Here is a 113,199-nt window from a genome sequence, read left to right as displayed (position 1 = left end):
GAAGGTGAGTAGGGGCACAAACCTGCAAGTCTTGAGTCTGTCATATACGACACAATCACATGCTCCTCTCAACTCTCAAGAGGGATATTGGCATCGTAAATATGTCAATGTACTTCTCACATTCAAATCATTTAATTTGCCAGAGGTTTTTTCTTGTAAGTTTTTTAATATTTAAAAATATTGATGATTTTCCTCCACGCTTCTACTTAGGAGTGGGCCTATGCTAACCTCCCCAACATGATAGTGATGTCTTACCCAGCAGTCATGATGTGTTTTCTCTAGTTCAACCATTTTTGTAAAAAAAAATATATTGATGACTTTTTCTAATTTCCGCCTTATTTGTAGGGTGGACTAAGGAAAAAAATTTATTCACATGTGAACAAATTTGGGGGCTGAGAAACATATGGGAAGGTTGTTAATTTGTTTTTTCTTTTAACTTTGAAACTTGTCACCTTGTTAAAGAAATATGATGCAATTACAAGCTGAAATGTTTTGGAGAAAGCCAATTTTGGATAGTTAACCTTAATCATTTCAGTTTGATGGGTGATGGGGGATTTTAGGGGAGGTTTGGTCTGACACTCTGACTTAGAAATTATTAAAGAAAAATTAAATTAAATTTCTGTGCAAATTAATATTGATCAAGAATGCACTCCAAATCTTTTTCCTTCTTTTTATGATCTCATGGTTTTGTAAACCCAACTAATACACACTAGTGTTCACGTTTTGTACATATACTGTGTTTAGAAAGGAACTATTTAATTTCATGGATTGGCTTGTACTAGAACAGTAGAACTGCACTTTTTATAGAAACACACCATTGTCCTTGTGTTTAGTTTTGCCTTTGAAATATGGGAGGTCAAAAGTGACATGCATTTCTTTTGCAAACAATGGGCAGACCTGCGGATTTGTTCCAACATGCACATTAGCGTTGCGACGGTTAAAAATCATTGCTAAAAAAAAATGTGTGTGTCGGAAGTGTGTCACCCAAATATGTATGTTCACCTATCATTACTCATCTCATAACTAAATTGATAGTTTGATCATTTTGAACTAATCAAAACCAGATTGAACTACCTCAACCTGTTTATTCAGCAGTTAAAAAATCATTTATATATTAAAAGAAGAACACAATGTTTCTTACATTATCATCAGGATCCACTAGTCAGCAGCATCCGTTGAGAAGAACACATACTTGCTGCCTTTTTATTTTTATCTTTTAACATTAGATTATGCTCGACATTCATGTCCTCTGATCCACAAAAGAAACAGTTTGACTCATAAAAGAAGACCTCTATTTTATGTTACGTGTATAAAACACAAACGATGTATAGCTGCAATCATAGAAATTATGACGGTAATTGTAGATTTGTAGTGGGGTATCTTGAGAATAACAAGCTTTGATACATTGATGGCCAGGACAAGCGTTGAAAACGACTATTTATTCATTCCTTTGAAACTTGGTTGATCAACTTGTTGCTAAAATCCCAGAGTTTCTTTCCTAAGAGTTCATTTGACGCGAGCGCGCTTGGTTCAAACTCATTACAATCCAGAAAGTACTTCCCGGTTACACCTTTCAAGCTAGGGTGCAGAGCAGCATAGCATGTTGTGGCAGCTCCCTGTATTTGTGAAAATTCAAATAACAAACTATTAGTGACTCTATATTTGGAGCACTCTCAAATGTAACATTTTTTCATCTGTATTGGAATTCTTGCTAGAAGGAGGAAATGAGATAATACTATAATAGAATACCTGTGGGACATTCTTCCATATGTAAAAGGTGAACATCTTCAGAAAATCTGTTTGACATGTCAATATTGTCATAAGTAATGAGAAAAAGAACATTTAACTGTTTTTGTCTACTCTTTATTGTTATAATAAATCTGTACGTGTTGGAGGACAATTCACAAACTCATAAGTAAAGAAGAGGACAATTCACATACTCATAAGAAATGAAGAGTGTCTCATAAGAGGAGTCATTATCACTCCAGGGTGGACTGAATTGGCTGTGATGTTGACACCCTCTTCCTGTAAACAACAAAGAACCCAGAAGTTCATTAAATACATGCTCAAATTAAATGTTCCTCAAATAATTTATACTATGTTGTAATTTATGGCTATATGTCTATCAAATTAATTCATAAATTCTAATTTATGCGTCATTTGATATTGTTTCTCTAAATCATGGTGGACAGTTACAAAAGCTAATGGAAGTTATTTTTGTCCACCATGATTCTGTTTTCACCATGGTTTTCTACCATGTATCCAAACATGTACATAGAAGCATTAGGAGGTTCACCTGCAAGCGACGAGAAAGCTCATTTGCGTGTAATAAGTTGGCTAACTTGGACTGTCCATAAGCCTTCTTGTCAGAGTAACTGAAAATTTATAGCAATATTTGTAATTTTTTGTTGTTGTAAAGTTGTAGCTATCTACATCAACATCATAGCCATGAAGCAGTAAGGTGGAGTTGAAGTGTAAACATACATACCCAATTTGATCATTGATGTCATCAAACCTAACGCCCTCTTCATAAGTGTAGGTGTGAGCAATTGATGACAGATTTATGATCCTGCCCTCAATTCCAGTGGCTTTTGCGGTTTGCTTCATCTTATCAAGTAGAAGGTTTGTCAAAAGAAAATGACCTGAGAAGTGAAGGAAAGGAAAAAAGTTAATACAACCGATCAAAGCACATTTGGTTTACGGTTAGCAAGTATGAAAAGGGGAAAATAAAACATTTTTTGTTAACTTGCTACTTCAATAAAAAATTGTCTCAGAATGTGTTACTTTACTGTTTTCTACTTTTTAACAAGGTAAACCAAACCGAAGTGGTAAGTTAATAATGATGTGCAGGAGAATGGTTTCCGAGAAACTACCAAGATGATTTGTTGCGAACTGCATCTCGATCCCATCTTCTGATAGCTGGAAGGGGCAGAACATGACTCCAGCATTGTTTCTGAAACCAAAGGCAAATTGATGGTATTAGTCCGAATTCGGAACATGACCTACTCAATATAAAATCAAACAAAGAAGCAGAATGAGAGAGAAGGTTAAAGAAACAACATTAAGATGTTGAGAGGAAGGCCAAGAGCGATGAAGTTTTCCACAAATGATCTCACAGATTTCAGTGAGCAAAGGTCAAGCTTCATTATGTCCACTCGAGCAGACTCGTTGTCCTGGAGTATGAGTTGTTTAGCTTCCTTTGCAGAATTCATGTTTCTCGCAGCAATAATAACATGGACCTTTCGAAGAGCCAGGACTCGAGCTGTTTCCAAGCCAATACCACTTGCTCCCCCTGCATATTTGTTTTTCAGTGTTTGGTGGAGCAGAATAATATTAGATTCATTTCAGCCCAAGCTATATGATAGTCATGCCTTAGGTACAGATCTCAGTGCATGTTTTAAAAACAATTGATTCTAAAGACAAAATCAATTTTAGGGATAAGCGTGAGTAGTTTGTCAGTGTCAGAATTGATTATAAAGAAAGATAAGATGATCCAAACATGCTAGGTAACAAAGAATAAAAAAAGAGCTGAAAAGCTTGATCGTCATGCAGAATTGAGGATCTTCTGCATTGGTGATTAGATAAAAAAACTCTCTAGAGTTAACATATTCAAATACTGATGTTGCAGCTAAAGTTAGTTTGGGTTAAGGTCTACTTTAATGTGACCAACCTTCTATCAGAATTTTACCATACTACAGAATTCTTAGTAGGAGGATGTTGGCTCTCTTTTTATCACATTCAGTCAATAAAGAACTATGAAAATTATTCCAGACATCAAGTAAAAATACACACAAAAAATAATAATACAAGGGGTCACCAAAATAAAAAACAAAAAATGTTCAAGAAATTTTTGGAAAAAGATTTCCGAGACTTAAAATGAATTTTAACCAGGTTTTAAATCCATTGAGATATGGTATTAAAAACTGAAGATCTAAAGTTAGAGCTTGAAATAGTTTGACCATCTAAATAAATTTAGAGTTTAATTTTTATCGACCGACGGTGTAAATTTTCTTTTACACAATCAACCAATCAGATTTCAAAGATGTGAGAAAATATGTTTTTTTATTTGATTTCATTAATTGACGTCGCACATCCTTACAATCTGATTAGTTAATGGTGTAAAAAAAACTTTACATTGTCGGTGCATAGCCAGATAAACCGAATGTTTGAACTAGAAATATAAACAGAACTAGAAATATGGCTGATTCTGCTCATAGCCAAATAAAAGTCAATTTTTTGGGGACCACTTTCAACACAACGGTTTCAAATTAACAAGCAAGATGTACAATTGACCCTGTCTCCTTTCTTAGTACTTAAAGATTAAGAAAACAAATTGATCTGTTCTTTTTTCTTTGAAACTAAATTTATCAGTTCTTAATTAGGAAGGAATAGATTAGAGACACAAGAATTTCTTCCATGCTAAGAAAACCACCATTGAATGTTAATGATAATGCCAAAAGTTCACTGTCACAAAACAGATACTGACAACAAAAAACCAGGGAAAGTACGGAAAACAAAGATTTCTCAGACGTTAACATAAAGGGCTAAAAGAAAACAGACATGAAAGTAGTAAAATCCTAAGATTCTCAGTCCATGTATAAGAGCCAGAAATACAACACCAAATCCAATGATTGCCGGTTGGTTTCGCTCGTTACATTTAAAGTAGTTGTTTGAACCCTTAGATAAAAAATTTCATTCTTAGGAATCGCATTGTTGGCAAAACATTTAAACTTCACTGCTCTCTGGTCGGAATTACGATCAGAATTACGAGAGCAATTTATCCGGGCATTCTTACAAACACCTGGCCCACAAAACAGAGTTAAAAGAATAAAACCTGACCTGTGATAATTGCAGTGAGGTTGCTGGCATCAATTCCTTCAGAAACCTGTTCTGCAGTTGTGGCGGATCCGAATCCACTTGGTCCCGCCATCCCTGTAACCAACGAGAAGATACCTACCATACTGATGAAGAAGAATGGCACAGAAATCAATGATAACTGAATTTGTTTGTCTTTGAAACTGAAACAAACTTGAAGGGTTTTGTTTCCTTTTTAAGCTCTCAAAGAAAGGCACTATCTAAGATGTTACAATGAGTTATGATATATATATATATATATATATATATAAGTTAGTTAATAATAATGAGATAAAATGTAGGGATGAGATTGAGAGGCACAGGGAGAAGGTACAACATGGGGCCAATAATATGGACATGAAGAAAAGTGTGAGTCTATATAAGTATGAGGTTTGGGAGGTTGCTGGTTGTCAATTTCCTTTAAAATTGGGGGCATTCAATTCATACCGGTGAGGTGCTCTTAATGCCCTCAACGACCAAACTACTCAACTATTTCCCATGTTACATGTTAGTCACAATAATTATTTGCTCACACTTCCAAAACCTTTACAAGATAGAAAATGAAATGAGAGATATGATAAGTAATGTAATGGAGATATACAGAGAGGTCAAAGAGAAAAAGAGTAGAAAAAAATAGGTCCCTGATGCACTCCCCTTTGTTCCAATTTGTGGTCTCTGGTGCATTTTTGGTCCCTGATGTTTGACCTTTGTGCAATTTTGATCCCCTTTATTTTAATTGCGCGATTTTAGTCCCCTTTGTTCCAATTTGTGACAATTGGGGTTTTCCGTCAAATCTCAGTTAAATCCGTGACGCCGTTAGCTTACACATACAGATGACTTGGATTTTACTATTTTAAATAATAAAAATATTTTCAGTAATTAAAAAAAAAAAACCTAAATGATTCATCATCGTCATCTCTAAACAACATCATCTCCCAACATCATCATCTACATCATCAATTCATGTATTCATCCATCATCATCAACAAACCCAGATCTGGAACCTTGAACAAACCCAGTTCAAACACATGTTTTAAGTGTAATTTTCCGTCAAATCTCAGTGTGCATGGTTGATGACAGATTCAAAGTAACCATTTCAATTTCATCATCATCATCTTTGTTTCAGAGAGAGAGAGAGAGAGTTCATCATCAAATCGCCACTCATCATCAAATCGCCACCTTCTCTCCGGTCCCCTTCCTCCCCCGCCTCAAGCGTCGCCCTCCTGCTCGCGAACCTGACCTCAACCTCCCTTCATCATCCCATGACCAACAACAACTACAAGGTAACCTAATCATATTGTTTTTCTTCCTATTCACCTTTTCCATTTCCCCAACTCACCCAAACCCAGATCTGGGCTAAACTCCTACAAATCCCCATGTTCCACTATTTCCCAAATTCACCAAACCCTAAGTCGCTCAAATCGCGTTCACTTTTTTATCCCCTGCACCTGCTTCACCGCTTCCTCCCACTGTTGCTGCTAATGCGGGTGGTGGTGGTAATCCTCGTCTTCCAAATCGGGGGATCCTCTCTCCCTCTCTCATGCTCTTGGAGTCGGGTTGGGTGGATGAGGGTGAGGGAGATAATAAATCGGGTCGGGGTTTGCGGTGCGTTGTAGGCGCCGGTGGCTGGCAGCGGTTTTGGTTTGGTGGATCTGGGTGGAGGAGAGAAAAAGAAGATGAGTGGGAGGAGAATAAAGGGATTTAGGAAGAAGGTGTTTTATTTTATATTTTACATTGTAGATACAAATATAAAAATAAAATAAAAGAATAATAATAATTTTTTTAATTTAGTTTAGGTGGTACATATAGCAAAAGAGGAGGTGAAAATAGCAACTGCCGTTAGCAATTAGATGGAAGGCTAACGGCAAGACCCAATTGTCACAAATTGGAACAAAGGGGACTAAAATCGCGCAATTAAAATAAAGAGATCAAAATTGCACAAAGGTCAAACATCAGGGACCAAAAGTGCAATTAAGCAAAAAAAATATTTGAATGTAGCAAAATTCTATTCGTTCACACCATCAAAGTAACGAGTGCAAATAATAAGGTATAAGTATTGTCTCACACTTTATTTCTTAACCATGAGATTATGATGATTATGAAAATTAAGCATATTTTATAACCAGTCATTTTGAACACTTATTATGAGAGAATTGGTCACCGGTATCACCGTGTTACTTAATCTCAACCAAAACATTTATGGTTGCTGTATATGTGTGACCATGTGGACCCAACGCGAAGCAGCTCAATCTGAAACAATTTTCAAGGTACTGTACTGGCGATTTTGGGAATGTTAGCATTATTCATTTATTGTATTCTTTTACCCTCTTTTAAATGTTTTTTTTAGGATAATATTTTATATAGTCAAATTGGTATGGTGGCAAAGGGTAGGACCTGAACTATCACACTTTAGTTTATCACTCATTCTGTTCTAAAATTAACTTTTGCGTTTTTTTTTTTAAATTATTATTGTTTTATAAATCTAAAGTATTTTCTTTCATTTTCTTCTATTTACATCCTCATTAAATTTTACATCTCTCAACTACACATCATATTTTAACCTATTACAATTCTCACTAATTAGTTGACAAATAATTATCATTCTCTAAATTTAATTATCATCCTATTTTCTATTCTTTTTTAGTACCATAAATCAAATTAAATTATTTTCATGTTTATATTTTATAATAATATTAAGATTAATATTAATTGATAAATATAATCAATGTTAATTTTAGTAATATACTAATTTTATTATTTATCAATTACTAGTTATTATTGTTAAGATGAATTTATTTAATTACTCATAAATTTAATTAAAAATAAACTAATTTATAAGTGGTGAAAATATTGAATTTACTCATATAAAAAATAAAATTTTCATTATACCTCACTACTTAGTTTTTTTTTGGCTTAATTCCAGTTTGGGTCCCTGATGTTTCATAAATGTGCAATCTGCACCCCCTGTGTTTAAAATGTGCGGTCAAGGTCCCTCATGATTCTAGAACGATCTATTCAGACCCTTCCGTTAAGTTCCATCAGTTGACTAAGCGGAACTCGTTGACTAAATTCATTAATTCTAAAAAAGCAAATTAGTGACGGAAATAATCTGTCACAAACACAGGCCTCTTCCAACCAGATCCAAAAATACAACCTCCCTCAACACAATACAGAAACACAAACGTGGAATCAAAAATAAAATCCAGAAACACAAACTCCTTCAACAAAATTCCAGAAACACAACTTCTTTTAACACAAAATCTAGAACCACCAGCCCCTGCACCACATCACCATCACCGCAACCCATTTTTTCACACTCATTTTCACCTTAGAAAACTCTTCATCCTTTCGTCTGCAAATCCTGGAGGAGGTTGAGAAATCTTGCATTTTGCCTCATAAAAAACCAATCTTCACGCTGATTGAACCATTTTTTGTACTCCTAAAAAAATAAAACCCATAGAATCAATAAGAAAACCCACTTTTACATTCCAAATCCTATACACTCAAGGATTAGAATGAATAAGATGAAGATATAATTTCCCATGATAAACAGAGAAAAGTGCTCAAGGTTGCTGCGTGTTGAAGGTCAGTGTATATATGATCGACTGAAGATGTTCCCTACATTACCATCTCCTCTCCCTCAAGCTGTCTGGAAGACCAATGCTAGAGTCCTTACCTCTTCAACTCTTAAACGCAAGGCAAGCCATGATTAATTGGAAGAGCAACCCCCTTTAAAGAAATCTGCTACTGATGGTGAAGCTGATGTAATTATGACAAATTCATCACCATCTCACAAGCAAGGGGAGACATGGCCTCAAGATTCCTCAGTTGATTCAATAGCAGCCGCATCAACATCTTCTAGGCAGATGAAAAATGAGACCACTTTAGATGATATTTTTGACAAACTAAAATTACTTCCTGGTATAAAATGTATAATTTTCTTTCTGATGAGAAAGTTTCGTGACCTCCTCCAAATTAGTCAAAGCCATCCCCTTTCCCTCGGTCTCCAAATCACTACCTTCCTTCAACCTTTGAACAGCCCTAAGAACTCACCTCCATCCCAGCCAAACTCAACGACCTGCAAACCCCAATGTCGAGACACCATGAAATCCTCTTTTCTGTTTTGGCTTCCACCGCCGTTGAACCACACCCGTATTGGTCCTCTCGCCTCGTCGTTGAGCTCGCCGGAGAGACTTCCACCACCCAACAACCTCACCCTCACCCCACCCTCAGAGAACTTCTTCCTCTCTTTTTTTCCCCACAACCCCACCCCAGCAAACTGAGCCGCAACCACCCATAAGCAAACTGAGCCGCAACCACCCATAACCTGCCCTTGATTTTAAGAACGATGCTCGCCGGAGAAGACGTCGGTGGCGGTGGCCGGAGTGATGGCGGTCGATCATCAAATTGGTTGAGGGGTTTTGAAGCTGGCTTCAAGGGGAGTCTAACCGTGGTGTTGATTTTGCCATTGGAGGTCAGACGACGCCGGAATCGGGACGAGAAGGTGGCGGTGGTAAGGTTTCATATCCTCTGTTTTGTGTCGATTTTCTTCGAATCGGGAGGTGGTGTTGGAGCGCGGGTGTTCGCTGGGACAGGGGGAGGAGCACGCGATTGACAAGTGGTGGTCGTTGGACCATTTGCAGGGGCAGAGCTTCATGGTTGTGGCCAACGGTTGTTGTTCGCGTGCGTGGAGGTGGTGGTTCAGCCAAGGAAGGAAGGAGAGTAGTATGATGAGGGTGATGAATAGAGGAGAAGGGTGCTGCCATGGTGTGTTGGGTTGCAGAGGAAAGGGTAAAGAAAAATGAAGAAGATGATGTGTGAGGGAGAGGAGAAAAACACGAGAGGGAGAGGGAGAGTGAGAGTGAGAGTGAGGTGTTGGCTGAAGGGTTTTTGTGATGGATTATTGCCGTCACAAATTAGTAGCCTATATTTCATGAATTAAATAAGTGACACGTCAGCATTTCCGTTTGGTCAACAGACGGAACCTAGCGGAAGTTAATGGAAGGGCATCGTTATCACGTTTTAGATAGATGAGGGACCTTGACCGCACGTTTTAAACACAGGGGGTGCAGACCGCACATTTGTGAAACATCAGGGACCTAAATTGGAATTAAGCCTTTTTTTTCGAAAGCAAAAATTATTAGAATTAATGAGGAAAAAGTCAGAGATGTATAATCCGCCTCAAGAGGATGCAAAAGACCACAAAAAAAGCACTCATTCCATCTCAGTTAAACAAACAGAAAACCCCAAACCTGTAGACAGCCACCCAAAAGATCAAGAAAGAAACCCAAAGCTTAATAAAACCCACAAAACTACCAAAAAAGCCCTAAGAACATCTACGCGCATTGATCTAGGCAGCAATTTGATAGGTGGCAACATCGTCTGAGCAATCAAAAACCATACCCGAACGCTTCCCCATCAAAACAACACTCTAAGCTCTATTCATCATGCTATAAGGTTCGGAAAGCTCCACTGGCAAAACCATCAGCTCTTTCCCTAACAGCCATGCATCCCGAACGTCTTCCCCTACACCACCACAAGGTAACGCTTGCAAACTTTCCTTGGCAACATCCTCCTTCAGTTTTTTTTTGTCGCCCTCGAGGCCGTCGAGAAACATCCAGGAGAGCCCGCTTTACCTCTTTCTTTTTCTTGGGACGACCACGAGGCCTCGGAGGGGAAGCCTCTAAAAAAGAAGGCACATAACCGATCTCAGCCTCCGCATCAGCCACAGATTCGCCCACGTCCACCTCTACAGCAACCTCAACCCCAACCTTCTCTTGTTCCCAGCAGCAATTGTCTGATGACAACATTAGGCCTCCTAGATCCCCACCCGAAGAGGACCTGCTGGCAGCAACAAAAACCTCTACAATTTGAAAACACATCCCCACCTAAGACGTAGAAGGTAGAGCATAGAGTCTAAGAGAAGAAGAGGAATCAGAGGTAGGCCTTGACACAACAAAAGACCCATTTAGAGCTGGTAAATCACTCCAATCTCCCCAAAACACCTTCTGATTGATAACCAGAAGACAAGCACAATTTGAAATTTCCATTAAGAAGCATTTTAAGAGCCATCTCACCCCCTAAAAGAAGCCGAAAATAGAGGGAATTTAAAGTTGAATTATCTACAGACGCTAGCAAATTAACTTCTAACCGCCTCTGCCTCTTGAAACCTGCCCTCAAAGCTACTCCACTGACACAATCGTCTTCTCCCTCTTGAACCAGAACCTCCACAGGAGTAGCACTCAGTTCCAAAGGATTGTCAAGATTAGCGCGTTCCAAAGGTTGATTGCACGGCTCCACTCTGAAATCAGCCAGGACAACGCCACTCAATGACGCATCCACCTCCAAGCTAGGCTCCCCAATCCAACACTCAGGGAACAAAGCCTCAGTTGGGAGCCTATTGACCTCCACACCAGCACACCCCACCTCCCAACAACACCAATCAGAGGTAAGTTCAGGGAACAACAACAAATCTGGAATCCTTCTAGCCTCCTCCTCGCAGCACCTCCACGACTATAGGAACAAGCATTCTTCAGCCGAGGATTGGACCACCTCACACCGCTGCACTCCTACCTTTCCCCTTACGACATCCCTCCACGAACAAGATGGAGGCACCACTCCAGCTCCAGGACAATCCCTCTTCAGCGAAACAGAGCCATGGTTTTGCGAGGCCGAGTCACCTCACTACTTAGTTAACATTATTGTCTCTTTCAAAAAAAAATTACATTATTGTCGTTATTTATATTATAATAACTATAAATAAAATAATTATTTAGTAGTATATATTATTTAATAAATATTAAATATAGGATAAATTTATACTATTATTTATATTATTTGAAAATATTTATCAACTTATATAAAAAAACTAATTTAAATATTTTCGCAACCAGTCACGGCAGAAAATAATATAAAATAATAATATAGAGACGCCACCAATTTATTTAGGGAAATTGGAACCCTTAAAATAAATTCAAACTAGTTTGCGATTAGAGTGAATTCGAAAGTCGTTTACATATGAGGAAGACCCACGACGTCCGTAAAAACAGTTACTCCGATTAATTGTGCTAATTCTAATAACTTCAAAAATATCTATTAATAAGTAAAGGAAAAATATTTATTAATGAATTGAGCCCGACAAGCTTTTAGGCTTGTGCCTACATATCCCCAATGTGCAATGAGGTCTTCAAGGCCACTTAATTCTGAGGGAAAAAAGAAAATATTAAGTTGGTTTGTGCCTTTTAATTTGAAAAGATTTAATCATATAACATATCTTAATTTTATAGAAAGAGATATTATGTTAAGTTGTATTGTTTTTTATATTATATAAAAGAAGTCATTCATTAACAAATTTAATACGTTATTTTAAAGAGATTAATTTTCTATGCACTGACAGTGTGTCATTTAATCACAACATTCTATTTCTTATTTTAAATAATATTAAATTTAAAATTAATTATGAGTTAGCAAAATGGAGGGTTGTGATTGAATGATTGTGTGTACGGTAGCTAATTATTGTATATTTGTATTGTTTTAAATAAGGATCTGATTTTTTTTCTTCAAAAAAACCAAAACCCACGTTGGAAAGAAAAAAAAGAAACGGACCCTCTGGAAAAAAATAAGAAAACGATGAAGAAGAAGAAGCAAAGGGAAAGCAAACTTTGTAATATTACAATTTGACACACTGAAATCAAACTCTTTATTTGCCCAACAGAAACAGTTTAAACTTCCCTTAAACTAGCAATTTTCACGACATAAAAGAAAGACAAACAAACAATCTCTTACCTCGCAACCAAAATCAGATTAGAATGGACAAATACATTCAAATCAACTTGCAAGCATGTAGGCACATCATCATGAAATTTATAAATTTTCTTCAGGTTTATAAATTCAAGACAACAAGAGAATTGAACAAGTAATTTGTCAATACCAAGTATAAGTAATCATGTAATCTAGGAAAGGGAAAGGTTGATCATGTTATATATTCAACTACTAAAGAAAAAGAAGTATAACATGCTTGAAGCACAAATCAAACCTTTTCTATCACTGCTTGATGATTTTGCTACTTGTCTCTGCCACCAAGAACTTCCTCTATTTATAACCGTCTACTTAGGGTTTTTCCTCTAGCCTCCATTTGATTCACCCTATATTTTATTCCTCATTTACTAAATTAAATAGCATATTCTTATTATTCCTTAGAATAATTCCCCAATTACTTTTGTAGAAAATATTTTTTGATTAAGAAAATCTCCTAATTAATTACCTAATTTTATTATTATTTAAATTATATTTAATTAATTTCTAATTTTTAATATTTTAATACTTTTCCATTTATATAATTTATTATTTTTCAGTCTTTCTAATTAAACAATTAATTATTAAAATCAATATCATCAATATCAATATCAATATCAATATATATTAGAAAAGAAGAACTTCCAACATACAAGAAATAAAAGCTTAATAAAAGCTTGAGCATTTTCTTATTTTTGCGTTTCATGCTGGGTTCATATAAGAAATCTTTGGATTAGAGTCTCTCCCGAGTTCCGAGAGACACTTCTTCGAACAGTGTGAGAAGGAATGCTTGAGAAACTGCTCTCATACAACCCATGCAGTTGCTGACGTGAGGAGTGGTGGAAACTACGTAGATTAGACACAGTTCATGAATTGGAGATTGAGGTTTTTGTCTAACGGTGAATTTTTCTTAATTTAAGGGTTTTTTTGAATTGACTATTCGAATCTTTAGTGTTATGTTTTTCTATTTCTGTATTATTTAGTTTGCTTTTGAGTTTTTTGTTATTGTAATCTACTGTGATAAGTGCGCTCATGCCTGAATTTTCTATTTTCTACAAAAGTGGGTGTTGACAAATATAAATTACTTTTGAAAAAATCAAAAAATAATAATTTTAAATTTAATTAATTTATCACTTGCCACTATTAAGTTAAAACCAATTGGTTATGTATATAGTTTTAATTAAAATATGCTACCTTCAAAAAAATTAAAATAAGCTAATTAATAAAATCGAATTTAATTTAAGTTAATTTTAAAATATAGGCTCATTTAAAAAAATGTAATTTTTTTTAATAGAATAGTCACTTTTTGAAGAATTAAAATTTTAAAATATTATCTAATGTAATTATTATTCAAAGGGTAATTTGATACATTTTTTCCGTCAAAAAAAAAGTTGATACATTTTTAATATTTATATCAAATCTTATCATGTCCATTTCAAACACATGATAGGATAAGAGTCTATCATACTCATTTTTTTAGAGCAAAATAATATATTAACCAATATCTAAGAGCAAGCTTCTTGAAGAGAAAAGTCAAACACAGTTGATCTGCTAGAAAAAAAAAAGACCAGATTACCAAAAAACCAAGACAAAATAAACCTATGTAGGCAAAAGAAAACAATCCGTACAGCCCTGGCAAAAACTCACTCCATACAACAACAAAGCCAATCACTCAAGAGAATGCAATAGTGCCACTAAGAACCTCCATACAACCTCGGATTTGAATCGTTAGCTATAAGAAGATTGAGATAGCTCTGAATGGATTTCTCGTGTGTCCCATCGAAAACAACTCAAACTCGTTTGCCAATTATCAAATATCTTCTAACTCTCGTCATAACGCCAACTAATCTCAATACCTCACGAAATTTCAGTGGCGATTCCCTTGCATGTACTTCAATTATCGGGGTTCCCGAGTCCAATTCAATTAAAGCTCCGAAATTATTTTTTCTCCGTCCTCTAGAAAATATTTTCTTTGGTCTCAAAGTTAATTATGCCCCTATATCTAACTCTCAATCATCATATCCTGTTTATATTTTGACCACCAAACAGACCTTCAAAAGGATTGAGGAGAGGGAGAAACAAAGTTTAAAATACTTACTAACATGACTGCCTTTGAACTTTTATGTTAAAACTTAAAAAATATAAGAGAAAATTATTTTTTAAGCATAAATTTTAGGAAGTTTAGTTTATTCAGGTTATGACATGTGAACTTCTATTTTTCTAGAAGCTAAACCTAATTTTAAACTTTGACATGAGACAATGGCTTTAATTTATAAATAAAATTATGGGATTAAATATATTTCTAGATCTAAAAAATTAATACATTTGGATTTATTTTCTATTAAAATTGTATTCGATTTTAGTCAGTAAAAAAATATAAAAACCATGTGGCTAACTAAACTACATGAATTTAAGAATTAAAATCGAACAAAACTTGTCAAAATTAAAACCAAACACTAAAATATTTAAAGGAACCAAAATCATATTCTTTTTCACAAACCACTACCAGAAAACAGTCATTTAGCGACGGACCAAATCGGTCGCTAAATGGGCTAAATCGGTCGCTAAAACCTTTAGCGACCGATTTTGCGACTGATTTTTGTTGGTTGGTATTTCACTCGTCGCTAAATGTTGCGACCGATTTAGCGACCTATTTAGCGACCAATATAGCGACGGACTTGTAGCAACCGATGTAGCGATGGAATTTAGCGACTGAATTAGCGACGGAATTTAGCGACTGCATTAGCGACGGAATTTAGCGACTGCATTAGTGACGGAATTTAGCGACTGCATTAGCGACGGAATTTAGCGACGAAATTAGCGACGGTTTCAACTATAATATAGCGACAGAATTAGCGACAGATTTAAAAAGTTAGTGATGAGTTCAGTGACGGTAATAAATATAAAATTAACAAAAATAATCAGTTTTGTGACAGATTTTTTTAGTGTTAAAAATTTGAATATAACCATAATCATCATTGAATCATCACAAAACACACAATCTTAACATATCCACCTAAATTCATCACTGAATCATCACAAAAAGTATACCATGAACTACTTAAACTAGTCTAGTAGATTACTATTACATTAAACATAGTCTATTACATTAAATATAGAAACAAAGCTTGACAAAGTTTTCATGGAAAAGTACCAAGATCCTCCTCATTCTCTGACTCATCAGTTTCTAACTCCTCTTGATTTGGGGTTGGCATTGGTGGTTGTTGCATCCTTTCTTCCATCATTTGTTTTACCATTCTTTGAGTCTCCTCCATAATAGTGTTTCTCAATTGATCAAATTCTGATCTTCTTACCCATTCATGAGCCATGATATTGTTTATTGATAACAGTAGACTCCAATCCCAACCCATATATTCTACCCTTTTTCATGTCAGCCACATCACGCCACACATCTAGCTCATTTGGCGGAGGAAGATTTTGCTCAGATGCTCTTTGCGTCCTATCTTCCATTTCACGCACATATGCACCCTGTTAGCAAGAATTAGTTACAATAAAATCAACCATGAATTCTCTTTTACAATACCTAACCTACATTTACCATAATTTCAAGCACAACCTTGTATGAGAAACAAAGACAAAAACACTAAAAATGTCACAAGAGCCCAAACAATCCATAAATATTTGTCCTATAGACTAGTCCAATGCAATTCATGTATACTAAATTAAAGAAGAGTTTAGCATATCATACATCTACATGCTCTGATTTCTTGTCCACAAATGTACCATCCTTGCGTTGATGTGTAGAGCGAAACAAGTCTAGTGGAGAAGGGTTGAATCCATTTTTCTTCATCTAAAACAAGTACCAAAAAATTAGGACAATATCATTTATATCTAAATTAAGAGAATACACTACAAGAGAAGAATCTTAACCAAATTGTCTCTATGTTGAGATGTTGTGATAGAGCCACCAATGTGAAGGGTCCCTCCAAATCCTTCACGATCAGATGCCCGATTTGCCTTTGCTTTGACACTTTTCTCCTTGAACTTCGGAGTTTCCCAATGCTCACATAGCCCATTCCATACATGATCTCCAAGCCACCTTGGCTTCTTCTTATCTCTATGAGCCTTATCCCATCATTGAAGACTATATGCATGGTTCCCTATTTTTCCTTTTAACCAAATTCACTATGTTAGTGCTTATTAAAATATTTACTTTATGTATTAGAACCAATGAGAATATGAGATATTACAAACTTACAAAAAAGCAAGAAAATGAAAGAATGTCTGCAATCTGAATTTCTTATTGCCTGATGTGGGGTTTAGTTTCAAACACTTGATAGAAGAAGCCCATGTAGTTGTTAGGACATCACACACCTCCCAGCATACAACCCACACACACAAAGAAAAAAAGAAAAAAGGTCTACTGGTTATTTTTTTATCATTAAAGGAAAATTTCATATTGGTAAAGTATCTCAAATCTCAACATATGCATGAGACTTTCATTTTGCAGCCTAGAATGATGTCATTAGTGTGAATGCATTAATAATAACATACAGAGTATCTAGGACATAACATGTCACCTTGATTCATTGCCCTTAACGCACTGGAAAATGCTGCATTACTCCCAAACCACCAGAGTTCAGTTCTAGCATATATGATATAACTATGAAGAGGAATTCAGACTTTTTAGCTTGGCTTTGGCTGAATCAAGTTGTTTCTGCTCCAATGTTGTTGCTACATGAATGGTTGTACGAAAAAAGAAGTTCCCATTTCTATGATAGACACCTCTGGAAGAAGGAAGGTCTACTGGTTATTAAAAGAAAGAAACCAATGTAAAAATTCTATTGGTTATTATAAGTGGCAAGTTTACTCAGGATCAACTGAAATACATGATGCATTTTGATATATGCTGATTGCTGAATATTCAGAGTGGATAAATTGTGTTCTCTTGGATCTAAGACATATAGATGCTAAGGCCAACTAGTTCTGACTTGATATTTTGCAAGATAGTAAAAATCAGACACCAACACAATGATAGACTCAAATAATTTGACCGAGCAGATACATCTGAATCAGTCAGGACTCACTAGGGAGAACATTGAAGAAATGATAAACCTCATCTCCATCAAGGGCACCTACCTCTGTCAAGTAAACATAGCAGCAGACTTGCTTGAATGTTTCAGTGTTAGTCGAATGTGCATCATTGCCTTCAGTCCTTCTATTTCTTTTTCTTGATTTTGGTATATTTTGCTTCACAACTTTGTCATCCTTAATCTTGCAGTTAACAACAAATACTGCTCTATATTGGGTCAAATATTTTTCATCCCTGCAAGAAACTAATGAAGCTCAGTCTTTCAAATCTTAAGTCACCATCCCTTGAACAAAACTAGCACTTCTTTAATGTATTTGAATGGTTAGTTTTCCAAGAACAGCCAGGGAAAAAAATCCATAGATACATTAAACTAGAATCTAAAGAGCACTAAGCTTCCAAACAAACCATTTAGCCACAACCATTATCCAAACCCAATTGAGGACACTTTTAAATAGCCAACGAAACCCCCAGCCAAGACAAACACCCAACCAAGTAGAACACCCCTTACTGGAACAAAAAAAAATAAACTCCCCCTAAAAGATTGTGCAACCTGGTTTACTATCCACAAAATCAACTCACAAACCATATAACATGAAATAAATACCCAAGACATCAAAGAAATATTTGTACAAAAGCACAGCAGCAAGAATCACACCTCCCACGCCACCACCTCCCACGCAAAAGAAAGGGAGTGAGAGAGAGAGAGGGAAGGAACACAGAGGAAAGATTCATGAGAGTAAAGAGAGCAACAAATTGAAGTCATACCAAGAAAGCAAGAACCCTAACAATGGAAATCCTTCAACCCATCAACTCAAGGTGGACTTCAAGGTGCAACTGAAGAACCATCTTGCGCGGCGCAGAGAAGAGAGCGAGAGCGAGAGCGAGAGAGTCTAGAAGCAGAGGTATAGAATTTAGATTGACATTATGAGTTTTGATAAAATTAGGGTTATGTGACTATAAGCAACTTAGCGACCGAATTAGCGACGGAAATTTCAGTCGCTACTATATCCGTCGCTAACTCAGTCGCTAATAGCGACGGATATATCGGTCGCTAAGTAATCAGTCGTTGATACAGTCGCAACTTTGCTTCGTTAGTTTTACTCTACTCTTAGCGACGGAAACAACGGTCGCTAATTATTCCGTCGCAAAATCGGTCGCTACTAGCGACAGATATGTCAGTCGTTAAATAACTCGTCGCTATAACAGTCGCTACTTTGCTTTATTATTTTTATTCTACTTTTTTTGCGACAGAAATTTCGGTCGCTAATTATTCCGTCGCTAAATCGGTCGCTAATAAGTCAATTTTGAAATATGACCAAAATAGCATGAATTCCGTCGCAAAATCGGTCGCTATTTGTGACTGAAATATTTCGGTCGCTAAATCCGTCGCTAAACAGCGAATTTCTGGTAGTGAACGGAAATTAAACAAAATTAAGCAAGAACACGTTTCTAGGCGGCATCCACCAATTGCAATTAGTTCTAGTTACAAATTTAGCTAACGTGTCCGTCACCGTGTTCTGCTCTCTAGAAATGTAGCGCACAACAACATGCCAATTGCGATGAGCAGGTCTGGGGAGTGCTTCATCAAACGAAAAATAACATTTACCTATTAAAAAAACCAATAGTATTTATTTGAAAACCAACTTAAATTTTAGCCAACGCTATTCAATTCAATATTGATATTAAAACCAACAATTAATTTTCCCAGCTAAAAATGTCCATCCATGTAAAGTCAAATCATATTTTCTTCTAATAACTTCCGTATTAAATCGATATAAATAGACATTGATTGCTATTTAAATCTGTGGTCCTTCAATTAAAGATAGGGTGACCCTACAAACTGCATTTGGCTATTCTCAGTGAGAACTGATAACACACCACGAACCGCACCAACCAGCGAATTACAGTTTTTGTCTCGAACCGGAACTTCCACGAAATTTATTAAAATAGCTTAAGTGTTGAGACTTGTTATGTCATTTAGAAACACTTGTTTGAATATATCTCTAACCAATGTGAGATTTCTAATACACTTCTAAGCTCAAGGCTAGACATCTCGAGCGTGGAATGAACATCAACGGATTACCTAAATATTAGAGATATCCACAACAAATGGATTTATGATCAGCTCTGATACTATATTAGAATTAGGGAGATCTAACTTACTCCAAAAGCTAACTCAAGAGCTGAGAGTTGTTCTACTCTTTATTAGCAGTTGTTTGAACATATCTCTAACTAATATGTGACTTTTTTTTTACATTGGAAATATAAATTGCACCCGCCAGAAATCGGTCCCTGGACCTCCCCCTACCCAACTCATATGTCCTCATCTCCTACCACTTGAGCTATCATACGGGGATACGAATGTGTGACTTCTAACATAATTCGTGGAAGAGATGTTTATTTTTCATTTATTGAGAAATATATAATTATCCTAAATTTTACACTTATTAATTATTATAGTATGATTGTAATGAATATTTCTAGTGTTAAATACAGTAACTTTTTGGTTTAATGATAGAGATTCTGAAAAAAACTCAATTTTAGTTGGTATAACTGGCCATTCGTTACATATTCATTTTCATCTCCTCATAAGTTGAGTGCTTGAACCCCTAAGCATTCAGTAAAATCTCAGTTAGTGGGTAACTCTCATCATAATGATCTTTTGACGCTTTTATCTATGAGTGAGCCTTTGCTAGTCACCTCATCATATCATTGGCGTCGTGTCTGGTAGGTTTGAAGAATTTTATCTCTGACCTGCCATTTCTCTTACAAAACAAAACAAAAGGTGAGATTTATTTTAATCCTTTACTAGAAGAAAGTTGCAATTCTACCCCTACAATTAGAGAAGTAACATGGTTTTAATCCTCACATTGTCAGAGTTCCAACCACTTTCTTAAATCTAGTCATAACTTATGTGGCATGTCCACGTGTATAAGAGATATGACATGGCATTTCAAACATTTTTCTGCATTTTCCACAAGACTTTATTAGTAATCTAATCACAATTTACTTAACCTATTAATTAATTTTACCCCCCAATTAAACAAAATGATCATCCTCTTCTTCCACAATAGATCACCAGCCCATCCACCAAGCCATCAAACACAAACAATGAATCAACCCAACTATCCTTCATTATTCTACCCCAAACCCAAATGATGTCATCCTTTTCTTCCACAACGGACCACCCAAGACACCAAGCTATCGAACCATCATGAATGTGTGGGCTTAACGTTAGTACTTAACATTAGTATCTTCTAACATATTAGCACTTGATATTGATCGCACAAAAAAACATATTATCACTTGATACTAGTCTTCATAACTTATGCTTACTTCGGGTAATTGCCAAATGAGTAATGATACATATATACAAACTTCACTTTTTATCACATCTAATTTTCACACATTTTTCTTTTTATCTGTTTATGAACTTTCCTGTTACACCACAAATTATATCACTCATTTTTCTCTCTTATCTTTTACCTAAGATAGAAGTGGAAATGAGATGTCAAACCAACATAATTCAATTGCCATCTTCTAATATAGTGGAGTGAGATTACGTTGACTTTGAACAATTGAACATCAGGTTGACCAACTAAGCCACATGTGGTTCTTTATGTTAGCACATGCCTCTATTTAGAAAATATTTCAACAAACAGCAATGAATGATTTGTAGATCACCGAATAGGGCAAACTTCTTAAGACACTTTTTTTTCTTTAGCTTTTTTTTCTTCAGCCACATCGCATCATATATCACACTTATCACTTATCTCTCACCTCTCATCTCTCTCTAGTAATCTACACCCTTTGAGTGTACTTCAATCTTTATTCTTCAACGAAACTTTGAAAGTATAGAATATACTACAAACATGTTTTATAAATTATATCATTAAAACATACCTAAAGGGATTTCCAGATTTCACATTCTCTTATTTTTCCAAATAAACCCCTCATATTTTGATACTTAACATATACAATGGGGATAGACTTTTTTTTTGGTAGATACAACGGGGATAGATAAAGCTGAAGCTGAAATAGTTGCCACACTCACTTTACACCCTCTTTTAAATAGTTGCTACATTTAATTTTATTTTTTAAAAGTGAAATTCATTTCTCTATTTTATTAAAACACTAGAAATAATACCCGTGCGTTGCACGGGTTTATGTACACTATTTCTTTTTAATATAGTATAAAAATTATTACAGTGTAATTAAATTTCTTTTGTATTAGTATTAAATTAATTTTAAAAACTTTGGTTGTAATATATTTTATTGATTTGTGTTCTCTATTTTTAGGTTTATTATTGTGGTTTCAACTGCAGAGGTGCTGATTTATCATATATCCGGTTGTAAACATTGATACTCAATTATTGTCCCCATATGTTATTCTATTTTTCAAGTAATAAGGTTTTGGCTTAATTGCACTTTTGGTCCCCCAACTTTGGCCTTCCTGCGAAAATCATCCCCAAACTTTAAAATTAGCAAAAAAACATCCCTAACGTTTATACCCGGTTGCAAAATTGGTTTTCCGTCCAATTCCATCCAATATTTAACGGAATATCCCTCAAAAAATTAATTAAAAAATTTAGTATCTGAAACATTCATCATCTTCATATTAAAAACCCAGAAATTCAAAAACTCAAACTCAAATTCACAATCTTCCCAACAACAAACCCATATTAAATTCAACCACAAAAAATTCCAAAAATAAAAGTCAATACTCCTTTTCCCTCACCCAAATCCAAAAATTCAAAAATATTGTTCAGAGGTGGGGTTTTGACATGCACCAAAGAAGAGGAGGTGGGGTTTTGACTTGGAATTTTGACCCACCTCCATTGAACCCAAATCTGAATCTGCCATAGACCACCCCGCCGCTCCTCATCGTCACCGAAGCACCACCGCCGCTCCTATTTGAATCCTCCATCTCCATCTCTCTTCCTCCCTCGATCCTACACTCTTTCCCTGTTTTTGTTTGGTTTGGAGTAGAGATGAAGAAGGCATAGGAGTAGATACGCGACGGCGGTGGTCGGTGACTGAAGAGCTTCAACAGAGGTGGTGATGGCGCGACGCTTCGTGGACTGGAGATCCACGTAAAGGAGGCGTTGCGAACCCAGAGGTGGTGGCGGCGGCGCGTTTGGTGGTGATACTGCCAGATCTTGATTTTGAAGAAGAGGAGGAATTGGTGGCAAATGGCTCTAGCGAAAGAAGGAAGTGGTTTCGAAGAAGAAGGTGGTGGTGGTGCTGGATCTAGATTCCCACATATCTGACCTCAAATCCTAAAAATGCACTCTGATTTCTTTGAGTGAAAGGAGAATGGAAAGGATTTGCTTTTTTATGTAAGGTGTTTGATGGTTTTTTTTTATGTAAGGTGTTTGAAGGTAGTCGGGTTTGAAGAGATTGATTTTTTTTTCTGGAATTTTTTCAGCTTTATGTTGAAGATGGTGATGAAGATGTTTGAAGAAGATGAACATTCATCATTTTTAGGTTTTTGTTTTATTTTCTTATTTTTTTAATTTTTATCCCAGAATTCGTTAAATATTGGATGGAATTGGACGGAAAACCAATTTTGCCACCGGGTGTAAACGTTAGGGACTTTTTTGCTAATTTTAAAGTTTAGGGACGATTTTCGCAGGAATGCTATAGTTGGGGGACCAAAAATGCAATTAAGCCTAAGGTTTTAATATAAGTTGTCATAACATATTTTTTTTTATACTTTTTATCAACAATAAAATAATTTTAACTTTTTTTTGAACTTGAAATAATTTTAACTTAAAAATTATATAAGTCATAATTTTAGTATTGTAAAATATTATTTAGTAAATTTAAATTTATTCAACTTTTGTTGTAATTATTTTTCTCTGTTATGCTTCCTCAAGTTATTTTTACTTCTATATAATAGATAAAAAATCATATTAATTTTTTTTTTCAAATAATATACACATTCGATATAGTAATAATAATATCTTACAGAGACATTTTTTTTTAAATTTTCAACTATTTTTTCGATATTAATTATTAATAAATATTTTTTTATAAGTAATAAATAGTAATAAGTTTTATTTTTTATTTTTTTAAAACTTCTCAACTTATGATTAATAACTAATAAGATTTATAATTATTATTAACAATAATGTAAAGAATATAAACAAATTATTATTAACAATCTATTATTGTCGTTAATGTAAGGTAGTCAATTTCAATTATTATTATTTTTTAAAAATTGACCTCAAATTGTAATGAATAATTAAAATTTAAATAATTTAAATATTTCATTTTAAATAAGAGAAATTGAAAAGTTTTAAATTTTAATATTTACTTTTAAATATGAGAAATTGAAAAGTTTAACAACTAATAATTAATATAATGAATAATAAAGTTGATGCAGTTTTTATTTTAGTTTTCAATTTTTTTTATTTAATGTTTTTAATTCAAAATAAATTTACTATTTTTTATGTGTTTAATGTTATTTTTTCAAGTCTGCTTTACATATGTATATATATATTATATATATATAGAAATATTTATTTTAAAAGTATTTTATCTAAATTAATTATTAATAAATATATTTTTTTTAATTTTGATTTTTTAAATTTGTTAAATGCAAAGCTCAAGTCAATTTTAAGTATATGAATGTTGTTATTTAATATAAGTAGTTGAATAGTTTTTTATAATACAAATTTTTTCAGTTTTTAATTTATTAAATTATATATTTTTTAATGTATTTAATATAAAAGTATGTGAGCTTTTATGATTTAATGCATTTATTGCATGCAAAAAGCACAAGTGTGCTTTACATATATACTAGAAATTAAACCCGTGCGTTGCACGGGTTCGTTTTTAATTTGTATTTTTTAATTATAATATTTAAATTTGTAGAAAGGTAAGAAAGCTATTATTTAGAAGAAGATTTAGAATATATGTATAATTAAATATAATTGAGTTATGATATTCTCACACTTTCTTTCTCTAATAAGGGAAAAAATGATCAAACAGGTAGATTTTTTTTTTTTTGCTTCATCGGAAGAAAAAATAGGTAGATTTCTATTGAGATTGAAATGAGAGTAGCTTTTTTTTTATATAAAAGAAATTTAATTACTTAATTAGATTAGTATTGAAATGAACGTGGTAGTCTACTATTTTTTTTTCTAATATTGATTTAGTCATTGCAGTGATGTTATCAGTTGTGCTAATTTTTTTTTTATCAAGATTGATGTGTTGTTTACCATTGCTGGTGGCATATGAATTCTTTTAAAATCACTTTCACGAACATAAAAATAGATTCTATCTAATTCCAGGATAGACGTCATTTGTTCCCTTTGAATGATTAAGTTGCTATTTTTTTTCCATAATATGACAATATTGAGGAGTGAAAGATTCTTATTTCTTATCAAGAATATAGTGAGTACTACATTTTACACTTATCTTTCTAGTGCAGTATATAAATTTATGTGACTCACACTTTGTTACTGTTTTGTGTCATATAAATATAGAAATGATGATATATTTGTATGATTTCAATTGAATGAGAAGAATTCTTTAGTTAATTACCATATATGTGAAACTCACTGTTTTTATTTTCCAATCATATGCAACAGGGATATATCACTAAGTAATGTGTGTTTCTTGTTGTTGTTGATGATCTTTCTCCTGCAATAAAGAAATAAGAATGAGTAATTTAAAAAAACAATTTTGAAATTAACTAAAATAATTGAAAATGACATACTTGTTGAAGTAGTTAGAGACAATTGTCATTTTTTCTCACCAGCAGCTGAAGTCTAAGAAATATGAATAATTTGAGTTTGTGAGTGATTTCACCGGTTTGTTTATATAGAGATATAATATATGCATGGTTCAATATAATACATTTCATTTTTTATTTATTTAATGTAGATAGTTGAATAGCCTCTTGACATTAACAATTTTATTCAGTTTTTGACACTGGTATTGCCATCATGCCACTATTTTTAATTTAATGTTAGTTTTTCTTCGGAGTTACTATGTTAAGGAATTCTAAGAGTTTGCCAGTTTAAGAAAAATAGATATATATTCTTGCAGAAAATTGGACAGCAAACTAAGACCATTGCATATCAAGATTAATTTTGGCGGAAGTATGCTTTATTGTTAATAGTTTTTTTTTCTTGGACTAAATTGATATTAGTTTAAAATTAACATTAAATTTGATTTTAATTTAAGGTACTGTGCTAAAACCATTTGCAGATATAACTTTGTGGCCTGTTACACTTTTGGCATGGATGTTACTCTTTTGCTTATACATTTGATATTTATTAAGTTTAAAACTGAAATTATTAGTGCACAAGTTTCCACTACCCGTTCATTCACTCACTAAGCTATCTCATTAAAACACCAGTTTTTTTTACTAATGTATGTAGGTTCTCATGTGTATTTGTACTTAATACTTAGCTCAAGTGAGCTTTACTAATATATATAGATATAGATAGATTGATATTTTTTTTTTTGAAAAAACCAAATATATATATATATATAATTACTTTGGGAAATAAGAGCCCCAAGTACAATATAGATAGATATATATTGATAGAAACTTTTTTATTTTAAAAGTATTTTATCTAAATTATTTATTAATAAATATTATTTTAATTTTTTAAATTTGTCAAATGCAAAGCTCAAGTCAATTTTAAGTCTATGAATGTTGTTATTTAATATAAGTAGTTGAATAGGTTTTTATAATACAATTTTTTTTCAGTTTTTAGTTTATTAATTTTTTCATTTTTTAATGTATTTAATATAAAGGTCTGTAAGCTTTTATGGTTTAAAACATTAATTGCATGCAAAAACACAAGTGTGCTTTACATATATATATAATATATATAGATAGATTATCTAAATTATTTATTAATAAATATTATTTTGTTTTTTATTTTTATTTTTTAAATTTGTCAAATGCAAAGCTCAAGTCAATTTTAAGTCTATGAATGTTGTTATTTAATATAAGTAGTTGAATAGGTTTTTATAATACAATTTTTTCAGTTTTTAGTTTATTAAATTTTTCATTTTTTAATGTATTTAATATAAAAGTATGTGAGCTTTTATGGTTTAATACATTAATTGCATGCAAAAACACAAGTGTGCTTTACATATATATATAGATATAGATTTAATTTAATTTTTTAAAAGTTAAATTCATTTCTCTATTTTATTAAAACATTGTTCACTTTTTTTAAAGATAAACCAATCACATAAATATGTTAGAGAAAATATTCGAAAGAATATTTTGTTAACATATTATTGTTTTATTAAATTTTCTTTAACACTTTCTCCTATAACATCTATCTTCAATTAACATATTAACATGTCATGCGAAAAACAAGTGTAGAGTTGAATTTAATTTTTGACTTGTACAATTATTTTGAATTACAAGGTTCACTTCCAATTTTGGGAGGTTTTAATTGATTTGGAGGCGAATTGTGCAAACCTTATGCTCCCGGGCGGCAAATCAACCGTCTCCTTACTCATGCCGGTATGGTTGGTTAGCTAATAGCTAATAATAGTTCAGTTTTTCTTTTAGACCATGTAGATGTTTGGTTGAATTTTTTATTTTGGGCACAAAGTTGTTTAGTTTTTTTTTTTATCAACATAGAAGTTGTTTGGTTGATTCGTAGGTTTTCATAATATTTCTTTACAATTGGGACCTCTCAATACCAAACTCGAATAAACATTCCATTTTGTAGATAGAGTTCGTGTAGGACAATATCCATCTTTTAATTGGTGAAAGAATTATTAGGAGAGAGTTACCAATTTTGATTTCGGTGATGGTTCCTTATGAGAGTTTGGGTAGTTTGTTGTTGGCTGATTTCATAGGGATTTTCTTTGTGATGCTGTAGGCTGGGGCTAGCCCGTTTTTCTTACTTTTTCTGTTTTGTATTGTCCGCTTTCTTTTCATACCAAAAGAAAAAATTAATGTGATTTTAAAATCTTGAGGGAATTAATCTCATAATTGTTTAATGTGGGATAAATTGGTAAAAAAAAGCATTTGTCTTGTTTGAAAAAAAAAGAGCCTTTTGTCTTTGCTTTTAGCATGTTAGTTACTTTTTATTTATCTTGATTTTATTTTTTGCATTGCTGTGTCACTATTTGAAATTTTATTTTTTTTTTTTTTTGGTCAAATTTTTTTTTTTTTTTTCACATGATGTAAATCTAGAGAGTTTTAATCCATGCATCTTAGTTAAAAAAAAAATGAGCCTTTGCTTTGGCATCTAGCGGGCCAGCTTTTAGAACTTAATTTAGGCCCTGCAGAACAGTTGCTGGTTATGGACTAGGTCCATGCCATTGGTCTTGGCCCTTTCATTTTAACACAATACATTTTGGCCGAAAAAAAGCTCGCATGGATCAATCTACCATGGGTTGGTCAGATACGTTGTTAGTCCTTAATTTATATACTAAGGTTCCGTTTGAAAAAACAGCTTAATTAAGCGCTTATGGTTATAAGCGCTTATGACATAAGTGCTTATTCATAAGCTATTTTTAAAATTTTATTGAAATAAATTTAAAATAAGCTGTATATAAGCATAAGTTGTTTTTCATAAGCTATCCTGAGTAGCTTATGAAACTAAGCTGAAAATAGCTTATGGCAGGCCATAACCTGTTTGCATAAGCCCTCCCAAACACTGGCATAAGAGCTTATGCTGTCAGATAAGCTCAAATAAGCTCTTCCAAACTGGGCCCAAGTCTACAATGGTTCTTGGGAAAAAAATTATAGCCTTTTGTTTCTGATTTTTTTTTAAAGTCCATGTGATGTTCAGTTATCAACATTTCTAATAAGATGTAGGTTGCCCACATGGATTTTTCACATCAATTTTAGTTTTTCAATTTTTTTAAAATCATTTTTTATCTTTTTCTTCTCCTTTCTTCATTTTTCTCTTCCTCTTCTCCTTCTCAGCCAACACCTAACCTCCTCCATCTCCCCTCCCTGTGGCTCCATCTTTCTCCACCTCCTCCTACACCCCTTCCCCTTACCCAATACAAAACTTGAATTGCATCCTCCCCCTCCCCTCTCCTCCCCATCGCCCTCCACAATCAACAAAGTGGGAAGAAATTCTCATTTGTGGGACTATGTGAAACCCTAGTTAGACTTGAACTAGGAAGGGATGAGGAATACCAGATATGGGTTCAAATGCAACTAATTTTGGATTGAAAACTTCTTAAAGAAAATTGGAGGACCATGATAAATATGTAAAGTCCACTTGAACTGCTTATCTGGATTGATTATCGAGTAAAATGTAAACATAAGTTTTATGACGTCACAAAGACTAAGTTAAAAGAAAAAAAAATAAAGACAAAAAGCTAAGTAATTTTTTTTCAAAAACCATTTTGGATTTTTACTTGTTGGTACAAAAATGATATAATGAAGAGAAAACACCTCTTAAAATGTATGTTTCCCACCTCAAAAAGCCTACTGAGTTAAAAAAAAATTGCTACATTCTTATGTTTCCACTTCTTAATTTTTTTTCTCCGTATGTATCCTATAGTCGGCAACTATGAGACACTCACAAAAACTTTTTAATACACATTGTCTAAATACTTAAGAAGTTCAACTATTTACAAGTTTAACAACTAGACTTTATTGGTAATAACAATTAAATTTCTATTTGAGCCTTTTTTTCCAAATTATATTTCTATTTTTTCTTTGGTAACATGGAGGGGCAAAGCCCCAAAAAGCGAAAAAACGCTAACCAACATGAGCTTGAAGAGAGGCTAGAGCCTCCTCCGTATCCTGACTAAGAAGACTACGACATTCCGCTATCGGAAGGAGCAACAACTGCGTCCCAAAACCAAACAATGTGGAGATTTGGCTAGACAATCTGCTACTAAGTTGGTCTCTCTTAACACATGGTTGAATTGAATCTTAGTCTTTATTTTATAAAATTATATTAATTGTTATAATTGAACCTCAGTCCCCGTAGTATAGCTTAAGTGATATGAGCTGGGGACATATGGGTTAGGTAGGAGAATATTCATAGATCGATTCCTATCAGGTGCAATTTATCTTTTCCGATAAAAAAAAAATTTAAATCTTAAAAAAAACCGGACATACCCTATTGGACCCCGGCAATGTTTTGAAGTACCTTGTTTTTGTGTTCGTCTCTGTTTACAAACCAAACCCTGAGGTTTAGGCGCTCGTAGCAGAACCACAATCTCCATTCTCATTCTCATGATTCACTGTCACCGCGTAAGAGCTCTTCTCTCCCAACTCTCATCAAAATGTTCACATTCTCTGCAACCAATCTCTCACAAAATCTTCTTCTCAACCACTTCAGAACAATCTTTCACCACATCCTACCTCACACAACACTGTGGTTTCACACCACAATCAGCTCTAAAAGCTTCTAAGCGCGTTCGTTTCGACACCGCGAAGAAGCCCGAATCAGTCATCGCCTTCTTCCAACAACATGGTTTCTCACCCTCCCAGATTCAGAGCATCTTAATTAGGGCACCAGAGCTTCTTACTTGTGACCCCATCAAAAGGGTATTGCCAAAGTTTCAATTTCTAGCCTCCAAAGGTGCTTCTACCCACGACATCGTTACCACGGTGACTCGGAGTCCAGGGTTTCTGCGTACAAGCCTTGAGAAGCACATAATCCCTGCTTATGAATTGGTAAGGAGATTCTGTCCTTCTGATGCAAAGGCAATTTCTTGTGTAATTGTTTGTCCTAATTCCATTGGCGATGCTCGCGTTCAGCATAATGTGAAATTGCTGCTTGATGTTGGAGTTTCACACTCAAACATTACTCATTTGATTCGTACTAGGCCTTCTATACTTTGCTCTACTAACTTCATTGATGCAGTTGAGGAAGTAAAGGGATTGGGATTTGACCCTTTAAAGTTGAATTTCAGTGTAGCATTACTGGCCAAAAGGGCTATTAGTAAATCCCAGTGGGATGACAAAATCAATGCCCTTAAGAAATGGGGGTTATCTGAGGATGAAATTTTCCAATCATTTAAGAGGCAACCAAGCTTTATGCTTAGGTCTAAGGAGAAACTCAATGCAGTGATGAGTTTTTGGGTCAGCCAGCTTGGGTGGGATTCTTCAACACTTCTAGCATCACCAATAATTTTTGGATTTAGTTTGGAGACAAGGATTGTTCCAAGGGCTTCAGTTGTTCAGTATCTTCTCTCTAAAGGTTTGATGAAGAAAGGTGCTAGTTTAGTTACACCTTTTTGTTTGACTGATAAGTTGTTCCTGCAGAAGTTTGTTACATGTTTTGAGAAGGGGGAAACATCTAGGCTATTGAAGCTATATCAGGGAGGCTCCTAGCATCTGGCATTTGATTAAGTTATGAGTAAAGATTTTTGGCTAAGCTAGCCATATTATGTTTCTTTATCCCATTCTAGTATCTGTTCTAACTCTTGTCTAAATCGGGATTTCTTTTAGTTTCATTGTATTGTTTCATTTGCTTAGTTGGAACTGGTATCCTTTTTGCATTCAAGTCACAATTCGATTTATATCATTGATCTGTGATTTTGTAAGTAATTGATCTAAGAGATTAAATAGTTTTATGGTTGGAGAATACCTTTGCTTCCTTCTATATATATTGTTTTTCAAAGAGATGGGTTGTTTCGTGTTGCGTATCCTCATTCCTCAGGACTTGTGGGATTGAAACGTTGCTTGAATTTCTTAATATTTATTAGTGGGACTGGAAAGATGAAAGGTAAACAAATAAATTGTTTTTACCTTAGGTTTGAAATTTAGTTAAGCCAAAGTAGGATCGAATCATCCATCTATATGTTTGTTTCGTTCACCTTAGTATGTTTGCTCGTTCCAGAAAAATGTGTCTTCCCTTTGTTCGTGAAGGCGAAGAGCAGCATTCATGGAGTATTTGTTGCATAAGAGCCAGATCGTCACATATAACATGTTTCATTCCGGTTCCTCATTGCTTTTGTGCCATAGAGATCACTATCTCCCATGTTTATCTTTGCAAACCAAGCATGACTTGACATGCTTTCAACCACTGTTTTCCTCTTCAAGATATATTGCTCAATAAAGTTCTTTGTCAACCTGGCAGGATAATTATTTGCTTTTAGTTCTCTAAGTTAATGCAACAGCCTGGTAAACCGCTCATAGCCTGGTTTTCTGGGGATTGAATTTAGTTTGAGCCCTTGTCAGATAAGTGTTTGATTGAAATCAGAAATGGTACAGATCTAGTTAAGTGAAATGTGAGGAAATTGTGGAGAACTCTGATTTGAGCAGTTTCAGATAATCTGATTTTTTAGAATAAGGGACATGAAACTTAAGATACAGGAAGTTTTTTTTTTGTATTTTCCAGTGACCTATGTTTGAGCTATGATTACTGCTATTCAATATGTTTCATTCAGGATTTGCATATCTGCCAGAAAGAACATGTGTATCCAGTATGGATCACCCAGTGTCGTATGAGAAGGCCTTTGCATGGAAAGATCTCCATGACCTTGTTTCCAATCACTGCCTGGTATTCATGTTCATGAGCTGACCTTCTTGATATTCTAATGCTATTCTAAACAATCACTCACTCGCTAATGCTATTCTAAACAATCACTCAAAGTCTCTTCCTGAACATCTATAGTACATTATATATGCAGCAGGCGCCAGCAGCAAATAAATTTTTGTGCTTATATATTTTTGCATGAAGTCACAATAAGAGAAGAGGGCTTATCAAGAAGCCTATGAGGTATCTGATCATTGACTCTGGTTGGCCTTATCTTTTTACTAGCACCTTGTGTGTGCAGACTATAACCATGTAAATATAATTGAAAGATTGTGTTCCATTTTTATTTTCATTTTGTATAGGATAAATTGAAGCTGAACTATTAAACTATTATTTTAGTTTACTAGATGCGTCAATAATTTTTTTTTAGCTCGACATAAATTGTATTTTTTTGCTAAAGATATTGCATTGCCGGCATGAGCGGTTTATTTGGCTGAGTTGATAATTTTTTGGGGAATAATTACCGGCCAAAAATATTTTTAATAATGAAAATACTAATTACTTTCGTAATTTGTGAGCAAAATCTCTTAAAAAGAAATTTGCAGTGTTTTAATTTGAGATTTTATATTTCTACCCATGATATGCTCACACACTAAGCTTGACTCTTTTTATGAGAAACACATCACTGCATCAGTAGATTTTGGTGTTATACAATAATATTTATATGTCCCGAGGGTTAGCTCAAGTGGTAAGAGTTAAGGGACATAAAGACTGGATGAGATAAAGGGTGAAGAGTCCAGGGTTCGAACCCTAATGAGGAACTAATTTACTAACATTACTAACAACTAACATTTACATATAAAAAAACATATGAATTGCATAATCTTTAATAATAGTAATAATTATTTTTCCACTTTTTTCTATTTCCTATAATATTTTTGTAATCCAATTTTATAAAAAAAAAAGGGCAAGAAAGATATAATTTAAAACAAGATAAATTTATAATTTATAAATATAAATATTTAAACTAATTTAAAAAATACTCAATTTTGAATTGTGTTTATTTTGAATTGCCGGCTTGTAGTCGGTGTTCCTCTCCGGTGGAAGACGTCCTCCACTGCCTTGCCTCAGGGATTGCCCTCACGCTCGAGAGCTTTGGCTTAGGATGGGTGAAGTTGTAACATTCTGACTTGACGACTGGCCTCACGGTAACAACACGAGTCTTTTCAGCGCGCTTTGTCCTCACTCATGCACTTCCCGGGAAAACTTCTCATGAGGTCACCCATCCCAATATTACTCCAAGACAAGCACACTTAACCATGGAGTTCCTATCAGTTGGGCTCCCGAAAAGAAGTTGCAACTTGTTGTCATGAGTAGTACCAATCAAATCTCTTATGCCCTCCTCAACTGTATAGTCCATCCCTATACAGTCTCGGAATACCTCTTGTTCGGGTGTGAGATCGGTTCATTCATGTGCCCCTCCGCCTAGAAGCCTGCCAGGAGCCGCTCCTTGTCCGTGCCTCACTGCACCGGCGATCACTCCCCGCCCTCGTCGGCCCAGGGCGTCACAGGCCCACCAACTTCCGCTTGGTTCGTCCCCGAACCACACCGTACTGGGAGAGGTCGGCTCTGATACCACTTGTAACATCCTGACTTGACGACTGGCCTCACGGTAACAACACGAGTCTTTTCAGCGCGCTTTGTCCTCACTCACGCACTTCCCGGGAAAACTTCCCAGGAGGTCACCCATCCCAATATTACTCCAAGACAAGCACACTTAACCATGGAGTTCTTATCAGTTGGGCTCCCGAAAAGAAGTTGCAACTTGTTGTCATGAGTAGTGAAGGTATGAAAAACGGTAGAAAGGGGGGTTTGAATAACGTTTTCAGTACAAAACTACCACCTTAAAGATTTTAACAAATCTTTTCGAGAACTAAGTGCAAAAGATAGAGATAGAAAAGCACACAAGGATTTTATCCTGGTTCACTTGATAAATCACTCAAGCTACTCCAGTCCACCCGTTAAGGTGATTTCTTCCTTCTTAGAATGAAGGCAATCCACTAATCAGGTAAGAGTTACAACTGCACTTGAAACCTACAAGTGACTAACAATTACACTGACTTAGCTCACACTAAGATTCACTCTCTTAGTCTTCTCTAGGATCCGATCAACCTTGATCTCCTAAAGGAAAATCAAACAACTGTTTGAGGTTGGTGTTTACAAGGGTTTGCTTCTGAATAAGCTGAGTGTAAACTAAATAAATTACAGGATGAAAGAAAGCTTAGAATATTTTGAATATCTTGCGCGTGTGTTGCTTCTCGTATATTTTTCTTCGCAGCTTCTTTCAATCTTCAGCCTCTATATATACTCCAAGGATTAGGGTTGAGCGTTGCATGGGAAATGCTACCGTTGGAGGGCAGTTCTGGAAAATCCAGCTTCTGCTGTGGCTGAGAACGTTAGGTAGGTCGTCAGGAAGGTACACTTGCTTTTGTACTTGGATAGCGACTTGACCTTTTAACCTAGGAGACTTCTGATCAGAGGAATACTTCATATTGGAACTTGTGAAGCCGGTTGATCAGAGTCAGAGGGAAAGCACAGATCCTCTGACCATTGTATCTTCTGATTCTGAACTCAGAGGGAAGAACATGGCCTTCAGAGTTTCTTGCTTCTGGACTTCAGAGTTTCCACTATTCAGCTTCTGGATCTTCAGAGTCTTCTACACCATCAGAACATCTGAACCTTCAGTGTTTCTTGGTTGTCAGAACTTCTGGATCATCAGAGCTTCTAGCGACTGAGTCCTCATCAGAGTTTGTATAGCTTCAGATCTTCTGAAGCTTTTCCACTGTTCATACTGAACATGGTGAATGCGAAAGCGTTGCTTGGGTTACCCTTTATACACAGTGCTTCTGATTTGTGTGAGATTGAGTCAAGGTCAGAGCCTGTAAATAGCACACTCAGAAAAACACGTTAGAGTACCACAATTGTTCATATCAAAAGGTTAACTTGTAATCATCAAAACATAGAGTTGTACTACTAGATCAAAACTTGATCTTACAAGTAGTACCAATCAAATCTCTTATGCCCTCCTTAACTGTATAGTCCATCCCTATACAGTCTCGGAATACCTCTTGTTCGGGTGTGAGATCGGTTCATTCATGTGCCCCTCCGCCTAGAAGCCTGCCAGGAGCCGCTCCTTGTCCGTGCCTCACTGCACCGACGATCACACCCCCCCGCCCTCGTCGGCCCAGGGCGTCACAGAAGTGACTTGGTCAAGCTTCTTAGTGCAGGATCCCTCCAGTTGGTTTCGGGTGTAGGTGCCGAAAGGAACGAGAACTAAGTTTGTTGTTGGGGTGTGGGGTATTGGGCGAGGGAGGAATAATGTTGTTCTCAATGATGCTCCCTGGACGCTGGAAGAGGCTTGGCGCAAGTTATATTGGGGACAAGATGAGATTTCAGTTTTTCTGGGAAATGGATTGGAAAGGCTATGTATACAATGAGCTCCTCCTCGACAAGGGGTGGTCAAGATGGACGCTGACGGGAGCTTCAACACAGAGAAGACTAGCATGGGTTTTGGATGTGTGTTGTGGGACAACAATGGTGTTTGGAAGGTCATGCAAGAGGAGGGAGTCCATTCACAGCGGAAGCTTGGGCGTTGCTATATGGGTTAGAGCTGGCCTGGGAGCGAGGTTTCCGAAAAGTGGTCTGCGAGACTCATTGCTTGGAGCTAGTGAGGGAGGTTGAAGCAATGAATTCTGATCGCTTTGATGACACTCTGAGACGTATCAAGCTATGTTGCACCACTGTTGGGAGGTTTCTCTTGCTTGGGTTCCGCGTGAGTGTAATTCGGTGGCTGACAACCTTGCTAAATTTAGGGCAAGCCTTCTTGATCCTGGTATTGGAGTTTTTGAGGTTCCTTCAGTGGAGGTGGACACGCTCCTCCTCAGGGATCAGGTGAGGGTGGTTTAGTGTTAGTTAGTTGTCTAGTTTTCCAATGTAAAAAAAATGACATATGAATTATTTTGAAAAAAAAGTATATGTGAGCGGCAAAAGTATATATTACATTTATTTTCATTTGTATTCCTTTTCCTTTTATTCTCCCATTTTTTTTTCTCTCAAATTCAACTTATATTATTTTCTCTTACATTCTTTCTCTAATTATAATTTTCACTTTTGTATAATGTGAGTTGAGTGAGGGAGGTCTAGGGACCACATTAGAGAGTGCAATTTATCTTTCCGATGTAAGGAAGAAAAAATGGTTAAAATCTATAATCGTCCATGTACTTTGAGCGAGTTTCGAAAACCGTCCCTCGTCGGAAAATTATCTGAAAACCATCCTCAGACTATTGAAAATAATTTCAACACATCCCTCCGGCCGCCTCAGGTCCGGCCAGCTCCTTACGTGGCTGTCCACGTCAATTGGGTTAAAACATATAATCGTCCCTGCACTTTCAGCGAGTTTTGAAAACCGTCCCTCGCCGAAAAATTATCTGAAAACCATCCTCAGACTATTGAAAATAATTTAAACTCATCCAACAAAATGCATAGCAACACAGGTCATGAACAAGCAACACATGGTGATGACCAAGCATGCATAATTTCAAGCAAATTTCAAGTTTCAAGCATCACTAAACCCAAATCGCACATTGTCAATTCGAACAAACGAAACCCTAAAATAGAAATAAAGTAGAAACAATCCGATTCAATTCCAAAATAGAAATCAACAACAACAACACACAACTTGCAAAACCAACAACAACACATGCTGCTCGCAATTCGTATTCAACACCCTCTCAACAACAAAAACCCTAACTTTCAACGGTTAAACGAGAAGGATTGAGAAAAAACCTCACAAGCTTCCTTCCCAGTTCTTCGTCGCAGCCTCAGTGTTCTTCGTGTTCTTCGTCCGAGGATGGTTTTCAGATAATTTTCCAGCGAGGGACTGTTTTCAAAACTCGCTCAAAGTACAAGGACGATTATATAAAAAATATTTCACGTCGGGTCTCATTAATTGACGTGGACGACCAAGTCACCGATTGCCGGACCTGAGGCTGTCGGAGGGACGGGTCAAATTTGTTTTTAAAAGTCTGAGGATGGTTTTCAGATAACTTTCCGGCGAGGGACAGTTTTCAAAACTCGCTCAAAGTTCAAGGACGGTTATAGTTTTTAACCCAAGAAAAAAAACATAACATTCATCCACCTCAACATTTGAGATAAGAGAAAAAATTGAGAAAAATGAAGGATATGGTAATATAAGGAGGTGTTTGTTTCACGGATTGGAAAATGATACCCGGGAATCTTGTTCCCGAGAATGTTATGATGGGAATGTTATTCCCGGACATCTTTAAAAAAATCATTTGGTTCACAAAATCAGTTTCTGGGAATCTTTTTTAATATTCCTGGGTATAATTATAATATATGTTTGGTTCAAAATGTATATTCCTGGGAATAGATAGTAAAATTCTTAAAATACCCTTCGCGGTAAAAGACATGGGTAGTGGGTAGTTGGTAGTGGGTAGTGGCAATTCAGAGATTTCATACAAAAAATCTCATTCCCTTCTATTCAGGATTCAACTTACCCACCTCTCCATCATGAGAATGAGAAATGCTTCTGAATGAGCATATGACTTACCCAGGAATGAAAGATACCCGGAAATATTTTTTTCAAATCTGCTACCAAACACTGGAATGTAGATTCCGGCCCAAACATTCACGGGAATCCTTTTCCAATCCGTGAAACAAACGCCCCCTAAGTGCCAAGTGAGGGCGCACCTAATATGGACTAGTATAAAACTAGTTTAACTTTGCACCAGCCTTTTTGACTGGTGACCATCGGTCACCTTTTGGGTTAATTTTGGGAAAAAATTCTTATTATTCTAATTTCTCCCCCTTTTCCTTAAATCATCAAATAAATAATGGTGGCTGAAAAAGGGGTTTTGATGAATTTTTCGCCACCATGGGCGGTGCCGGCTTTAACCCCACCGGCACCGGTTCCTTCTACGACGTTGAACTCAGATATGACACCTTGCCTTCATCTCAATGGCTCTCTCCCTGCTCAAGTGCGTTCTGGATAAGCCATTCCTTTCTTATCCCTCTTTACCTGGTGTTAATTTCTGGTGATGTTAGACTGAACCCCCTTTTCAGGATGCCCTTTTGTTTATTTTTTGAAATTTCATGTGATTCATCAAGCTTGAAACTTTGGGGGAACTTTTTGGTGTGTTTATGTGAATAAACGAAAGGGTGTTTGATCAATGCTGGTTGCTGGCGTTTGGTGTTGCGGGTTCATGCCTGAAGAAAGAGACTAGCGAAGGAAAAAAAAGAGATCATGAAAGGGAAAGAAGAACAGATTGCGATCCAGTGTATTGATAATTCCGAAGAACATCGGTGAATGATGACAGAGCCTGAGTGGTAGTCTCTGCTTACTACGGCGGATGGTCGTAGCTAAGTTTTAACATTTTCTTTAATTTTTTTTTTTGTTTTATAACAAAAGAAAACAAAAAACCGGATAATTTAGGTGGTGCAAAATTGCTCCAATTTGCAACTGGTGCGTATTAGGCGGGGATTTGGGTTTGGCACCCCACCCTTTAGGCTACGCGCCCCATCATTTTTTTTTTATTCCAAAACTACCCATCGGTAAATGATTTGCCGATGTCAAAATAACAATCGGTAAATGATTTACCGTTATTGTTCCTCAGTATGAACACCTTTATCCCATTACCCAGAACACGAAGAACAATATCGGTTAATCATTAACCGATTCTTATATTGATATCGGTATATCATTTACCGATTGGTAATCTGGCAGTTTGATCACCTTTTCACCATTACTCCTCCCTCCACCAATCCCTCCACCATTACTCCTCCCTCCAACAACCCCCCACCAGCCCCCCATAACTCGCCCAAACTACCTTATTCTACCATTACTCCACTCCTCCCTCACATTTCACCTTCCCACCACCACCACCATCTCCACATTTCCACCACCACCACCAAGGGAAAGCTTTTAACTTCTGGTAAGTGGTGTTAGCTTTGGTACTTTATTTATAGTTAGTTTAAGTAGTTAGTTGTTAGTTTAAGTAGTTAGTTTAGTTAGTTAAGTTGGTAATTTAGGCTGCTGAATCGTGAATCGAATCGGTAAATGAATTGCCGTTAATGTATCGGGTTATGATTTACCGTTATTATACCGGAATTTGATTTACCGTTATAGGGTCGGTTATTGATTTACCGTTTTTGTTCCAGGGATGACAGAGTCCTTTTTCTTTGGTGAATCACAATTGATACATGCTGCTGGATTGGAAAATGATAATCCAGAGGAGCAACCATCACTAGCTGAACCTCCGATTATATCTATAGATGTCTCTCATTTGTATCATACTGATCAGGTACTCATTGCACAAATTTTTGCATGCTTTGTTTGCTTTGTTTATGCCTTGTTTTATGCCTTATGCCTTGTTTATCCTGAAACAGCGTTTCCCTTTGAAAGATGATCTTATGAAATGGGTTCGCGACATTTCTATGGCAAATAATTTTGTTTTGGTGACAACAAAGTCTGATAGTGGTGCGAAGGGAAGAAAAGAATATGTCATTTTGGGGTGTGAGAAGCATGGTGCGTATATTCCCTACAGAGAACCGGATCTTGTTGAAGGAACGTCAACACAAAAGACAGGTTGTCCTTTTAGGCTAGGAAATCGTGAGACGTGTGCTAGATCATGGATCAACCGAAACCGATCCTGATTTCAACTCACATGCTTGGCTATCAGCCCTGCAAGAGTGGGGAATAGCCACTCCGCTGGGCTCTCTGACAGCGAACGTTGAGAGGGTGGAGAATGTTGTTGCTGTTATCAAATCTTGCACTCCCAATGGGTTTGGAGATGCGAAAGTTACCCTCAAGGTATGTCTTGTCCTTGCTTTTGTAAGGCCTTGCTTTTGGTCCCCCTTGACTAACCGTTCTAATTTACTTCTCAAACGATTTCAAAAATTTAGGACCCCACGGGTGCTGTTGATGCTAGCATCCACCGCAAGGCATTTACTCACAGTGAATTTGCGAATGACATAACTGTTGGATCTGTTCTCGTTCTCCAAAAGGTCTGAAACCTAAACATGAAACTTGCTTCATTTTTTGGACAGTTAAGCATGGTTTAATTAAAGTATACATTTCACATGCAGGTTGCTGTGTTTGCACCTAGAGGAACTGTTTGTTATCTTAATATAACATTGCCCAACCTAGTGAAGGTATTCCCAAAAGATTGCGGACCCCATGACTTCATCGATATCACAGAGGAATAATTTTGTTTTCGGTGTTGCTTATGTTTAATTTGGTTGTGTAACCGTTTAACTTATTGTCATGGATTACTACATGCTTTGAATTATTTATATGTTGTCGTTGTTTCTGTTTTTTTCATTATAAGAGTCATAATATTAAGACTAAAAATATAACACATGTAAATAAAACGAGGCAAGAGTCATAACATAACATAAAAAGTGCTAACATATACATAATAATGGATCCCACATAACAAGTGTAATAAAATCACTCTCACCGACCCCGCCCCCTGCGACCTCTGGGTCCACGAGCTCGACCTCCACGAACACCCTCTCCAGGATCACCCTCTCCACGAGCTCTGCCTCCACGAGCTCCGCCTCCACGGGGTCTGCCTCCACGAGCTCTGCCTCCACGAGCTCTGCCTCCCGCAGCTGCGGCTCCTCGAATAGCAGAAAAGGCAACTCCCTGGGTACCAACGAAGGAACTCCGTCGAAAGAGATCGAGCGCCCTCTCCGTGAGGATCCGGGGCTGTGTCCCTGGAGCAAGAGCACCTGGCACCTCCAGGGACTGCTCCAACAACTCCACACCCCTACGTATGGCAGACTGCATAAAAATAATATACAAAAATAATTTCATTAACAAAAATCACAATTGAATGAATAAAAATAATATACAAGTTTAGAATCCAAACTTATCACGGCACTAAGCTCCTCCCTCCTATCCTCAGGGATGATGAACACATGTGACACTCTGCTATACCACCTCATGTAACCCTCCACCGCCTCTCCCGGATATGTAGCAGGTATCCCCTGAGGGCGGAGGTGCGGCTCAAACTCAGCATAGGCAGCATCTGTGGTCTCAGCAAGGGACCCCGTCGTCTGGATCTCAGAGGGGTGTCGAGGGATGTCCTGTATGAAGCCAAACTGGCGCATAACCCGCTCTGGTAGATGTCGGCTCACAGACCGGCCGTAAGGTGTCCAGATGTAGCCGGAATAGAGGGCCCTGGGATCCCGCGGTCGAACATCTCGATGGTCCTCAAAAGGGGTCCATGTGATATCATCCACTGTAAGCTCATCGAGCATGACTCGTCTCTCATCGAGTCCGGAATGCGCGATCCGAGACGTGGACCACCGCTGCGCCCTAGGCTGGTCCTGTGTGTAGCCGGGGACCTCCGTCATGATAATGACGCTGCTGGATATGTACTCATACGCCCATGACAGCACGAGGGAGGTGAACCCACCGATCTGCGCTGTCTTCCTGCGGGATGCACGACTCAGCTGTTCGTACAACGAAGCCAGCGCAATCGCACCCCACGCGTACTCCGACACGCGACTGAGGTCCTCAAGCATCCCGATCCAGTAGACAGTAGTGTGGTAACCACCACTCTTGCTGGCAAAGAGGGTGGCACCAAGCTGGTTCACCAGCCAGATCCTAGCAGCATCCTCATAGCGTCCCCCTACAATGAAATGAATTAAGTTAACAGTTATTAATAATACTCTAAAAATAAATACAACTTAATAAAGTAATTATTAAGACATACCATCCATAGCAGACGTGTACATGGTCTTCAGAGTAATGAACCGAATGTTCTGGCCACCCGCCGCCTCAAACTCAGCCAGATAAGCAGCAACAGATCCTCCCAGGAGCTGGGCGCAGAGCGCTGCAACCTCGTCTCGCTCCCCTCTGCCCGGAGTGTAGAACCTCGACCCTGTGGGAAGATGGAGAAGAGCAGACACATCGTCCAGGGTGATAGTCATCTCCCCGAACGGCATGTGGAAGCTACTCGTCTCCTCATGCCATCTCTCAACAAGGGCCAGTACGACAGCTGGGTCTGTCTCCGGTAACCCGCACCAAGGCAGGTGATACAAACCCGTCTGCTGCAGCAGCTGTCGCACATGTGTGTGGGCCTCTGAATCGCCATCACAGGGGAGGTTCCATACCTTCCCCCCAACAGTGGCCACCCTCAATGTCCGACGGTCCACGTACCGCGGGTCTGTGCGAAGAAGTGCCTGCCACGTCCAAGGAGCCTTGTGGTCAGGATAATGCGCAAGAAGCGACAGATCCTCAGGCCCCCCGGGAAACGGTGCCACCCTCTGGATGAGGTCGTCATCCGCGCCGCCCTCTGCCACCACATCTAGCACAACATCAGCAGCATCAATCTCCTCCTGGAGAATAAGAGGCTCCTCCTCCTCACCACTGGCCTCAGAAGCAGTCTCAGAAGCAGACTCCTCGCCACTGGGCTCCGAAGAAGACTGCTCGCCAGATGTCTCCTCAAGAGGTAACTCAACCATCGGAGAGACCGGAGTAGGATGAGGCTGAGGCTCAGCCGGAGTACCTGACGGAGCTGTAGTAGATGGACCACCTGACAGAGCTGTAGCAGACGGACACGGAGACGGAGCCCCGGCCGGAGTAGCAGACGGAGACGGGGCCGAAGCCTCAACCGCCTGACTAGTTGCTCGATGGTCGCCGCGCCGCGTAGAAGCATGCAAGCGCTCGTGGCGATCCTCTGCATCATCGACTGTAGAAGATCGAGACCTCTTCCTCCCGCCCTTCATTCTCCTATGAAAAGCAAACAAATTTAACATCAAATTACAACTTGAACAACTTTAACAGTTACAACTTGTACAAACATCTCTCATATAGCAACAAACATCTCTCATATAGAAACAAACATCTCTCATATAGCATCAACACCCTTTCTAATTTGTCAATCTAGATAACTAAAATGCAACATTAAGGAAGTTCCCTAGTTCTAATAAGCTGATACCATCAACACCCTTTCCCAGTGTCATGACACTAAAATATTTGAAAATTTGTACAAAATATTCAGCCCAATAGATGGAGGAAAACTAAAAAAAACTGGCTTAAAAAAACTGCTTTAAACTGCCTTAAACTGGTTTAGAATCGGGAAATGTTTTCCCATTACAGAATCGGAAAAACATTTTCCATTACAGAATCGGAAAATGTTTTTCCGATTTTACAGTAACCCAGAAACCAGAACTGGAAACGACCCACTCGTGCCCATGACCGTTTCATGCCATTTCAGTCAATAAAACCTACCTCTAATCAATAATCAACTACCCTAGTGTTCAACATTCACCTAATAATCCATCAACTACCTCTAATCATCAATCAATGTGAGAGAATCAATAAAAATCAAACTTACCTTTTGAATGTAATGGAATGGGAGTTTCGGTGCTTTGAGGAAGCTTTGATGATGATGGGACCGAAGCTTGGAGTGGTGGAACGCAAGTTTGGGAGAGATTTGAAGAGGGAGTGATTTGGGGAGGGAAATGGGTTTTGAAAATTATGTTTCAAAACCTATCTGATGCTGTTATATCAATACGAATCGGTAAATGATAAACCGATACGTATCGGAAAATCATTTACCGATATTAATCCTGAGGGTTTCCGGTAATTTCCCCACTTTAAGTGGGGCGGGAAGCCTAAGGGCTGGGGTGTTAAACCCAATTCCCGTATTAGGCGTCGCCTAAGTGATAGGAAAAAAAAAAAAAACAGAAATAGGGAGAGAAAGTAACTAATATACGATAGAAGAGAAAAAGAGTGTGAGTCAATACAATACGATTTGAAACCGGTAACGGAACAGAACCACAGAACCTTCTAGGTCACTTTCATGCTTCCGCCGTAAACCACCGTCCTTGATGCTCCCATTCACCACAACCACCGTGCGTCGCCGGAATCGCGATAATTGTTTGAATCATCTGGAATCCCAATCCTCATGTTTCACTGTCACCGTGTAAGAGCTCTTTTCAATCTCAACCCTATCTCCCACCTCTCATCATCATCACCAACCTCAAAATGTTCCCATTCTCTGCAACCAATCTCTCACAAAATCTTCTTCTCAACTACTTCAGAACCAGATCAGCAACAATCTTTCACCATAACCTACCTCACAAAACACTGTGGATTCTCACCACAAGCAGCTCTAAAAGCATCAAAGCGAGTTCGTTTCAACACCGCTCAGAAGCCTGATTCAGTCATCGCCTTCTTCCGAGAACAAGGTTTCTCACCCTCCCAGGTTCAGAGCGTCATTACCAGTGCACCAGACCTTCTTACTTGCGACCCCATCAAAAGGGTATTGCCAAAGCTTCAATTTCTAGCCTCCAAAGGTGCTTCTACCCACGACATTGTTACCACAGTGACTCGGAGCCCATTGTTTCTGCGTTCAAGCTTCGAGAAGCAGGTAATCCCCGCGTTTGAATTGATAAGGAGATTCTCACCTTCTGATGCAAAGGCCATTGCTCTTACACTTGCTTGCCCTAATTTGATTCGTGATGCTTGCTTTCAAATAAACTTGAACTTGTTGCTTCATGTTGGAGTTACTCACACTAGCATTCACTATTTGCTTAGTACTAGGCCTTATATACTCTATTCCTCTGAATTCAGTAAGGTCGTTGAGGAAGTAAAGGGATTGGGATTTGACCCTTGCAAGATTCATTTTATTGAAGCATTGTTGGCCAAAAAGGCTGTAACCAAATCCCAGTGGGATGCTAAAGTTGACGCGCTTAAGAAATGGGGTTGGTCTGAAGATACAATTTCCCATGCATTTAGAAGGAAGCCGAGCTTAATGCTACGTTCTAAGGAAAAATTGAATGCCGTGATGAGTTTTTGGGTCGGTCAGCTTGGGTGGGATTCTTCAACGCTTCAAAGAGCACCGGTACTCTTTGGATATAGTTTGGAGAAAAGGATGATTCCAAGGGCTTCAGTTGTTCAGTATCTTCTCTCCAAGGGTTTGATGAAGAAAGATGCTAGCTTAATTAAACCATTTAATTTGACTGATAAGATGTTCCTGCAAAAGTTTGTGACATGTTTTGGGGAGGAGGAAACATCTAGGTTATTGAAGCTATATCAAGGAGGATGCTAGCATCTTGCAGTTAGTTAAGTTATGAGGAAAGATTTTTGGCTAAGCTAGCCATCTTATGTTTCTTTATCCCATTCTAGTATCTATTCTGACTCTTTTTAAATCTGGATTCCTTATAGTGGGACTGGAAAGATGAAAGGTAAACAAATCATATTGCTTTTACTGTATGTTTGAAATTTAGTTAAGCCAAAGTAGAATTGAATCATTCATCTATATGTTTGTTTCAATCACCTTACTTTGTTTGCTTGTGCCAGTAAAAGTGCTTTCCCTGTGTTCATGAAGGAAAAGAGCAACATTCATGAAGGATTTGTTGCACAAGAGGTAGACCATCACCTATAACATGGTTCATTCTGGTTCCTCATAGCCTCTGTGCCATAGAGAGCACCAGTATCTCCCATGTTTTACCTTTGCAAACCAAGCATGACTTGAAATACTAGAAACAACTGTTGTTCCTCTTCTAGATATATTGCTAGATAAAGTTCTTTGTGAATCTTGCAGGAAGATTATTTGCTTTTAGTTCTCTAAGATAATGCCGCAGCCTAGTAAACTGGACATAGCCCGGTGTTCTGGTGATTGAATTTAGTTTGAGCCCTTGTCTGATGAGTGTTTGATTGAAATAAAAAATGGTACAGATTTAATGTTATGTGTAATGTGAGGAAATTGTGGAAAATTTTGTGATTTGAGCAATTTCAGATAGATAATTAGAATCTGATTTTTTTAGAATATGCGGCAGGAAACTTAAAATATGGGAAGTTTTTTGTATCTTCCACTTAGCTATGCCTGAGCTATGATTACTGCCTATCTTATGCAGTTCTTTTTAATCAGGATTTGCATATCTTCCAGCAAGAATGTGTATCCACTTCTAGTATGAACCAGCCAGTGTCATATGAGCAGGCATTTGTACGGAAAGTTCTCTATGACCTTGTTTCCCAATCACTGCCTGCCTTATTGATATTTTAAAGTTATTCTAAGCAATATGTGTAAGTCGTGGATTAGTTTAGAATCTGGAGAAAATGTTATATCCCACCCTTTTGCAGCTACAGTGAATTATTTATCCAGCAGCAAATAGTTTATGGTGCTTATATATTTGTACACGATGTAACAATAAGAGGAGAAAATGGCTTATCAAGAAAGCCTATGAGCTATCTAATCTTTGATGCTGTGGTTGCCCTTATCTTTAGACCACATTGTGTGTATGGACTATAAAGATATAAATATAATTGAATGATTGCGGAATTTGTGAGCAAATATATCTTGGAGAGAAATTTGTAATGTTTTAATGCCGCTGCGTGTTTTGCTCTGACGAAAGCTTTATCCCCGGTTGTTGCTGAAGCCCTTGGCTTCTGGAGTTCTGGTGGGCAACCACCGTACTCCTCCACTACCATCACTATCGCCACCCTACCTACCGTTGTCGCCGACACCACGCTGTCGAAACCACCACCACTACCCCCACATTCAGTACTATCACTGCCACCACCGTATAACCACATTTATTATCTATCATTATTGGATACTTCACTAAATATAAGATTGTATGAATTTAATCGATATGGTATACAGTGTATGACCAAACGTTATATAGTATAAGAAATTTATCAAGGTTTATACTATCAGGCCTAATACTATGAGGTCTTATACTATCATGCATTATACTATATGTCGCACCAAACGGGCCCTAAGTCACTAATAAAATACTTTCACCCGCGTGCACACATATATATATATATATATTTATTTAAATAAGATATTTTCAACTTTCAAGGAATGAGAGATTTTTTTTTATTAATTTTTTTACGGAGACCAATACAACCCTACTTTTAGAGTGACTAAAAACATATTTAACTCATTTAAAAAAAGAGTTTAATGGATATGCACTGACAGTGAAAAATAGTTTTACACAGTCATGCAATCAAAGCATGTCACATAGGAGAGATAATTACATTTGACTTTAATTTTAATTAAAAGAATAAGATATTTTCTGATTTTGCGGAATTTAATTGGATGTTTGTGTAAAACTATTTTACACTGTCAGTGCATATCCATTAAACTCTTAAAAAAACATATTTAACTCATAAATTAAAGATGAAAATATTTGAATTTTATTTATCTAATTTTTTGACTAACCTTTGGCACTTGTGTAAACCTGATTTTGCAAATTTTTTTTTTTGAAAGTGGGAATTTTTGAATTAATATAAACAGTGTAAAATATGCATTTTAAAATTCATTGGCTCATTCATTGGTGCCCACTAGGGTGGACACGTTTTTTTTTTGGTCCACTGGTGCACCATGTTTAAGCACCGTTAGATTAAAGAATCTTAGAATATTCTTTAATTGAACGGTTAGGATTGAATGGATGAAAAAGGGCAGAAATGTAACATTCTTTCTCTAATTAATTAAAAAATAAAACAAAAACACATAATTTCTAATTTTATCTTTTCATCAAATCCAGATCTTCTCCATCTTCAAATCACATCGAAATAGAGAAATACACATTCATCTTCATCACTTCTTCATCTTCTTCATACCTTCACACCCTAGGTGATTTCAAATGATTACAGAAATACACTTTCATCTTCATCACTTCTTCATCTTTTTCACACCCCAAAATTGCAAGAGCTGTAAGATCCCAAAGTCCCAAACTATAGTAGTTTCTGTCCAATTCCAGATTTCAAGCACAGTAGATTTGCTCCAAATCCTTGACTCTACCATGACCAACTTTCCTCTAAAATCTGTAGAACAGCACTAGAAATCTTTGATATGAATAAATGAGATGAAACAAAACCAACATTCAAACCTTTGCAATTTGCTTGGCCCTTCGGTACCTCATCATGAAAAATAAAAAGCAAACTCATTTTCACATATTCCAAATAGGAACCCAAAAATCAAAACCCAAAACTCGTACATGAAAAAAAAAAACACAAATTCAAGACCAAACTCTCAAAGCAACATAAAATTCAAGCTAAAAATTGAAACTTTCTTTAAAATTTGAGAGACCAAAAGGAGCAAGCAAAAAGGAAACCCAGAATTCCAGATGGTTAATTTCTGCTAATAATGTTATGAGCTGTGGGGCTTCCTCCCCCACCACTGTGTAACTTCAAACCTGTAAAAATGAAAACTTTCTCTTTTCAAATGTCACTTTCAGTGTTGTGGGTTCATATTCTCTTCCTCCACAACAAGATTGAAAACAAAGAAGTAAAGCCTTGTAGCTGAGATGAGCGGTAGGGACAGCACATCCTCAAGATCAAGGCTTCAACACAGTTTGCATTATCAGATTTTTCTTTTTGGAGTTTGTCTTTTTCTTGGTTACTTTTTCAATGTCCACGAGCCTAACCAAATTTATTGGGCAAACCATGTGTTCCTTAATATTCACTCTTAGGTGCATTGATTTGGGTTTGCGGGGAGTGTGGCGGTGGGTTGGGGATGAAGAGGGAGTTGGGTTTGGAGCCCCACCCCTTAGGCTTTGCACCCCACTAAAACAGATACGGAATTTAAATTTCCATATCAATACGGAAAATAAAATTCCGTATCTATTTTAATATATAATGAATGGTTGAAAATGTGACACGCATACTTAAATACAGTACGGAATTTTAAGTTCCGTATTCAATATGGAGAATACGGAACTTTAAATTCCGTATTTGATAAAGTGGGTGCCAAACCCCATAAGTGGGGTGCCAAACCCAACTCCCGGATGAAGAGCATGGATATTTTTTTTGATATATTTTTAATATTTTGTGAATTATCTAAAATAACCCTGGTCCATGGGTGGACCCATTTTTAAAAAGGTCCACTCTAGTGGACACCTCATTCATTCATTCAATCCATATACGTATTAGAAATTCTCTTTGCATTATTCGGTGATCCATGGCGGCGTCGCGGCGGCTCCGGGAGCTGCAATCGATGCCGGGGAACAAGATCTGCGTTGACTGTTCCCAGAAGAATCCTCAGTGGGCCTCCGTCTCCTACGGCATCTTCATGTGTCTCGAGTGCTCCGGCAAGCACCGCGGCCTCGGCGTCCACATCTCCTTCGTCCGATCCGTCACCATGGACGCCTGGTCCGAGATCCAGATCAAGAAGATGGAGGCAGGTGGCAACGACAGCCTCAACGCCTTCCTCGCTCGCTACTCCATCCCCAAGGAAACCGACATCGTCACCAAGTACAACACCAACGCCGCCACGCTCTACCGCGATCGCATCCAGGCCATCGCCGACGGCCGTCCCTGGCGTGATCCGCCTGTTGTCAAGGAGAATTTGTCTGCTAAGCCGCCGCTTTCGCAGCCTCGCCGGAACGGCGGAGGTGGAGGCGGAGGCTGGGATGATTGGGGTAACGATGGCGCGGATGTTAGGAGCAGGTCGACCGGGGACTTCAGGAGCATGAGCGGTGGCGGCGCGCCGGTGAAGTCGAGGTCGTCGGAGGATATTTACACGCGGTCGCAGCTGGAGGCTTCGGCGGCGAATAAGGAGGGCTTCTTCGCTAGGAAGATGGCGGAGAACGAGTCGCGACCGGATGGGCTTCCGCCGTCGCAGGGTGGGAAGTACGTCGGGTTTGGATCCAGCCCTGCGCCACCGTCGCAGAGGAGCAATCCGCAAAACGACTATTTGTCTGTCGTTTCACAGGTGGCTGATTTTATTTTTGTTGTTGTTGAATTTCCTCTGTTTTTGGCTCAGAAGTGAAATGTTTCAATTTCTTATTGTTTTGTGAATTGTTTGTTATCTCAGGGGATTGGTAAATTGTCGCTGGTTGCTGCCTCTGCGGCACAGTCTGCTGCTACTGTTGTTCAGGCAGGCACAAAAGAGCTCACTTCTAAGGTATTTTGCACACACTATGTGGAATGGTTGTTCTGAATAAGTAGAATTATATTTCTGTTATTATAATGCATACTTGTTTTCATGGAATGCTTGTTGGAGAAACTTCTACCATTCGGGCATGCATCATTTCGATGTATTGCCTCTTACAGACTTTGCCATGGTGTATTGTTGAACAAAGACACTGAAACTCCTTGCTCTTGTTTTTTTTATAGGCAAATGTTAGTTGTTATTGTTAATTGTTAGTAAATTAGTTACTTCCCTAGGGTTTGAACCCTGACCCTTCACCCTTCATTAAATAAATAAAGGAATAAGAAATAAGTCAGGGTGGTTGATGTTCGTGGGAATTGACAATGTGTGTTGGCCTATGAGCAGAGGGAATAAAATCAAAATTTTCTGTGTAATTTTCCGTGGGAATTGACAATGTTGTCTTGGGTTGAGATTGCCAAGTGCAGCTTAGAGGGTTGGATGGGATAAAGTAAAGCTGTCAAACAAGGTCAATAGGAAACAGTGTTTGATGGTGGAGTAACCTCAATGTTATACCTGGTTCATTTGTGAAACATGTAGTGTTTGATGAAGCATAGTGTTATCGAATATCTGCCATGGCGGTTTTTGGCTTTCCGAAATGGCCGATATCCCGCCATATGTCCGCCATTTCCGCCATATACCACTATCTTCCCGCCATTATTTGTCATGTATGGCGGGATTTTGGCTTTCCGCCATGACCCGCCATCCGCAATTAACAACACTAGCGTGTCGGCATTGCTCTTGTTTGTGATTTGGTGTCAGATTTGATATATGGTAACTAGAAATCCAAGTCGTTGCAGGTGTTAGAGACTAGAGCAGTGTTGTCAATTGCAGATCACGGAAATAGCGGAAAACCAAAAATCCGTTATGTCAAGCCCTCAAACTGAAAAATAGTGGATAGTGGTGAGCCCTCAGAGTGCCACACTATCCGCTATTTGACAACACTCGACTAGAGAGATAGATTAATGTCTCCTCTAGGTCTTGGAAATCTGGCATTCACTTATCTTTTTCATGAGTGGGGTGGAAGTGGAATCCTTATGCTGGACTCATGAAGGTTTGAAGGTTGCCTTTGAGACATTTATTTCTAGGCCGAGGAATTTCACATATTCTAGAAGCCCATTGATAGTCTCTCATTATATAAAAATGGGAAAAGGGTGGATAGTTTTTCTTGCTTTTTATACTTTCACAGTGGTTTTGTTGTTTCCATAATTCCTTTTGCGTAAGTAACTTCTTTTATTCTGTTTCAGGTCAAGGAAGGTGGTTATGATCAAAAGGTCAATGAAACTGTCACTGTTGTCAGTCAAAAGACATCAGAGATTGGACAGAGGACTTGGGGTTTAATGAAAGGGGTCATGGCTATAGCTTCACAGAAGGTTGAAGAGTTAACCAGAGATAACCCAAATTGGAAGACTAATAACTGGCAACAAAATGAGAATGATAGAAATGGTTACTATCAGGATTTCAATAGTGAGAATAAAGGCGGGAGTTCTTCTGCTGTTAGAGAACAATCTTCATCAGGACAGTTTAAAACTCAAAGCTCCAGCTCTTGGGATGATTGGGACCACAAAGACCCTAGGAAGGAAGAACCAGCTAAAAAATCGCCTCCACTGTCATCTGGTGAGCAGTTTGGTACTTCCAACTCAAGCTCTTGGGATGATTGGGACCACAAAGACTCTCGGAAGGAAGAACCAGCTAAAGGATTGGCTCCTCATAATCATGATGATGGTTGGGCTGGCTGGGATAATAATGCCAAAGATGATGGATTTGATAATTTTTATGAGGATGAATATAATAAGAAAGCTCCTGGTCATAACGGGAAATCCGATTCCAATTGGACAGGAGGAGGCTTTCTCTAAGGTTTGTAAATTATGCTATAGTTCTTAGTAGACTTCAATACACACACATGTCTGTTTCTGTATGTTTGTGCGTATTCTAGAAAGGGGGGAAACCAGAAATGAAGGGAAAAATAATAATTTTGTAGGTTTTCCCTTTTTATTCTAATGGTTTACATCTAGAAGTATATTTCAACCACATATTATCATTTACTCAAATAACTTCTTGACAAACCTCCCAATCTTCTCTTTGAAAAGTGAAACCCATTGACTAACAGTTGGTCTTTACTCCCTATTTAATCTTTTCATCTCAGAATTTTGTGCAATCTCTCCGAATATTTTTTATCAACTGTGCATCTTTTTAATTGACATGACCTTTGAATTCTATTAACTTCTAATATGTGATACCTGTATGCTTTTGGTGTGGAAAAAGAAAGGTGAATGGAGTATGAAAGGACTCAGCATTTTGAAACTGGAAATTGTTATTTGTGTGTTAACTATTTTTTGTTTTTGTTTTGTTTAATGTATGTTTTGTTCCACCTCTGATTTCAAGTACATACTTAGAAGTAAATTATCACCTTATATTCTTCTTGGACCAGGTTTGATCCATCTCTATTACCAGTTTCATGATTGCTCCATCAGTAAACAAATACTGTGGATGGCATGCAGGCCAAGCAGGGATGCCACTGAACATGATGAATGTGAGCCGACTCTGCTGTAACTTATAAGTCCGTCATTTGGACTTTAAACTGTGCAGGAAGAAAGATTTTTTTTTGAGGTTGGTATATGTTCAGCAAGTCTTTTATGAGGATTTTCATTATTCTATATTATCTTCCCCTTTGTAACATTTTTCTCATGTAATATTTTGGGAACTTCTGTTGAAAAGGTAGTTTTACATGTGCAAGTGTCCAAAGAAAGGGCCAATTGCTCAAAAGAACTTAATTCTGAAGAACATTATTACTCTCGACTTGTGATGAAACATTGTTGTGACATGAACATTTTAGAATTGTTTTGAATTTGTTGCCTCTTAATTTGACGCCTAGTAGTTTGATATTCTCCATGTTGAATGCATGGCTCTTCCCTGGTCGTTTTCTTATAATTTATCATCATTTTTTGTATCAATTAATTACTGTTGTCGGGATTAAGAGTCCACATTGGTCTCTCTACCATTAAATGATAAAACCGGGGACTAGATGAAAATTTATCTGGATGTTGCGTCCTTCCTAGATTCGAAGAGTTTTAACCACCACCTATATGCTGGTTTAGTGCTAAGCAAGCTAGACTCCGTAAGGATGAGAATATAAGTTCGATTTATGGAAATGCAATTGTTTCTTGAACAGGTGGCTACATCTCTTAAAAATTGAAGAGTCTAAACTTTTTTTTGATAAATTCATGAACTTTGGATGTGCCTATGTGATAGAAGAAGGGATTTGGTTGTTCCGTATTTTCACTTTATGAATTTCATACTTCCACGCCTGGATATGTTTTGGTGAGTTTTCTGTCTGAAGTGGACAAGCAAGACTAATGTGTTATAAATTAAAACAAGGGTGAAAAAACTTGTGATTGAGACAAATCATGTAGTGGAGCACTTATACTTTTTGAGGCTGGCTAAGATAAAAATACTTCCAAAATGGAAAATGCTCAGAGTGACGAAATTAATTTTTTGTGTGCTGGTTTAGATATAAAATTTCAAAAGTCAATAACCTATAGTTTGGATTTTTCAAAACATATAAAAACACCTAAGAACTATCTATTTCATGAAAATGAATTACAAAGCTAACAATTGTTACTAAGAAAAAGCGTTTTGATCTTGTTTACTACAAATTTGGTAAATAAATAAGTTAAAGGCAATTTGGATTTTGAATCCTCTAACTTTTTTTTTGCAAACGCTATGATGCCTCTCAAAATAAGAGAGGCACCGGTACATCAAGTTTTTAGGATGGTTGAGATTGAATCATTGAAGTGATTAAAAAATCATTTTTAAACTCTATGTATCTCTGAAAATTGAAGTATACATTATTGAACAATTTTATAATTTCACCCAAAAAAGTAGGGCAGACACCCGTGCTCCTCTTATTTTGAGAGGCACCATACCAATTTTTCTTTTGTCAAATTTCATGAACTTGAAAGGAAACGAAACGGTAAAGATAAATTGAATGTCATATGCAGCCTTCCCTAATAGCTCATGCAAAGGGTAGACATGTTAGTTTAGAGGTCTAAACATTCAATATCCATCTACAAGATAAATCTTGCTGGAAATCACTTCTCCCATAATCAATCCTTTACAACTAAGTGCTCAGTCCCAAAGGTTGATCTCTCATACTAATAGAAATAAATGAAAGAAAACACAAGGAGGAGGATGAATTATGTTTTTCTTTTTTCAGTATGCTTTGAAAACACTCTTCATTTGTTGAACTCTTCACAAAACGTGTTTAGTTTAAAAGGAACTCTCAATACATGATGAAGATGATGGAAGAATGTTTGAAGAAGATGAAGAGCTAGATGAATATTTCTGGGTTTTTAATTTTAATTAATTTTTTAAAGCTTAAACCATTAGTTATTTTTTTTTGCAAAAATATGGTAAAAAATTCAAAACTCCAAATGACATTAAATGTTAGGTACCAAAATTGGATTTTTTAAAGTATAGGAACTTCGTTTACACAGACACATTAAGTGAGGAACCAAAAGTGCAATTAAACCTAAAATATTTCAATATTTCAAACGAATTATGTTTTATTGAGACCGGACCAAAATATAAAAACTTAAGATGTTTTCCCCATCTTCTGGCCAATAATACGAAATTTAATTTAATTTAATTAGTTCTATTGTGGTGCACTTTATTGTTTCTTTTATATTAGCACTCAATATACGAATAATAATATTAATAAAAATTTAGCTATAATAACTTCTAGAAATTTAAATCATTCTAGCAATGTGATAAAGACGCGCATATGAATTTTTTTTTGTTAGATCGGATAACAGCGCGCATATGATTTGATTGTATACAAATAAAATTGAAAAAATGAAACTTCAATGCTATGGGAGAAAAAGAAAACATAAGAGATTATGTATGTTTAAATAATATTTTTATATTATCCCTTCAAATTTTCCACATTTTAACCGCATCTACATACTATCAATCACAAATTCAGTATTAATTTCAGATTTTTGTCAATTCCTTAAGACTAAAATATGTTAGCAAGTATCCTTTTCGGTGATCATTTCAAAGCAGAGCACAGCTCAACATGACTACAAATTACATGCATTTCTCAAGAAAGTTGGTCTATGGAATTGCTCATGATAAAAGAAAATTCTACACTTTCAAATTGCACCATTTTCTTTTCTATAAATATTGTAGTCGGACTACAGATGTAATCTTCACGGAGCACCACAAATTCTAGAGCCTCAACTTCAGCTTTCAAATCATTTTCACTTACGAACTTTTCAATGTAGGATGCAATACTATTTTCTCATCTGTGTGAACAGCTCAGGTGGTTTACTACCTCCAAAACCACCACTTCCTGGGTTGCTAAATGCCCCAAACCCACCACCTGAGCCAGCTCCTCCAAATCCACCAGCTGAAGGAACAGCACCAAAACCACCACCAAATCCACCACTAGTGGGAGCAGCAGCTGCACCAAACCCACCACCAGTGGAAGCAGCACCACCAAATCCACCACTAGTGGGAGCAGCAGCTGCACCAAACCCACCACCAACAGGAGCTGCAAATCCAGAAAAGCCTCCACCTGTTGCTGCAACACCAGTAAAACCTCCACCACCTGTTGATGATATGCCTGCAAAACCTCCACCTGTCGATGCTATACCAGCAAAACCTCCAGCCACAGCAGCATTTGAAAAGCCACCAGGAGAACTACTGCCAGCAAATCCACCACCAAAACCACTGGGAGCCGCAGGACCACTTCCAGGGAGACCACTACCAAGCTGTCTTGATTGTCCAAAAGTACCAAGAACTGATCCAAGAACCTGCTGCCCCGATCCAATTTGTGCCGGCTGCCCAAACGCGCTTGGAGCTTGGGTGGGAACAGCTGCCCCAGTATTGAAGCTACCCGAGAATGCGCCAGAGTTTGTTGGCTGGGCTGATGCAGACGACTGAGGGCTCGGGAAGGAAAAAGATGCTGGTCGAAACAGCTCTCCACTAGGAACTGAGAATGTAATTGCAGAGCTTGATGCATTATTAAATGAAACCCCAAATGGATTTGATTTAGAAAATGATTGGTTAGGGCTCGAGCCAATGCCGAACCCGCCAAGGCTTCCCAAACTAAGTTCAGTTGTGTTACTTGTCTCAGAAGCTTCTTCCTCCATCTCATCCTCTTGTGATATTCCCACATCAAAGCCCTCATTTTTCACACTTGAAACGCTAGCAGAAGCAATGAAAGAAGTTGAAAGCTGGACAGGTGCACCAGAAGGCTGTTCTGACTGAGAAACAGAGACAACTTTGAGCTCGGAACTTGTTATATTGTTAGAAGGTTGTTCAGTAGTAGGATTGAATGTTCTTGAAGATCCCAGCTTCAATTCAGATTCACTATTTAGAGGCTCATTTAGATGAGAAACCGCTTCTGAAGCAGCATCGTCAGTCTTTAAATTAGACACACCAGCTGGTTGGGTATCTGATTTGGCTGATGTTAATGTTGAATTCGAGAAAGGTGGGTTAGATAATGAGGGCAATGTTGGTTTCGGGTCCTGATTAGACAAGTAATGAAAATCTGATGCTGAAGATGTTGAAATAATGTGATTAGAATCTTTACTGGTGTTTGAACTAGTCATAGAACTGCTCAACGTTACAGACACTGCTGCTGGAGGCCCAGCTGCAGATGAGACAGATGATGACACCGGAGAGGCTGATGGTGTTTTAGTAGTTGGAGATGACAGAGATTCACGAGAACTACCAAATGAGGGTACAGCAGGACTATTTTCTTTGAGCCTATTTTTATCAGCATCGAAATCATTACCCTTTCCAAACAAAGTTGAAGCTGCAGAAACAGTGAATGACTGCGACTCTAAGGATGGGACATCTTTTCTCCGAGACTCGGGATTAAATGCACCTGAAAGTTTGTCTCCCATTGTGGAACTTGAAGCCATAGTCATTTTACTGTTCGTATTGGGCATAAATTCACTGGATTTAAACATGGATAAAGGTGTTGCTGTGGTTGAATTGGCAGATGTTGAGGATTTTTGAGGCAATTTTGTATTCAGAATAGACTTGCTCTCAGTTTTTGATGTTAAATCAAATTTTTGAAAAACATTTGATTTTTCTGCAGCCAAATCTTTAGTTTCTGTACCATGACCATGCATCATTGCAGTTGACAACTGGAATGCAGGCTGTGAGGGAACTGCCGAAATATTGCTTCTCTGCAAAACACGAGACTTGGAATCTGAAACTTGAGTGGGTGCTTGGAGGTTGTCAGCCTTAGGTTGTACCTTTGAGTGCTCTGACACCTCTTCAAATTGAAGATGGGAATCCAGAATGCTTGCTGCAAGTAAGTTCATGAAGAAAGAGAAGTGCCAGACATTATAAACCATTAGCTACTGATAGAAAATATAATCATTCATGTCTCATTTACCCAACAGCTTAAGCTTTTGGGATAGTTGGTTCATGACAGCTACGAATCAGGTTAACAATGAATTGCAGCTTGCCATAAGAACCGCAAGTAATGAATCACATCACATATACAATAAATTGCAGCTTACCTTTCATTTTTGAAGCAGGGAAAACAGATGAAGGAATTCTGGCATCTCCTTGACGCGGAGCAGATTCCTCCAGCATGGAAATTTTAACCTTTTCTTTATTCATTGAAATGAATGATTCATTAGATTTTGGTTTCTGGAGATCTTGAAGCAGCATCCTTTTGATGATGGTTTTCGGAGGTTCAAAACAGGTCAGGCTCTGCATCAAAGTTGTGAAAATACGTGATAACCATTAATCAATGCAAGAAACAGATGAGAGGTCCATTCAAAAAATAAACTTGGATAATTTCTATGGTCCACTTCAACCACTAATATCAATGAAATTTTTGGGCAGAAAATGCACAAGTGAGAGATAACAATCGAAGATGATACACTGATTCCACCTTCCCCCAGGCCACCAATTCACTCCAAAAAAAAACTGTCATGCCTCCATTTTCACCACACCATCTTCATTTATGTTTCATTTTCGCTATCCAAGCATCACACCATTTTCCTCACCATCATCTTGCTGATGAGAGCCCACACGAGCATTCTGTGAAACACTCCCACCATTGTCTCCCTCCATATTCCTAATAGGATTCCAAAATTCTCCTCTCATAAATATGTATAATTTTGCTTTACTCAACTCTCATTTTTTTTTAATATATAAATATGTCTAATTTTTATCTCTACCTCTAAGCTTTATGAGATAGTTGGTTCATAACATAGAATCAGAGCCTCTATGATCAAGTCGTTTGGAGTTCAAACCTTGTTGCCCCCAATTATTCTGACAGAAAGTTGGATTTCATCACAAGACAGGTGGGCTTGTGCATTGTCCACACTTCAAGACCAATAATAGGCTCTTACGTTAAAGTTTTGCGATAGACCATAGATAGTTCATGACAAACACGATCTTTACTCAAACAAATCTGTCTTCTTAATTCTAAGGCATATTTGTATAATAAGCATAACTGGAGCAACTTTTAAGCAACAATACCTGGTCAAGTGAGTCTCTCCTCCTCCTCGACGTTTCTGGTTCACAACTCTTCATAGCACTTGCTTGAACTCTCATAGATTGATTTTTATTAATAGTCAAATCAGGAAACAAGAGCTTCTTACTAGGAGGAGTCTTCATAAAACCTTTAATGTCTGGAGAGCCAAAAGAAGCATCATAAGGAATTCCTATCGTTTCAAAGAGTTCCTTAACATTCTTTTGATCCTCCGATGCAGACCTCAAACTCAATGCTGCTATTTGTTTTGAAAGACATTCAGAGAGATTCTCAGCAGCTACAAGTTGCGAACCAATTGCACTATGTAAACTATGCAACGACTGGATAGATCTGTAGAGGGGTAAAAGTAAACAATGGTGAAATATTATCAAGACAATCCATTTCTTCATCTGATCCTATATATCTTTTATCTATCGACAAATTAACTCTTGGCGAAGTAAGAACGAGACTCTACCAACAAACAAGAAATGAAATATATTAATTTAATGAACAATTTTCAACCCCTCTACATTCACAAGAGGAAAACTGCTAGACTTGATGATAATCGTATGAAGTGGGTTGAGTACGTGTATTGTACAGTATTAGTATAAAAGCTGCCAAGTTACTATACGTCTATACCTTGATGGTCCATGTCTATTTTGAAAAGCTCCAAGACTTTTGCGATGACCACCATATTGACTGAATTTGTTCAGCTCAAGAGCATTGAAATGCCTCTCTAATTCAATTAACTGATAGGTTAAATCCTGGAATGAAGATTGAGATAACTTGTTAAACCCTAGTCCACAGAAATCCTTTGTTGGCAAGTTAATACACAATACCTGATTTAGACTCAGTATATGTTGTCGTTTTAGCTCCAGTTCTGAATTCAACTTTTGCCTATTCCATAAGTCCCAATATCGGCTATCAGAAGCTTGCTTATATATGCTTTCAATGTATATTTTTCTAGCCACAACTGTTATCCAACCAGAGAATGATTTGGTCAAACAGAGAAAATATGATTCATAAATTTGATTAAAAAAGAATTTTTTTAATGTAATTAAAACTAGGATGTCGTGGACTCATATTACAAAGAAACTAATCTGAGTATTAGTTCTAACTAACAAGTTACAATAGGTATTTTCCTGTGTGCCCACCAGGTGCACACGGGGCTAATACTCCAATACTTGCTAAAAGCATCTACAAATGAGATATAGTAATTGTAGCCTCCAAAAGATTCAGCAGGAGTTGGACCCCATAAGAAGTGGTTGTGTATTTTGTGAAAAAATAACAAGAAAGTAGTCTGTGACTTTCCCATACAGCAAGATGTGCTAAAAACAAGAACACTTTTATTGGAAATGGGAATAGTACACATCTTAAAAATATGCAGTACAATATGAGAATTAGGGTGGCTAAAACGTAAATGCCACAAATGAAAAGAACTAGGTTGTAAAGTAGTTAATGTGACCGCTCATTGTAGGCATACTGCAGCGGATTTTGTAAAGAGTGCAGGATTGTATTGATGATAGCATGAAAGTGCATCATGACCAAACCTAAAACAGACTTGGCATGGAACAGAGGAACTTCCTCCCTGGTAAGAACCTCGGCCACGATTACTGCCAAATTGTGGATGAAAATTATGAGGCAATACTGATCAAGACTTAGAAGAAATTTGAGAGAGATGTGCAGTCTGATGTTGAGCAACATTGGATGAAAGAGGCTAAGTGAGTAAATCTGGTATGTTGCGAGAACCTTTCTTCATGTTTCTGAGCTCAGTGCGAAGGTGACAAGCTTTAGCATTCATATGAGTATAGAAGTAGTAATGAATCTTCTCTCAGATCTCCTGGGAATGAACAGAACCAAGAACGCGAGCAAGAATGTCGCAAGAGATAATTGAATCCATGAGAGCAGGAGCTGATCTTGCTGTTCCGATTCAGTGATTATGACATTTAACCACATCAGATTCACGATCATCTTCTATAAGGTACTGAGGAGGAATAATTAGACTTACAAGAAACCTTTGAAGTCTATGGCCTTTGATTACTGGCTCTATTTGTTGCTTCGACATGATAAAGTTTTTAACATCAAGATCTTTTGATATGGCTATTAGAATTTAAGTTAGTGTTGAGCAGAGAACAAGATAGGTTGAGGAGATCACATCCACATTGGATTAATAGCATTAGTGATATGGACAAAAGTTTGGTAAAGAATTCAGATTGATCGAACTATCAGCTTTCAGTCTTTACACCCTAGTCTACATTGTTAACTTCTACAGACCCTAAATAAGCCAAGAAGAAACGCTTACAAAACTAAAACTTCAAGAGAAGTTGTTCATTAATATAGTTTAGATTTTGTATAGTAAGGTCTATCGTAAGGTGTATTTATTTGTGCTCTAGCCATGTATCCAAGTAATGAAACAATAAAAGGTTTTTCAGACTTCTTTTTCCATCTTTTCATGGTATCCAGAGCCCTAAGGCTATGGTGCCGTTTTTCATGGATGGCATTTTTCCGGCAACTACCCTCTTTCCGACATCAGTGTTCCATTTCTGTCACCACCTCCATTGCATCCACTTTGTCCGATCATCTTCTAACTTTTCAGGTAAATCTTGATGTCTCTAGTAAAAGTAAGTTCTCTTCAGGTTTTATCTTATCCTCTCCGAGTGACTTATAATCTTCAGTATGTATCAACTACACCAAATAGTTCTGCTTTAGTGTCTGATCATATTTGGCGTGGCCCTCAAGAGGTATAGGGCGGTGACCAAGAAAGCAACTGGGAAACCTGTATTGAATTCATTTGTACCATGTTGGGTTCTGATAATCTATATGTTCTAGCTTGAGGGAGAGTGGTAATGTATGTAGTTTAGTTTGTGCTGAGCATTAAGGTAGCTGGGCCTTTAAGGCCCATTGTAAGAAGAATATATAAATGTGCTCTTGTCAAGCATCCAAGTAATGAATCAATAAAAGGTCTTTCAGACTTTTTCTTCTTTCTGTTCAGAAGTCATTTACTATATTTTTAAAACATTTTCACTTTTAGCAAAATATAGGACACATTAAAATTATGGGATTGATGCAACCACAGATTTTAGGGTTTTAAGGTTAATGTAATATATATGTGTGTGTGTGTGTGTGTGTGTGTGTGTGTGTGTGTGTGTGTGAATGAATGAAGAGTACCTTGTATTGTCTTATTAAGAAGATAATGAACCTGCTCAAGATGTTCGTCCACTTGGCACTGCAAATTGAAGCGACCAAAATTTGAATATTATACAATTACTTTTTATGAAAAAAACTACAAGAGGAAAACAAAACAGGTAAAGGTATGACCAAAGAAACTAAATGACGGTATTTCAACACACAGATAAAAGGTGGAACCAGGAACACCAATGGTTCTAAACTATATTCAAATAATAAAATATGAAAATTCCAGTATACACTAGATAATGAATCGTAAGCATGAGAGGGATGAAGAACAATGGTAAAAAGAAAACAAAATGGAATCAAGTCTGGGAACATTTGAGGAGTCTACTTTTATATCTGGCATATGTACTTCAAGATATTGTGCATTTGTGCCAATGTAAAACAAAATTCATCTTGATGTCTAGCTTTATCTTTGTTAATAGCTTAATATTACAAACCAACATCTTTTCCAGATAAAATGGGGAACTTTTCAAAGCATCCACTCACTAAAAGAAAGTTCAAAATACGCACACATTCTAGGTCACCAAAATGCTGTGCAAGAGCGAGGTGCATGTGCAAATTATCCAGTGTGAAATTACAGATTTCATAAGGTGAGTGAGTGCCTAAAATAAATTTCATCATTAAAATTCTAAGTTAAATTTTTTTAATATAAAAAGGAAATCATTAAGAAAAAATAGAATAACAAACACTGGAATATAAGATTTACTCCACCAGAAAATTACTCAAAAGAAAATTAAAAAGAACCAGTAAACAAAACTAAAAAATAAGAATTGACAATGGCAGCCCTCCTTTGTAGTGGCAAGTTAATAAAATTTCATAAAGAGGAACTAGCCCATATAACACACTAATAAAATACTTTCTAATCACGATAATGAAAATTAGAATACAGGTTTAGTAACTTTTATTTTATAAGATCCTATTTCTTAAAAAAACAGCACCAAAAATAATAGGTTGTGAAAACCCCTAAAACCTTATCCATACCCTCTAAACCTTCTGCCAAAAACGACCAGATCTTTTTGGTCCACCCAAAAACAACCCTTGTTAAATAGCTCTAATATATGTTTCTATTTCTAACTCGCAAATTATTTTTATCAAACTTAGAAACACAGCACGGCCTAAAATGTACATATTATCAATTATTGTGCTTGCCCAACCAATGCCCGAACCTAAATAACCTTGAAGTAAAACCTATTATAATAAGAGACAACCAGAAATATAAAAAAAAAATTCTAGATATACGACCAGGATCTTAGCAACAACTAGGAAAATAAACTAAGAGCAAATGGAAAATGAAAAAAAAAAAAAATCACATAACAAAAAAACAGACTGATCCAAACTCCAAGGTTTTAATAAGTGGGTGAAATGAAAGGGTCAAAACATAGAAAGAAACATCACCGTCCATATTTTGCATTGTTTAGATATAGTGTCCATGCTTTGCTCCACTTCCCCAACTGAACTGTGCAGGGACCTCGTGCAAGCATCTCTGAAGCCACCAGTCTCCTCTATTGACTTCAAAAGCAAATCTAACTCTTTGGTCATCTCATTAATCTATGGGAGACAATGCACAAAAGACAACACAATAAGAACATGGAAAAGCTCTAGGAAGACACCTCGTCCTCTTTCTCTGTAGTTTCATATTCATCTAATGCATAGTCTTTTTAATAATTATAAAATAGGAAAGAGAAATAACAGCACAAAAAACAAGATAAAAAGAGAAAGTAATATATCCTATCAGTATTGCCCCCTTATGGACGCAAGATCTACCATCTATATGTGAAAAGTATGAAACATTTCCAGAATTAATACATTGCCAAACTGCTTTGAGAAATCGGAACTTGATGCTGGAAGCTTGAATGAAGTTACACGCTGCTCATTAGGAGGAAACTTCTGAACAGATGACTTTCCACTTGTAGTAACAGATGACTTTACAGTTGTAGTATTTCCATTTGATGTCACAGGTGAGTTGCCACCAACTACTGGCTGAATATTCCCTGATCCTACAGAAGTTGTTTGTCCACCACTCTGAACTAGCCTACTGGTAGAATTGATGGCAGGAGATACACCACTCACATCCCGTACATTAAAGGGCTCTCTACCCGTGCTGTCAAGAACATTTGTAGCACCCATAGGATATTTTTTACTTTGATAACCAACACCACCAGCATTACTAGAAGCTGAAAATGAAGACACTGAAGCGTTTTTTGGAAATGAAAATGTTTCACCGGGCAATGGATGAGAAACTCTATGTGAGCCCTGTGAACTATTTTTATTCCAGAGCCCCGTAGTCATTTCAGTAGTTTCTTGTAAATTATAACTTGGCAAACCATGAGCAGCAGAATTACGGCTTGCTATAAAAGAACCAGTGCTCGTACCAAGTGCTGCAGTCTTTTGACCTACGTTTTTCTGTTGTTCGCCTGGAGGACATGGATTTTGATTATCAGAATTCAGAGACTGCACATTTTTCACTGATTCCACTTCCAGGTACTTACTATAATCTTCGGTTTGTGTAATTTGATTAGGATTTGCATGAGGCTTGGACTTCAGATTCTCAATCACCTCAACAGCCTGCACATAATATTTTAGAATTGTCATTAACTGAAGACACTAACAATCAATATTCAGTGCAATAATTCTTTTCCTTCTCATCCTAAAATTGAAGACCCAAAAACACCTTATCCAATTCCTGTGTCTTTTTTTGTAATCCATGAGAAGTGGAGCTTTCATCCACAGGTGGCCTTACAAAAGCATCTTCCTCATCATGCACAGTAGAATCAAACTCAGGAGAAACTTTACTTCCTGCAAGACTGCATACAAACTCAACCTTTAAGTTTGAAAATTTTGAAGCACAAGCAAAATATTAAATCTCAGACTACATGTATAGCCAAACTCATTCTTACCCAAAAGCAATCAATCAAATGATTCTCATGAAATGTAAGGACTTCAATAAACTTACCTGGCAACATGGAACATAACAAGTTTTCCCTCTAATGTGAGACATAAAAGAACACAATATGGTGAGAGCTCATTTCTTTCCTCCCCACCAAGTTGAATCTCAACTTTATCATATATCGAAACATTATCAATGCATAGCCCCAAAAGCAAATTATCATCGCCATTATCTGGAAAAAAGAAGGTACATAGGCAAAATTACTTAAAATTAGTATATATAAACTTAACCAAGAGATGAATTATGAAAGATTTTTAACAAGTATGTTGATGATGGCCAAAAAAGTTTTAATAACAAGCTAGTAAAGTAGGAATAATCATAAATTCAGAAGAATAGAGGGGTAGGCAGAAGAGTTGTAACTTAAAACACTAAATAGCATTCAATTTTAAAGAATCCAAAACCAAGACCACTGACAAATGCGTTTATATCTCTGGATCCATCAGTGCAAAGTTTTCCTTTGAAAGTCCAAACATCTGCACTGTTCCCTATATACCATAAAAACTCAGGAAAACTCAAAGGAGGTCTCCTTGGCTAAGCACCGGATTTGGGAAAGATAACAATGCTCAATTGCCTTTTTTTCAGTTTAAAGAATCTGATCTTTAAATGGATTCCAAAACAGATAAGCAGAAGATTTTGGCAGCTTTTACCAAATTGATGTTTTTTTTCCATTTGTTTCTTGTCTTCCTCTAGATGAATTCTTATTTTATCAAAAAAAAAGAACTCATGGAAAAAAATTGACCTATTTAATATAAGCAATTCCTCAAGAATAAAGGATTCTTACAAAACAAACAAGTATTATTATCGATGTTCAAGTACCTTGAAGCCCGATTCTGGGAATATATTTATCTTCTGTAATATAACCAACTGCAGCTTCACTCTTATCACCATCTATTGACCAACCGAGCAACACAATGTGGTCATCTGTATTTTTCACGTTGGCATTGATTGCAAGCTGGCTGTAGTTATTAAGCAAAAAAAAAAAAGCAAAATTAACGATCAGTTTGTTCCATCAGGAAAGAAATTTAACAAAGTTCTTGGAAATCAAGATTATATTGATAACAGGTCAAAATGTTTCAAACATGCAGAAAAAAAAATTACTACGCATGGACATCCTCAGAGTCTTTAACAATAATAAGGTTCCTGCTAGAAATAATATAAATAGGGTTAATAGTATGCAATTCCACTAGTTGTAAATTATGAATTTATGTCTCTTACTATATATATTATCCTCCGTTGTGTAACTCAAACACACGGATTCATTCCCTATCTCTCGTTTCTCACTCTCAACATGGTATCCAAAGCCCAACGAGAGGCAAACCTAATTTGTGATCCCGGCTATTGGAGTATAGTACTCGATGAGTACATGTTTGTTATTATACATCAGGTTGTATGTAATCCTGGACTCTAATAAGTTAGTTATTTGACAGTTGTTAAATAGCTGGATTTAGTTAAGTTCCTGTTATGCAGTTGATAACAGAAACTTGTACTTTCACCAGTATATATAGACATCTCTGCAGTAATTTCATCCAGAGTATCAACGATATCAAATTCTCTGAACCATAATACGGTATCAAGAGCCTTCTCCTGGCGTAGACTCTTCCTTTTCTTCATCTGTTCTTCTGTTTTTCATTGGAAAGTTCTGCACCTCACTGGGAATTCTCTATTGCTATTCTTTTCCTCAGAGATTCATGGATTCTGACGAAGCACAACCTACCCAGCCTTCTCCGACCAGAGCGACTTAAATCAGGGTGAATCCAATAGATTCAGCTTCACCAATTGCTCCAATCACTTTCTCTCAGGTAATTTTGAAGAGTCCAGGTGCTATAGAACGTCCAGGAGGTGGCACAATGGCTGGTTCAGAGGTGGAGGCCATGTCTGGAAGAAAAAGAGGATGAATGAAGTGAACAAAACATGGAAGAGATAAAACCGAACAGAGCAGAGGAGGTAAAAGAAAACAGAACAGAGAAGTGGAAATAAGAAAATAGAACAGCGAAGAGGAAATAAAACATGACAGAGGAGAGGAGAACAGAAGAGAACCTACCTTACAAGAAACTCACGGGAGTCTCGCGGTGATCGTCGGCCGGTCCTAGTGCTTCAGAGAGCAGCGGCAATGAGAGGGAATGGGTCGAGTGAGGGGAACAGGATAAAGAAAGTTGTCACACCATTGATTGAGTTGTTTTTATTGACTTTTCAAGTTAGGTAATCACCATTATGGTGTGATAACTTACTTTACCCTCTAAAGTAAATCCACTTACTTTAGAGGAGCCAAGTCCCGAGTGAGGCTTCTAGGGGTTTTCTCTCGTACGGAAAACTCAGAAATACCCCTAAAATGTAACCCCCAACGTTTACGTATTGAGGGTAATTTACGAAAACAGGAGTTTAAAAAAAAGTAAACAGGGGAATCACAATTGCGTCGGGATAGGCCGCAACGGCTACCTGGTCTGGGATGGGAAATTTTATCCCAGTGTATGGCAGGGATGGGAAACCGGGATCCCGCCGTGATTGACAACATAATTCTCAACAGTACCAATTTACAAGACCAATTTTTTTTTACCTCCTAAAGAAACATGAAGAAAGAAAAAAGCAGCAAAATAATAAGCCATAGAGTTGAACATGAGTGGTTGGTTATGGCTAGGTTCATAAACCGACTTTAATTTGGTTGTAGACTTTATCCTAAAGTAGGTTATTATCATATTACGGAAGATCTATAATATCAAGGTCTAAGGATAACATATACTAATTTTTTTATAAATGCTTAAAAATAAAATTGGAGAGAGAATTTTGCATCAAAAAGAACTTTAAAACATGAAGATAATATGAAAAGAAAATTGGAGCAAAGAAGGAGACAAAAGAACATCATGACATAAAATGCATATTTACCATTGTTCTAAATATGTCAATAGAAGGTAGGGTCCAGTTCCAATGGGCACAATGTCATCAGTTAGACATGGGTAAATCTCATAGAAGGATCGGACAACTAATTCAGAACAACCCTGCAATGCAAAATACAAATTTAGAGTTTAATGCTACAAGAAAACAAACAATTGCAACGATTTACATTCTAACTCTTGTATTCTCCAGACACAATTAGTTACAAGATGTGAAGAATGTGTATACATGAACATTGTGACAGCAAGAAGACACTATCAAAGTAGAAAATATTACTCGAATAAGAGATCTGATAAGTCGTTCTACTGTAGTACAGAGTATAGGCATTATTTTTCTTCTAAAAAGGAAAGAAAAATAAAAAATATTCATGATAACTATTTGTGAATGGATTGAGTAATTTAATACCGAAGTAAAAATTGTAAATACAGATATCATAATTCAAGTAGGCGACAACATTGATTGAATGTATGGTCTTGGTGAAGTAATGGCCGGTGAATCACTGAAATTTGAAAAGGGTACCACCAGAAATGCTTTGAATTCGAAATTAAAAAATGTTGGTGTTGTATTAATGGTGGTGATAGTTTAATGGTACAAGAGGGAAGTTCGGTAAAAACAAGAAGAATCGGTAAGATACCAGTGAGGCTTACTTGGGCTGTGTTGTAAATCCTCTAGCTAAATCTATTGATGATCGCAGAGATATTTCAGCATTGGAATCTCAGTCAATCAAATCAATGCCAACATTAGGCTTCCTTTTTGGAGGCCTAATAATTGTAAATCAGGAAGTTTCATGTGGGAAGGGTTTATTTTTTTTCAGAGTTGTCTTTTTGCCATACTCTTCATTTATTTTAATTCTTCCTCCTTCAAGTGGATAAAGTACCCATAGTAGTCAATAGCGCGCTATAGCGGCGTAGCGGAGCGGCTCCCTGCCGCTATTGAGATAAAATAGTGGCGCAGTTGATAATAGCAGCCGTAGCGGCGTGAATAGCGGCAGATCGCAGGAAATAGCGGCGCTATATGATCAAAGGAAAAAATGACTCAAGCCCCTTGGGTTTTAATCGTTGGGGAACCTTTTTAGGGGCATGTTAGGACTTCTCAGGGCCATTATAGGTCAAATTTGAAATTCGACTTCTTTACCTTGTTTTTGAGTGGTTTTTAGTTGTATGTTATTGTTCAAGACTTATGATTTTTATTTGGCTTAAATACCCTTTAGGTCCCTGAAATTGTAAAGGGAATCAAGTCTGGTCCTTAAAAAACTTTCGCATCAAATTGGGTCCCTAGAATTTGTTTTTTTAATCAAATTGGATCCGAAGTGTGTTTGAGTCTGATGTGTAATATTTTTTGTCCGGTCAGCTTTTCCACATGGCTTTTTTATTTTGGCTTAATTACAACTTTGGTCCCCGACGTTTACCAATGCCACGATTTTGGTTCCCCACCTAATTTAATTACATGGATGGTCCCCGACGTTGTAGGCTGCGTGCAACGTTAGTCCTACTGTTTATTTCTTAATGGAGGAGGCTTACGTGGACGTCCAGTTGGAGAGAGCAAGGAGGTATGAGGAGAGAGGGAAGCACGTGAGTATCACGTGAACCTTATTTGAACCCATTATACCTAAACCCCTGACCCCTAAACCTCTGACCTCCCTGGAACGAAGAAGGTAACGCGATTTAGATCCCTAGGGTTTCAGATTTGGGTATAATGGGTTCAGATAAGGGTCACGTGATACTTACGTGCTTCCCTCTCTCCTCATACCTCCTTTTTCTCTCCAACTAGACGTCCACGTAATCCTCCTCCATTAAGAAATAAACGGTAGGACTAACGTTGCACGCAGCCTACAACGTCGGGGACCATCCATGTAATTAAATTAGGTGGGGGACCAAAATCGTGGCATTGGTAAACGTCGGGGACCAAAGTTGCAATTAAGCCTTTTATTTTTCCATGTCATATAATTAATAGATTTTTTATTTATTCCAACTCATTTCCTAAACCTAATCCTAATCTTTACTTCACCACCGTTCTGCACGCACCGCTGCCATACTCCCCACCCCACAACGATTCACCACCACCAGCAAGCTGTCATTTCCTCTCTCGATCCCTAACCGCACCCCCCACACGAGAAAAAGTAACTGTGTTGGTGTTCCAAAATTGTTGGGTTTTCTGGATCTTGAAGGGCAGGAAAAAGAAGAGGTGGGATATGGGTTCAGTGGTTCACCAAGCTTCAAACCAGCCTCCACAACCAGCAAATCCCCAAAGCCATGGTCCTCTTCCCTTTTCCCAGAATCTTCTTCTCTCGCTCAATTGCTCTCCTTCTCGCACCCCTGTTTTCTGCTTCTTCATCTTCTCCTTGGCTCTAGATGGGGTTTGTGGGTTTCAGTTTCTGAGCGGGGGTGGGTTCCTGTAGTGGGTTGCGGGTGGGGGTGGGGTGGGTTGCGATGGGTTCTGGGTAGGGGTGGGTTGCAGGTGAGGGTGGAGATGGGGGTGGACAAAATCTGCTACTGGGTTTACTGTTCTTGGTATCGTGAACAAGTTGTTGACAGTGATGATTAATTTGGTAATATGGGACAAGCATTCAACATGGGTGGGTACAGTGGGGCTTTTGATTTGTATGCTAGGTGGGGATATGTATCATCAATCCACAAGCAAATCAAAAGCTGCAAAACAAGCAAATGCACAAGAAAAAGACGAGGAACAACAGAAGCTGATTGAGATGCAAAATTAGTGGGTTTTATGGGTTCTGGGGTGAAGAAAGGGGATTCTTTTATGAGATTTGGGGGTTTTGGAGAGGAATGAGTTGTGGAGGGAGGAAGATAGTGATTGAGATTGCAGTTTTTCTGGATTTATGGTGAGTTTGTGATTTGTGAGTTTGAACATAAGATGGTAGAAGATGATTAATTAGGATTATTTAGGGATTAATTGGGGCTGAGATGATTAATTAGGGTTTAATATTAATGTACAATTAATCATAACAAGTGGCATTACTTAAATTTACAAAAAAATTAAATAAGCCACGTGGAAAAGCTGACCGTGTCAAAATCTTGACACATCAGACTCACACACTTCAGATCCAATTTGATTAAAAAAATATTTCTAGGGACCCAATTTGATGCGAAATTTTTTCAGGGATCAGGTTTGATTCCCTTTACAATTTCCGGGACCTTAAGAGTATTTAAGCCTTTTTATTTCTATTATGAATGTTATGAATTTTAGGCAATATTTGACATTGTTTGCTATTTATATGTATATAGAATTGAACTATTAATATATAAAATTATATATTCAAAAACTGAATAGCGGTCATCCCGCTATGCGCTATCCCACTTTTGGGGCCGGCCGCTATCCGGGATTGACTACTATGAAAGTACCCTCTTATCTTTTAACTATGTAGCGGCGCTTGGCCGCTCCTAGTTGTTGTGTGGTGGTGCAGTTCAGTGTACCGGCTGTTGCAGCCACTAAAGCAGCGGAAAAAGCAGCCATAGCAGTGCTATTTGGCTGCTATTTGGCTGCTATTTGGTTGAACTGATAAAATCCCAAAAACAACCCACAAGTTCATGATAGTGCATTCTGGGAAAGTATTTCAGGGTTTTTGCTTCCGAAACATGCTTAAAATGGTGTAGTTTTAGGAGGATGAGGAGGAAGTGATATCGAACTTTCATGTTGGTTTGGGAATTAGCGACATAAACTTCTTGGTTACCATGGCTTTAATTGGTACTAGTTGTTTTGGTTTTGACACCTATGACTTTTTAATGTTAATTATGGCTGCCATGAATTTTGAGTATTTTTTATCATTTACATGTATAATATAGTTATAGTTATACTATAAACTATACAAAAAATTAGCATAGCAGTCATCCTGCTATGCGCTATAGCGCTTTTGGGGTCGGACGCTACGCGCCACTATCCGGGATTGACAACTACTATATTCTTCTCATTCATCACGATACCTTTTCTCACATTTAAGTTTAAACATAAAGAAAAACTACTTATGCTGAAATTCAATACCAGTCAAACTGTATTTATGTGAGAGGATGCAAGATGTATAAAATTCTTAATCTCTTGGACAAACCAAAGTTTAGATACCTAGTCAAAGAACCAATAAACTTAAAACTGAAGCTGTTAAGCAAGAGTCAACAATTGAAAAGGAGCCTACAACTGGTTTTACAATACAATCTAATACACTCCATCAACGGTTGTTATTCTGTAACATTATCTGTTAGGATATAGTTTGTTGAGATATTAAATATGTCTTGTTATGATAACTGATAAGATAAGGTTATATATGAGATATGTTTTTATGATAAAATGAGATTAGTTATGTTAGGTATTATTGTGTTATCATGTACTAGATGGGATAAATTTTGTAGATGATGTTTGAGATATACTAGGAAACCTACTGTTGAGATAGACAAGGACACTTGTCCATATATTGTACTTATAAGTCATGTGTCATACACGTCAATAAACTTATCAATCAGAAAGTCAGATTGCTTTCAGCTATATTCCTGAAACTAACTATCTTCACCTTTTATGCTCTTAGGTTAGCCTGTTCCCTGTCACATACTACAGTGCAATGGTCACTTAATATGTGTAATTTGTAATTAGCCTAAACTTTAATCTTTTGTTTGAAAATACGAGGTCTCATGCGAAAATGACTTTGGACATCTTTCAAGATTGCTTTAAAAAATGTCAATATCTTTTGCTCAACCATGTGTGCCCCATTTGAAATAACACTTGGAAACAAGAGGTATGAATCATTCACCTAAAACGAGTATAAATTACAATATCATGAACAGAACTACTGAACAGTACAAAATTGTTTTGTTATAAAATGAGTATGGGATACCCGTGATTAGTTGTACTTATTTCACAATTAATTTTTATCTATTCTCCACATATTCTATCAACAATGTGATTAGCTATATGCTACTCATAAATTTATCATCGGAAAGATTTCATAACAAACACTCTGCCCTTTCATGAATAACACTTAGTTCAAATATTTATTTCACTATAAAGCAAGCAATACGAAAAGAAGATATTATGTTTGAAGATGAGCATTAGCAATTATATCAGCCTTCTTAAGTCACATATTAATCGTGTAGATATGTATAGGCACACATGATTATCCAAGCACAAGCAGAGATTTTGCACTTACATCAGCAATTTCACCAAGTCTGCTTCTAATAACTTGGATAAGATAATTTTCCTCCTTGCCATCTTCAGTGAGTTGAAAGCATCCAATTATAATGGAATCAGGTCGAACACACTTGATAGAATCAACTGGTATAATTGTTCAAGTATTAGAAATCTAAGGTAGAAGAAAAAGTAGAGAGAGAATTCGATATCTGAAATGAATTGAAATACTTCACTTGACAATTGATTACAAGAATGAGTTCTTTTAATGTCTAAAAATTTCTAACAGAAGCTTAATGTTAGTAATGACTAACCTAACCATTACTAAAACAGAATTTCCAACTATAGTAGAACACTTAACTATGGCTGGGCCTAACAAGACATAAGAAGTCTGAAGAACATACTTCGAACATTCCCACAAGTAGAGAAAAGCAAAACAACAAAGAACAGTAACCAAATTACAGCAGAGAAATATTCTGCTAAATTTACATTGAAAGATACACTTCTATCTAATATCTATCATTCTCCCAGCTAGTAAAGTGTTTGCTACATCATTGCTTCTGCTGAACATTATGAGTACAGTAAGGTGATACAACAATCTGAGTATTGGTGAGATAGAAACTTGACTTCGTGCTCAAGAAATTCGTATAGGGAAGAATAAAAAGATTTCTACAGAAATCTCAGTGAATTTTACACAAAGTTAGTCATATAAGTGTATAAGGGTAGAATAGGATATGTAAATATCGCCAGCTGTAATGACAGCTGGACACAGCTGTAATGACAGCTGTTATTAGTTAGGATTCAGTTAGGATTTGATAACTGAATAGTTAGCTTGCAGAACAAGTTACCAGTACTCTATATAAGTTGTTAGGAGTCCCACATTGGCTAGAGATATGGCCAACTAAGTGTTTATAAAGGGTAGAGCAACCTCAACTCTTGAGCTAGCTTTTGGGTTGAGTTAGGCCTCCCTAATTCTAATATGGTATCAGAGCCTATCCTAGATCCATTTGTTGTGTGGAGACCTCCCGTATTTGAGCCACCCTTTGATGTTAATTCACGCTCCAGATGTCCAGCCCTGGGCGTGAGGGGGTGTGTTAGAAGTCCCACATTGGCTAGAGATGTGGCAACTAAGGGCTTATAAAGGGTAGAGCAACCCTCAACTCTCGAGCTAGCTTTTGGGTTGAGTTAGGCCTCCCTAATTCTAATATAAGTCATCTACTCACTATTGTAATACTCAGCATAATGAAAATAGAAATTCAGTTTCAGATTCTGTTACAGTTTCTCTCTCTTCTCTCTCTCTTTTTCCCTGTTCTCTGTTTCTATCATGGTATCAGAGTCTATCCTAGATCCATTTGTTGTGGAGACCTCCCATATTTGGGTCACCCGTTTCATTCCACGCTCCAGAAGACCAACTCTAGGCGTGAGGGGGTGTGTTAGAGTCCACATTGGCTAGAGATGTGGCCAATCAAGTGCTTATATATGGTTGTGCAAACCTCAACTCTTGAGCTAGCTTTTGGGTTGAGTTAGGCCTCCTAATAAGTCACTACAGCAGCTTAATTTTTCTCCAGCTGTGGCAAATTTCATAAAAAGACACAATATAACAGCTATGGTTTCGTGTGAAAATTCCAGAAAACCCCCTAAAAATACCCCATTTAGGTTCTAAGTTAAGGGCATTTCCGTAAGTTTGGAATTGTCTTCCCTGTCGCACTGCGATCATACGCGACAGTGAAGTGAGCCGTTGGGATACATACCACGACGCAATCACACACGATAAACAACCTAGCTAGAGATATGGCTAAAGAAACCCTTATAAAACTAAGGGTGGGGCAATCTTCACCCCTGAGATAGCTTTTGAGATAGAGTTAGGACTAAGTTGAATTCTAAGATGGTATAGAGCCTATCCTATAGTCTTTTATTGGGCCACCTGCAGATGTCCAATCTTGCAAACTTCACGCTTGAGATGTCCAGCCTTAGGCGTGTTGGGGTGGGTGAGTTGAGAGGTTCCACATTAACTAGAGATATGACCAAATAGGTCTTTATACAATGTGGAGCAATCCTCCTCCCTAGTTAGCTACTTAGCTTTTGGGGTAGTGTCAGTGTTGTAAATTGCGGATGGCGGGAAGCCGAAATCCCGCCATACATGACAAATAATGGCGGAATATGGCGGGATGTGGCGGAATATAAGGGAATATGGCCGCCATATGGCGGGATATCGGCCATGGCGGAAAGCCAAAAAACCGCCATGAGAAACTGCCGTGGCGCCGCCATGGCAGATATTTGATAACACTGGGTAGCGTTAAGCCTAACCGAAGTGCTATGCGAGAACACTTTTCGTTATTCCCCAATCCTATCAACATCTTATATATATATATATATATATATAATACACTAAAATATAAAGATGAAAAGAGAATGTGCACCTTTTATGCTAACATTATCTGCATAATCACTGATCCAGGATTCGAATGGTAGTGAAATTGAAACCCTTTCTTCAAATTTAGTCGATAAAATGCTTAGAGCATTCTTTCTTGCCACAACAACAAATCTCCCTTTCACGCCCCAATCAACTTCACACAGAATTTAATTGAAACAAGTGATTAGGAATGCCAAAATAAGAAAAATGCAGTGAACCAAACATATGATTCGAAGATTCTAATGCATGCCAAACAGTCTACCTACTCATATATGAAGTGGGAGTTTACGGGAGGGAGAAAGAGAGGAGCATCTTGGCAATGCATAGACAAAGCAATAGGCAGTTTTTCATTTATTCCCTCCCAATCATGACGATGAATGAAACAAAAATTTAATCAGTGATAAAAATGTGTGTAATGTCCTAAGGGTCCCTTTATTTTAAAGTTTATAAAATTAAGTAGTACACCTAGGTTTGTGAAAATTAAGTTCTGTATAACTAAGTTTAAGAAAATGAATTTGTCTGAAAACAGTATTGTAAAAGTGTAAATACCAAATATACACCTATTTTGTCAGTCCCCTACACTTAAAATGAATTCTGCATAAAGTAAGCTAAGGCACTTGTACACTACTTGAAAAAAGGGTACACAAAGCCAATTTATGTTAAAACAATTTAATTTTAACACTGAAACATCATTATTTTTAACTGAAAACTATAAATCAAGCAGGGCGTAAATTGGAATTTAAATTTTCACATCTCTCAACCAGTGCACTTCACCCCTTCAAATTAAAAAACATCACACATATTGCATATTGATAATGCGGCATGAACATATTCAAGTGGTGAGTAAAAAACAGAAGAATGAAGCATACCAGCATCAACATTCTCCATCACAAGTTTAAGGGGAAAACCAGGCTCTCCATGATATAGTGCCCCAGTATTTGAAAGAACAACATAAGAATTTTCTGATGTTGTTATCCAACGCATGTCCTTGACAAAGGTTGAATTATTGAGTGAACAGGAAAACGATTGCTTCACTTCCTGGGCAATGAGAATACAAAAGAATATTAATGACTTATGTCCTTTCCAAAGGTCAAACTTAAAGTGAACAGGGAAAAGATCAGCTGCACTTCTTAAACATTATACCATGATCCATAAAGGTTTAAATGTGTTTTTGATCTGTATTTATAATAATGTCACTTTTGGTCCATCACTACTTAAAAAGGGACCAACAATGAATTTATGATCCCTTGCCCTTAATATGGCTTTATCAAATGATGATGTGAAAACAGAACATCACATCACTGATGCCAGGCATCATGAATTGCTGATTTGTCATTACTGTTTGACAAATATACTAAAATTGTTAGATTAGAACCAAAACTGTATCATCTATTCTACCTAGCTACCTTGGTTTTCATGTCATAAAAGTACCAAAGCCCCTTGAACCAGCACAACAGAGCCTATTTCTTCCTCAGTTACCAGTATCTTGAATCCTTGAAGCTGTTGTTGCAAGCTCTTAACCCCTCAAACCCCAAAGCTTATATCCCCCTCAACGCCAACTCAAAAAAGTTAGGCACACAGGCAGTGCAGCAAGAAGTCCATGATTAACTACATAGAATCCTAACAATGAAAGCTTTGAGAAGCCCTAAGGAGGTGAGGGACCCTCTATTTTCGCACCTCTCACAACAACCCCACGACCATTTTGCATGAGGGAAAGAAATGGTGTGGAAGTGCGATCCAAGTAAACTAGTAACTCCACGTCCTTAGCTCACATACTCCAGCCAGAGGGTACCTCTACCTTGTCAATTAATTAACACAACAATCTTAAATCCAAGGACTAAAATTGGTCGTTTAAAAACAATGAAGAGGGCAGAATCTAAACCAAAATTAAAGAAAGACCAAACCAAAAAGCAGCACATTCATAGTCTAAAAACACACTTAAAAACCTATTTAATCTATGCAAATGCTATACGTTTAATCAGCACAAAAATATGACATAATAAGCGCTATTTATATAAAGATATCAAGCATACAAGATCAGGCCATTTTATAATTTTTCGTGCTGCCACGGATACAACACACAAAGTGATCGTGGAGAGAGAGATACTCAACTACATCAACAATTCCCACAATGATAACAATGGAAATCAAGAAGAATTGCCTATTACTACAAAACAAAGTCAAACAAAAGCCATAGCATATCACACCACACCTTATTCACAAAGTCACGGACGGAGTAGAATCGTATGTCACCGGAAACAGAAGCCGCTAGTGTTAAATTGTCAGTGGACAAAGCCAATATTCGAACCCTCCCAATAGAAACATCAACAAGACTGAGCTGCTGCACTGGAGAGCCACTTCCCTTGTCCTTAAACTCCTTCGCGGAATCAATAAGGTCCTTCGTCTTCGCAACGAAAAAACCTAAAACATCAAAACAAAAAATCGAATTAGTTAGACCAAGGTAGTTGAATTAATTTGATAAAAGCGTGCGTGTTCAACATGTTTGGTTTACCAGAAGAATGAGCCACAAAGGTGAGGCGAAAGCGTTCGGAGAGCGCGAGAGGATGCGAAGGAAGGGTTTCGGGGTCGAAGCTATAATCATTGGACTTCAACGGAACGGGATCTCCTATACTCTTGAAGAAGTAATCGGAGGTGGGGAATCCTTCTCCTTCAAGCTCTTCGATCTTAACGGTGCTCATCTTGTTCCTAAACTCTGCTCAAACAAGCAAGAAAATCGATGTTCAGTTAGTGATTCTTCATTCGTGTTCCAAACGGCGGTGCTATTTGTAAGATTTGAGAGATTACCAGTTACCACCACCGTGTGCGGCGGCGTGCAGAGCGGAAAGGTTGAGAGTGGCAGAATAATGTGGAGGAGATAGCGGAGTTGGTGCGTCTGCGTTGAGTGGACGCGGAGGGGTTCAATTTCTCGGCGCGCAGTAGGGCTCTAGTGCTGTGTTTAAAGGGGGAAAGAGGAGAGGGAAAGGAACAAGAAGGGAAAATGGAGATGATATGGCAACTAATGAATTTGTAATTTGGGAATGTCAATTTTCACCATGTAAAATTTGATTTAAATATTTAATCTTCTTTTAATTTTTATAAGCACATAAAAATTAATGCTTAGGTTTGACATGATTAAGTTTTTTGAGATGTTTTTTTAACTTAATTTTAATATATTATAAAATGTCTCTAACTTTTATATGAAGGTCTCGTTCGTCATTCCATCTATAAAAATATGCGGTACAGAGAAGTATACGTAGTCAGTTGCCAAGTGGTTCATTCTAATTAAATTAAGGTTAAAATTTTCATTAAAGTTATTTCAGCAGATATATTAGAGATACTAGTGTACTTATAATATTTATTTGTCATAAATTATTTCATTTCCATTAAAGTTAGATATCATTTTAGTTTAAGTGGTAAGAGTTAAAAGACATATGAGTTGGGTGGAGGAGGTCCAGAAATTAATCACTCTACGGTTTATCTTTTCGATGTAAAAAAAAAAGTTAGACATCATTTCCATTTACATAGGTTTTTTTTGTCAAAGTATGATTCATTAGAAAAGGGGCCCAACCCATGACAGATAAAAAGAGCAAGGCCTAATAAGGCCCAGTTTGGAAGAGCTTATCTGACAGCATAAGCTCTTATGCTAGTGTTTGGGAGAGCTTATGCAAACAGCTTATGACAGGTCATAAGCTATTTTCAGCTTATTTTCATAAGCTACTTAGGATAGCTTATGAAAAACAACTTATGCTTATATACAGCTTATTTTTAATTTATTTCAATAAATTTTCAAAAATAGCTTATGAATAAGCGCTTATGACATAAGCGCTTATGACCATAAGTGTTTAATTAAGCTGCTTTTCCAAACGGGGCCTAAATAAACCAAACAGTAAAAACAAGGTCCGCCAACAAGACACAAGAGAAGCATGCAAAGAACATTTTCACGTAAAAGGCTATGTAAAATGATAAATAGTGGCCAAACTATTTTTGTTATTAACGTGCAGAAAAAAAAAAAAAAGAGTACAAAGATGAATATATTATGAATAAAGAGTAAACAACTAAATAAGAGAGAATAATAGAGGAACAAAAGATAGAGAAATAGTGTGATGGAGATGCTCTGCTATGTGCAGACTCCCTTGTATTTATACTATTAGGTTTAGAGTGTTGAACAAGTATACATGTGGGCCTGGCCCATGGACTCCTAACTTTGATGGACATCCAAATATTCATAACACTCCCCCTTGGATGACCATCCCTTAAGAATGTGCCTCATTAAAACCTTACTAGGAAAAACCCAGTGTGGGATAAAAATCTAGTGAAGGAAAAAGAGTACATCATTCTATAGTTCGTCTTTGTACATTGCCTCATTAAAAACCCTACCATGAAAAACCCAATGGGAAAAAACATGGTTAAGGAAAAAAGAGTACAATACATTTTAATTGAAATCTTTAAGCCGACGAACTCCCACATTCTGCACAAGCTTTTCAAATGTTGTAGTTGGAAGAGTCTTCGTAAATAAGTCTGCCAAATTATCACTTGAACGAATTTGTTGGATGTCTATGTCACCATTATTTTGTAGATCATGAGTGAAGAAAAGCTCCGGTGATATTTGCTTTGTCCATCTCCCATGATGTATCCTTCTTTTGATTGAGTAGTGCATGTAGTATTATCTTCATATATAGTTGTTGGCGACATCTTTCAAGAGGACAAATCACCAATATCAAGTACGCATTGAATCACGAATCTCAGCCAAACGTATTCTCGTCTTTCCTCATGTAATGCTAATATTCCTGCAAGGTTAGCTGAGGTGGCTATCATAGTTTCTTTCACAGATCTCCATGAAATGGTTGTTCCTCCACATGTAAACAAGTAACCTGTTTGAGATATTTAGACAAATATCCAACATCTGCATAACCAATTAGATTAAGCTTGGACATAAAGGGAAAAAATAAACTCATATCTAATGTGCCTTTAAGATAACGAAACACTTGTTTTCCATTCCAATGTCTTTGTGTAGGTGAAGAACTATATCTTGCTAATAAGTTAATAGCAAATGATATATCAAGTCGAGTATGACTAGCAAGATACAATAATGCTTTGATAGCACTAAGATATGGTACTTCAGGATCAAGTAATTCTTCATTCTTTTCTCAAGGTCTAAAAGGATCTTTATTTACATTTAATGACCTTAAAATCAATAGAGTACACAGTGGACATGATTTGTCCATATAGAATCCTTTTAGTACCTTTGCAATATAAGTCCTTTGGTACATAAATACCTCATCCTTTAGATACTCAATTGATAAGGCTAGACAAAAGTTTCATTCTCAACTCTTTTATCTCAAATTCTTTCTTTAGCAAATCTACAGCTTTTGTGAGCTCTTCTAGAGTCTCAATAAATCATTGTCATAAACATTAATTATGACATAAACAATCTCATATCTCATCATAAATATGCATGAGTTTGTTGGGTCATTTTGTGACCGTCCTTAAGAAAATAATCATCTAGATTGCCTCAATCTAGTAATTTGTTCATTGTTGAGAACATGAATTGTGTGCTTTAGGCATCTTACAATCTTCAAGGAGTTTTATAGAGATATCAATCTCAAGTGAGCCATACCAATAAGTTGTAACTCCAAGTATCCACCACGATTGTCACTTGTTTGTCTTAAATATGACAACATTATTTCACTTTACTACAAAATCTCTTTAAGCCTTATCGTCTTTATACCTTTAGGGTATAGATATGAGGTCCAAAGACCCTTAAATTCAGCAAATGAATTGCTTCTTTCTATTTATGGCCAATCACACCCATTCATTTTCGGGTTCAAGATTCTCGCACATATTTCTAATATTGAGCGCTACTTCATCATGTCGACAATTCTTCATGTTCTTGGTTCCTTGTGTTAACTTGTAGAGACATAATCATATGAGATCTCTTAAATAAATAATTACAGGTACCTGAACCTCTTCAGGAGGAATAAACATTTTTGTAGTCTCTACACTTTTCAAGATAGTTTGCCTCCTCAACAAGACCATCATCCTTCTCTAGGATATATATTTTTGAACCAAGTTTTAGGCATGCCTTAACCTAATAATAATGACAAATTTTCCAACTGGGATATCAAGTTAGAGAAGGGTATTTGCAGCATATAAGGAATTTAATAATTCCTTTTAGGTAAGAGAATGCATCTTTTGAACTTCTGGTTCATAGTGCGAGTATACATATGCATTCTTTACAAACTTTCAGAGCTGCTTAATTTCCTCTCCCCCAATGCTGAGAAACAACAAGTAAGATATAAAATATATATCGGTATTGGCTCAAATTGATTACATAATCTCAGCTTTCCTTATGGTCTCACCTTAGTGCGTTGTGGTGGAGCGATTCAAAATATATAACGCACATTGAAAATTCATAGATGAGAGATATTAGGTTCCTGACCATGAACCGATTGCAATGGGGAGAATTCTAATGAATTGTTGGCTTGATGCGTGTCAATGCTGCTAATTGCAATATCACATGTCCATAAATAAGGATATTTGTTCTCATATGTAATTGTCTAGCTATAAATATGAGGCATTTAATTAAACAAATCAGCTAGATAATTTGAATACGAACATGTGCAACTAGATATTCAAAATCATGTCATTTACCAACTTGATCAAGGTTGGAATTTTCACTCTATCAATATTGAGAGTTGATGACATATATTTGGTCATTTAGTCGATGCATCGATAAATTTATGAAATACTTAAATGACCCATAAAAAGAGTGAATACGTGCACATGTATCGCATCTAATATACTCAAGAGTATGCGGGATTCAAACCCATATATTTTACCAATTATTAATTGGTAATGAGAACAAGATATAAGAATTCATTATATTGAAGAATCTTTAGGTTCTTCGATGGGTACTCATATGAATTCATATACTTTCGCATCATAAGACTCGGGATGGTCTAACCGGTCATGCATGCCAATCACATTCAATTTGTTCCATATATAGAACTTTATCATTCAAAATAATACTTCAATGTTTGAAGTAAAATTTTCTGGCATTTTAAATCCTTCAAGGATTTTGATATTTTCAACCCATAGTTTATCGTTACATCAATTAGATGTAATAAAGTCCTTCAAGACTTTCAAATTAATAAGGAATATGTGTACATGGCAATTGTGTCACAGGATGAGTATTACATCTCATAATTTCCTTTAACTCATATTCATCGCATGGAAAACACAATAGGTTTGACATATCTACATGTCTGGATTACTACTGATCCAAGCAATATCTAACAACAGTTTTTATATTGCTCCTTATCTTTCTATACTTTGATACCAATTTAGGGGAAGATAAAGGGAGCAGAAAGCATGAGATCATGCGCCAATGTGAGACTCTAACTCACACTTGAATTCTCAACATTCTCCCCCTACGTGTGAGTCACAACCATATTATTATGCTCCCCCTCAACAAACTATTAGCAATTGCACTGCAATTCGCTTCATCACCGTGTCAATAGGACATGTTGTCTGACCACGACATTGTGTCAAGAAGACTTTCGATATGAGGAGTCATTATCATGGTCACATCAACCATTGATTCAAATACCATTTTTAGGATTGCAACCGCATCTGGGGTTGTTTCTTCAAAAGAAAATATAAGATTATTGATCTATAGATCTTTTCAAGAGTGTCAATGATCCATTTTAAGATATTGCTTTGAAATTTCATAGGCTTCTTCTAGAGAGCCACCACAAAAGTTTCATTTCATGAAACAATACCATATATGCCATTGGATGTCCTTCAGGGACATTTGACCATGCGTTGATCTAAATGATCACAACTTTTGCCATGTTTGTTGAAATATTCACTTCAGGAAATATCTCAATCCTTCCTTAATATAGCTACTTCTGTAGCTTACATGATAGACACATGTCTTTCAATCAACTTGATCATTTATAATGATAACGATATAGTTCTTCAGGAACTACAATATAAATATTGAATAAAGACTATAGAGTATTCTTCTTTTGTTTATTTCAAAAGGCTAAGTTTGTTTAACTATTCCTTTATGATACAAGAAGGAAGTCCAAATATATGTAAATAAATTTGTTTATAAATAACTAAAATAATTTTATCACAAACCCATAGATTTATTCCTAAAATACTCTGTTCATGATCTCATAAATATTTACACATCTTAAAAAAACTTTAAATTCTAATTTTATTAAGAGTCCCAAAATCTATTGATATTAGATTAACTCTTCCCATATTATCTAGCCATAAATCAAGCTTTGCAATGTTCTGCATTTTTACTAAAAAAAAATTAATCAATTTTTTTTTTTCGAAAGCAAAAGATAATAAAATTAATGAGGAAAAAAGTCAAGATATACAACCCGCCTCAATAGGAAGCAAAAGACCACCAAAAAACACCCAATCCAACCCAAAAAACAATCATCTACCAACCCTGATAAGCCCTTAAGAAGAAAAGAAAAACCCAAAGCCTAAAGCCTGCCACCCGAAAGAGCAAGAAACAAAAACCCAAAGCCCATAGAGGTCCCAAGAACAAAGGCACAACCCACAAAACTATCACAAGGCCCCTAAAAAACATCATCGCGCATTAATCTGGGCAGCAATTTGATAGGTGGCAACATCGTCTGAGCAATCAAAAACCATACCCAAACGCTTCCCCAACAAAACAGCACTTCGAGCTCTAGTGAGGATGCCATAAGGTTCAGAAAGCTCCGCTGGCAACACCATGAGCTCTCTCCCTAACGACCCTTCATCCCGAGCGCCTACCACTACACCACCACATGGCAACACTTGCAAATTTTCCTTGTCAACACTAACTTTGGGTTTTTTTGGTCGCCCTCGAGGTCGTCGAGGAGCACCCAAGGAAACCCGCAAACCCTCTTTCTGTTTCAAGGGACGACCACGAGGCCTCGGCGGAGAAGGTTCTGAAAAGGAAGACACTAAACCAGACCCGACTTCTGCATCTGTCACAGCTTCGCCAACCTCCACCTCTGCAGCATCCTCAACCCCAAGCTTCTCTTCATCCCAACCGCACATGCCTGGAGAAAGCAATAAGTCTCCTTGATCCACACCCACTGATGACCCACTAGCAGCATCAAAATCCTCTACAGCTTGCAAACACATCCCCCTCTCAGACCCAATAGAAGACGGATCAGCAGAGAGTATAGAGGAAGAAGAAGAAGCAGAGGAAGGCTTTGACACAACGAAAGACCCATTTACAACTGGCAGTGGCAGAGTCACTCCAATCTCCCCAAAACGCGATCTGATTGAAATCCCCTCCCTAGGAGATAAAAACAATTTTATAATGAAAAGACCAGAAAAAGCACAACTCATGTAAATTTTATTTATTTATTTAGGAACCGTATCCAATTTATTGAAGATAAAAATAAACTCATCACGATCATATCTCTTTTAAATATATATATAATTTGAATTGAATTTAAATTGATTATAATAGAAATTAAATTTATGATTATATAAGCATAAAATTTTCATGGGGATAGAAAAAACTGATATTGACACCAATAAAAATACAACCGTGATCTAAATTTTTTTTAATTAGAAGATAGTATTTCACAAATCAATTATCATAAGAGAATTTATGTAACAAATCATATGAAAAGTAGTAAATTCAATAAAGAGATTAATTTAATAATATAATATATTTTATGAATTTTTTCTTGATCTCTTCCCATTATAATATATCTCATGACCTTTCTTTATCTCTTCCACTTCAGGTGGCAAGATTCAATAATATTTCATTCACATCAAGGAAGGAATGAAGAATGATCAAGTCAACTAAATCATAGAGTAATTTCTCTCAAACGTATCCAATAAATCGATTGAATCTTTTTGGGATTTAATATTCATATAAATTTCTAGTTCTCCAAGAACTGTTCTTTGTGTATTCATGCTATGGTACTTCTGGACTCATAGCTCAAATAGAATATATCTCAATACAATTCTTATGGATTCGTAGGATACAAATCTTCATAATTCATATTTTAAAAGTTCTAGTACGGTACTTCCAGACTCGTAGGTTACAAATATTCAGGATTCGTATTGTAAAAATCAACTATGGTACTTCTGGACTCGTAGGTTATGAATCTTCAGGATTCGTAAGGTAAAAAATTCAACTACGGTACTTTTGGACACGTAGGCTATGAATCTTCATGATTCATTCAAAATAATTAAACTACAATGCTTATGGATTGTAGGCTATGAATCTTCATGATTCTTTCAAAATAATTCAACTACAGTGCTTCCGGACTGTAAGGCTATGAATCTTCCTGATTCATGCATAATAATTCAATTACAGTGCTTCTGGACGGTAAGGCTATGAATCTTCCTGACTCATGCATAATAATTCAATTACAGTGCTTCTGGACTGTAAGGCTATGAATCTTCCTGATTCATGCAAAATAATTCAATTACAGTACTTCTTGATTGTAAGGATATGAATCTTCAGGATTCATGCTTAGTACTATGGTACTTCTGGATTCATAGATAAATGATTCGAAGAAGAATGAGAAGAAAGAAGAAGGAGATTTTTTTTTTTGTAAAATTATAACCTTCCACATGGATGTGGTACTTACTCTAGAAGTGATACTTACTCTTTCACTTAGGAATTATGAATTATGAAGAGACTATCGTGCTGATAATGTGTTATGAATAAAGAGTAAACAACTAAATAAGAGAGGATAATAGAGGAACAAAAGATAGAGAAATAGTGTGATGGAGATGCTCTGCTAGGTGCAGACTCCCTTGTATTTATACTATTAGGTTTAGAGTGTTGAACAAGTATACATGTGGGCCTGGCCCATGGACTCCTAACTTTGATGGACATCCAAATATTCATAACAGAATAAATAAAAAAACACTTGACGACTGGTCCATTTACAGTGGCCTTAAAATGAAAACATTCAGACCTAAATGACAAAATGTCATCTCACCTTGTCTTGCGCCGCACAACATCCTCAATACCTTATCTGTCTTAGATCTTTTTCTCTTTGTTTGGCTTGCTACATGCAGCTTTTGCAGACCATTTCAATGGCATCTACATCCTCCGTGGTTGCTCCTCCCCTGGACTGGTCACTCTCCCTCTCTCTTTCCATGCGGGCTGCGGCTCAAAATGACCATGCACGGTGCACCCCTCAAAAGTCCCCCTTCAGATTTGCGACCCTCCCCATGTTTGAAGACGGAGCCAGGAAAAGTGCCTAGGGTCGCCGGGCGGTGGCTCCGCCCCTGGCTCCGAAGATGCTCTTTGTTCTTATTTTCCTCTCTCGACGATTAGAGATAAATGTAGTTGGGTGCTTCAGATGCTGGTGGTTTCACTTCAATAACGCGAGGAACAAAGTGGGGCGAGTTCCACGACGCAGCAATTGGGTGAGGACGGAGATATGAGGAACCCGATCCAGCAACAAAGGAAGAGGAGCTTTAAAAGTTGTTGCGGATTGGGTGTTTCTAGGTTTGATCTCATTGTTGTATGGATTTGATTTCATTGATTTCTTCACCCTTACCTCTCAAGAAGGCAACATAGGATCCAAGTCCTTTTCTTTCTACTCACTTTCTATCGTAAACCAAATAAAGCATACTAGTTCCTGCTTTCTAGCCTAAACGAAACATACTATCAAGAGTATACAGATTAAACGTTGGCCCTAACTTGTACATCAAATAAGGGGTTAAGTTCTGCACCTCATTTGCTAAGTTCACTATGTTAGACTACTTTTTTCCCGTTAATAAAACGAAATTAGTGAACCGGCATGAACAGAAGGAAATAGTTGCAAAAAAGGCAGTCTAATCTATTCCACTAATCTTGAACTTTCAAGCACCACCAGCTACGTACCACCAATTGTTCTATTAATAATGCAGCTGCAGGCTTCAAGTTCAATTTATTTATTATTCTAGATCATTAAACTACACTCAATTGCTTGGATTACAAAACCCATTCTACCAGCTGATTTGTTTCACCAAATACATCAGGCACACATTAATTATAGGCAAACTACAACACAGACTCCAAGAAGTTGAATTCAACAATATCATGGATAAAGCTTTTATAACTTTGATACTTGTAACACTCCGATTTCGGTGGCGTCACTTTAGTAACCAAAAAGAAACTTAAAGCGGAAAAACGTGAATATTTTTTTTTCCGATCATACAATCAAAGACTGAAAGAAATAAAACTCGACAACAAAAGATAACAGAACTAATATATAATAATAATTACAGCCCCCGCTATAAGAAACAAACCACGTCACGAGTATCCTCAAGTGACGGGAAGTAGTAGAAAGTAACGCCCGTAGGCAATATGTACAATCCAAAGGAAAAGTTAAGTGTCCGCAACACTATCCCTCAAAAATGAGAATAAGTTAGCCCAAACGGCCTAAAACAAGACCCCCTAGTCCAACCAACTCTCTGTGATTTCCGTAGAGAAACCACACAAAAAGCTATCGGCAGAAAACTACCCTGTCCCCAACTAGAAGCATGACGGTCAGAGCTAAGACTCTACTCCTACACTAATCCTGTCTCGAGGAGCCCACACCAGCACGCAATCCTACATGCTAGCGTGGTCGTCGTCCGAATCTGAATCCAGAACGACCAAGTCTATGTACACCATCCTACCTCCTCTCGCTACCCCGATGCGCTCATGTGTTGGCCTCACGGGCTTAGGGCCCGAGCCAAAATCATCGATGGCAGCAACAGTGGGTGAGCTGGACTCCGCAGAAGTCCCTCCCACAGTCTCCTCCTCTGAGGGGTCCTCATCATCAGAAGATGACGGTGGTGGTGGTGCTCCTACTCCTGGTCCGCAGTGCACGCCAGGTGGCAAGTTGAAGCTCACAGTGTACCTCCTCAGCACTCCCTCCGTCAGGTGTCCCAGTCGGTCGACGCGGTCCTCCATAATCCTCCTCGAATAAGTCGCACGGTGGCCAGCGGGGTCGACCACCCATGAACCGGGGTCATCCTGGTCCAGCATCTCAAACCGGGTCCCCCCGACGGGTGGACCATCGTAAACCAGTCCGCCATAGACATCTGACAATGGGCGTAGTCCGCCAAAGCACACACAGAAGACGTGAGGGTCAACTCCAAAGAATTATGTAAATAATAAATCCAATAGGTAAAGATAAGGAGTAGCCACTTAGGCTTATAAGTTAGAGATAGCATCCTAGAGTTGTATATTTCATAATGAATATAAAAGACGATAATAACAATTAGCACGCATCAAATAGGTGTAACAAGTATCAATCACACTCAACGACTAAGTTAGTATGCATGTTGCATGTAATGCAATGCCGGTTGACAAGATGCATTCCGGAAGGATGGGCATCAACGAGTCAGCCCTAGCACCAGCCACGGTGGGACCATTTCCGCTCGCGTGTCTCTTATACCACACAAAGTGTAGTCAGATCAGCAGTGAACCCGAAGGTCTGCCATTTCCGTCTGCTACTAAGAATCACCGCAGTGTTCTTATATGGAAATCCGGGTCTTATGACCATTTTGGAATCCACCGAGGTCCGGTATCCCGCAGTGTATTAACCTCAAAATGAGTGCATGAATGCAAAGTGATTAGCCAAACAACGTCTCCGACCTCACTCGACACGTCGCCAAGTGTTCTAGCTAACTTATTGTCTCTAAAAAGAATACCCTAAGGTGAATGTCGATTCTGCGACAAAATACAAGTAATCATAAAAAGAGTGCAATCACTCACGATAACCCTTCGAGTCATCAATGCTTCCACGAAGTCTCACGCTTCAGTGAAGTCTTATACAATCACGAAGTCTCACGCTTCAGTGAAGTTTTATGCTTTCACGAGGTCTCACGCCTCAGTGAATTTACACACTTGCACGAAGTCTCACGCTTCAGTGAAGTTTCATGTTGTTCACGAGGTCTCACGCCTCAGTGAAGATCCATGCTTTTCACGAGGTCTCACGCCTCAGTGAAGCTTCTCGGCTCATCCCTTGGATGACTAAACAAACTGCTCAAAGAGCGAAGGAGTATCAACATACTCAGAACTTACAATTTCCCCAAAACTTGGATTCGACGACACTTCTCATTTTTCAAAACTAAAATTCAATCCTAAGCTTGCATCCGAGATTGTTATCATTATTTAAAGGTTTAGAGGTTGTTTAATGTCTTATGAATTTTCCTTGTAAAAATAGTTTCCATTTAGTCTTATCGTATTTTCCTATGAGTTTCAAAGATCCCATAATCCCAAGTAATTCCCAGAGAATGTCTCGATCCACTAAAACAATAACAAGGCCCGAACTCCGTTCGTCCCGTCAAACTCTCTCAAAATCTCGTAAAAATTTGGCATGACTTGCCCGTTATCCTCACTCTCCAGCACCACAAATATAGGTGTAATAACATAGTTAAATCAGCACAGTCCAACAATCATGGCTCACATATCAACACGTCCTAGATTAACCACGTAACACTTAGCATATAGAGCAGATATCACACATCCTAGATTAACCATTTAGCACATAGGATGTGATTCAAACTCAAAAACAGTCAATAGATGAATAATCATCATTGTCAGCCGAAGCCTAAGAAAACATTTTCCCAATCAAACACAAACAAGTGCATAAACAGTAAATCAAGTCGAATGCGTCGACACCTAAAGCATTAGCTAATAGTTCAGTGAGTAGCCCTCACCTGTAGCTCCTCCAGGGTTCTCCTCAAACGCTCCTTCACAATCCACGCCTTGTTCTTCGGGAAATTCCTCAAAAGAACCTTTAGAGCAAAAACCACATAATTCCATCATAATCAGTCAGAAACTCAGCAATCATTACTTACTAAGGCTACACGAAGTAGCATATACTCTGAGGTACGATAATCTAACGAAATCGGACAAGTTTTCGAAAAAGAAATTTTCTTCCTCCCCTAGGGTAGCTCACGGCCACACACAACAATTGTGTGCCCCGACTTTTCTTCGATCAAACTTGGTTCCTAGGTTATTATTAGTCGTAACTAAGGTGAATCTAAACTCGGAAAAATTATCGGATCGAAAACTGTCGCAGGGGTATTTTGGTCAATATTTTTAGCTCAGAATTTCAAAATTGAAATTTCGAAAAACAAATTGGATGGGGACGTCAACAACGACGTTTATGATGACTAATCCTACTAGCACTAAGCTAAGTCGATAGTTTTCAGCTTAAAGGATGAATCTTTGCCTAAAAATGGGTATTTTCTATAGAAATGAATTCCGGCGGCATTTCGGCGACATTCAGCAAAATGTAATCCGCTAGAAGTACTCTTGGGCACGTAGGGAAGATGTTTAGACACTAAAATCAAGCTATTTGGACATTTTTACAAAAAGCTCAAAACTTTGAGCACAGAAAGACATAGAAGAAGACGACAGAAATGACGATCAGAAGTGAGGGATAGTATCTATACCTCGTAGTCTTCAAGTAGCAACGAACTGTGAAGCAATCGGGCAAGAAACGGCGAAAATCGTCTTCTCCTCCTCCTCCAATGTTGCTCGCGGGTTTGGGAAAGAAAATGGGTAAGTTTTGTGAAAATTTCTCATTTTCTTGCTATTTATAGGTTTTGGAAAATGCGAAAAAATGAAAATTTCGCGATTCCGATTTTTCCTGCGCGTTCCTCCGTGAATTCTAAGATAGGTTTTGGCGACAGAATTCCAAAACTCAAAAGAGGTTTCTTGGAACAAAGGTAAACGATTCAAAGTCGGTGTAAATATATTTTACCCGAAAAACTACTTTTTGCAGTGAATGTCGGAAGAGAAAACTTCCTTCTGAATAAAGATTGGAAACATCAAGAGAAATGGGTGTACGCGTGTGGAATCTTCATTTGAAGCTCCGAATAGAAAAAGTCTTCATCAACCGTTCATTTTAGGTTTCTTGAACTATCAGGGTTTTAGTTTCGGCAAACTTCTGAGTATTGGAATTTGACGTTCGTACATTCCAGGGTTTCGCATCGAAACTCTTGTTTATAGACGATCAAGAGAAGTTCTAACATTTCTCTGAAGATTTTTGGAATTAATTTCCATCGTGCCTTTAAGTGTAAATTAGTTATTTACTAGTGCCCTTGCCCTAGGTTTAGGCGAATATTGGTCGTGCTATAACTTTTATCGATTTTGATACAATCCTTAGACTTTTCCTAAAATTTCTCCTTCATAAAATTTATTTCATTCAATAAACTCTTGTTCAGGTTTCCCTTCACGATACATCAAACCTAATCGTGAATAGGAATTTTATAACTTATCCTAAACTTAAAAACTTGGGTCTTACAATACTTAGCATCAACAATTCAAGGTCAAGGTCAAGAATTAGAAGACAAAATACTAATAAATTCTATTTCAAACAGAGATAGATTCGATGAAAACAACCAGGAAACTACACCCAATTGAACATTTACAACCAACAAAACAAACAAAAAAACTTAAATTCGTTAAAATGGGGAATCAACCACCAAATCCGTAGAGGGTCCTGCCCTGCCTCTTGAGAGCATAAACGATATCCATGGCGGTCATCATCTTCCACTTGGTGTGCTCAGTGTAGGTCATAGCATCGCAGATCACGTTCTCGAGAAAGATCTACAACACACTGCGAGTCTCCTCATAGATGAGACCGCTGATGCTCTTAACGCCTTCTCTACGAGCCAAACGCCTCCTCTACTAGAAATAAAAAACACCACAGTTCCTTCCTTAAATTTCGCTAGGCCAAACGAGGACTCTGGTTCCATTTTTGCATATACCACATTTGACTAATCAATGGTTAATTCATTAGTGAGTTTTTCCAGCAACTCAGTGGTGGAGGAATCCAAGGAATTCAATCAGGGTAAGGAAAGAGAGCCTCACGAGTCTATGACAGACATAGAGCAAAGTAGGAACTGTGCGGTAAACAAGCTCTATGGTGGAGAGACCCATAATATCAATGCATGAATGATTTTTAAAAACACACCTGCAATGGGGAGGAACGTCGCGATCAAGATGAATGGTAACACTACAACATTATTCTTGGGACGAGAAGCTAGCCTAAAAGTGGAGTTTATAGGAGGTTTAGTCAGCGTTGGAGAGGTTTGGCGTGGGAAGCGGCGTGACCTATTTTGGTGGTAAAGAGCTATGACAAGTAAACATATAATAGACCGGCTTAGGAGGCAGAAACAGAGGGGCCTCAATCCTTGCCTTTCCCATGTAGAAGAGAGAAACAACTTGCTAAGTAGAGATAAGTTGGTGGAAGTGAGCTCTAAAATCTTTTGGGTTCGACCCATTAAGTTGTGGAGGAACAACCAGTCAATATTTCATAATGGGCTACCTAAAATAAAACGAGGCAGGGGACGACCCAAGAAGCTGAAACTACTAGGAGGTGACCATAACTCAACAATCCTCTTGGATAATGAAAAAAAATTAGCCAGTATCACAACAAATCACAATCTGAGGACTTCAAAATTAAGAACAAGATTAGGATAAGGACACATGGTGAATAATCAGAGGAGAAACTAGGTGCACCAATGAGAAGATGAAGGCCACGAAAATCAAGTAATTCCACTCTCTCTTGCTGATGAGCAATATTTTACCCACTATACATAACCTTAATTTGCCATTATTGATGATTCTTTGTGCTTAATTGACTTTGTTTGGCATGAGCTTTTATTATTTAGTCTAATTAAGTTTATTATTATTTCCATGTCATATTTGACATCAAGGGCATTTTGGGCATTGCAGAATGATTATTTTGTTTGTGTTGAAGTGAATATTGTATTTTAGATTATATTTTAGGATTTATTTTCGTTTATTATTTTTGGATTTTATATTTAGGATTCTATCTTCAAGATTTGATTTTTATTTAGGATATGATTTCAACCCTATATAAGGATTTGTGCTAAAACAACTTGAGACACATTTTGCTTTGCAATATAATTTTATATTTCAGTTTATTATTAGGGTTCTGCTAGGGTTTGCCCTTCTCTCATCTATTTTCTCTATTACTTTCATTGTTTTTGTTCTTCCGTCCATGGAAGGCTAACTTCCTAGATTAAATCACTTTGGAAAGTATATCTCACTCTTGAGTTATTGTTTCTTAATGCGAAATTCTTTCTGTATTAGTTTTCTTCATCTTCGTTTCTAAATCTATAGTTTGGTTAATTCCATCGTTTTAGAAATAAGGGTTGATGCATGATCGCTTAGTTTGTGTAAATTCATAATTGTTTCATAATCGCTTAGTTTTTGGAACTGTGAGTTGATTTTCGCTTAGTTAATTAATTCTCACGAATTAGGGGATCAATAAGAAGAAATTAATCTGTTAGACTAGTGTTTGAGTTGCGATATACTTAACCATAGGGACTTGTCCGTTTGAATCTACTTTGTTTTTATTATGCTTCTAATTATCAAATTACAACCCCCCCTTTTGTTATTAGTTCTAATTTTGTGTGCGTTTTACGTGTTGAACATTTGCTCAAGCGGTAATCCTTGGGGAACGACCTAGGAGTCACTTCCTAGTACTACATTTTTGTTTTCTTCAATAATTATTTGCATCGGGTACAACCTCGTTTACTTGCCATGAGCACTTGGAGACAACAATAGTTTTGAGTGGAGAACCAATAACAACTGAGCATAATCAATTGATGTTGTCACCTCTGAAATTTTATAAACCTTTTGGAGTGATGGCAAGAGTCATAAGTTCCCTCTTTATGGGGAAAAGACTTGGTATGGTGTATGATTGCTCAGATAATTTTGCCTTAAATGGATTATCCCTACAATTTGCTTCTCGTATGTTTTAACGTCAGTGAAAAATTAAGGGACTTTTTTCCAGAACCTGGGTGTCTTAGAATGTGAAAGGGTTGGGAAATTCTACCAAAATACAAGTAGTCAAGAAAGGTCTCAACAGATGAAGCCCGAAGTGATTCTGCTGCATAAGACAAAGCTTAACTCCAACAAAGAAAAACTTTCGAAATATAGGCTAGAGCTCTTAATATGGAATTTGAAACTATACATGATGAAGATTTTGTTGAGGGGTTGGTAACTATGTGGAAGAAGAATTGCTTCTCGGTATTGAGGTTTAGGGGTTATGTTTTTTCTAGGTTGTATGTTGCTCCTGAGTTGTACTGCTATTTTAGTTCCCTCACATGTGACCTTTGATAATTCAGGCTTTGAGGTTGCTGGTCCTTACTTCTTTTATTGTGTTTTATCTTATCCATCTCATTCTGTTCTAAGCTTTTTGGCTAGCTTTTGATTGATCACAAGGACTTTAGTTGATGATGGTACCAGATATTTTCTTAACAGAAATGAGCAATGTTTTATGTTTCAATTGGCTTGATGTCCCTAATTCTTATCTGCTTTCAAGGTGCTTTTTAGACAATTTGATGAAAACCTCTTGCAGTCTTGGAATTAAGAAGGAAGCCTATTTCAATTTTAAGACTTTCCAAAGCTGTGTCCTTGAATTAAGTTGGCAGCCTATTAAGTATGCATCAGTCAAAGATTAGCTTCGGTGAAAGTTTTGTTGGGCGGCCTAGGTGTGATTGATGCAAAATTTATGTGTTAGACAATACTTCTATGTATTGGTTTAAAGGAAAAGATACGACTCTATCTTTTATAGCACTATCGTACTCTTAAAGAAAGGTTATCTTGTATCTAAGTATTTCATGAGAAATATTTTCCTATCGCTTTCATTATATGTAATGTCAATTTGCTTTCAAAAATAAAAAATAAAATATCATGATAAATATTTGAAAAAAATTAAAATTTATGAGTGATAATTATTTAAAAATTAATACCATATATGATTTGTAAATAAAGTAATTTGTACGTATGTCTACACCTAAAAAAATACCAAGTTTGTCATATGATGTCATTTTACAATTCTACATTTTTTAATAGCTAGTTTCACCAAACATTTTTCTACAATCACCTAGATTTACAGCTTTCAGCTAGCTTATCAACTAGGCGTGCCAAATATAGTCGTTTTCAGTACTTGGTAATATGTTTAGGTTAACACATTTACTCGAATGATTTTAAGATTCTGAATTTGGTAAACATAGTCAAACTACGAGTTAGGACGATCTAGTATTCAGATTGTATTCTAATAATTAAACTAGCAAATTTTCTATGCATCATACTACACATACTTACGATTTTTTAAATTTAAAAATTAAATTAATTATCTAAAAAAATATTGTGCAATTGTGAGTGTAAAACTTTTTTTAGAGCAAAAAGATTATATTGATAGATAAGGTAAATCATGAGAACAATCCTCTCATGTAGGTCGGGTAAAAGATAAGACAAGAAAAACAACCCAAGCCAAGCCAAAACGACTATTGGCCTTAACAAACCCTTAAACTATTTTGGTGTCTAGGGAACTTATGAAGAGTCTCATTAAAACCCCCCTAGGAAAACTCCAGTAGGAAAAACCTAGGGAGGGAAAAGAGTACTCAAACATAAGCTCATACCCAAAAATAGGCACTACATAATAATTGGGAGATAACACCACACAGCCATAATATAGAGTGTTAAATACAAGGAGTAAGATACATATTACTCCAAACTCCATTAGCTCTTCGATTTTACACAGTTCTGGGACTCTAGCAAATATTAGATATGTCAAATAAAACACCTCAACACTTGAACAAACAACACCCCTTCACATCTTCATTGCTTCATTGACATATTAGGCGTGTTCCATGACCCACGACCAAGACAAACTCCATGGGAGAGATACACATGCATCTGTAATCCAACCTTAAAAATGAATTAAGCAATTCTAAAAGAAAAAATCTCTCACCTGATTAGAACCTCTCTTGGCAAGTAAGTCTGCTGAGGCATTGGCTTCTCGGAAAATATTATTAATCTGAAAGCAGTTTACTTCTTGCATTCATATATCAATTTGGTTTAAAACACTCATCAGTTTCCAGGGTATGATTCGCTTACAGTTTACCCATCCAACGGCTAACAACGAAACACTTTCTATAACAACATTATAAATCATGTGTTGTTGGAAAAATTTCAGAGCTTCATGAATTGCATAAACCTCCACCTCAAATAGAATTCAATACTCTAGCTTCGTTATTTGGCCCATAAATGTTTCCTACCAATAGCTGAGATGAAAAACATGGAATCATGACAATCAAAATGATAAAACGAGCATCCTTAATTATATGAATCACCGTAATTTTGACACAAGCATCTTTGTTTCATGCCATATAAACTTGGATGGTTTGACAAATTTAAGTTTTACTTTATGGTGTGACAAACATCTATTTAATATCATTACAAAAAAATTTACACTTAGAGTGATATGAAATAATTATTTTTCATAATATCTGAATTTATTGAAACTTTATGAATGAAAAGGTTAAAGTATTAATGTTTAATAACTATTTAAAAAAGTAATTAGTGCTTATAAATTTAATTGAATTTAATAAACTAAAATGCTAATTTAAAGTTAGTGATATGCTTTGATTGAATATATATATTTAAATAAGTATTTAATATTAATTTGACTTATATTTAAATATGTAAGATCATAGCACATGGTTCATGAGAAAAAAGAAGATAACAATCATGACAATTCATGATTAGATCCAACGGTCATGTCTCATTCTCATGTTATCAAATAAGAACGCATTTTTCATTAGATACATGAGATGAATAAAAAGAGAATAGAGAAAAGAGAAAAAAATGTATCTAAGATGTAGCATAAATGTTTAGCTTAAAATATGTACTCTATTGAGAATTAATATGACGGCCAAAACACAATTTGTCCTTCATGCATATTTCACTTCATAATTAGTACTTTATCAAGCCAATTACGACATATGCCAATTTTGCTAGAAACGTGTCCACTAAATTATAGATTTTGAATGACGACATGACACTTGAGCAATGAAAATGCTTAATCACACGACTATTTTACGACACCCACATTCCACCTCACTTTTCCTCCTACATGTGCAAAAGACATATCGAGCATCAAAGCTTTTCCACCAAAGAGGAGTGCTAGCAACACTCTATTTGACACTCTCTTTCCAACATTCTCTATTTAGTTAAAATTCATGTAGGTCCCTCTAAATTGGGAGCGAAGCCCATATAAAGCATTTAATGGAGTAGCAAATATTTGATAACAAGTTTCAAGGTAGTCCTCAACATCACCCTTGTACATTTGAGAGATACACGAACAACCACAAAGCAAACGGTCTCGCAAACATACAACATCCATAAACAACAATGAACATACATCAAATTAATATTTTGGTAACAATTATTGCTTCAATTTGAAAGTTATAACTAAAATCCCAAGCATTATATCTCTTTAGTCTAAACTCAAATGTAATGTACCAACTTCATCACCAACATGTACTGGCACAACAGCAACAACATATGATAAAATTTTAGAGTCATGCAATGGCACTAGAGTTTCCAAAACCTGAAAAAGAGTACAAGGTTTTGTTAGAACAGTAAAAGACAAAGACTAAAACAATGAAAATTACTTACTATTTTACCACACATGCTACACGTTTTGGTTTCGAGTTAGATTAGAGTAACTCATAATTGTTATATATTTGCTCAATAAAATACTAAATAAGCATAACTAATGAATGATAAATACTTAGTGGCTACATAAAAAATTTATTGAACAAAATAATGTTTTTTTATACCTATTAACTCACGACCATTTACTTTTGTAACCACGCAATGTTTTATTTTCTAATTACGTCTAGCTTTATCTCTAATAATGTTAAGCTCAATAGAGACCACTTTACCTGTGCTTGGTGACTTGTTATTTTGGTTAGAAGCTACAGGTTTGAAGATAATCCCCCTCAAAGGAGGGTTGGATGAATCTTCATCCTTAATGCTGATCCAAAACCCACCATGAAACTCTTCTTCAATCATTGCAGGAATTGTATGACCTACTTTGATACTGCTCGAATCATGTACTTGTTGGTTCCTCTGAGGTTCTTGGGTGCCTCTAGAAATTGTTTCAAATCCAGGGGGCACTGGTGGAATGTCATTTTCAAATTCTGAGGGAAATATATGACCTACTTTGATACTGCTTGAATCATGTACTTGTTGGTTCCTCTGAGGTTCTTGGGTGCCTCTAGAAATATGTTCAAATCCAGGAGGCACTGATGGAATGTCATTTTGTAGATTTGGCTTCTGTTCGTTTGCCTCTGAATCATTTAGAACAATGCAGACACTCCTTTTCTCAACACTTCTTCCTGGAGCATCATAGATGTTGTTATTTAAACTATCATGGTTTTTTTCTTGGCATAGTTTCTTCAATTGTGTTCCTTCATAATCCTTTCCTCCCTGCAGTAAAATGGAAATAATTATTTCTATATCAACAATTACTTTAAATATTATATTTATACACACTAGAAGAAAATGTGCTTCTACCGATGGTAAAAATCATCGATAAGAACCAAAAATTGTCGGCAACACTATCTTTTGACAATTATCATCCCATTAGTAATAACATCATCGGTTTTTCCTACAAATGGTTTTTTAAAGTTTTCGGTAAGTAACCAACTTAGGTGACTATTGATAACATACCGAAGGATAATTTAGACCCATCGATAATTTCTCTGAAGACCTATGTTGTTGGTCCTAGCAAGAGGTTCCCAATATGTTATGTTGTCGGTAACTTAGTATTTTCTTTTTAAATATATAAAGCTATAAATTATCCTTATCATTAACATAGTCAAATTCATAAGTACGATACGCAAACCATCATCACCAATAATAACATCAGCTCTAGCATGCAGTAGAGGAAAGAGGAGGTGGAGTAGGATGAAGAGCAGCAACACCACTAAGATGTGCGATACACAACATCACAAGCTTGGTTGCTGCTACAACTTTGTAAACTTTAAAGTCATGTCCGCAATAACATATAGAGAAAATTTATAAAACATACATAATACAATTATAATATGAATTTATTTAGACTTAATTTGTAAAATTACCGTGAGTCGGGCATGCTCAAGGGTTGGAATTGAGCCACTTGTGTTAAGTAACCCTTCTTTCCCAAAGTCCTTATTCCTCTTCAGTTTCTGTGAGATATTCATGAATTCATCTGATGCCCAATACCCTTGAAGACTGACCCAAGACGTCTCATCAATCCAATTTGGTCTCCGAGTTGAGACGCGCACATTTTTGAGCATGTCAGACAACTGATGTGAGCACTTTTGATCAAAATTCTTCATCACAATGTCCTCATGTTGAGGGAGCCATCCAACTTCCCCCTAGGAATCGATAAAAAAAAACAATGTTATAACCATATATAACATATCATACATTAAATTACTAGTAAATAATACAGATTTCATAACAAAAACCATACCTTAAAGGCGTCAAACCATTCTTTATGAAGTTCTTCATTCTTTTTAATGTTTCGGTACGATATGATCCCATCCTTATACTTTCTCTTGATAACAGTATTTATGGCCTTTGAGGCCACTTGTGCAGGTACAAAACTATAATAAGAGTTATAATGTTAAATAAAATATAATCAAGAATTAATAAAATTCATGTCAAATACAACATACCCTTTTCCCTCCGGGAAAATCATTTTTTTCCCTCGGTGATCATAAGTAATGACCTCATTCTGGTTTTTAGGAGATTTATCTGCTGTGATCTCTCTGTTAAACTCATTGTTATCCTTTCTTTGACTGCTGTAATCATTGACGTGAAGTGGTGATGAAGGGGGGTCAGTAGAATTTGAAGGTCCCAGGGGTGTCTCAATACATGACCCTGAAGTACGCATGAAGACATGTGTGGTGTGTTGTGTGTTTGTGGAGTGTGGCTTGGATGTTTGACAGGAAGGTGGTGTGGATTTGGTGGTATGGGATGATTGAGCAGATGAGAGGATGAGTGGTGGTGTATCAATAATAACACTATGGTTCCTACTACATATGCCCTTGTCCTTCTTCTTCGCAGAAGTAGAATGATCATGCGCTATTCCCTTCCCTCGAGAAGGGTCTCGACCATCATATGGATCATGCGATGTCATCTGTATAATTTATAACATAAATTATAAATTCGAAAATAATCATGCATCTGAATTATTAAGATGAGTAAAATTAAACAACATGATCAATATTCATATCTTTTAATCATACCATAGGTTCAATAATCCTAAATCTATACATGTTCAATGTTCATAATTGCATACCTTTCAAAAACACCATAGTTAGTGCTCGTAAAAATATTATAAAAGGTTTTCTTGCAATAATGATAAAATATCATGATTTTTCACATAGATATCCTAAGACATTTTATAGTATACAATCCCATTTTTTAGTCTTTGAAATAGTGTAAACATGTACCTATTATTCTTCTAACTATCTTTTTTCATGCAACATCGTATAATTAAAATATATATATATATTTATATATAGATATATATATCACATGCATCATTTCTAAATCCAGGAAACAACTCAATTTCATGAAAAATGCTTCACAAATTGGACCTTATTTATTTATGCAAGAGTATATATTAATATATTTGCATGAACACAAATGTATAAACATTTAAAGTAAATACTACTATAGTTTCCAGTTTTAAAAAGTGCAAACAAATCACTAACATTTTGAGAAATTAGTAGCGCACACAAGGGAGAAAATTATAAAAAATATGCAAATATATAATTGAAAAGTAGAATTTACCTTGTAAGCTACTATGAAACTTCAATAAAGTGATAATATGTTTAGGGTACAAAAGTATACCTGATATTCTGATAAATTTTAAAATCTATAAAATAAAATAAAATAAGTAAGTATTTTATGTTATACATTCATTCCTTTATTTTTCAAGGAATCAAACATTTCCTATATATAAAAATATTTATTCTTCATAAACTTAGAACAAGTCAAATGTTTGATTCTTCATAAACATTTCCTATATATAAACATTTTTATTCTCCATTTGACTCCGAATACATGTTTCTTGAAGAAAAAAATAGACTGTGTGTGCTGTTTTCAATATTTATAATTTGAAATAAGGTTAAATAAAATTAGATTATTAAGGAAAATTTAGGAGGCCAATTGAGAAAGAACATATATATAATTTCTCCATAATGCATACAACAAAGAAACACAGATCTATGGGGAAAAACACAAATAATCAAATCATTCACAACATGATTAAGAAAATAAGTTGTAATGAAAAGAAAAATTGGACTACCTATAAGATCTGTTGCATGTAGTATTTGAAAACTTTTTATATGTATTTATATTTATCTACATCTATATAAATCGATCCATAAACTTTATATTGACACAGATTATCCGCACGGACCAAAGAAAAAAAAAGAAAAAAATTTCAGTGAACTAGAGAAGGTTGAGAAAAAAATGCTTACAGTTGTGGGATTTGGAATAAACTAAGAGTGAAAAAATGTCTGCGGCTGAGAAATTGAGGATCTTGAATTTGTTTCGATAGAAGTTGGGTTGTTGAACGGGCGGGTTCAAAAACACCAAACCACCAGGCCGCCACCGTCTGTCGCTAGGCGTGGGGTTGCTCTGATACGGGTTGAAAGGATCTCGATTATCTCGGGTCGGTTTATGCGGTTAGTTTATTCAAAAGAAAAACCATAAAAAAAAGAGTTGAGATGATGAGGAAAAACTTAGATCTAGAGGAGAAATGACATATTCAGATCTAGTGAAGACAGGGAGAAGTGGCGGTGGATCGTGATTTGTCGAGTGGTGGGCAAGTGGTGTGAGGCGGCATATAGGATTCAGGTTTTCGAGAGTCCCAACTAAAAGCTAGGGTTATAGAATAGTGAGAGTATATATAGTGCCCCTAGGGGTTGGAATGGGCCTGGGCTATTTTTTCTTTCTTTCTAAGGCCTGGTTTGGTTGGGCTGGAACCTAAACCAAAACGCCCGGTCTGAACCATTAAAAACCGGATTCCTTCATCTGAGCGAACAACGGTCTGAACCGACCCAACTAGTTCAGCATAAAAAATCTATTTTAGCGGGTTCCGGCCAGACCAGAATTTTTTTTTGACAACCTTAGATAAAAGAAAGGCAAAAGTAACACGAAAAAAGAGATCGAAGGCAAATGAAGTAGAAATAGGAGGATGCGGAGGAGGAGAAGGAGGAGGAGGAGGAGGATGAAGGGGGGGAAATAACAAGAAGACAATAAATGCGTTTATTATTCTCATTCTCCACCGGTTTCTACCCAATACTCAGAAAGAAAGAAAGAAAATTACACTTATCAAGAAATCCAACTAATGTTTTTAACTTTAATAGGTTTATATCCAGCGATAAGAAAGAGCGACAAAAACAGATTTATCAAGCAATGCAATTAATATTTTTAATTATATAAACCATTAAGTATTTTTGTATTTTTCCTTTATTGTATATATGTACTTCTCATCATTTATTCATATCATAATTAAGGGCATTATTAGAAAAAATCATTTAATGGACTTTTAAAATTATAGGTGAATATATTATATATATATATATATATATAATTTTCTATCTAGATGAAAAATGTAAAAGAAAGGAATTGATTTATTTCAAAAATGGGTGGCCATATGACATGATTTTGGTGGGGTGGGTTGTTATGGGCGATGCACACACTACATTTGTAAGGATCAACCACAGTGTGCTACGTGTTTACAAGTGGATCTCACGAATATTACAAAATGGATGCTTACAACCGAGATCTCTTAGATTATCAAGAAATAATTAGGAGGCAAGTTTAGAAAGAACATATATATAAGTGCACAAGAATGCATGCCAATAGAGAAACATAGATCTATAGAACAAACACAAATAATCATTCACAACATGTTTAACAAAAAAAGAGTTGTAATGAAATGAAACATTTGAGTACCCATTAGAAAGTAGCATGTAGTATTTAAAAACTTTTGATATTTATTTACATATCTACATGTATATCAACTCATCTAGCAAATATATATTCACACTAATTATCCACACGAGTCAAACAATAAAAAGTAAACATTTTCAGTGAACTAGAGAAGGTTGAGAAAAAATGCTTACAGTTGTGGGATTTGGGAGATACTAAGAGTACAAAAATGTATGTGGTCGAGAAATTGAGGACCTCAAATCTTTTTAGATCGAAGAAAGGCATAAGAAATATGAGAAGAATAGATAGAAGGTAGAGGAAGAAGGAAGAGGATGAGGAGGATGAGAAGAAAAAAGAACAAGAAGACAATTATGAGTTTGATATACACCTTTAGTTTCTATCCAACCATCCAAAGGAAAGAAAAACATACTTATCAAAAAATTCAACTAATGTTTTCATCTTTCATAGATTTATAACCAATAAAAAAAATGAAAAAACACATTTATCAAGTAATGTAATTAATATTTTTAATTTATAAACTATTAATTAGTTTCATATTTTTCCTTTGAAGTATATATGTATTTCTCATTATTTATAATTATCATAATTAAGAACATTATTGGAAATAAACCATTTAATGCACCCTTATATATATATATACACACAAAAAGTGAAATTTATAAAGAAATAAATGGATTTATTAAAACAATGAATAGTCATATACTATGATTTAGATAGGGTGGATTGGTGTGGGCGATTGCACACCCTACATTTGTAAGGATCAACCACATTATGTCTGTCTACAAATGGATCTCATTGATATTATAAAATGGATGCTTATACACGAGATCTCTTATATTATCAAGGAAAAATTAGGAGACCAATTGAGAAAGAACATATATTTGTGCTCTAGCATGCATGCCAATAAAGAAACAAAAATCAATGAGAAAAATACATATATAATAATTCACAATGTGATTAAGAAAAAAGTCATTTTCAAATCCAGAAGGAAATATATGACCTACTTTGATACTGCCAGAATCATGTACTTGTTGGTTCCTCTGAGGTTCTTGGGTGCCTCTAGAAATATGTTCAAATCCAGGAGGCACTGATGGAATGTCATTTTGTAGATTTGGCTTCTGTTCGTTTGCCTCTGAATCATTTAGAACAATGCAGACACTCCTTTTCTCAACACTTCTTCCTGGAGCATCATAGATGTTGTTATTTAAACTATCATGGTTTTTTTCTTGGCATAGTTTCTTCAATTGTGTTCCTTCATAATCCTTTCCTCCCTGCAGAAAAATGGAAATAATTATTTCTATAACAACAATTACTTTAAATATTATATTTATACACACTAGAAGAAAATGTGCTTCTACCGATGGTAAAAATCATCGATAAGAACCAAAAATTGTCGGCAACACTATCTTTTGACAATTATCATCCCATTAGTAATAACATCGTCAGTTTTTCCTACAAACGATTTTTTAAAGTCTTCGGTAAGTTACCAACCTAGGTGACCATTGATAACATACCGAAGGATAATTTAGACTCATCGATAATTTCTCTGACGACCTATGTTGTTGGTCCTAGCAAGAGGTTACCAATATGTTATGTTGTCGGTAACTTAGTATTTTCTTTTTAAATATATAAAGCTATAAATTATCCTTATCATTAACATAGTCAAGTTCATAAGTACGATACGCAAACCATCATCACCAACAATAACATCAGCTCTAGCATGCAGTAGAGGCAAGAGGAGGTGGAGTAGGATGAAGAGCAGCAACACCACTAAGATGTGTGATACACAACATCACAAGCTTGGTTGCTGCTACAACTTTGTAAACTTTAAAGTCATGTCCGCAATAACATATAGAGAAAATTTATAAAACATACATAATACAATTATAATATTAATTTATTTAGACTTAAGTTGTAAAATTACCGTGAGTCGGGCATGCTCAAAGGTTGGAATTGAGCCACTTGTGTTAAGTAACCCTCATTTCCCAAAGTCCTTATTCCTATTCAGTTTCTGTGAAATATTCATGAATTCATCTGATGACCAATACCCTTGAAGACTGACCCAAGACGTCTCATCAATCCAATTGGGTCTCTAAGTTGAGACGCGCGCATTTCTAAGCATGGCAGACAACTGATGTGAGCACTTTTGATCAAAATTCTTCATCACAATGTCCTCATGTTGAGGGACCCATCCAACTTCCCCCTAGGAATCGATAAAAAAACAATGTTATAACCATATATAACATATCATGCTTTAAATTATTAGTAAATGATACATATTTCATAACAAAAACCATACCTTAAAGGCATCAAACCATTTTTATGAAGTTCTTCTTTCTTCTTAACGTTTCGGTACGATATGATCCCATCCTTATACTTTCTCTTGATAACAGTATTTATGGCCTTTGAGGCCACTTGTGCAGGTACGAAACTATAATAAGAATTATAATGTTAAATAAAATACAATCAAGAATTAATAAAATTCATGTCAAATACAACATACCTTTTTCCCTCCTGGAAAATCATTTTTTCCCTCGAAGATCATAAGTAATGACCTCATTCTGGTTTTTAGGACATTTATCTGCTGCGATCTCTCTGTTAAACTCATCGTTATCCTTTCTCTGAGTGCTATAATCATTGACGTGAAGTGGTGATGAAGGTGGGTCAGTAGAATGTGAAGGCCGCAGGGGTGTCTCAATACATAACCCTGAAGTACGCATGAAGACATGTGTGGTGTTTTGTGTGTTTGTGGTTTGTGGCTTGGTTGCTTGACAGGAAGGTGGTGTGGAAGGTGGTGTGGATTTGGTGGTATGGGATGATTGAGAAGATGAGAGGATGAGTGGTGGTGTATCAATAATAACACTATGGTTCCTGCTTCATATGCCCTTGTTCTTCTTCTTCGCAGAAGTACAATGATAATGTGCTATACCCTTCCCTCAAGAAGGGTCTCGACCATCATATGGATCATGCGATGTCATCTGTATAATTTATAACATAAATTATAAATTCGAAAATAATCATGCAACTGAATTATTAAGATGAGTGAAATTAAACAACATGATCAATATTCATATCTTTTAATCATACCATAGGTTCAATAATCCTAAATTCTATACATGTTCAATGTTCATAATTGCATACCTTTCAAAAACACCATAGTTAGTGCTCGTAAAAATATTATAAAAGGTTTTCTTGCAATGATGATAAAATATCATGATTTTTTCACATAGATATCATAAGACATCTTATAGTATACAATCCCATTTTTTTTGTCTTTGAAATAGTGTAAATATGTACCTATTATTTTTTCTAACTATCTCTTTTCATACAACATCGTATAATTAATATATATATATATATATATATATATATATGGCTCTGATACCAAGAGGGGGTCGGAAGCAGAAGGAGGGGGATGAGAAGAGGATTAAGAGAAGTAGGACGCCACCACGGAGGGGCTTCTTGCAGAAAAATAGATTGCAGAAATTAAAAACAGGAATTAAAACAGGAGGCTCAGCCTTCCATAAACAGAAAAATAAAAACAGGAATTAAAACAGGAGGCTCAGCCTTCCATAAACAGGAAAATAAAACTTGAACAAGATATATATTACATAAACATAGAATACAAAACTGAAACTTAAAAACTGAAAAACTGAAACTTAAAAACAGAAAAGATTGAAAGAAAGGAAAACTGAAGGAGAACTTACAGAAGGAATTCTCTCAGTGTTTCTCTCTCTAAACTCTCTATCTAAGCTCTACCCAAACTCCGATTAACAAGGTTCAGAATGAGCCTATTTAAAGAAAAGATTGGACACTGTTTGAATAGTTCCGGTTGAATAGTTCCGGTAGACGGTACTATTTGACTGGCACTATTTGCTACAGTAAAAAGTCAATTTTACTGTTGCTACAGTACAAAAATTGAATTATTACAGAACAAAATGATTACAAGACGACAAACTTAGCAGAAGTCATCATCATCTGATTCTGTGGTTTGGACAAAATCTGACGACCCAAGAGAGGATGGCTCGGAGACTTTGTGTTGAGGGGCCTTTGAAGATGAGGCCTGCTCAATTGGCTCCTTCAATAATTGGAGAGCAGATTGAAGATTTCTTAGCGCCAAGAGAACACCCAAGAGAGGGAAAAGATTGTAAAAAAGTTTAAACAATCTGGATAATTGTTCAACTCTTTGTTCCAGTGTTTAATGAAGTGATTGTATCCCTCAAGAACATCAGAGGGGAAAATTTCAGCTGTAGGTCCAAAGAAGCTCCACCATGAATGAAACCAATTTGGAAAAGAATATTTGTTGGTCCATTTAAAATAAATGAGCCAAGAATGTTTGAAACTTTTGTTTTGCAGACCAAGGATTATATTATCCCAAGCCCTGATATAGTCCCAATAATTAAAACCAACTGGGTCGAAATTCTGGGAGAACTTTTTGTAACTGTGTGGATTTGGTCCAAAATGGGTAATTAGGGAATTATCATTTTTATCCCTAAAATGTTTGATTTCCACACTGTTTGTGTCAACCAAAATAAACTCATAGAATCTTTGGTTTTTGATTGGGTGAGTGGGATCAAGATGACTTGGGAAGAGCTTGGTACCAATTTTATTGGCCAGGTTAACTCCTCCAGAATTGTCCCACCATTCTGGTTCGATGAAGGTTTGGAATTTCATATCTGCTTTAGCCAAGTAACCTGAATTTGGGCTAGGTCGGGCAACTGGGCTAGGTTGGGCAACAACAACAGGTTTTTTCCCATCATAAGTTGCTAAGCTTCTGGTTCTATCAATAAAAGCTTGGAGGGATTGAATTTCTTGGTCATCATCTTTGTCGGCGATGCTGGCCCAAGATTTATTTGGAAGTTTGGTGAGGCCTTGAGGTATTTCATCTAAGCCTGCTTGTTTGAAGGCAAGGAGTGTTGGGATGGATAAAGCATAATCTGCTTTAGTTTGTTTTGGTTGGGAAGATTGGGTCTGAGCAGTGGGCTCAATTTTTTGGACAGTGGGTCCAGTTTGGTGAGCAGTGGGCTCAGATAAGATTAAAGGATCAGAGATTACAATACCTTTATTCCTTTCTCTGCTTTTGCCTCTTCCTCGTGAGGAGGAGGAGGAGGGGCCTCTGGAGGCCATGTTAGGTTCTTCCCTGCAAATATTCACGAGTAAGAAAATCAGGGAGAGAATTGTTAGATCCTTTTATATATTCAATATCGAAGTAAAAAACGCTTAAAATAGCTTGCCATCTGGCAAAGATATATTTTGAAGCTAAGTTTTTGACATCTTTTTGTAAGATTTCTTTCGCAGATTTGCAGTCCACACGGACTAAGAATTTTTGATTAATCAAATCAGATTGAAATTTTGAAATAGATAAAACGATTGCTAAAACTTCTTTTTTGACAGTAGAATAATTCTGCTGAGCAGGATTCCAATGTTTTGAAGTAAAAGCAATAATTTGTTCCTTGTCAAAAACCTTTTGTTTCAAAATACCACCAAAGCCAATATCAGAGGCATCAGTTTCAATAATTTTGAAAGCTTGAGGATTAGGGAGATAAAGACAAGGGAGATTCTTGACACGAAGTTTGATTTGTTTGACCACATTGGTATGAATATCGGACCAAGGTGGAGGATCCTTCTTGAGTCTATCATGAAGGGGTTTGATTATGGTACTGAGTTGAGGACAGAAGTCCGCAACATAATTGAGACAACCCAGGAATCTTTGTAGTTGGGTTTTGTCAATGATTTGATCAGGGAATTTATCCGTGAACTCGATGGCTCTATTGATAGGAATGATGGTTCCTTGGTGGATGTTGTGACCAAGGAATCTGATTTTGGTTTGGAACAAACTGACCTTTGTCTTGGATACAGCCAAGCCATTCCTTTTGATTACAGAGATGAACGTATTGAGATGTTTGAAATGTTGATCTAAAGTTTGGGAAAAGATTAGAACATCGTCAATGTAGACAATAGTGAATTTGGAATAAGGATTGAAGATTTCGTTCATAATCCTTTGGAATTCAGATGGGGCGTTCTTTAGCCCAAAAGGCATAACGTTCCACTCATACTGCCCAAAAGGAACAGTAAAAGCAGTTTTATACCTATCCTTCTCTTGCAATTGGATTTGCCAAAATCCAGATTTCATGTCCAATTTTGAAAAGACCTTAGCATCATGCAGTCTGGCCAAGAGATCTTTCTTGTTGGGGATAGGATATCTAATCCAACAAAGGGCTTGATTGAGAGGTTTGTAGTTAATAACCAGCCTAGGGGTTCCCCGTTCTATCTCAGCTTGTTTGTTGACATAGAAGGCTGCACAGGACCAAGGGCTCTTACTCCTGCGAATAAGTTTCTTTTCAAGGAGATCATTGATTTCCTTTTGGCAGAAATGAAGAAGTTCTTCATTCATTTGAATAGGCCTAGCCTTGGTTGGAATCTGTTTGTCTGAAAAATCTTTTTCATAAGGAAGTTCCACCATATGGCTCCTCCTTTCCCAAAAAGCGTTGGGTAGATCAGAACAGATGCTGGATTGAATATTTTCCAAAATATTCTCAATCCTTGATTTAACAGAAGGTTGTTGCAATTGATCCTCAATGGTTCTGTAAGAGATTTCTTCCTTGAGGAAGTTGATCTGCTTCTCCTTGTAGGATATGACGTTCAAAGTCTTATCGATGGGAGGTTCAGAGAATTTGAACAAGATAGGCTGTCCAAGATGCTGAACAGTGATGCCGTTTTCGTCAGTATTATAGGGGAAGAGCTTCTTAATGAAAGGGGTCCCTATAATGATTTTTTGACTCAAATTTCTGACTAACAGAAATGGAGTTTCGATTTCAAGACTACCATTTTTGATGATAGCTGAGGGGATTTTATACTTGATCTTTAGTCTAGATCCTTCAGCAGCGCTGAGCTTCTCAGTAGTTTTCTCAAAATATCTGGTGGGAATGAGTCCCTCCGAGATACAACTGGAATCTGCCCCTGTGTCAAAGAGGGCAGGGATTTCGAGAATAAAACTCTTATGAGGATTTTGACATGGATGAAGAATTTCTGAATGGTGACCTGATTAATATTTTCCAGAAAGTCTTCGCAATTGTTGTTAGGAGCAGGATTGGAATCAGGTACAGAAGAATCATCTTCCTCATAATTTCTAGTCAGTTTTTCCAAGATAAGCTGCTGACTATTTTGGATTTGTTTGAGACTTTTAACCTCAGTCTTGAGGGAATTGACTTCAGATTGAAGGTCTTGGATAGTGACGGGTTTGACCGTAGATTTCTCAAGACGCTTGAAAGTATCTCTAAGATTGAATTTATTGGTGGTTATAGGACTTTTGGGAGGCCTATCTTCAAGAGTAGATCTGAGGCGTTCCAAATAGATTTTCTTTTCCTCAGGATCAGGGATAGAATTAATGGCCCTGAAGAGAAGATCTTGTTCATTGGTCAAAGTGTTGATGGACAAGGTATTGACGGAGGATGATGATTGAGAATCATCATTCTGAATTTGATTTAGGTCTTCAGAGACCTCAGAATCCGAAGGATCAGATTCTTCTTCATCAGAAGTTTGAATGAGGAGATTGTTGATCTTGTCCTCGATCTCAGGTTCAAGATGAAGCTCAGAGATTCTCCTTTTGAGTCTGCAATACCTGCTAATATGGCCCGGCTTGCCGCAGTTGTAGCAGGTAACATCTTTCCCTTGAGAGGGTCTAGTCTCAGGAGTGTTCTTTGGAATTTGCGAAGATTGGGGCTTTGATCTAGGCTTGGGTTTCCTATGATCATTCCTGCTAGATCTCTTTCTCCATTGTTGTTTGGGAGGAGGATCATGCTTTCTGGGTTTAGGTTTCTTGGGACAACCTTGAATTCCGAATTGTTCGCAGAAAGTACCCAAATCCCTGCGATTCTGAGACTTCTCCTTAGTGAGTTGCTGTTGGATTTTGTCATCCTGACAGATTTTGAGAGCAACTCTTTGAATGATAGCTATGAGCTGTCCATAACTAAGGGTGTGATATGGGATTTCTCCCCCCGGATTTTGGCTTCTAAGTTTCTCACGAACTTTGTCGCCAAAAGATTTAGGAAGACCGGCCAGGAATTTCTCTTTCCAGAAGGCTTGTTGGCTGTCTTCACGGGTGTAAACCCTGGTCAGGAAGGTATCCTTATACCATCTGAAATCACCCAAAGATTTGCACTTAAGATTGGACAAAAGATCACCAGATCTGTCCTTGATGAGGGAAGGATCTCCAACAAAATGTTGGGCTATGGTAAAGATTAAGGAGTTGACAGCATCAGAGATGAATTTGCCATCTTCCATGATAGGATTACCTTCTTCATCAGTCTTGACAGCGGTCAAGATCTGATCCTTCTCGTCTTGAGTGAGATAATTATCCCACCAACCTTTGAGCTGGCCACAGAAACCAGCAACTAAGACTTCAACGATAAGAGATTCAGGACAATTGTTGGCGGTAACATAGGCAGTGGCTACCATAGTCATATTTTGGAGGATTTTGGTGATGCCATACTCGTTTTCACCATCAATATTCCATTCATAGACATTGTTGGCACTGAAGCTTTTGAAGTTTGAAGATTCTTCTAAAAGAAGATCAGGAGCAGTAGCTCTAGGATAGTAGAGCTTGGTTTCTTTTCTCCACTGATTCTTAGAATTGTGAATGACAGTATTGACCGGAATACTTTTGATAGATTGAACGTCAGACTTCATAGATTGAATATCAGAATCAGACTCAACCTTACCATCTTCAATATTATTTAAAGAAGTAGAGGTATTACGAGTAGAAGTACGAGTCTTTGGAGGAGGAGGAGCAGTAATAGTGGGATTAGAAACTGCTTCCGGAGTAGGTTCCGGAGTCTCAGGAGGTTCCGGTGTCTCAGGAATAACTTGTTTGAGAAGCTGAAGTTGCTCTACCACCTTTTGGAGGAGCTCATTGTCAGATTCCTTTTTTGCTCGAAGAGTTTGAGCCGAGTGTCTGGAACGGCTACTGATTTGAAAAGGTTTGAAAAGAGGTTTTTCAAGTTGACATCCTTTAGGGATATCAAGATTAGAAGAGGAAGGTTCAATCTTGACCTTTTCTTTTCCTTTCCTGGAAGAGGAATCCTGCACTTGGGATTCTCCAAGAATTTGAAGATACTTATTGGTATAATTGGATTGTTCCATGAGGTCTTTGATGTCTTTACCAGTGACATCACCTTCTTCTTTCCTAGTCTTGAAGGGAGAAGCTAGGACAGGTGTAGATTGAGCTCCTTTAAGAAGGAAAGGAGTTTTAGGCGGCAGGTTAGAAAGGGTTTCTTTTCCATCCTTATGCTGCCATTTAACCATGTCAATTTGGAAGGGGTAAGATTTCCAATTCTTGTTGGCATAATCTTGAAACCATTCAAAAAAGAAGATGTTTTGCTGGGTTTTCTCAAGGAACCCATAGAATTTTTCTTGGATCTTCTTTCTCTTTTCACCCTGATACTTTGCAAGGAACCATTTTCTTTGCTGAGTCCATCGGTCAGAGTAGAAATCTGCCTTGATACTTTCTTTGTCGATGACGAATTCAGTAGTGATTGCTCCAATGAAATCAGAAGTTTCTCCAGGGGTTTCTAGAGAAGAATACGTTGGAGATAAGGTTGATTGATGTTCTTCATCACCACCCTTGTCATAGGTAGTCTTGACAGGAGTGGTATTGACATATCCAGCCAAATGGATAGTAGATCCGTCATGAGAGAGGGAAGGTCGAACACTAGACTCAGGCTGGTTCCTTCTAGTCATAGAAAAAGATCTTCTAGACATGGCGGATTGGAAATCATTTGAGGATGTCCTAATAGATCTAGGGATAGAGAAGGAATTTCTCCTATCAAAGATGAGATCTACTTGGCCGGATTGGTGTTGGATGATTTCACGAAACTCAGGAGTTTCAACAGGTTGGGCTGGAGTAGCCTTTTCTAAAGACCATTTTTCTGGAAGGGTGATATCACTCCATTGGATGGTTTTGGGAACAATAACGTTTGCCTTATCATAATCTGTAAGGAAAAGAGTTGTTTCCCCGGATTTCTCACAATTGGTTCGTAAGAAATAAGATTTGATGGAGTTCATTACCTTGTATTGAACCCTGTAGATTAAAGAGATTGGAATGGAATCTTCTTTCATATCAAGGCCGTGAAGCTTGATATTTAGGAAGAGGACATCAAGGATGTTTTTATCTTCCAGACT

At 36.8% G+C, this 113,199-nt stretch overlaps 7 protein-coding genes and 1 long non-coding RNA gene across 12 annotated transcripts; 4 read left to right on the top strand and 4 right to left on the bottom strand.

The window, feature by feature from the left end:
- Nucleotides 1–1,095: 1,095 nt before the first annotated feature.
- LOC130718537 (short-chain dehydrogenase TIC 32 B, chloroplastic-like) lies at nt 1,096–5,107 on the bottom strand. Its single transcript, XM_057569138.1, has 8 exons — nt 4,840–5,107; nt 3,061–3,292; nt 2,874–2,953; nt 2,489–2,642; nt 2,297–2,375; nt 1,941–2,025; nt 1,750–1,796; nt 1,096–1,616 (listed from the first exon to the last, which is right to left on the bottom strand). The coding sequence occupies exons 1-8, from the start codon at nt 4,958–4,960 to the stop codon at nt 1,443–1,445; spliced, it is 972 nt and encodes a 323-aa protein (XP_057425121.1). The 5' UTR covers nt 4,961–5,107; the 3' UTR covers nt 1,096–1,442.
- A 12,081-nt stretch (nt 5,108–17,188) lies between these two features.
- LOC130720715 (uncharacterized) lies at nt 17,189–18,630 on the bottom strand. The gene is made up of 3 exons (XR_009013223.1): nt 18,467–18,630; nt 17,749–17,935; nt 17,189–17,396 (listed from the first exon to the last, which is right to left on the bottom strand). It is a non-coding gene; the product is annotated as an uncharacterized LOC130720715 (long non-coding RNA).
- Nucleotides 18,631–29,798: 11,168 nt separating this feature from the next.
- Nucleotides 29,799–32,517, top strand: LOC130721156 (uncharacterized). Its single transcript, XM_057571898.1, has one exon. The coding sequence runs from the start codon at nt 29,895–29,897 to the stop codon at nt 30,996–30,998; it is 1,104 nt and encodes a 367-aa protein (XP_057427881.1). The 5' UTR covers nt 29,799–29,894; the 3' UTR covers nt 30,999–32,517.
- Nucleotides 32,518–39,281: 6,764 nt separating this feature from the next.
- Nucleotides 39,282–40,565, top strand: LOC130718277 (uncharacterized). 2 transcript variants are annotated; one of them, XR_009012572.1, is made up of 4 exons: nt 39,293–39,524; nt 39,610–40,033; nt 40,126–40,227; nt 40,309–40,565. XR_009012572.1 is itself a non-coding variant. In XM_057568811.1 (2 exons), exons 1-2 carry the CDS (start codon nt 39,384–39,386, stop codon nt 39,874–39,876), a joined length of 408 nt encoding a protein of 135 aa, XP_057424794.1. In that variant the 5' UTR covers nt 39,282–39,383; the 3' UTR covers nt 39,877–40,115. The 2 variants fall into 2 exon arrangements, 1 of the variants encoding a protein (XP_057424794.1); XM_057568811.1 differs by lacking the exons at nt 40,126–40,227; nt 40,309–40,565 and having other exon boundaries at nt 39,282–39,524; nt 39,610–40,115.
- Nucleotides 40,566–40,678: 113 nt separating this feature from the next.
- On the bottom strand, nt 40,679–43,591 carry LOC130719075 (protein MAINTENANCE OF MERISTEMS-like). Its single transcript, XM_057569718.1, has 5 exons — nt 43,572–43,591; nt 41,946–42,964; nt 41,080–41,861; nt 40,957–40,994; nt 40,679–40,763 (listed from the first exon to the last, which is right to left on the bottom strand). Exons 2-5 carry the CDS (start codon nt 42,958–42,960, stop codon nt 40,679–40,681), a joined length of 1,920 nt encoding a protein of 639 aa, XP_057425701.1. The 5' UTR covers nt 42,961–42,964; nt 43,572–43,591.
- A 368-nt stretch (nt 43,592–43,959) lies between these two features.
- Nucleotides 43,960–46,545, top strand: LOC130718276 (transcription termination factor MTEF1, chloroplastic-like). 3 transcript variants are annotated; one of them, XM_057568809.1, is made up of 2 exons: nt 43,960–44,609; nt 46,113–46,545. In XM_057568809.1, exons 1-2 carry the CDS (start codon nt 44,145–44,147, stop codon nt 46,245–46,247), a joined length of 600 nt encoding a protein of 199 aa, XP_057424792.1. In that variant the 5' UTR covers nt 43,960–44,144; the 3' UTR covers nt 46,248–46,545. The 3 variants fall into 3 exon arrangements, 2 of the variants coding, with proteins under 2 accessions (XP_057424792.1, XP_057424793.1); XM_057568810.1 differs by lacking the exon at nt 46,113–46,545 and adding an exon at nt 45,542–45,930 and having other exon boundaries at nt 43,961–44,609; XR_009012570.1 differs by lacking the exon at nt 46,113–46,545 and adding an exon at nt 45,542–45,930 and having other exon boundaries at nt 43,962–45,426.
- A 2,545-nt stretch (nt 46,546–49,090) lies between these two features.
- On the top strand, nt 49,091–52,968 carry LOC130717483 (ADP-ribosylation factor GTPase-activating protein AGD7-like). The gene is made up of 4 exons (XM_057567719.1): nt 49,091–49,904; nt 50,007–50,096; nt 51,368–51,977; nt 52,552–52,968. Exons 1-3 carry the CDS (start codon nt 49,152–49,154, stop codon nt 51,974–51,976), a joined length of 1,452 nt encoding a protein of 483 aa, XP_057423702.1. The 5' UTR covers nt 49,091–49,151; the 3' UTR covers nt 51,977; nt 52,552–52,968.
- A 2,131-nt stretch (nt 52,969–55,099) lies between these two features.
- Nucleotides 55,100–78,196, bottom strand: LOC130720969 (nuclear pore complex protein NUP214). 2 transcript variants are annotated; one of them, XM_057571685.1, is made up of 19 exons: nt 78,000–78,196; nt 77,707–77,907; nt 77,407–77,615; nt 76,064–76,232; nt 75,202–75,348; nt 72,804–72,928; nt 67,646–67,758; nt 65,582–65,721; nt 64,772–64,937; nt 64,490–64,622; nt 64,308–64,383; nt 63,625–64,232; nt 63,214–63,366; nt 61,795–61,852; nt 59,466–59,599; nt 59,266–59,390; nt 58,635–58,977; nt 57,662–57,857; nt 55,100–57,444 (listed from the first exon to the last, which is right to left on the bottom strand). In XM_057571685.1, exons 2-19 carry the CDS (start codon nt 77,891–77,893, stop codon nt 55,415–55,417), a joined length of 5,112 nt encoding a protein of 1,703 aa, XP_057427668.1. In that variant the 5' UTR covers nt 77,894–77,907; nt 78,000–78,196; the 3' UTR covers nt 55,100–55,414. The 2 variants fall into 2 exon arrangements, with proteins under 2 accessions (XP_057427668.1, XP_057427667.1); XM_057571684.1 differs by having other exon boundaries at nt 63,625–64,383.
- Nucleotides 78,197–113,199: the final 35,003 nt, after the last annotated feature.

Source organism: Lotus japonicus, chromosome 5 (genome assembly GCF_012489685.1).
Source record: "Lotus japonicus ecotype B-129 chromosome 5, LjGifu_v1.2".
In the NCBI taxonomy this organism is placed as follows: domain Eukaryota; kingdom Viridiplantae; phylum Streptophyta; class Magnoliopsida; order Fabales; family Fabaceae; genus Lotus; species Lotus japonicus.
The sequence above is the reverse complement of the archived record's forward strand: the minus strand, read 5'-3'. Positions and strand labels throughout refer to the sequence as shown.

Bases quoted from the DNA above. Each gene is read 5' to 3' on its own strand.
- LOC130718276 (XM_057568809.1), top strand. From the start codon at position 44,145: ATGTTTCACTGTCACCGTGTAAGAGCTCTTTTCAATCTCAACCCTATC. The intron at 44,610-46,112 runs GTAATCCCCGCG...CTTTTTAATCAG, and splicing joins GTTCAAGCTTCGAGAAGCAG to GATTTGCATATCTTCCAGCA.
- LOC130718277 (XM_057568811.1), top strand. From the start codon at position 39,384: ATGACAGAGTCCTTTTTCTTTGGTGAATCACAATTGATACATGCTGCT. The intron at 39,525-39,609 runs GTACTCATTGCA...ATCCTGAAACAG, and splicing joins ATTTGTATCATACTGATCAG to CGTTTCCCTTTGAAAGATGA.
- LOC130719075 (XM_057569718.1), bottom strand. From the start codon at position 42,960: ATGAAGGGCGGGAGGAAGAGGTCTCGATCTTCTACAGTCGATGATGCA. The intron at 40,995-41,079 runs GTATATTATTTT...TGCCATACGTAG, and splicing joins TAAGTTTGGATTCTAAACTT to GGGTGTGGAGTTGTTGGAGC. The intron at 40,764-40,956 runs GTGCTCTTGCTC...TCGTGGAGGCAG, and splicing joins GCAGTCCCTGGAGGTGCCAG to AGCTCGTGGAGAGGGTGATC.
- LOC130721156 (XM_057571898.1), top strand. From the start codon at position 29,895: ATGATTCACTGTCACCGCGTAAGAGCTCTTCTCTCCCAACTCTCATCA.
- LOC130718537 (XM_057569138.1), bottom strand. From the start codon at position 4,960: ATGGTAGGTATCTTCTCGTTGGTTACAGGGATGGCGGGACCAAGTGGA. The intron at 3,293-4,839 runs GTCAGGTTTTAT...ACAAATATGCAG, and splicing joins CCTCACTGCAATTATCACAG to GGGGAGCAAGTGGTATTGGC. The intron at 2,954-3,060 runs GTTGTTTCTTTA...CTTTGGTTTCAG, and splicing joins CTTCCTCTCAACATCTTAAT to AAACAATGCTGGAGTCATGT.
- LOC130717483 (XM_057567719.1), top strand. From the start codon at position 49,152: ATGGCGGCGTCGCGGCGGCTCCGGGAGCTGCAATCGATGCCGGGGAAC. The intron at 49,905-50,006 runs GTGGCTGATTTT...TTGTTATCTCAG, and splicing joins ATTTGTCTGTCGTTTCACAG to GGGATTGGTAAATTGTCGCT. The intron at 50,097-51,367 runs GTATTTTGCACA...ATTCTGTTTCAG, and splicing joins CAAAAGAGCTCACTTCTAAG to GTCAAGGAAGGTGGTTATGA.
- LOC130720969 (XM_057571684.1), bottom strand. From the start codon at position 77,893: ATGAGCACCGTTAAGATCGAAGAGCTTGAAGGAGAAGGATTCCCCACC. The intron at 77,616-77,706 runs GTAAACCAAACA...TTGATGTTTTAG, and splicing joins CTTTGTGGCTCATTCTTCTG to GTTTTTTCGTTGCGAAGACG. The intron at 59,600-61,794 runs GTACTCTTCATT...GTTGGATAACAG, and splicing joins TCTTAATAAGACAATACAAG to TTGTGGCTAGAAAAATATAC.